The sequence below is a fragment of the Ornithodoros turicata genome, chromosome 1 (assembly GCF_037126465.1).
Source record: "Ornithodoros turicata isolate Travis chromosome 1, ASM3712646v1, whole genome shotgun sequence".
NCBI lineage: Eukaryota > Metazoa > Arthropoda > Arachnida > Ixodida > Argasidae > Ornithodoros > Ornithodoros turicata.
This window is the reverse complement of record NC_088201.1, coordinates 147,409,188-147,553,366: the sequence shown is the minus strand read 5'-3', so window position 1 is coordinate 147,553,366 and position 144,179 is coordinate 147,409,188. Positions and strand designations below refer to the sequence as shown.

At 45.2% G+C, this 144,179-nt stretch overlaps 2 protein-coding genes and 2 long non-coding RNA genes across 4 annotated transcripts; 2 read left to right on the top strand and 2 right to left on the bottom strand.

Annotated features, from left to right (window-relative positions):
* Positions 1–46,247: 46,247 nt before the first annotated feature.
* LOC135370712 (uncharacterized) lies at positions 46,248–47,329 on the bottom strand. Its single transcript, XR_010415436.1, has 2 exons — positions 46,867–47,329; positions 46,248–46,446 (listed from the first exon to the last, which is right to left on the bottom strand). It is a non-coding gene; the product is annotated as an uncharacterized LOC135370712 (long non-coding RNA).
* An 11,440-nt stretch (positions 47,330–58,769) lies between these two features.
* Positions 58,770–59,835, top strand: LOC135370708 (uncharacterized). Its single transcript, XR_010415434.1, has 2 exons — positions 58,770–59,216; positions 59,637–59,835. It is a non-coding gene; the product is annotated as an uncharacterized LOC135370708 (long non-coding RNA).
* Positions 59,836–67,503: 7,668 nt separating this feature from the next.
* On the top strand, positions 67,504–94,423 carry LOC135386874 (uncharacterized). The gene is made up of 5 exons (XM_064616391.1): positions 67,504–67,599; positions 87,780–87,842; positions 89,425–89,499; positions 92,934–92,987; positions 94,340–94,423. The coding sequence occupies exons 1-5, from the start codon at positions 67,504–67,506 to the stop codon at positions 94,421–94,423; spliced, it is 372 nt and encodes a 123-aa protein (XP_064472461.1).
* A 26,639-nt stretch (positions 94,424–121,062) lies between these two features.
* On the bottom strand, positions 121,063–122,837 carry LOC135386860 (putative nuclease HARBI1). Its single transcript, XM_064616383.1, has 3 exons — positions 122,295–122,837; positions 121,304–121,565; positions 121,063–121,244 (listed from the first exon to the last, which is right to left on the bottom strand). The coding sequence occupies exons 1-3, from the start codon at positions 122,835–122,837 to the stop codon at positions 121,063–121,065; spliced, it is 987 nt and encodes a 328-aa protein (XP_064472453.1).
* Between the last annotated feature and the right edge of the window lie 21,342 nt (positions 122,838–144,179).

Genomic DNA, 144,179 nt, shown 5'->3' with positions numbered 1-144,179 from the left:
TGATCGTGGTACGCAGATGCTAGCGAGGTTCACTGAACAGTTCCTTAGTCATCGCGGAATCAGACACATTCCGGCTACAGCCTACCGCCCTGCTGCAAACGGACTTTGTGAACGCGCCAATAAGACTATCAAGCAGATAATGACCATAATGACAGCGGAGGAGAGAAATGGGCTTACATCTTGCCATATGTAGTGTTTTGCTACAATACTGGATATCAGGAATCGGTCAAACAGTCACCGTTCTTCTTGATCTACGGCCGTGACCCTGTTCTACCCCTCGACGGGGTCTTCAACCGCCAGGAGCTTGCTGAACTAAAGGACGTCGAGAACTACACTGCACTGGTTCACCAAAGACTCATGCGTGCAAGGCAACTGGCTGCAGAAAACATCAAGCTTGCCCAAGAGAGGCAAAAGTCTTACTTTGATCGAGGACGCAAGGACATAACTTTTGAGAAGGAACAGTTAGTTCTTCTGAGGAGTCCACCTACTGACATAAAGGGTTCAAAGAAGTTTATCGGACCATTCCGAGTGGTGGCTCGTCTGTATCCTGTGAACTACGAGATAGAGTTGGAAGATGGGTCCAGAAGCGACGTAGTCCACGTCGAAAAGCTATTCGTATAAACTAAAATCGTATTTGAGACCGTTAGCGTCATATGGTCATGTATAGCTGTAAATATGTATTGTAATTATTGTAAAATATCGTTTATGTCGGGACGACATCTCTTTAATCGGGGCATGTGACGAAGACGGTCTGTCATAAAAAAGATAAAGGAAAGAAGAGGAGGTAGAGGAGGACTCTACACATTCTTCCTTGAAACGAACACCAAGTGTGAGCGTCTTGCTTGAGGGTCTGTCGTTACACGGTAACGCTCGCAAGGTTACAATATCAAAAGATGTTCTATACATTGAAAGACAGAGGAAAGATTGCGTATTAAAAATATACTTCATATAGAGAGCTTCGACATGCCGTTGAGGAGGTAGGGATGTAAAAATTGCGCCATTTTTGCCATATCTGCTGACTTCGGCATTTTTTCCTTAGTGTCCCTTTAAAGTTTGACCGTTTGCACTCCATACAGGTATACTAGAGTGTCCAGCCAAGCTAAGACAGTTGTGACGCGAGTGAAATGGCGTCAGTTAGACAGCAAAGTCGCGAGAAAATATCATGCGCCGCCTTACCCCCTCTCCATCTGCGGACTGGTTGATCGTAGGAAGCTCCGGGTGCCTGCTTTCGTCTTTACTTAAGGTCGTTTCCACCATGTACAGGGTGTCCCAGAAAACGTGTTATTGAATTATAATAAAAAAAAACTACGCCACGTAGAGTCATGCGGTCAACGGCATTTGTTCTTGCTGGGTTTTTGCCACCTCCTGATGCGACTGAAGGTCATCGTCTTCACTGAAGGTCGTTTCCAACATACATTTTTTTCACTGAAATCAAAAAATGTCACCGGCGGACCTTGGTCGATTTAAAATGGAATTACTCTGTTACTGCTGTTCTGTTGTGTGGCGGCAATGGGTATTAAAACAGTGCGACACTAAGCGTTGCTTCAGTTCATTCTTCAAAATGATCATCCCATCGCTTTGATTTGCAACGTTGTTAATCATTCAGTTAATGTCTGGTTCAGCTGGACATGCGTTCTTGCCAATACGTTTTGAGACACAATCGAGTGAAATCTATTACAATGTTGTCTCCGGCACGTCGCGGTAGCAGACGTTGACCATCCATTGACTGGATGTGCAAAGACCAACAGAGCCAAGCAATATCATAAAACCACCACAACTTATGGTCAACATACCAATCATCGTACTAAACAAGGAGAACTAGCCGAAGCAGGCTACAAACATGGACGACACAAACATGCCAGTTGTTTTATTTCATTGGAGCCGTAATGGCAAAAGGGCAAGGGTGCAGGCCAGCTGGTACATGGTGAAAAATTGGAACCCGAGAAAGGGACAGAGGAGGGACCACGTGACACGTTCGAGAATGTGTCGTGTCGTCCCTCCTCTGTCCCTTTCTCGGGTTCCAATTTTTCATTGGAGCCGTCTCAACGCCTTTTGTTTGGTTACCATATGGTGACCGATAACGCCGGTTCAGTTTGCGCCAGCCGACATGTAAGGCATATCACCGCACGGCGTACAGCTCATCATTCTGCATCTATGCCATGACACAATTTCCCACTATGAAACTGGCAACATGTGTCGATATTCCGCAGGCATTTCTAAGTCATCCATTATTCACCACTTGACAAGAAGAAAGCAACGAAAAAGAAATCTGGTCAGCGCTGACCTCGATAGAAGCGCGACCGCGCCTTTGAACTGTAATGACATCACTGATGACGTTATCTCGTCCTCCGCCTCGTTTGGCTCTGCGGAGCCAGTAAAGCGGGAACGTGCGCGGCAGTGTTCCGGTGTGTGTGTTTTTTTCTTTCTATGAAAAATGTCCCGTGCAGATACAATTTGTGTGTTAATCATTAAGTTACCTTCTTTTACAACGCGTGTGGAACTGAAAATTTTTATATGGCTTTCTCTGCCCCTTTAAAAATCAATACTTATTAATAGTATATGCATGAATAGTAGACATCTCCTCTACGACTGTGGCAAACGGCTGTCATGACTACACGGAGTTACATAATTTGTTTTTCAATATTATATTGCTTTATTAGGTTGTGACAATATTTCAAAAAGCTGTGTTGCGATCCCCAAAATATATTTTTAAATTATTTTAGACACCAGGAAATCTCCGCCCTGAACGTGATGCTGAACGTGACGCGGAAGTAATCTACTTATTTGGGTGGTTATCATCCTCCTAGGTTAACTTCATTTTCAACTGGGAGGCAATTGATCGTTACAGTTGTTCTCACGCCTTTAGTCCAAACTTGATTCGTTGACTGACATTTCTCTCTCATCCCATTTCCTAATAAACAAAACAGAAATACCACGAAGGGATTTACCTGGAATCATGAATGGGTTGGGCTCTCAACCAGAGGTTACCAAAACACCTCATGTCTGCGCCGAACAGATGTCAGACAGCTTACTAAGACTTGTGCAGGATGGATTATGTCTCGATCTTCACTGGATCCACAAAAAGTGTGTGAGGCGTGAGAGACAGTTCTTTTGGCCAACGTCATGGAAATAGATATTTCCTCAGCACCAACGCGAGTGCTGTGTGCTCACAGACGCGGATTAGACAGAAATATGTCAAAATAAAATTGGCTGTGCACTTTTAGCCATTCTCGTCAACGCGTTTAACTGCTGTAGTGCTTATACACTCTTAGAAATAGGTATTCTATCGTGCCGTCAAGAGCTGCCGTGTCTTCTAGATTCGCGCTCAAGGCCGAAGTTTTAGATGACAGATGCCCACGTGACACGGGAGAAAAGAAAATACCATAAAAAATTGTCTTGCTTTTTTTGGCGCGTACGCCGTGTAGATGACACGGTTATCACGTGACCAGGAATTGGACGTCGTAACGTCTACTTCGTGTTGTCTAAATCTTTACCGTGGTTTCTATGCGCCCGGAGTGGTCACCTGACCGGCGTCGAGGACCGGAGTCACGTGAACTATGCGACGGGGCCAGACATGCTGGTGGCGCGGCACTGGTCACATATATTCTTCGATGCCTTGCCGCTAGCGTTTCCTCGCTTTGCTGACTCTGGGATTCTTTGACAGGTAAGGCACCTCCGTTTACTAAATTTTATTGCGATAATTATGCTAGCAGCACTACTATTGTAGTGGCTACCTGTTACTTCCCCACGCTTCTAACGAGCATTTGGAATGTTCAGGTGCGAATGGAAGTGTCATGGCGGTCGTGACAGAACGTCAACGAAAGTTATGTGGTGATGCTTGAGAAGTTGCGTAGTGAAGGTATTCGAGAGACGCTAATGTGTTATCAGCTGTATCCGGTTTGTAGCTCTGTTTGAATTGCCTCTAAACGTGGGCATCACGAGCGCTAACGTTTGGGTATTGCGCAGGATGTTTTTGTCTTTCGGGCGTTCGTTCCGACCGTGGTTTGAGTAACCATTCTCTGTCTCAGCTGGCCGCAGTGGGTATGGACGTCACCGACGAAGACTTCACTGGTGTTCAACGTGCCGCCTGGAGGAAATGTGCGTGCGATTCATACCGAAGACTGACAGATATTACACCGGTACACGGCACAAGTGTTACCCAGAACATGCGTCCAATGCTGACACTCACCTGTCGACCATGTGCAAGGTAATACAAGTGGCCACGTCGTTCGCCTTGCATGCGAGACCAGTTGATTGTAGTTATTCGTTCGTCATGGATAGCTCGGCCTGACTGGCGTGTTGATCTCAACCGCATTCAGTAAGATACCTCTTTGATCTCTCCTCCTACATCCTTGGTATGGCTGTGGTACCAAAGTACATTTTCTCTCCTCGCTGCCTCACCTATCATCGTTTTAGTATAAGCTATAGTTCGTACCCTTTCACTATTGTGAATAGTGACTTTTATTACACTTAATGTTGTTCCTATCCACTTTATAATGCGTCTTTGTCGTCGTTTACTTTGTCACAGTCATGCCTTGAAGCAGAATTTCGATTCGACGCCAGGATGGGAAGCATGGAGGAAACGCTGCACAACGGGTGACAACTGCCATATCAACAGCCACCACAAAGAGATGTAGAGCCGCTGAAATACGGTGATCATATGCCCTGAGCAACAAACAGGTGTGCATCCCAGCGAAACCATTTTCGTAGCGAGTTTCAAGCTTGCAAATAGTTTTGCAGCAGCGGCGTCGAGCCGCGCCATTTTGTGCATCTGTGATATTTTGACTATGTGTGGTTCTTGTTAATTTTTATTTTCTCTGAGTCATTTCTCTGTGAACAGGGTATTTTGCATAGTTTACAAGTCTAGTCAATATTCACTGTATCACTGCCACAATTTCCCAACTTTGCCGAAATAAAGTATTCAATCCCCTTTGAAACAAATTCTGTTGACTGCAAGCCTGCCCTGCAAGCCTGCAACAGGGGAGAGAGGAAGCAGGAGCACGCGGGGAGGGGGAAACGACCGGGAAAGGAGGAAACTGCGAAGCGTAAAACAGACGCCACTTTTGTGGCTTCTACGAGGGAAACCACGTTATGCGACGTCATTCCCGGCGCTTTCGCGTGGTCTCTACGTAGAAACCCCAAAATTACCGTTTTTCGGGTGCCTGTAGAAGACACAATAGAAGATCCATTTCTAAGAGTGTAGGAACTGCTTTCGGTCTCGATTTTCGTGCGCATGCATTTGTAACTACTCTCTATTCTTCTTGCCTCCACAACTGCTGTGGACGGACTTACACGGTGTGGACATTGGGGGGCCCTACAAATATCCCCCCCCTACAAAGTTGTCGTTCAAGATATGTCTTATGCCCAGCGTTACGCTAATGTTTAATTTCAGCAGGGTGGAGACATAGGAGTTGGTGACACAAAGTTCATTACAAGAAATACAGGGTGTCCCAACCGATATGGAGCAAGATTTAAACTAAATGGCTACCCCTTTCGCGAATGAAACCAGCTGAACGTTTTAGCTGCCCGTTATCACAGGCTCCACCAAATACCCATTGTCTCTAATTAAATGATCCGAGACAACTGATTAATGTACAGAATAGTGGTGGAAGGACCGAAGTGCCATTTGGGAAGTCGTATAGCGTTGTGTGGGTCTCGAAATTACGGTCACCAGCTCCTGGTGTTATTCTTGACGCCCAACATCAACGTCAAGCCCTATCCTGGGCAGTGGATCACAGATAATGCGGACCCCGCTCTTTGAGAACACGGCGGATGGGTGGTCACGTCATAGTTTTTATGTTCGCGGGTTTCCTTTATTGGCCGAAACTGCAAAAGGCGCTGAAAGCGTGCCTTGTTGGGCACATCATCGGCGACCTGCTCCCGTGGAATAGTGGCTACGATGATGACATATTATGCATGGACTGGAAGATGACCCGGGTTCGAATTCAGGCGCCGGCAGTGCTGTCTGGGTGCTTCCGTTAGGTTTCCCTTAAACGCTATGACACATGTCGGCATACTTCCCTGTGAAGTCGGCCCAGTATGCACGGTCCCTCCCCCAGCGGTAATCGTGACATTGCCCGTCTAAGCGTGGCCGACGACGGCAAGGAATCGCACCAGCACATCGGGAAGCACCATGTGCGGATGCGCAACAGCTTTTCAACTCACACAACACTTAAAAAGTTAGGTAATTAGTTTCATCGGATAGGTCAATTGTGTTATTCGGGTGCAAGGAAAACACCAACGACTACGACGTAACACGCCGAAAACATTAAGTCGGTTTCATTCACGTAGACTCCGCGCGAATGTTTGAATGAAATAGTGTACGCGAAAAGTTAGCAAAGAGTGATTGCTCTATGCCGTAGAGCATCAAATCTTTGTTAAATTTTTCTGCATGCTCGTTTGGGCCACCCACTAGCATTCCGTGTACATCCAGTTCAACAATGTTCTCCTATACTGTTACTAAACAGCTTTCGACACCTTCCAGTCATTTTAAGGCGGTGCATCACCACCGACGCTCTATGGGAATCCCCATACATTTTTCAACTCTCGTAGCGCCGCGAAAATTTGGTTGATCTCCGTGCAACTGCATTTAAATGGAAGAGGATGCTTAGATCTAGTGCATGATCGAAGCAGTTTTTCCGTTTTAGACTCAGAAATTTTTATATCGTCGTCGAAAGGTTTGGGAAAAGCTATATTTCGACATTCCGCTCGCATACAAAACAGAGCCGCCCAAAATCGAAAATCTGGCTCGATCACGCACTAGAAAAACATATCAAGAACCAATACCAACAAAAAGATTTCATCTGTGTTAAGCCGTTGACTCGGCACACGAGTTCTTGTCAGGTATGGTCATCCGTCGAGTACGTCCCTTCAGAATGGGAAACGCAGTGCTGCCATCTATCATCGAGTGTGTCGTCACAAGCAACAACAATTTGACCGCTGGAAATGATATACCGCTGCACGTGGCCGGAAGACGACGAGGCCGACGTTGACCATGACGCGGGAGCACGAGTACGGGCAGCATAGCCCAGCCCCAAATTTTGTTTATTGTTTGTTCAACGATGCTCATTTTCTCGGAGAACAGTAGGTGCATTCTTTTCAATAAGAACAGTACAGCCCCGTTTCTCCGGTTTCCCTGAGGGGGCAAGGACACAAGGAAAAAGTTCTCTAAAGGTGCAGCCACCCAGTGGCATTAAAAGAATGCACGAGAGAATTCGTCGTCTGCTGCTTGCCCCGCTCCGTTGCTCCTCCTCTCAAGGTGGTGCAGGGGTTCTAGGGTTTGGAACAGAGATGGCGCACCATGAAAAGAATGCGAAAGTGCAAAAGAGCAGCTTGCACTTTGTGAAAAGAATGCAGGGGTGCTGCCCTTTTGTGCTGGGGGCTGAGGGAGCAAGTAAAAAGAATGCACCTAGTAGATGAAACTTATTTGTCTTGGAATTCCCAGTCGCAGCCACAGAAATGTGGAAGGATCATGCTTGTAAAAAAAAATAGTGGCGCTGGATAGGTTACACAGTGGAATCTTTTCTTTTACACTGGATGCCGGAAACCTGGCAGCGCTTTTAGCACTCATCCAGTAGGGTGTCAACGGGAAGGGGGGTCCATTGTTTCATGGGACAACTTTACAATAGTTATTTGAACCGCACTGGGTATCCCCTCGTCCCATGACGTGGTTAGGAGCGCGGATCAAGTACCCTAGACTCTAAGCATTTGGAATTTCGGGCGGCGGATGGAGCTGGTTGGGGCAGATTTCAGACACGTCCATATCGTTTAGTGTACAATAAGGTACAGCGGGCAAGTGTGCAAATATGCTTCGGCTGAGAAAAGTTATTCAGGATCGAAGTTGAATCAGAATGGAAGCTGAAATGGAATCGGAGCACTTGGGACCCAGGTAACGGTAAATAAATGGATAGAAATGTTAGCTCCCTCAGATTGGGAAATGAATATTAGCGTTACGACGTCATGAGCGAGCACTGGGATGTCAGAAGCGTCAAAAACCGGCGGCACGGCAAACCCACAGTGCCGTCTTCCTCACACCGTTACACAATGAGGGCGTCAAGGCGGACGCTGATGAACGTGATCATATGATGCCAGTAATACTTTAGTGGTACCTCAGAAAGTTATACATGTGTAGTTGCTCGCACGATGAAGCAAGTATTAGAACACCTGGATGCTCACATGCGGATCAGTAGCTTCAAGGCGCTCGGAATTTATCACCCACTCAGTTGTGCACTTGCGGACATGGAAGTCGTTTCTCAACGCAGAAAATGACTGCGCAGTGAACTAACACTGCAGTGCAAAATGTGCACACTAAAGGGTGTGGCTGACACTGAGGTTCCACCAAGCATCGGACAAGATCACATGGACGTGAACACCGCTGTAGTCTTGGGAGTCCTCTCTAGTGGAACGGCATATTGAGCCGATGATCAGTTATGTGCCGCACTAAGCATGCCGTGTATGGTGACCGGAACATTCGCGAAATATCAGGACCAACTGGTGGACAACTTTACAGTATTGGACTTGGCATGGGTGAGCACGAGCGGTCATATGTTTGCACAAGATTTCGCTTGACCCGTCGCGCGCCAAGAGAAAACAAAAATAACACAAAAAGAAGACGTTACACCAGCGGTACTGCATTTCCAAGCAAGCGCCAAAATGTTGTGAAGCGGTGACTGCGCAAACCATTTCGCTCGCTGCGCCATCCCTCGACTGTAGACGACGAAGTGCCGGCTATGATGCACCGCCTTAAGACTTGATTGACGAATGATTTCTGAGTCTTTTTTGTCGTCATAGTCCGATGATTGAGTGTATAAGGATCATGTTGCATAATTATATGAATGGCCAGAACGCGATGTGTATACATCCTGCAGCACAGCAAAGTACTTACTTTACTTTGCACTTACTTTACTTTACATACTTTGCACTTCGTAACCGCCCAGTAACGTGGAACACAGTTGATTTGTGACTCCAGTCAGTTGCAAAAACTAAGCACAGATAATACTCTGTCGTTTGGAGCTACACTTAGGTTGCAATCCGCATATTTCAACTCTTAGCGTAGGACATCTCTTTTCCTTCGAGCGGAGCTACAGAATCAACTATAAATCAAATCAACCTCGATATACAATATAATAAGGCACACTTACTTAATTTTCCGCTGCTGCACATTCTCATGATGGCTGCATCAATTAGACAGATATTCGTAAGCGCCATCAACAAGGAAATTAGTGCCCTTTTTGCCATGACAACTCACGATACGTCTTCCTCTTCGGATCGCAACTCTATCTAGACCACGCGTGCTAGGTGCACGCGCGTTGCATGTTTGCACAGGTGCATTTACGGGACGTCGGACGTGATTTCATATATCACAGGGCAGATAATTTTTCTTACAACGGACGTCAGCCGCGCACAAACATGCTGGAATACGTTCCGAATGATGTCCTTGTGAATTCACTATTCTAGACGCGGAATATTTATTTTTGGTTATTTATCTACATTCCTCAAGGGCTGTACAAGGGCGTTGCATGAGGGGGAGCAAAACGATAAAGTAGCAGGATAACAACGTTGAGCAAACAAGCACGAAGCAGTACATATGAAAAATATAGTCTTTATAAACATATAGCTATGGTATGCACAATATAAGCCGATGTAATTTTAACTATTAGTAATGAAACGTGCGGCGCGATTTCGGACACTTTCAAGGAGGTCAATTAGGTTGGCTGAATGCGGGCTCCACCACACCACACCACAGACCATTATTACACCAAACACCAATATTATCGTGGCTACACCGCAATAACATTCCAGTTTTGGTCGTAAAAAAGCTGTATAGGCAATTAGCTTTATATTAGGAGGTGCTAATGTTAGGCTTCGTTTTAAAAAGCCAAGTTTTCTATTAGTCTCATTTACAATGATATTTACGTGAGTCGACCACGTGAGGGTGGGCGAGAGATGCAGCCCTGTGTACTTATACCTAGTTACAGTAGGTGTGAGAGATCCGTTGAGTTCATAGTTGCGGTTGTAGGCTTGCTTGTACCGGGAAAAGGACGTATGCTCTAATTTGAATACATTAAGGCGGAATCACCCCAATGTATTCTCTATGGGCATTGCTTTGTCCATTTCATCTCGAAAACTACTGCACTAATGAAGCAGTACGCCGAGCTGGTAATACGTGGGTAAATCCTGCACGTCCTGACATTTTTTTTATCGGAATACATCAACTAGGCGACTTTATACGATTTTTTGTTTCTATGAATGCAAATACATGGAGTCCTATAGGAGCAGCAGAAAACACTTCCTCAGATCTCTCAGCGACGAAATAAACGCCTGAAAAATATGTCAGGACGTGCACCTGTGTCCTCTGAGGACAGTACAAGTTAAGTTGCAGCGTTAACCTCCGTATCATTCGAGATGAACTGGACAAAAGTGTGGACATTTGTCTTCTGCTAGCCTGGATTGCATTGTGCTGCCACCGCAATGGGCTTCCTCCCCGGGAGAGAGGGATACATCGAGATGGAAGGAGCGAGAGCGAGAGGGAAGGCAAACGGCTAGGAGCATTGCGCGAGGTTGTTGTTTCAACTTGCATCGGCGACGGGCCAGAACGACGCGTGTCTTATCATGGTGAAAGCTGATTAATAACCAAGACCGAACAGCAGGTCCGCCCACTTTCTGCCGAAAGAAGTGAGTTGTATGCGCCCAAATTCGTTCGTCCAAATTCGAAGAAGATCCAAGTCATGACTTTGCCTCCTCTATGCAGCGACAGTGTCGTGCATCGATATTCCTCACGCGTGGCCTGTTATTGCGATCTCGGCTGCAATCAGTAGGACATAAATTGGCGTAATCACTTTCCGTGCACAATACAAATAGGTGTTTAAGAGAATGTACGTGGTGTGCTTTCTGTTTGTCAGGTGCGTGTTGTTTTCGGGGTGCACTTGTTCGATTACACTGGCTCACGACCCAGTGTAGGTCTCAGCCCAAATATAGAGCGAAGGACATATATTTTTCAGTATTCATACCTGAATCTGGCTTGGTCAAGATGTGCTGACATGTCATGCAACCAACACAAGTGCAAGTGCAGTGCTGGAGTGCACGATAACATGAAGTGTGCATGTTGACAAGTGTGCATGTTGATGTTGCTAGGTGGCCGCTACGGGCAGAGCCCCCGTGAAATGTGGCTTGAGAACGATAACATGTGCCTTGATTTTGAACAAGTTTGTCGGAAAGACGCGCGAAGTGTGTACCATTCCACTCAAGAGGACTTCTCGAACGCCGTGTGCGGCTGTCCTCATATGCAACAGCAGGTTCTGTCCGTCATAAATCAGACCATCTGTTTATGGAATTTTATCGTGCATGTGTTTCTCTTCGTTCTTTAGTGTCATTTCTATGTACGCTTGAGTCATCCCTAAGTGTGGGAGTGTGTACGAGTTGTCAAGAGGACAAAATAAAAGTCAATCAACTGGACTGTTCATCTGCATAGACAAGTGTTATTCAGTTCTACTTAGTTGCAGCAAGGACACACAGGTGACCATAAGTAACATGCATGCAGGTGACCATAACTTCTACCCTACTTCTGGGACGCATGACCCGATTCCGCTTAACAGGTGTCTTACACACGCGCCCCGCAATGACCCACAGTACAAGAGGTACAAAATATCCAGCTACTGTTATTAAAGCATATGAGACGACTGTTGATCTTGCTTGTATCTTGCTCGTTATGGATGTCCGTTGAGTTTTTCCGGGTCCAGCTACAGGATTTGTGTGAGACCAACCACACGGCTTCATCCACAGTTATTCGCGTCTTGCACCGATGGTGAAGCACATCATATTTTTGGCCGTGAACGTATGTTCAATTGTACGATTATGATACGTGAAATAACAGACGCAGGCAAGCCATGGGGATATTCTGCCGCCCCCCTATTCCGATGGTGTGATTTGCACAACGTTCAAGATCTCTAAATGGAGTCTTCCAAGAAGGGCCAATGTCCGGTTCAAGTCCTAGGGACTCAGGAAATTTCAATTGAACGAGCAAGATAATGGAAAGACGAGACACAGAAAGTTTGAGAGGGAGATCCAAAATATGTACTTAGGGTATTGAATAGAAAATACCATAAAATGAATTTTAAATAGCGTACAAATACACAAAACAAAACGTATTAGATAGAGTGCCAAAATACCGCTAATTGTATTTAAAAGACAGTATTTTAAATACACTACTCCAAATACGTACACCTCTGGACTGAGTGTATATACACACGATATCTACACTCACTGCACGCGAATACCATTCTTATGCAGCTTGCCAGGATGATGAAGTTGCCACAGAATTTAAAAAGTTTGTCCAGTTCGCTTATGTCGACTGCTTTATCCCGTAGTTCCATGTGTCTCGTGACTCGTGGATCAACTAGCTCAGGAATCGCATATCCTACATAAAAGTTCTTGATGTCAGTCAATATTTTTTGCCAGAACAACAACAACACAACAACAACAACTTGCAGGTTCGTCGGCGACCACACTGCGAGTTTGCCGTAGCTCTTCTTCGCAATGTTTAGCTGAGCTTGTATTTGATAGAAGTACTTGTGTGATTGTGGAAGATATAGGCTGCCGTCTTTCGATATCTTTACGCCAATCGAATGGTTGCGAGCGGTTTCTGCGATGGTCATGTAATTCTGTGCCGTTGGAGGGCATTTTACTTCGAACATTCATCATTGTCGATAAGGCGGTCAGGAGTGGTGCATACGTAGGGTATATCAGGGTCGACGAAAAGGCCACAATTTTTAACTTCAACGTTCGGGTATCTCGCTTGGAATGATGCTGCGTCTTCCTTGTGGTCGATGCTGTACTGACAATATTTGCTGCTTAACGACTTGGGATACATTATGACCTTCACTAAAGAAGAGTGCTTGAATGTTTTTCTATGTGGGCGACATATACTATGTATTCAGGTTGATGGTATCCTCATCTGTCTTTATGAGTGCCATAGGTCAGACTTGTTCTGTTCTAGTGTAGACTTCTGCAGACTGTCAGCTTCCTGGCTGGTCAACTGTATGCCACGCACAAAGTCTTTGGCTTTCTCAATAAAAATTGTCCTGCCAAGATCTGGTTTTTGAGACTGTCCTCCATAGTCCTTGTCCCCAACGGTGCTTGCGAATTTGAGTGTTCTCGATGTTGGAGCCTTGTCGAACAGCAACGCTCTTTTGCACCTTCGTTCGTTGCGCTTTTGTCTTGACGTTATTAGTTTCTTCAGATCGGATGATGGACTTTTCGCGACGAACTTGCGCAGATAGAAGTCGTGCCATCTTGCACCTCTCATGTTGTATGCAAGTGCTGCGACGCGACATCTACCGTAACTTTTACCCTTAGCATAGTCAACGCGTTTGCCACCGACTGTACGCGCCACCATGCTCATGTAGGTCTCAGCGGCATTACTTGTTGCGTCGAGGAGCAGCATATCGGATCTGTCTGCGAGTACGTCTATTGCTTTCTGGATTTCAGTCATCATGTTGGATCTCAAAGGAAGATTGTCCTTTTCCGTTCTGCTTTCAAGTTCCACAGCATCGCCTGCCTTGATGGAGCAGTGCTCACTTGGACAGCCGCTGTGGATACCAAATACGTGGTATGGGCCGTTCTTCAATTGATGGCGCAGGCTACTGACCGCAGCAGGCGATACTGCAGTGTTCTCTTGTGCATGCCGTCTTATTGTGGTCCTGGCAAGACCTTTTAGGGCTTTGATATTAGCGGTGGACAATAGCTTCCTGGCGTCTTTGCCTTCAGCTGTGGCGAATGTTTTAGTATCCTTTGCTAGGTTATACAGCCGTTTGGTATAGTTTTTTGCCATGTGATTGACGTATTCTATCTTTCTCACTGAACGGCCGTAAGGAACCTCTTCCTGGACTGCAACGAAAACACTGCTATTTCTGTCCCCAATCAATGTAGTGTACCTAAGGCCGTACATTTCTTCACTTTCTTTGAACCCCTGTTCAATAATGTGTCGCTCCGTGGACGTTGAAGACGATTTCCAGTTGCAAGAAGACGAGTGGGGTAGAGGCTCCTTATGCTCCGACTCAGCGCGTCGACAAGTTGTGCAGAACTTGTTGCGTACTCCGATGGAGAGAATCTTGCGCGTGTAACGACCGACAATGACAGCCACCCCGCTATACGCATTGTACCCATGGCCGAAATATCGCTTGATCCATCCTCCATCTACAATGACTCGGATGTTCCAAAAGCCGTCGGGATCGCGACACTCCTTCCGTTGTTTGGCAGGCTCAACCTCTTCGGCCGCGGCTCTCTTCATGGAGTCTAATGTCGCTGATTGAAGGTTTTCCTCAACTTTGTTCTCACATTTCTGGTACAGCTTATGCAAAAGGAATGGGAGGCCGACTGATGCTGTTAGTTCTTGAACCTGCGTGTACCCGATCCCGATGGAAAGGCATCCTCTAACAAAATCAAGATTTATGCTGTCGTTTGTGGCGGTCACTTTTTCCATCCACACGAAGTGAGTGAAACTGCACAGAGGTGACTTGGAACAACGATACTCCAGAGTGGCGATAAGTCCGACCCTGACTTCTTTGTACAACTGAATCTCACCACAATATAGACAGTTTCGCTGGTGGTTCAAGGCAAAAAAAGAAAGAAAGAAAAACAAACGATTAGTATTAGTTAATAATATAAAAATATGTATGGAATAGAAGAGGTCACCCTGTACATTGTTCCAAAATGCATTGTTGAAAGCAGAAGCTGTCTGCGGGAACAGATACAAATCTGTCGCAGGCTCCTGTTGTTTTTCCATTCTGACCTTTATGGTTACATAGGCGAAGTGGGCTTATTTTTTTCAACCTCTTCAACCTCCTCATATCAATCATTGATGTCTTTCATTAGTGCAAAAACAGTACGGAAGAACAAGTTTTTCTGCATGCTCGTTTGGGCCACCCACTAGCATTCCGTGTACATCCAGTTCAACAATGTTCTCCTATACTGTTACTAAACAGCTTTCGACACCTTCCAGTCATTTTAAGACTTGATTGACGAATGATTTCTGAGTCTTTTTTGTCGTCATAGTCCGATGATTGAGTGTATAAGGATCATGTTGCATAATTATATGAATGGCCAGAACGCGATGTGTATACATCCTGCAGCACAGCAAAGTACTTACTTTACTTTGCACTTACTTTACTTTACATACTTTGCACTTCGTAACCGCCCAGTAACGTGGAACACAGTTGATTTGTGACTCCAGTCAGTTGCAAAAACTAAGCACAGATAATACTCTGTCGTTTGGAGCTACACTTAGGTTGCAATCCGCATATTTCAACTCTTAGCGTAGGACATCTCTTTTCCTTCGAGCGGAGCTACAGAATCAACTATAAATCAAATCAACCTCGATATACAATATAATAAGGCACACTTACTTAATTTTCCGCTGCTGCACATTCTCATGATGGCTGCATCAATTAGACAGATATTCGTAAGCGCCATCAACAAGGAAATTAGTGCCCTTTTTGCCATGACAACTCACGATACGTCTTCCTCTTCGGATCGCAACTCTATCTAGACCACGCGTGCTAGGTGCACGCGCGTTGCATGTTTGCACAGGTGCATTTACGGGACGTCGGACGTGATTTCATATATCACAGGGCAGATAATTTTTCTTACAACGGACGTCAGCCGCGCACAAACATGCTGGAATACGTTCCGAATGATGTCCTTGTGAATTCACTATTCTAGACGCGGAATATTTATTTTTGGTTATTTATCTACATTCCTCAAGGGCTGTACAAGGGCGTTGCATGAGGGGGAGCAAAACGATAAAGTAGCAGGATAACAACGTTGAGCAAACAAGCACGAAGCAGTACATATGAAAAATATAGTCTTTATAAACATATAGCTATGGTATGCACAATATAAGCCGATGTAATTTTAACTATTAGTAATGAAACGTGCGGCGCGATTTCGGACACTTTCAAGGAGGTCAATTAGGTTGGCTGAATGCGGGCTCCACCACACCACACCACAGACCATTATTACACCAAACACCAATATTATCGTGGCTACACCGCAATAACATTCCAGTTTTGGTCGTAAAAAAGCTGTATAGGCAATTAGCTTTATATTAGGAGGTGCTAATGTTAGGCTTCGTTTTAAAAAGCCAAGTTTTCTATTAGTCTCATTTACAATGATATTTACGTGAGTCGACCACGTGAGGGTGGGCGAGAGATGCAGCCCTGTGTACTTATACCTAGTTACAGTAGGTGTGAGAGATCCGTTGAGTTCATAGTTGCGGTTGTAGGCTTGCTTGTACCGGGAAAAGGACGTATGCACTAATTTGAATACATTAAGGCGGAATCACCCCAATGTATTCTCTATGGGCATTGCTTTGTCCATTTCATCTCGAAAACTACTGCACTAATGAAGCAGTACGCCGAGCTGGTAATACGTGGGTAAATCCTGCACGTCCTGACATTTTTTTTATCGGAATACATCAACTAGGCGACTTTATACGATTTTTTGTTTCTATGAATGCAAATACATGGAGTCCTATAGGAGCAGCAGAAAACACTTCCTCAGATCTCTCAGCGACGAAATAAACGCCTGAAAAATATGTCAGGACGTGCACCTGTGTCCTCTGAGGACAGTACAAGTTAAGTTGCAGCGTTAACCTCCGTATCATTCGAGATGAACTGGACAAAAGTGTGGACATTTGTCTTCTGCTAGCCTGGATTGCATTGTGCTGCCACCGCAATGGGCTTCCTCTCCGGGAGAGAGGGATACATCGAGATGGAAGGAGCGAGAGCGAGAGGGAAGGCAAACGGCTAGGAGCATTGCGCGAGGTTGTTGTTTCAACTTGCATCGGCGACGGGCTAGAACGACGCGTGTCTTATCATGGTGAAAGCTGATTAATAACCAAGACCGAACAGCAGGTCCGCCCACTTTCTGCCGAAAGAAGTGAGTTGTATGCGCCCAAATTCGTTCGTCCAAATTCGAAGAAGATCCAAGTCATGACTTTGCCTCCTCTAGCCTTGTCGAACAGCAACGCTCTTTTGCACCTTCGTTCGTTGCGCTTTTGTCTTGACGTTATTAGTTTCTTCAGATCGGATGATGGACTTTTCGCGACGAACTTGCGCAGATAGAAGTCGTGCCATCTTGCACCTCTCATGTTGTATGCAAGTGCTGCGACGCGACATCTACCGTAACTTTTACCCTTAGCATAGTCAACGCGTTTGCCACCGACTGTACGCGCCACCATGCTCATGTAGGTCTCAGCGGCATTACTTGTTGCGTCGAGGAGCAGCATATCGGATCTGTCTGCGAGTACGTCTATTGCTTTCTGGATTTCAGTCATCATGTTGGATCTCAAAGGAAGATTGTCCTTTTCCGTTCTGCTTTCAAGTTCCACAGCATCGCCTGCCTTGATGGAGCAGTGCTCACTTGGACAGCCGCTGTGGATACCAAATACGTGGTATGGGCCGTTCTTCAATTGATGGCGCAGGCTACTGACCGCAGCAGGCGATACTGCAGTGTTCTCTTGTGCATGCCGTCTTATTGTGGTCCTGGCAAGACCTTTTAGGGCTTTGATATTAGCGGTGGACAATAGCTTCCTGGCGTCTTTGCCTTCAGCTGTGGCGAATGTTTTAGTATCCTTTGCTAGGTTATACAGCCGTTTGGTATAGTTTTTTGCCATGTGATTGACGTATTCTATCTTTCTCACTGAACGGCCGTAAGGAACCTCTTCCTGGACTGCAACGAAAACACTGCTATTTCTGTCCCCAATCAATGTAGTGTACCTAAGGCCGTACATTTCTTCACTTTCTTTGAACCCCTGTTCAATAATGTGTCGCTCCGTGGACGTTGAAGACGATTTCCAGTTGCAAGAAGACGAGTGGGGTAGAGGCTCCTTATGCTCCGACTCAGCGCGTCGACAAGTTGTGCAGAACTTGTTGCGTACTCCGATGGAGAGAATCTTGCGCGTGTAACGACCGACAATGACAGCCACCCCGCTATACGCATTGTACCCATGGCCGAAATATCGCTTGATCCATCCTCCATCTACAATGACTCGGATGTTCCAAAAGCCGTCGGGATCGCGACACTCCTTCCGTTGTTTGGCAGGCTCAACCTCTTCGGCCGCGGCTCTCTTCATGGAGTCTAATGTCGCTGATTGAAAGTTTTCCTCAACTTTGTTCTCACATTTCTGGTACAGCTTATGCAAAAGGAATGGGAGGCCGACTGATGCTGTTAGTTCTTGAACCTGCGTGTACCCGATCCCGATGGAAAGGCATCCTCTAACAAAATCAAGATTTATGCTGTCGTTTGTGGCGGTCACTTTTTCCATCCACACGAAGTGAGTGAAACTGCACAGAGGTGACTTGGAACAACGATACTCCAGAGTGGCGATAAGTCCGACCCTGACTTCTTTGTACAACTGAATCTCACCACAATATAGACAGTTTCGCTGGTGGTTCAAGGCAAAAAAAGAAAGAAAGAAAAACAAACGATTAGTATTAGTTAATAATATAAAAATATGTATGGAATAGAAGAGGTCACCCTGTACATTGTTCCAAAATGCATTGTTGAAAGCAGAAGCTGTCTGCGGGAACAGATACAAATCTGTCGCAGGCTCCTGTTGTTTTTCCATTCTGACCTTTATGGTTACATAGGCGAAGTGGGCTTATTTTTTTCAACCTCTTCAACCTCCTCATATCAATCATTGATGTCTTTCATTAGTGCAAAAACAGTACGGAAGAACAAGATTACTTCGTGTTCACTCATTTTCCACTGCACTCGAAAACGTCCACACATTCCGTGAACTTCCCATTCCATCGTCATTCCATTATTATGTGTGTGCGTGAGTGTATGTGTCAAGCAAGAAGACTGCTTCGTTTCATCATTTTATTTTTTATTTATTTGTTTTGTGTTCCACTGTTCTTAAACAGGCACGCACACTCAGAATGAGGTGAGGCGCATGGCACGTGAAATCATAGCGATAGTGCGCCGCTGTGCAGCATGTACCGTGTCTCCAGCCATAGTCAGAATGTAATGGTTGCTTGGTTCCCCAAATTCGCTATCTACGACGCGTGGGCAGTAGAAGAGAAAGCCGGATAACAACACAGAGAGGAGACATGACCAGCGACTATGTCCATTCCTACATTTACCCATAGATTTATGGTTGCTCATAAAGCCATATAGGTGTGATTCCAACTGGGACTGCAGCAGACAGGTACAGAATACTGTGCTTTCTCTGTAATACGCCACGCACAGCTACTTGATAGATGTGTATCGCCTAAGCCGCATGCTGTAAATGTGCACAATGCTATCACCCAAACTGCGAAGAATGAAAAATCAGACACAAGTTGGTCGCTCGGTTTTGCTGAGTTCCGTCTCCCCAATTAGCGTTCACTTCACTTTGTACCTGAGGAAGCGTGGACCTCCACGCGAAAGCTTGTACAAATTAAACTTAAACAAAAATCTTCAGTGTCGGCTTCTGTACTTTGTTTATGAAATGTTTTAGTGAAAATATTGCAAAAGAAAGCTCAGACCTCATTAAAATTTGCTGCGTGACTGTACAACCCCTATCGAAAATGTGTTTAAGAGACCTCTCAAAATTCCCTGAGAGGTCTGACAGGACATTTCATGAAATCTTGAAAGGTCTGACAGGACATTTCAGCACTTCTGAAGGGTCTGAGAGGACCTTCTAGAGAAAATCTGGAAGACGTTGTAGAATTATTCATTTAGCCCTGAGGGATTTGGGGGGACCTTTCAGACAGCTTTGCGACAGTGCGTCGTGCAACACCTCCAGGAGCAAGTTGCTACATGTTTTCATCGCCGCGGGACATGCTACCTCGTCCGCTTTTGAAAATAGTTAGCAAGATTTCACATGTTCGTGCATTATTCCTCCAAGGAACACGTGCTGTGATAACCTCGTATTGCTGTTCCCCCTTGAAGCTATTGTTCTTGCAACCCGTGCATTATTGCACTGCACGTAAGTGGAAGCGTTTCGGTCAGTCGCCAGCGGGTCAATCAGTCTGTTTTGAACCGTTCAAGTGTGAGGACGTCGGCCGCGGATCTCAAGTAATTTGCGTTTTGTCTTCCAGATTCGAACTGTTTTTGAGGTATGTAGACGATGTGTCAAATATGCTTTTGTGAGTGACAGGCATTCCTGTTCACTTTACGCTTTTACCACTGATCGCAGACACGCATTATGAGCGCCGCTGGGAAGATTACCAACCACGTTAGGTTAACAACGGCGCTTTGTGCCAAACGGTATGTTATAGATTTCGATGCGTACACACTGACTTACACTGACATTTTGAAATTGTATTTCCTACAGATGAATCTCGTACGAAGCGACAGGTGGTGAGAACCCAAGGTGGTGAGAACCCAATCTCGCCAGTTAGTTGGCGTCTTATGCAAGCAAGGGAAACTAGACGGTGCATCGCGAGTCCCCAAGTATACGTAATACAGACGAACTTGATCACCGAGGAGCAGAGTTCCTCAATAATATTTTTCATCGCCGCTGTACGGACATTGGGAATATGTGTTCCATGAGTTCACGCTTTGTGGAATACGACAGTATGTGCTCATGATGACTGTATGCTTTCGTTGCCATTTAAGTGCTAAATCTAGTTTCTGTTGCTGCTATTTACCGTTTCATGCAGTTTTTTGCGAGCGGTCCTTCAACAAATATTACATATTCACAATTCTGCAAGACATTTGAAAAAACTGTTAGATAATTTGGTAGCAGTGTGCATGCCTTGAGTGTATCTGTACAATCGAAGGAACTCAATATAGGTGGAGTTTTGTGACATGTACTTGACTGTACCCATGTCTGGTGAATCATAGCACTGTATGATCGTACCGCTCCGACGACAGGTGCACCGTAGACGGCGAAATTGAACATTGATGTTCCGATGTCAGATCTGGGGGTTAGCTTCTGAGAGGTCCTGTCAATCTGAGAGGTCCTCTCAGACTGGGAGGTCAGCCTTGAGGGGTCCTCTCAGTGCCATAACACATTAGACCTGAGGAGCCTTTCACTAGGGACAGTACCTGTCACAGAAGTGGCACAGTGAAAATTCACTTCGAATTTTAAGCACACAAGCTCATGTCAGCTTGAGAAGCAGGGCTCGAAATGAGACTGAAATATTAGAAAGGCTAAAGAAAAAGTCGCAACCTCTGCATGTTCGCTCAGTTCAGTATGGATGTAAAATGAAAAAAAAAACAGAAAAAAAACAGCACGACTGTGTTTTGAGAACGCACTAAGTGTTGACATTACATGTTCTGGTCTTGTTGTCTGCCCCAAAGAACCTTGGTTATGCTGCAGCCCAGACGGGCTTTTTAGCCTTGGGGAGGACCCTGTACTACTGGAAATTAAATGCCCATACTCACGGAAGGACCTCCCTATCGTTGACTACGAAACAAAAACAAGTCATGTAAGCTACCTCACATTTGTTGATGGGCTTCATCTGAAAAAGTCACATCAGTATTACACACAGGTTCAGATAGCGATGTACGCGCAAAATGTGGAGTTTTGTCACTTTTTTGTTTATTCGTCTAACCAGCAAGTTTTGGTAGTTGTAGAAAGGGACGACCAGATGCTGCACGACGCCATACCAAAGCTTGTAAAATGTATTATTAATTATTATGTAAAATGTATTAATTACCAGTAATGTCCCAGCAGTAGTGACATATCTTGTTAACAGGCTTGTTTTTCTTTGTTGGTGTGAGTGCAATGAACGTAGCTGTGTATCATTCTAGTGGCTTTGCGCAGACTTCTACTTCACATGTATTATCTGCTTTTATTGAAAAAGGAGAGTTCATACAATGGTAGTAATATAAGGAGAAAATAAACAAAAGACAGGTAAATCAAAACGAGTTTCTTCCGTATCAGAACGCGCCCTTTCCGTACGCTGAGTTGGTCAGAAATAGACTCATTCCGACACACATGAGTGGCAAACTACGCATATACCTTACTCGTCGAACAGCAGAGATCCATTTCTCAGGTCATTCAATTTCCTGAGTCCTTGAAGGAAAACAGTGGAACGTAACGTGTGCCAGGTTACCGACAGCTTTCTTGTAATTCATTGTGCATTCTACGACACAGCACCAAGCGCCGGCCCACCGTTTCCCCTTTGTCGTACTAGGCTCGTCACACTTTGATACGGCAGCCATCGGCCTTAGTGGAGCTTCGGCGTCCATCTTGGTATGGGAAGCTTTGGCGTTTCTGCTATGTGAGACAGGGTGCCAGCGATCCTGCCGCGAACGCTCAGGCGGCGCCGCTTTGACAAACTCATGTGAGAACCGGCCAATAGAAACATGGGCGGCGCCAGGGTCGCCGTCTGCTAGCTTTCTATCGAGAGTTGCAGCCTCCCTCCGCAAGGGGGACAGGAAACGTACGCGCCGCCGCTAAAAACACTAAGAGCCTCGACAAATATAGGAGCAAACCGTTACTGAATCATAGCTTAAGGTCAGGCTGCAACCCGCTTGCTCTCGACGGCTCCGCGCTTACGAGGAGGAAACCGTCACTTCCATAAAGGAGAGCAAGGAGGGTGAAAACAAAGCGAATAATATAAAAGATAGCTTTTTATACACCGATTGATTTTTTTTTATCTGCAGCCTTACATCTCAAACCTAGGGGATCCCTAATATTGTTCACTTACTGGTCGTGTGTTCGAAAGAACGATTCTCGAAGGGCCACCAAGGCTATTGCATTTTGTTGAAGCGGCGGTATGCGTATGCTGCCCCTCTCTTGATACTGTCACCATTTCATTCCATTCCCTAAAAATCAGATTTTTTTCCGAATCGTTCAAACTCCAGCATTTCAAGTCTGCAAACAGCCACAACACATACGTGATGATGATGACTGAGGAAATTTCCCACTACAATATTGGACCGCTACCCCATGGCTCACAGGGGGGTTATGAGATCTGTAATGATGATCATGATGAGAATATGATGCTCAGAGCAGAAACTTGAGTTGCGAGCCCAGGGTTGATGTAACACGCTGGACGCATGCACGACGTAATGGCCGACGAAAACAAAGCCCGCAAACTTGGACTGCATATTGCAGGAAACGAAAAGGCGCCAGTGAAATAAGAAAAGTTTCAGTGCAATACAACACTGCACTGAAAAACAGTGCAATAGCGGCGTCAGGAGAGTTTCTCGTCTGTGCGTCTCACAGACGCAACACGGAGCCCATTGAAACATATGGAATTGAGAGCAGCAGTTGTGTGAACAGCCCCATGCACATAAATATGCCCATGCTTGGCCCATGAAAACTTGTGTGAAACCGGCCTCGTTGCCACCTTCCCTTCGAGCGAAGGTTTCGGAAAGAGCGCCGCGCGAGAGATAGAAGAAAATTTCCTCCAAAGCCACTGCGATCAGTGTTGCCAACATTCTAGACGAATGATCCGCCAAAGTAGCCAACCGATTCCGCCAGAACCCGCTAAATTTTGCGAAGAAGCCGCTAAAATCCGCCTAACGCTGAAAAGTGCATGAACACGTTGAGATTTATGTAATTTCAGCCTTGTTTATGGTGTTCTAGAGCATGCTTCGCATTCTCGTTCATTTCTTCTTCGTCGTACCGGGGAGGTCGTACTCGAAGCAGCTCTTCGCGTGCCGTCTCAAGCCCGTGTCTTGACCATGATGCTGCCTGACCATGTCCGGCTTCATTTTATTGCGCAACTTGTCCTTTATCAAGTTCAGCTGGCTGATGGTGCGATGAAGGTCATCCTTGAAGTGCGGATAAAGCACGTTCTTCAAGATAGCTGAACATTTGGAGCGATATATCTTGTATTCCTTTGTCTGGAATTTTGCGCTGTCCGGGAAAGACTTATTGTAAAGTTCCCCAACATGATCGGCGGTCAGCACTGAACAGTGTTCAGCAATAAAAAGCTCTGTCCCGCCTTCAGCCTCATGCGCTGGATCGACTTTCCCCGGGGCGATGCGAACTTTCTGTTGACCGGACGTGATGTCCCAATGCCTCTCTGTGCTTTGCACTGTCTCCATGTGCCTTCAGATCTGAGTACTTCGTACCCAGCACGGACTCACACCAGCACTACACCGAAGCACTAGAACCAGCACTATACCGTTTCGTCCAATCTGCCGCCGTTCTGAACCGTACCTTAGCACAGGGCCCCGAAGCCATTCCTTGCAAAGTTTCTGTTTGTAACTCACTTTTGACATTTCAACAAACTAGAAGAGTGCACACTGCCACGGACGCTAGTGAAGAAGAGAAACGAAGCCACCTGGCATTGGGAACAGCATCGGCAGACTTTGTGGGCTACTCCAAGAGGGAGCAAGATGTCTATACAAACTTTAATTTGTGTTCTGGTGCAAAATCTCGGTTTATGTGTCATCATTTCCCCTAGTCAACAACACTGTGCTGGGTGAGAGCAGCATTTAAGGCTTTAGAAGTTAGGGCCTTATTTTCGCGCCCTAAGGACAGACCAAAGTCGCTTCTGTCCGGATCGAGATTACGGCCCTAACATATAAGACATTCAATGTTGTGGTCTGACCGAGGTACTAGTGGTGTGTTCTCCAAAACAGATCAAAAAGGTTCTTGCAGAAAGGAAAGAGAGCGAATCGAAAGTGAGCTTCTTGCGCGCAAACAGCCGTCAGATACCAAATTTCAGGTGACTGGTTTCGGTTCGGAAGTTAGCATACTAGGGAATAAATTGATTTTTCTGGCTTTTGAGCCAAAATGCGGCGAAAGTCTGAATCCGCTAGAATCCCCTATATTCAGCCAGGACCCCTGTATATATATAAAAGTATGCTGTCGCGTTTATAATAGTCATGCTAGATGCATATTTTGGTGAGCGGACGGTTTTGCTGCACTGCTCCTCCTCACTTGCTTTATAGCGAAATCCACCAAACAGAGAAAAATAGTAGGCACTGCAGTAAGAAAGATAATGTTACCATGATATGATAACCTCATAATCTTCTCGGGATCTCCCATAGGATCTGCCTCAACACTTGCGGTGTCAGCCTCTTCAAAGAAACAAAACATTACCTCTTTGTATTGCAAAGTGGCTTTGCGAAACGACATTAGAGCAGCAGAGCTTCACTTTCACTTAGTGTGTTCACTGAATACTCCAACCCATCAGTACAAAAACGGTGCAAATTTTATCTTAGTCGATGGTGCAGCTCATTAGGAAATAAAAATTTAAGATTACTCGCAACACTGCATTTAGTATTCCCAAGGAATCCGTACTCCATGCCGCGTACGGCGGCAACCACGCTGCACGGTCCGACATAACAATCCACCACGCTGCAGCATGGAATCTGTCCATGCAATCCACACAATCCACATCTGCGAATAGCCAAACAATTAGACTGAACAAATACTGAACAGTGGAAATATGGCAGTCGTTGAAAAAGTCAAACGGCCTCGGGATTTGGTTTTGCTCTGTGTGTTTCAGAATCAGTACTTCCAGTCATGTCAATCAGTCTGTGACTTATCGCCTCTTGGAAGGGCCTGCATCGAGGACTTATTGTCAGGTACTACGCGGTGGACACATTCTGACGGAGTTTCTCTTTTTAGACACTAGATCCACTCTACACTCTAAAATCTGCACCTCCTATGTACCCGATCAGATAAGCGGTTCACTAAGGACAAGAGGTTCATAGAGGGCGCGAGTTCGAGAACCGTCTGATTCATGCTTTCACACAGTAGCATGAAAGGTTTTAAGCGGTACATGGTGGGTTTGTTAAGCCTCGAATTTGTTGAACCGCATAACTGTGCCGTTAAACCCCTGTGAACCTTCTCCACTCGGCCACGAAAAAGAAAAAAAAGTGTGTACCTCATGAACTTCTCAGCGACGGAAGGAATGTGTTGGCAGAGTTCCAGTAACCGCTTGCTGGCGTTCGTGTTCTGTTATGTTGTTGAGCCAGCGTGGTCAGCGTGGCGTCGTTGTACGCGTTTCAGATTTCCAGACTTCAACGAGCTTATGTGGAAAGGCACCGGTACGTACGTGAACTTTTTGCTGCTCTTTATTCATTACGCGCTCTCCATTCACGTTCTTTGTCGCAGGGACCAAGTGAAACGATGTGGCCTCCGTTGATTTCCAGACTGCAACTTACTTACGAGAAAAGGCATTGGCACCTACCTAGATATTTTTTACTCCTTGGAGGTTACACGGTCACCATTGCAATTGTTTGTCATAGGGATCGAGGGAAACGATTCAGCCTCCATAGGGTATCAGACCATTGGGTGCTTAGGGTGAGTCTTAGGCAGGCAACTGTTTTGCTACACTGTAAAACACACACACACACACAAAGTAACAAAAAAAAAACATTGCAGGTTGGATGGCATGCGGCATCAGAAGAGTTTTCGAAAACGGAATGCAGATAACGGGTGAGCGTGGAAGTCTTTGGATCTCTGAGAGGAGAGTGGCGAGTTTGCTGATGTTACTACTTATTTCTCGTTTCCGAATAGAAAAACTCATAAACGTTCAATTCATCTTTCGTTCAGCAAGGTTGAAGATACAGGTAGTTCGTTAGCTCGTTACTTGAGCTTGATGTCATGCACGCACACATATGTCCATATTGTTTCATTGCTTGCTGTGAGACTGTGCTTTGTAAATAAATGTTTCAAAAGATTCGTTCACTGCACTTTTGTGTGGGCAGAAGCAGTTTTCATTTTTCGTTGGAAACTCCCTGGTCCCCGTGATTGCTGCTGATGACATACGGAGATAACTCGACGGCACAAGTGTGTGTGGAATTCTACCTCGCTGAACAGTGTTGTTCTTTTTTTCGTACCACACTTATTTTCAAATCTTGTTCTTCACTGCAGGTTGAAGGGACCGACGCGGGAATCGAACATAATGTCTTATCGGTAACATATTTCCTGAGCTGCCTTATGTAACATGTCGTGCGTCTCCGATCACTGTATGTAAACGTTTGCCATGCTTTCACTATACTTTCCAGGTCCCTTACATCGTGCCACAGGGCAACTTTGAAGCGTTGAATCACAGCACGTAGGTTTGAAACCTGACCTGCTTGGCTCGAGTTCTGATGTCAATATTTCATCAGTAGGTTTTCCCGGCAGTCCGTGTGTCTGCTTGGCCTTTGGTGCCGACGAAGCAGCTACTAATCCACAATGAAAGAGTCACAGTGCACCACACTCTGCCGAACTGTAATGTGTGTCAACGGAGATTGCGTTCCGTGCAATACTCTATCGACACCGAACTTCACGTTGTGATATCGATAATTCAACAGGAAAAAGTGCTTGCCGTGTGCGTACGTCTTAGTCGTGATAGGGAGTTTTATCTCATATACAAGTTCAACGCTCTTCACCCGTCCGGTGTCAACAAATCGCAAGGCACCCTAGAAACACTTCACAAATAAAATATGCTTTTCCCTTCTACCTCCATTATCATCTGTTATGTTCTGCATGGCCACTGCTTTCTACTTTCTTTATTGCATGCCACAACTTTGTATTACAAATACTTAAAAAAAAAAAACTTTGCTCGTTCTGGAATTTTCCCCACGTAACCACTAACCTCCTTATCTTTCGCTATGCTTGCCAATTCTTGCCTGTTGTCCCGTTTCGTCCACGTGTTCGTGAACCTTCCATTTTTCTGTAACCGGTCTGTAGCCTAGATCACTACGTTCACATAATCCCCTCCACACTCTAACAAAGCAGCCATTCACACCGGCCGTAGAAACCCGTACGGAACCTTTCTTCCCTCCGGGCTGTTGACCCACAATTCGCATGAACCTTTAAGCACGTCACACCTAACCCTTTAAATACCATGCCAATGATGAGGACGGTGCCCAGAAGAAGACGTGCGTATATGTTTCTTTTTCCTGCTCATCCGCACGTGTTCCCGTTCCAACCGTTCCACCGCAGGAATGTTGGATAATCGCAGTAAAGTATGTTTGAAATAGGTCTACATTCGTTTTGTATGTGGCTGTATTTGTTGGAATTCCATGCACAGATAACGTGACACTGGAAAATAAAGTGGTTTGTAGATTATGCACATGTTTGTCAGCAGGGACCGAGGGGGGGGGGAATCCGTGGTGGATGGGTGAAGTGGGGGAAAGGTGGTACATAGCATTGGAGAGGGTGTGAAAGAGCGCGAGGGAACGGGCTGAAGGCGGGCACCGAGGACGCGGTTCAAAGCCGCGTAGAAAACCTCCATTTCAGCGGCGACATTTTTGCAATTTTGTCACTCCTGACTAAGCTGTAGTTAAGCAGTGTGAGATTTACAGTGTACAATTTGTTTCAAACAATGCTGGTAATATAAATTAGGTATGGCTTCAGAACTATCTATTTGCTTGCTTACTTACTTCATTCGTGAAAAACACCTTAAAGCCGTCTTCAGCGATGCCGTCGACGATTCGCTTGAGCTTGTCGGCATCGGTCATGTGTGGACCTACTTTGGCGCGCAGATGACGAACTCCTTCAATGAAGGATGGTTCACCAACCATGATAAAAATTCGTAGTAAATAACGCGGGCAACGGAGAGACTTGCGTTCAAGTGATTTTTTTTTGTCCCAGGAACTTTTGCCACATATTGCTACCATGCTACCATTTCGATTTCATTTCAGTCGATGGAAATTTACGTTCCAGAATTGTATTTCGAAATTTCCCAAGTCAACCTAACGCTTTGTTTGCGGAAGTAGGTTTCTTGTGGTCATTTTACTCAGTATAGCACCTGTAACGCAACGACAATTGCTCAAATAAATTCGCTGAAAGCTCGCGGAAATGAGTCCTGATTCCGCTTCTTTTTCGTCTGGTCTAATTTGAGCGCCAAATTGCTTGTCAAAATGTCGTGCCTCTCAAAACAACGAGTGACATCGTTTTTGAAAAGGTAGCTCTGATTTGCGCACTCACCGAGCGAATTTGTTCTGTGGGTTGGGATTCTAACCCTCTTCCCTCGTATGTTGTGTCAATATAACATCCTTTCGTCGCACTTTGATGCTCAATCTAGAAAGCGATAACAACTCCAGTGCGGGGAAACAAACAAATAACGACACAACACAGATTTTATCGCTTTTAAAGGACGAGCTACCGAACAGAGCAATTTTTAACCATTCTGAAACTAGAGCCGACAAAAAGAAGTGGACCCAAGGTTTCGGCCAATTTATTTCAGCAATCGGCGTTACAGCTGCTACACTGAAGAAATGACCACGATGAATCCTTTTCCGCAAAGAAAACGTTAGGCCGACTTGGAACATTTCGGAGTTCAATTCAAGAAATTAAATTTCCATTAACTAAATTAAATCAAAACGGTAACAATGGTGGGAAAAGTTCCTGACAGAAAAAAAAATCCCTTGACCTCATGTATCTGCGTTGCCTACGTGATTTGCTATGGATTTCAGTCTTGGTTGGTGGACCACCCAGTATGGTTCGCTGGGTTGTTGAACACGGTGAGGAAGACTGTGCTAAGCTTCAGCTTTCTTGTACGCTGCTCGCCTGAACAGACCCTATGCACGGTGACAGGAAAGAGAACAGTCTCGTGTTCCAGGTACTAGTTTTCAGCAAGATCGATCAAATAAGAAGCGACGTTGTTGAGCTTCATTGAGTCACCCCACATATTATGCTTGCTGACGCGCTCGATGGCAGTGAGCCAATCATCGATGTCATGGGTTTCCCTGCCAGCGAAGAGGGGTGGATCCTGCTGTCGGCGAGCCACGAGCTCTTGCGTGAGCCTACCACAGCGTTTTTGGAGCGTACGAACTATAAATATGATGATAACGATCGCTATGTGAAAGTTGAAGATGGAGGCCCTGGGCGCAGCCAGTACGAGAGAAAGCGGGAGCCGAGTGCGAGTGAAATGAGGATGGAGACACATTCTCACAATAGTTTCAATCGATCTATATAGGGTAAAATTCTAGCGTTGAGTGCAGTGGTTTCTGAATTAATAATCTTTCCAATTTGCCTACTATCACCCCTACATTTGTATATCTGATCGCGACAGTATTTTTCTTCAGCTTTTCTTAATTCCATGGATTCCATATTTCTGTAGCTTCTGTACCGGTTAGATTAGTTATCAATTCCCGTTCTATGTTTCATATTTTCGATACCAATACCGCTTGTCCTGCAATATACGTGAAATTCTGGTGTCAGCCATGGCAGAGGGGCACATCATTCCTCTTTTTTTTTCTTTTTTTGGAAACTGTTGTCGTGGAACGCGACATCGGATCTCTTAGAATATCCATAAACACAGAGACTTCGGTACTAATATCGTCATTACTGTCCTCCGACAGTAACTGTTCACGGAAGATGGAATGATGAACCCGATATTTTATAATATCGGCTGCTTTTCGTGATGAAGACGTCAAAAGGATTGTAAGAAGTATATGATAAAGATCAGCTATATCGCACTTGAGCATGCCAGCTTGCTGCTCTCAATTCTTTGTATTTGTAAGAACGTAAGAACGTGATATACCATACTACATGTAATACCCGTTATCCCTATGGGGACATTAATTTGTTGATGAAAACCGAAAGATGGTAATATAATACCCTGCGAATAGCTGTCTCCTGATGTCGTATCGGTATCAAATCACCAACTATAATCGTCTTTTCTTACAACATAAATTTGATTGTCGATGCATGTGTTTCCCCAGGTTTGAGAGCTGTCTTCGGGCGTTTCGACTGACAGCACGAACACTCCCCACATGTTTCAGTACAGGGACCTCCGAGAAATCCGGCGAAGTCAGCATTCTGAATTTGCATTGAATTTTACAATAACTAAACACCAGAAAATGTAGTCCTTCAAGTGATGGTCTCAGATGGTGATAACCCCGTCTGACCCACCCACCTCCACCACCACCTCCGCCAATTTGCGTGTGGATATCACACACAAATGATTGGTCCCGGGGGTAAGATGTGGAACCACATGTTGTAGCAACGCATCTTACAAAGAATGGTTAGTAGCACAGAGAGTAACAGTATTGGTATACTGAACTCGAGTGGAACCCATTCATACACTGCACAGGCCATGATGGGCCTTCTCGCACCTCGAAAGATTGGCATTTAGAGGCTCCTATCATGCACACCAAGATCATAATGATAAGTACTTTCGAGGTCATTATGCTGGTACCAATACGGTTGTGCAGCGATTGAAACTAGCTTGTCTGCATTGAGCTTTCTCATTGTTTATGGTGACACCACTGTTCACCGATTCACAGTACGGCGACGACTCTTCCAGTGTTTAAATTTATTTGTGGTTCATAGGATATGTTGATATCACTATAAGACCTACTTGCCTTCCAGAGGTGATTATCTCCAATTGAGCTCACTGTAGTGATATGATATGGGGAGGCAGCCAAGGTAACCCCAGTAGTGTGTGATAGACTAGTCTTGGCAGGATTCACCGCAGACAGCGACCATCTAGGGTGCGAACCCAGTCCCCGGCCCCACCCAGCTGCGTGATAACCCAGCGCGCCGTTATCTGACACGCAATATAGAGTATGCGCCAACATGCACATGCAAAAATAGACATACAAAAAAGGTACAAGTGAAAAAAATATTTTCTGGTGCCAAATATATGCCAATGGATTAAGAGAAAGACCCAGCCCAAATATCTTCCTCCCGAAAAAGGGATACAGAACGACAAACACGGTACAATCCAAAATACATATTAAAGAATATACTTACTGCTTGCACAACTTAGATGTGGATATGATTCATTGGCATTAGTGAGAGCCATCGCCAAAACAGAATTAATCAAATTGTACATGTGAAAATATTTAATTATTGTAAATGAACACGCGGGTGTAAGGATCAATAGCAGCAGGAAAAGTCAGCGATAATTATTATATGTCAATACACAACTTTTAATTGAACAAGAGCTTGTTAATCAATAATATGACAATCAACTCAAATGGGTGAAAGGGCCAATAGCAGCAGGCAACATACATGACTTATGTACACCACAATTTCTATAATATCTAAAAAGAAAATAAGACTAACAATAATTATTTAATATCACAGGAACCAATCACCAGCAATGGACCATCCAACCAAACACTCACTTTTCTTTATCACAGCTATGAACGCTGAAAAGTAAAATCAATGCTATCAATAAGTATTTTATCATAGAAGCTGCCCACCACAACAAATCTATCATAGCACATTAGACAGTCACCAAGAAACGGTCAGAGGGGCAGAGCAGTGAGACTCAACGAATCTATCAAAACAAACAACAACTACTATCGATAACAGTGACATGTTACACACTACGTGTTACACACACTACGTCATTATCAGGAGAATAAAATCAAAGCCAGCAATAATTATTCTATGACAAGACACACATCCCTTACTTGAAGAAGAGGTTCTTAGTCAATATGGTTACAATCAAAATCACCATTTTTATTATAGCACGTCTGAAATTCCTGTACGTGACCATCACGACAGAAATCGACAGAGGGATAGATTCACGTGCAACCAATCGTAGCAATAATTAGCAATAGTCGACGAATGTCACGCTAACATTCTGTCTCCAAGGTGGACTGGGTCCCCGTGCGCGGGCCAGCAATTTCTACAAGATATTCCGGATAACACATGCAAAGAATAAATATTATACCGATTCAAAATATACAGGGTATCCCAGAAAACGTGTCATTGAATTATAATAAAAAAACTACACCACCTAGAGTCATGCCGTCAATGGCATTTGTTCTTACTGGGTTTTTGCCACCTCCTCGTGTGAATGTCGTGTAACATAAATTTAATTATGTAAATTTTTGCGAGCTTAAGTCGGAAATTTGCCTAGTAAAAGTCACTTTTTTTACCCCACCAATGTGAAGAGCGTGTCTAATTTAGTCAAATTAATGATAATTGACAGGGACATTCAGAAGCTATCTCATCGGAAAAAATAGCCGAACATCATGCTCTACGGAGGTCGCACAGAATAGCGCACGATGAATTTTTCAGCCCAATCTTTGTCAGTCCGACGAAAGGAGGTTGGAAACCCAGCCCTCCCCGTTATCCCAGAAAGAGATAAAACAGGCACGGCTTATCACGTGCGACTTACGCTGGGATAATGCTTTCCCTCTCCCAATTTTAGGAACTGTTACTTTTTCTACTATCACTCTGTGGGCTGGCTTCGGAACCTCCTTTCGTCGCACTGCGAGCGATTGCGCTCAAAAAGTCATCGCGCGCTATGGTCCGGTGCTCCGAAAAGCATGATATTCGGCTTTTTTTTCCGATGGGATACCTCGCGAGTATCACTGTGAATTATCATGAATTTGAGTGAATTCTGCACGCTCTTCATATTGGTGGGGTAAAAAAGTGACCTTTACTTGGCAAATTTCCGAGTTCAGTTTGCAAATATTTACATAATTAAACTTGGAGTACATAACATTCACATTAGGAGGTGGCAAAAACCTAACAAGAACAAATGCTGTTGACCACATGATTCTAGGTGGCGTAGTTTTTTTATTATAATTCAATGACACGTTTTCTGGGACACCCTGTACACAGTGCATGCACATAGATGCAAGGAATTAAGTATCCTATGTTCATATTAATCGAACGCTATCAACTGGACAGCACCAGAGAGGATCGATAAAGCACACCAACCAATACATTATTTCATCCGAATTAGTTATTGTAAATCTATCAATACGAATCAACCAATTGAATAGCAAAAGATGAACGAGTAGTTAGATGGACAATGTACAGAGGAGCAATCTATTAAAACTAGCAATAATCAACTATAGAGATCTCACTCATGAGTCAAAGTATCAATAGAAGGAAAAGCAAGTAGGAGTAGAATCAGGAACACCCAATCATAGCAATATGATTAAAAATGACAATAATCAACACTACAAATCAGAGGAACATCAGGGAATTTATAGAGGGATAGAAGAGCGATATTCACACGCAACCAACCACTCAAACTAATACACACTAAAACACACAGCGACCCGACCTAGGGTGAATACGATAGAGCATGACAATTTTTTCGTTCATAGAAAGTATTCAAAAGTAAAAAAAAAATCATATCACATGATGTGCTTCTCTATCACATCGATGCAATTATTTTCAGCTACTCGTTGACCTCGCCGTTTGGGTTCAACGATGACTTCAACGCAGGAATTCATTGCCACAGTACAGCATCTTATTTATCGTCATTTATTGAAACTCAAACACCGCCCATATGAACTATTTTGTATTTATTTATTGTTTTTCACAGATAACTGCGATGGGCCTGTGAAAAAAAGCCGCAAATGCAGCTTGACACGCTCATGACCCTCAATACAATTGGCAAATGGTGGCATTATACAGCATCACAAGATATACACTACAAGCAGAACCTGCAAATCGCCTCACATGAGAGACGTACGGTGTCGAAAGGACAGCTATTCAAGATCATGGGCATCAGATCAATGATACAGCATCACAGCATAATTACTGAAGTTAATAGCTGCTTATCCTCTTACGTGAGATACGCACAGGGTCGGAAGGACAGCTGTTCAAAATAATTGTCAGTTTATGACCTAATCTCTGTTCACCATAGAAGGTTTGACACGTGGGACTGCAAAATATGCAATCAACCCAGCATACCTCTTGGACATTTGCGGTAACTAACATATGTGTAACTGTGCCCGGTGTGCACCTAAGGTCAGCTCTGCCATCTGCTGCGCTTGGGCAGTATTGTCTATCTGTGATGGCAAATAACCACAACAGCACAGCTATTTTCATCGATGGGTAGACGACAGCAGTTGGGTCTCCGTCTGGATTTGTTGTCCCCGAACACAACCGGAAAGGAATGACACGGCTATCGCACCGAGCATCCTCAACAACGGCACTAGTCGCCATACTACTCGCTCTTCAATATTGGTTGCGTACCCGTCTGCAGCGCAATGGGTCATATACAGTGATTCAAAGGCTGGACTCCTCGCCATTATATCATTCCTACGTAATGGGTGTATGGTACCCGCAGTCCACTGCGGTCTGACTGTGTACATGCAATCCAGGGATGCTGGCCATGACATCATACTTCAATGGATTCCTGGAATGGGAGTATGAAGCGGCTGATGAAGTAGCCGACCTAACACATCCGTCCTCATCAAGACATTTAGTGCCGTACATCAAAGCATATGTGCCATACGTATTGAGGTATCTTACACAGACTATGACTAGACAGCAATGACTACAATGCTACGGGAACTCCTCGTTGCTCCATGTAGTAGACCTAGACTGAAATTTAGCCCTGTGTGTGTGCCGCCCTGTCTTCGTCCCTTCGTTAGACGCGCTTCTCTTAATATGGATCTGTACCAACGCGCCCAAACTGAAGTGTTAACATAAATTCACAGTTCCGTCAACGTTACCTCGGTCTATTCAGACGCTCTTGCACAGGTTGCGTCTGTACGTCCCGTACGGGTGCAAATTTCTCCATAAAATTGGGAGGGCTGATTCAGCGAACTGTACGCTGTGTACAACCGTGAAGGACACTCAGCACATTCTCGAGCACTGTTTTAGATATACATCTCGAAGGGATACAATGAAATCTGCTCTAGACGGGCTGGACAACCGCAACTTAGACCTCGTAAAAGTCATGGGTCCGTGGCCACCTGACAATATGGATGCTGCTTTGTCAGCGCTTATAACATTTATTCAGAGCACTGCGTCACTCTATTAGGACCGTGTGATTCATTGTGCGCTACGGTAACGGATGATTTGGCGTTTAGCCGATATTTATGGCGAAAGCGGCGCGGTTTTTACTTTTTTCCTTCTTCATTTTTTGTTTTCTTTCTTTTTTTGCTAATGGGAGTCTGTTCATGGGAGTAGCCGAATTTGTCGTGTGAAGAATTCAATCTCCCCGTATTATTTGTTTCGTCAACATCAACATACCTTCAAGTGTAATAGAAATATTATATAAATCAGAATAAAAATGCCCGCCATGTGCTACACTTTCTTGTTGCAATAAGCAACATGTGATGATACCAGGTTGGTTGTTTTCTATAAACACCATGGAAGAAATGCAAAGGGCAAAAACACAAATATCTAGTCCGCGTCTGAGTGATCAGTGTCCTACTTTGAACGAGTCACTATGCTATGTCCCCTTGAATGGGTGACGTGTGGCTGTCACCTGTGGTTTCTGGATGCCTTACATATCCTGGCCTGGCCATACATATCCTGTTGATGGCCTATCATGCCTTGCATGATAAGCAACAACAACTTTATTATGAGATAATGAATGGGGAGTTTCATCGCTAGGGTCGATACTCTACTCCATTGCTGGTGGTGATGCGGGGAATGAAATAATGAGCCCCTTCACAATAACGATCGAAGTCCTATGATATCCAGAAAGGTGAACAGAGCTTTGAGAACAGAGCGTTGGTGGGCTGGATGTGGCCAGAGACCAAGGGATGTTGTGTGAGAGAGAGAGGTGAGAGTCCTGCTCGTTAAGGGATCCGGAGAGTACGGTTCGGGAAGGTGGGTAGTGTGGGCAATGGAGAAGAATGTGCTCTAGATCTTCTACAGCACCGCAGTGACAGCATTGGGAAGTGTCAACAAAGCGGTAACGCAAACTGCGCTGTAAAAGCACCACCGAGGCGCGTTCGATGAACTAATGCGACATTTTGACAAGAGGTATGTCGATGCATGCGAAAAGCGAGCGCTGGATCAACTCTGCTCAGCATGGCTAGGGGGAGAATGTCAGCGGTCCATTGGCGGGAAGCCAGGTGAGTCACGAGGCGTCGAAGTGCGGAACGACGATCACCTCTCAGCAGCACAATACACGTCCGTTTCCGAGACAAGAGAGCGGCTTCAGCTGCGCTGCCGGCCTGTTCATTGTTTTCGATACCGCAGTGGGCTGGAACCCCCTCGAGAACAAGCCTGGGCCCTGCTTCGTAGGTTGTAAGCCATTACCACATCCATCACCAACGGTGCGGATGAGCCTCGGTGCAAGAATTTTCAATTGCTTGCAGAGGAGAGATCATTCAGTCAGTGAACACGACCCATTTCCGTGGGGTAAAATTAACGATGTGCTGCAGAAAGAAAAGTATGGCAAAGAGTTCCGCAGCTGTGGATGAGGTTTGATGCGAAAGGCGACGTCCTTCCACTACACCTCCGGATGGGATGACGAATGCCGAGGTGCGCCATCGGTGTATGCTGCGGCAGAGGTAGAAAACTTCGTGTCTACCAGTGCATAAAAATGGGCTCGAAGGACTTGAGGGAGAACCTGATCTCTTTGTTTCTGGAGGTCCGGAAGACGTACGAAGGTGGGTGGCACAGGCAGAGACCGGGGGCGTCTCTGGCACTCCGCGGTGTGATGTCCTTAGATATGAAGCCAGTGAGAGCCCGACGTGTACTCTGTTCTACTCGACGGAAATCGTTTTCAGGACGGCACTGAATTCTTCTGAGGACTGGGTGACCGGGAATGTGCGCACGCAAACGTAAGAAGTGCCGAGCCTTTTCACGCTCACGGAGAACCTCCACCGGGAGTTCACCAGCCTCAGCCAGGACTTGCCGTGTTTCAGCCATTCTTGGAACTTCAAGGCAGCGGCAAATGCATTTTCGCATTTCGCAAATGCATTTTGAGGCATTTTTAGGGCGAAAGGTCCATCCCAAGTCGCGTGAGGTACAGATGGACATTATTTAAGGCTAGCTGCAAACGTGCTGAATGGTTGGTCGTGACTTCCCTACTGTCGAAAGGGCAACGTCATCGGCGTACACAGAATAATGCTACTTTGCGAGGAATTATCGATTTTTTCGGCCTGCCATTACCATATTAAATAGAGTAGGACTCAGAATGCTTCTTTGGGGTACGCCTTGATGAACTGGATGCTTTGGTCGTGGGACGTGCGGACAGCGACAATTCGATCCGTAAGGAAATCGTGGAGCCAGCTGAAGAGTCGACCAGATACGCCAAAGAACTGCAAGGCGTGCAGCACATAAATGTGCGAAACGGTATCATAGGCGCGCTTGATGTCGAGGAAAACTGATACAACGAGCCGCCGATGTGCATGAGCATGTTGGACTGTAGAAACGAGGTCGAGAACTGGATCCATGGAGCTTCGGTGGCGACGAAAGCCTGCCATTTCGTCAGGGAACGCACCTTGCTTTTCGATCCACCAATCGAGACGATGCAAAACTATTATCTGCATCAGTTTCCCCATACAGGTTGTCAGGCTCACAGGGCGAAAAAAGGACAGGGCATTTGGGGGTTTGCCTGGTTTCAGGACAGGAACAACTAATGCCTCATTACAGGTAGATGGTAGGAATCCCCATTGCCAAGACGTATTATAAACATGAAGGAGAGCTTGGAGTGACCGCCCGTCAAGGGTTCGCAGTGCGGCATAAATGATTTTATCTGGTCCCGGGCATGAGCCCACATTCAATCAACGCTCTCTTTACCTGGATTGGAGTGAAGTCGCGGTCCTCCAGTGGACGGGGCCAGTCTTGGTGAATTTCGGCCGTCAAGCTCTGGACAAAACTGCTGTGTACCGCAGTCGTCGTGGCAGCCGCCGGTGTCGTTAGTACGACGGAGAAATGTGTCGCTAGCGTTTTTTCGTTTATACCCTTGGCTTAGCTTGGCGTCGTCCTTCCTTGTGGGCAATATCACCTCGAGCGTGCACTAATTGAAGTCTCTATGCAACGCATTGACAAGCGGCCGTTCAACCTCGCGAAGACCCTTGGACCGTGGATCGAACGCTGCCCACCAAATGCAAGGCCTTTGTCTTCTTGCGGAGTACTTATGCTCCACCGGTCTGGTGACGGCTCTCTGAAAGCCCCCAACAACATACCCTCATCCTTTCCCAACGCGCAATAGGGCAGTGTACCGCCTCAGTGGCGGTGAATCACCCACCCCATCATCATGCAATGTGTGTGTGTGTCTCGAGGATTCTTTTGTGGGGGCGCATCCTTCAGAGCTCCAATTGTCCTCCAGATCTTTGTGGCCTGGTCAAATGGTGAAAGGTGTTGACAAAACTTACGCCAACGCTTCCGGTTTTCTTTCTTTGGTTCTGGTGTTAATTTAGCTTTCATCCGGCGGTATCCTACAATGTCAGAAAGTTGCCATGTTCAACGAGCCATTCTTTCTGATCGGTGACGTAATGCCCTAAGGTGGTTTATTGCTGGAGAATGACCGACGTGGCTTGTTACCCTTTTAGACAAGACCACCGCGTCCTGAATGGCGTAACGAATGGCTTGCGAGAGCACCTATGGGGACATACCGGTGTGCACAGATGTTGGGAGGCCGGCGCGAAAGAGTCTGCAGTTCGTGAAAGTAATCAGTCCAGTAGTGGGTGAGAGAGGCAGTCTATCGTCCGAAATATATAGAGGAAAGTGGTCATTACCTCGGGTGTCGACATTGGCAGCGCACGACAAGTAGCGAATTATGTCCGCTGAACACCACGAAAGATCCAATACATCGAGTGACGTTGGTGATCGCATATAAGGTGGCTGTCGGTTGTTAAGTAGGCACATGTGAGCATTCTCCATTGCTTCCAACAACCTTATTCCCTGGCCGTCGGTCCCATTCACCACGCCGTATGATTAGCATTGAAGTCACCCAGCACGAGAGCAGCGGAATCCAGTGAATTGAATAAGCGTTCGAGGTCAGTCCACGGAACCTGTACCGCAGGACGTAGATAGATACTGACGACTGTTAACAGCATGTGCCCAAAGCGGATCTTGCAGGTGACATAATCATAAGAGCGATGACAAACTGACCCTATGGGTTCAGAAACGAGGTCATTACAAACGTATAGCGCTGTTGTGCTCGCAGAGGATTGATGAGGCCGGTAGATTGTATATCTATTAACGCGGTGTGTTGCATCCATGCCATGTTCGCATACAGCTATGAGAGGGAACCTGTACTGTTGTAAATGAGATTTATAATCAGGGAGCTTGTTTCGTAGGCTGCGAGTGTTCTACTGCATCGCTATGGCCTTTCTATATAATTCCATCATGATAGGCATGATAGGCCATCAACAGATAGTAAGGCAAAGACACACAGACACAGAAACATAAATGCGATGATAATGTGGTGGGTCATTCTTCGCCGTTATGGCGGTACAGTGCCCCATTGCGCTTGTGGAAGGAATGACAAAGTGATGATGATGGAAAGGTGTCAGTTCGTCCATTAGTCCAGTGCTGGAGAGGAACTCAGCAACACCTCGTAGGCCTTGCATCATATGTGAGGGGTCCCACCAAGGCAAAGACAAAGCACAACACTGCCGCCTCTTTTACACAGCAGGCTGGTCAAACTTCTCCCCGCTGTAAAAACCCACACGCAGGACTGCCTCAACCGCTTCTCTGTTATCCCGTTTTTCCACCGGGTTTCCCACAACCTGAACAAGGTGGCCGAGAAACTCCGCGTCTGCCTTGTGTTTTCTAACAACTTCAAGCTCTCCCGACTGACCCCTTTCTCCAAGTCCTCAGCCCACTCCACAAAACACAGGAACCCGACACTGATTGCCAAAAAGGCGATGTTTATTCGATTCCCTTTTTCATGTGACCCTGTGTACATCGGACAGACGTCTCGTTGCATCAACGACTGGCTCAGAGAGCACAGGACGAACATGAAGCAACAATACAGGAATTTCTAAGTCTTCTCCCATCTGTCGCGGTGCCCTTCTAGCAACCCTCTTTGGTCCAGCACGACCACTGTCTGTCGTGAAACCGCCGACGAGAAAAGACTCTTCAGCGAAACAGTCGCTACTTTAACAACCGACCGTTGCGTGAGTAAGCCCTCGCTTTCTCTTGCGGGGTCGCTGCGTGACCTTATCTCCCCTTCTTCCTCTCTGCCTCGGTGTCCTAAATAAATAACTCATTTGCTGGTTTTGAGCCTTCGTGTCGTGTCCTTTTTCTTGTTTCCCTCAAGCTCGGGGTTTTACTGTGCTATGTAAATTACTCTCAGGTTTCACAATTGGACGAAGATCAGTGAGGTGAGTGCGGCAACTTCGCGAATTTTTAACTGGGCCAAGGCAAACGCAAGGTATTCAGAATCTAGGATGCAATGCAAACCATCACCAACAGTACGCGAAAAAATTCAGCTGTGTATGATACGCGCCTTATCGTATCATGTTGTTTACCTTGATGGTATCAAGGTGGAAGTATGGGGGCGTGTACCGCTTCCGTCAGAGTGCTATTTAAGTTTTATCGACGGAGAATAAGGCTTCCTTTTTTCCCCCGGCTCGGAACTGGCCTCACGGTACTCTCTTGTTACGTCGAGCCGCCCTGACGGGACGACATAACAAGCTGAATACGTCAAAGAGTTATGGCTAGTGCCGTGCGAATATTCCAATTTTTCGAATATCGAAGCGAATACTTATATGTTCTATTCCAATTCCGAAGCGAACACGAATTTGTGTATTCGAATTGCAAAACGAATCGAATGCCTCTTCAATACCGAATATATTGGAATAGTTGCCGCGCAAAAATCCACAAGAACAAATAATTGATCTACAGCGAAACCGCCAGAAACACTGTCTAAGCGCATTAGTAGACTCGTCCTAGCTCTTTCGTTAAAGTGGGACTCCGCAACAAAATCGCCACACACGTTGTGGTATATCCGTAACCTTTCTCGTTCCTAACATATCTCGTTCCAAAACTGCGCAGATTTTATTCCAACGAATTCATTAACAAGCGAGCGCTTCGCCTGTGTGAAGCGAGAGGGCACTGAAAGCAACATACAGCTAACGTCATCCGGCATCCGACAATGGAGAATGTAGGTTTCCAAGCAGACGACAATGCTGAGTGACGTCCCGGCATCGTCCTCCGAACGAACCGTTCGTTCGTGCAGAGACCCGGGCTCCGGGCAGAGAGCAGAAACCCTACGTTTCTGCTCTTCGCATTTCGGTTTGGGTTTGCTATTGGCATCAGTTACGAATAAATTTGTCGAGAAAAATGAATGCTGATGTTGTATTCGGTATCGAGAGGGTGGTTCGTGTTTGGTTTGATGCTCAGGTTTTTTTCTTTTCTTTCTTTCGAATCCTTGCGAAGTCTTTCTTTAAGCCAAAACGAGGTGGCGCAGCTCTGTTTCGTGCTCGAATGGGACAGGCAAAGGGCCTCATACCAGAGAAATTGTTACAGAGCGAGTGTAATTCCTGCGATGAATACCTCGAGTCAGTCACTACCATCCAGTTTCTTGTGTGTTCCGCACTAGACTCCTCGACCGCGCCTCGATCCTTGGCCCCGGCAAGTGACGGCGTTCAAGCTACAGGACCTCAACGATCCTTCTCAGGAGATGGCGTTAGTCTCGGAGTCACTGTACCGATGCTGCGCATCGACACCTTTAGCGGCGACCTATATAAATGGTAGGGGTTCTGGGACCAGTTCCGTGCTAGTATTCATGAAAACGGACGCCTCACTGACGTCAACAAGCTGAAGTACTTGGTTTCCCTCGTTTCTGAGCCAGCAGCTCGTGCCATTGAAGGTCTTTCAATTAGCGATTAGAACTACACGACTGCCGTAGACATACTCCAGAAGCGATTTGGGAAGGACGACCTTCTTGTGACCGAAAACATGGGGCACCTTTTCGAGCTCAGGACTGTTCGGTCCAGTACCGACGTAAAGGGGATGCGTGAGCTCCACGAGACTGTTACAGTGCGCGTCAGAAACCTGGAGAGCTTAAACGTTACAACAAACCAACACGCCATTCCGCTTCGGCAGGTAATCTTGAAGAGGATTCCTAGGGACCTCAAAATGGACTTCTACCGGATCAAGGACAAAGGCAAGGACACCAGCGGCGAATTTTTATCATCCCTACTGGATTTCCTGGAGAGTGAGATTGAATGTCGTGAACGAGCCCGAAGGGAGGCAGGTGACATTCCCAAGCACAGGGAGCCGACCCCAGCCTCTGCATCTTGGCTGCGGGCCTTCGTCCTCGAATGCACCTCCTTCCCACAGAGATTTCTTACCTCCTTCTCACACGTTGAAACAGATATGGCGCTTTGTATACCAAATTAAATATACCTGTTCTCTGCTAACGTTTCCTGTACGTTTGCACTGTATTTCCGCTCCACCTATGCTTGCAAACTGTTCCATTTTGCAGATATTCGCTTTTTATTAGTTTGGGTTCTAGAGTTATTTACTTGGTATTCGAATATCCAAATTGGCTACTCGCTTCGTATTCGCTTCGGCGATGAAACTCCCCATTCATCATCTCAAAATAAAGTTGTTGTTGTATTCGCTTCGGCCCTATAACTATTCGCTTGGGTTTTCAAACCACTATTCGCACGGGTCTAGCTACACTGTAAATTTCAGAACACCTTTTTTGGTGTGTTTGAGGTGTAATTAGGGTGTAACATTGCATATACTCCCCTATTACACCTTCTATGGAAAAAACAGTCACCAGAAGTGGTGTTAATGGGGTGTTAGTGTTTCGAAACACCCTCTTTCCAACGTGTTATCACATTTTGGTGTAAATATGGTGTAAATGAACAACATATATACTAATGAGACTTTTATTTGCGGGATATCCACAGTGGGTGAAACATGTGTTCCAGTTTGACATTTTTGGATATGTGGCGAATAACGAATTACCTTCTTGTGCTGTCAGTACCTAATATTTACGACATGACTTCATCATTAACTAATTCCATAAAGTAAAAAATACTTGTCCTGCCCAATGTTTTTGTGGACATTATGTCAGATGTCAGCCCAATACAGTGTGGTAAGCAAGTGCAGTGCATATTCAGCAAAAAAGAATTACGATAAAGGAATGGCAGAGCGAAAAGTTGTGTATTCACAGAACAGAGGAAGAAAGCATTTGCATAACAAATACAAGGGTACATACTGCACTATCAAACACGAAACCATGAAGAACTGTATGATCAAGTGAACAAAATTTGTACTAATATCTGTATTTATTAATTTTATTTTTATTATATTTTATTTTATTTATTTATATGTATTCATCTGTATCATCCGTATCTGTATCAGTTTGACTTACAGTGGTTGCTGGGATTCCAAAGCCCAGCCATGGCATCTTCAGACATTCCTCAGACGCGTTCGCGGACTTCATTTCGCCGTGTCTCATATACGACACATGGTGCACTCCATTTACACCCTTTCCAGAAGGGTGTACAGATTCCACTGGGTGTAGGATTACACCAAAAAGGGAGTCAGTTATGATACCGTTGAAATACACCAATTTGGGTGTAAGGAATACACCTTTTCTGAGGGGTGTAACTTTTCCAAAGGGTGTTGATATACACCAAAAAGGGAGTCAGTTATGATACCGCCGAATTACACCAAAAAGGGTGTTTTCAAATTTAGTGTGTATGACGATACGTTCCGTCAAAGTTCATAAGAAACGTTGTAACCGAAACGTCTGCATCTGAATGATAACTACCTAAAAAAACAACTACCAATTATTATCAACTACTTTCACTGTCAATATGTCCTAGGGACTAGGAAATAAACAATCGGCGTGGTCGTCCGAACCATCCTATAGGGTTCGGCGTGAAGTCGCCCTATATTTCTATTACAAGGAAGTGTTGCCGAGTGCACACACGCTTGCTTGCGCACTGATCATTTTTCATGGATGGGAAATTTGACATATGTCAATGTTGTGCGACTGGTACTGGGCAGCGTGAACTTGAACGGGGCACCTGAGCAAACCGAGATGTATAAACACACGTGCGCTCGTCTTCATAAACCAAAGTGCTGCATGATATGAAGCCTACTCGAGATGTAAAGCATCTTACCTGGAGGCATCATGGCAGAAAATGCAGTAATTTTATTAATCTTGACGCTTATAACATTTCATTCGTATTCGACTGATGCAGAACAGATGAGAATGTGCTGCAGTGGAAAAATAAGTAAGTGTGTTTTATTGCATGCGTCAACCAAAACGTAGCTTGCCACTGCGAGTCATTCCGGCCCCAAAGCCTGGCTGGGCCCGTAGCAAACAGGCTACGTCATAGGTTTCTAGGTAGTGATTATTAAATACAGACTGTAAGTGAACTGTAACTGAAATCAATCACGTCCTCTCTGAGCATGTATTTTGTAATTTAATGGAACCTACCAGCGATTGAGTCGTCGATATTTTTTACAATGTCACTAGCAGCATATTACAGTCTGCATACACGAGCACAATTTCTCTTCATTTTGTATGCGCCACAATGGAACTCGGGGCGGTGTACAGACTACAGTAAGAAGAGAGAGAGAGAGAGAGCACGCACGGGAGAGCAATCCCCACGAGTAATCATGTTTCGGCTAACCAAGCTCGTACTTTATACTAAAGATGGAATATAAAGAACTGAAAATATACGAACTTCCACAGGCTGTCACAGTGATGTCACTCGAGGCAATGAGAAGTGTCACTGCATAAGCTTTCCCTTGGGAGTATTGCCTGTATTGACAACTAGCTTCTATGCACCGAAACTAGAAAGCTCTGACTTACTTTAGATCACTGAATAATCAGACCAGATGTCTGGGATCTGCATCTGTAACCGGTGGTCTCGCAAAGACCATCGTGAACTTTTATTAATTAAAATTACGACTATATGTGGGTCATCCACGCGGAACATTCGCCGTACGTCTAGTGAATTGAATAGCCAGCAGCCAGCAGTGCTGCATATGTTGGCATTTTGGCATGATGATGTGGTCGTGAAAACCCAGAATCACTTGTGGACTCATATCGACTTTATTGACGAAGTTATCAGAAAAGGAGGATGTAAGGACCTTCGACGCGAGGAGTGGACGACGGCTGCCACCGCCAAAGCGCAATATGGCCTGAAAAAAAAATTATAAAAGAAAGTGCGTACCCCATCAAAAATAGTACAACACGTTTTTGCAATTGCTCATGTATCAGGTGTTTAAGTACCATTTAGCCTAAAATGAAACCAATGAGTATCAGAGTGACTGAGGTATAGAGGGACAAACTTGGGAAATTTTTGCCAGTTCCCTCGGTTTCCTTGCATTTCAGGGCCATACCATAGGCTTTACGTCGCTAATACTAGTGTCAAACGATAGAGCACACTTAAATTATTCTGAAGACAATGCATTTAAGAAAATGCTTCCACCCATTTAGGGTGAACGAGAGGACATATTTGCGATTTTTTTTTTGCAATGAGGGACAACTGTTCAGGTGCCTAATTGCTGTTTTGTCGACGAACTCAAAGAAAGCTGGTAGGAGTAGTAAGTACTGGACTCTCACAGTGCACAACGCCCAACTGGCCTGAACACGATTTAATTAGCAATTAGAGCTAATTGGGACACCCCACATTAATCAGCACCCTCCAGGGAGCCACCACACTAATTGGGCAAAGTCTAACTCGTGTCCAGACCAGCTGAGCGTTGTGCACTATGAGAGTCCATAAAAAAGAAAAAAAATAGATAGAAATAGAGTGGAGAGAAGGAGTTTAATTGAAGATCAACGGCGCCATCTTGAAGAAAGCGGTCCGGAAAGGCCGCTGACCGTCGCTGGGCGACGGAGCACAGAGGCAGGTTGCAAAGCATCGCAGCTATGACCACCAGTTCCGGACATCCTGTGACGTCAGCTGTGACGTCATCACGGCATGTCTGGGCAAGTTAGGACAGCTCTGGGCATGCAAGGAGAAAAACACTCGTAATACAGAGGCTGGAAAAGCAAGAGTATGCAAACCATCAATAGCTAACAACAAAAAAAATTAGTTACACAACAAATGAGCCCACCAGAACAGGAGCGCAGAACCATGCGACTGCTCCATCCGAGAGGCAGGCAGAAACTGACTCGTAATGGTTTTTGTCCTGTATAAACCCCGCAGCTGCACCCCCTAGCGGTTACTTTCTCAACTAATCTCACAACAAAATTATTAAGAATCACGCCAGCGCTACTCCCGGTCCCAAGGCAGAAGATGATAGAAAATGGCGGGAATGCCCGGACAACAGCAACCAGCACCCGACGTGCACGGGCACGAAAATCGCAAACAAAGCGGGAACAAAGTTGGCGAAATCATTAGTTACACAACAAATCACCTCACCACAGTAGGAGCGCAGACCGATGCGACTGCTCTCGTCGACAGCCAGGGATCAAGTGACGACGGAGCGAACGACCGCACGTCTTCTCCCAACGAGAGCCAGAGGTGGACTGACGTAAGCGCCACTCTACGAGTGCTACGCATGCGCGCGCTCGTAGCGCCCTCTGCGCGCTCCTACCGCCACCTGCGAGAGGCTAAGAGAGAAGAGCATTCCTGCGCCCTCTTCTCTCGTTGCTCATTGGTCGTGAGGCTAAGTGAGAAGAGCATTCCTGCGCCCCCCGCTGGCCGTTCTCATTGGTCCAGACATCATCCTATTGTCTCAGGGCTACACTGTTTTTTCCACTAATGCTCCTTTGGTCAATCTGCAGTGAAGCCACGGTATGACGTCATCATGCACCTGCGTGGCTCAAGGACGCGTGCGCTGTAGACAGGGGACCTATTATTTATTGAATCACTATCCCAAGATTATTTCCTTTATTGTTCTATACCGATTGCTTAGGAAACTATTGCAGAAGAGCACCATGCATGAAAACTGATCGTAGGAATTCCAAAGTCTTACTAAATGAGACTTGCAAAAGAACAAAACATCCTAACATGTAACTCCATCAACGGCTAATAAGAGGACTAGGCACTCAACAAATCAACGCGCGCAGAACTCAGGGCAGCACTATCGTCAAGGCGACAATGTTCCTTGTCAAAAAAAGACAAAATACAAAGCGTTAACAAAGGAAAGCATGCATATCGGGGCATGTCAGGACACGTCAGGACAAATTCGCACGACTGTTGGGCAACAGAGGAAAACGAACACTTGAACAGAGTGAAAAAGGCACTCACCATCATTTTTCCCGTTCACAGCATTCCCTCATTGTAAATCCGCTCGTCACAAAATCCTCCTGCATCGTCGAACACCATTCACCAGTGACGAACCATACATCCACACCCCATCAGAGGCAGACAGAACCCCACCTAAGCTACGCTCTTCCACTGACGGCCAACGCCAGGATCATAATTACCGTGTCTACACCCGCCAGTGTCCAAGAGAGAAGTGAATCCTTGCGCCCCCTGCAGGCCAGTCTCATTGGTCGTGACGGCATCCTATTGTCTCAGGGCTACACAGTTTTTTTTTCCACTAATGCTCCTCTAGACAAGGTCAACCTGAAACAATAGTCTCTCGGTATGCGGTCATCATGCAGGTGCGTGGCTCAAGGACGCGTACGCTCTAGACAGGGCACCTGTTATTTATTGAATCACTATCCCTAGATTATTTCCTTTATTCTACTATAATGATTGCGTAGGGAACTATTGCAGAAAAACACCATAGACAGAGGAGATTGTAGCATTTCATTCCCAAAGTCTTACTGTACAGGAAAAAAAAAAAAAGGTTCAGCAAGACATAAAGTCACACACCTGTCCCCCTCGCGGTTACTCTCTGAACTAAATGAATCGCAAAATTATTAAGAATTGCTCTACTCCCATTCAAGGCAGCACTATCGTCAAGAATATGCCTTGTACAAAAGGAAAAAAACTACATGCAGAAGGAAAGCATGTCAGAACAAGCCCAGGCATGTCAGCACATGTTTGTCAGACAAGGGGGGAAAAAGCGAAAAGAAACAAAGAAGGAAACCAGCATCAAACTATTTCTTCTTATTCAAAAACAGTGCTCATCATAAATCTGCCCAGGACAATACACACTATTTTTCTATTGCCACACTTTTTTCCAGTAACGGTCAATGCATTGCTACAGACTGCGTGACGTCATCACATCCTGTCTGAAGAAGAAGACACCGGCAAAGACTCCTATTATTTATTGAATCGCAAGATTATTTCCTTTGTCCTACTCTTAATGACATTGATTCTCTCATTAAAATTCAACAAAAAAGCACCCCGCATATTATCGATTTTCACCCCAAAGGCTCATCATGGTCATTAGAATTACAGTAAACTGCCACTGCTCTTTTAAAATAATAAGTAAGACCACTCAACATCACCTCCAGGCTTATGTAATACATGACCCTTTCTATGCTCATACATTCGTTGTCTGAGGCTACACCTGCGAGCAAAAAAGGCGCGGAAGCCGGGTGGGCAAAGTTCCATTCACGCACGCCAAAGCACAAGACAGAACGCCTTTACGGGAACACGATAGCATTCCTATACTATATTAATGATTATTGCATTGCAGTTTAGAAAAACTACAACTAAACTATAATTTTAGGAGCCCAACTTTCTATGGAAACTATAATTGCCCTATTACTTGGATCGCTACTAATGAAGCGCTCCAATTTTTTCTCTCTTCCCATTTCAGCCTTGTCATGCAGGGAAGCAGACTCATATCCAAAATAATTAATTTACACTGAGGGTGCCGTGCTTCAGGAGTTCCTATCCTGCGCTCAGATGCAAGCATTTCTTCACGGATACCTTTAACAGCTGACTTCCTCAACATATCGAACACCCAACAAAATCAAACAAACAATCAGAGAAACCCTCTTCTCAGCTGCACCATGCGACTTTCTTCTGCGTAAAATCGGTGATTTGAAGAAGAGAGCAGCGAAAAATTGCGCGCACTTGTGCTTTACTTCAAAAACCTGAAGCATATGCCAATAAACCAAGAAAAAGACACTCATGTCTGCTATCTGATAGTGCCACATACACAGACGCATTGTCGCAAAGAAAGCACAGGACAGGGATACACAACTTTCCTTAGGTGAGCAGGGAAAAGGCTTAAGACCTCAGGGATAATAGCAGAGTCACTGGACATCGCTACGCGGCTAACACAAATAATAAGATCATAGCGGCGGGTAAAATTGCAACACTGCTAAACAAGCCCCAACATGTCATCATGACGTCGCAAACCAGGAAAAAGAAGCACGCGCGCACACACAGCAGCTCAGGAATGCACAAGGAGAGGTGCTTTATAGGAATTTCTACTCCACACACTCAGATACCAGCATTTCTGCACAAATACCTATAACGGCTGACTTCCTCAACATATCGAGGAAAGCGAATACTGACACTCAACATATAACAAAAAACAAACAAATTCCATTCTCATGAACTCTCCTCTGCCGAGCGGCTTTCTCCTGCTCTACCTGGATGCTGACTGTTTCCCCTCATCTACATTCTGAGTAAAAGCCGTGAAAGGAGAAAAGAACCGCGAAAAATTACACGCATTTGTGCTCCAATAGCTGTAACTGCAAGAAGCCGTAGCGCACGCCAATACACTGAGAAAAAGACACCCATTTCTGCCGCCAGATAATTCTTGCATAATGCCACATACACAGCCGCATTACCCTTGCGTAAAGAAAGCACAGGACAAGGATACACAAATTTCCATAAGTGAGCAGTCGAACCGCTCAGAAATAACCGGAGAATCAACGCTTATCGCAACGAAACTCGACGGCTAGCACAACATGACACCAACAACATACTAGCAGCGGGTAAAATTGCAACACTGCTAAACAAGTCCAGACATGCCACGATGACGTCACAAATCAGGAAAAAAAAGCACACGCATGCACGCACAGAGGACAACGCATTAAACACACGGAGCGCTCAGGAATAATCGTAGCGTTACCGCACATCGCTACGAAGCTCAACGTCTAACCCAAGACGACAGCAACAAGATATTAGCGAAGAGTAAAAATTGCAACACTACTGAACAAGTCTAGACATGCGACATCGCATACAAAACACTGGTGATCGGGGAAAAGGCCTAAGCCTGCGGCGGATCATCATAGAGCATACACAACTTCATTTTTCTATTTTGCCTAAACTAAACGCGGTCTGCATGGAAAACGACGTACAAATTTTCTTAAGGAGCAGAGAAATATAGAAATTTCTACTCCGTGCTCAGATACCAGTATTTCTGCTCAAAAACCTGCAAAATTAAGCACTGATTACTTCGTCAAGATATCGAACACCCAACAAAATCAAACAAACAACCGCACTTCCACTGGTAGAACACTATTCAGCTTTTACGCCGGAGGCTTTCTTCTACATAAGAGTAGAGAAAATAAGAAAAAGAGCAGCGAAATATTACACGCACTTTTGCTTGACTTAAAAAACCTGAAGCATATGCCAATAAACCAAGAAAAAGACACTCATGTCTGGTATATGATAGTGCCACATACACAGACGCATTACCCTTGCGTAAAGAAAGCACAGGACAGGGATACACAAATTTCCTTCAGTGAGCAGGGAAAAGGCTTAAGCCGTACCGCCTAGGAATAATCGGAGAATCACCGCTTATCGCTACGCGGCTAGCACAACATGACAACAAAAAGATATCAGCGAAGGGTAAAAATTGCAACACTACTGAACAAGTCTAGACATGCGACATCGAATGCCAAAACACTGGTGATCGGGGAAAAGGGCTAAGCCTGCGGCGGATCATCATAGAGCATACATAAGTTCATTTCGCGTAAACTAAACGCGGTCTGCTTGGAAAACGACGTACAAATTTTCTTAGGGAGCAGAGAAATATAAAAATTTGTACTCCGTGCTCAGATACCAGCATTTCTGCTCAAAAACCTGCAAAATTAAGCACTGCTTACTTCGTCAAGATATCGAACACCCAACAAAATCAAACAAACAACCCCACTTCCACTGGAAGAACACTATTCAGCTTTTACGCAGGAGGCTTTCTTCTACATAAAAAGTAGAGAAAATAAGAAAAGAGCAGCGAAATATTACACGCACTTTTGCTCGCATAGCTATAAGAGAAAAAAAATAAATAAAAGAACGACGCACACGCTAATAAACTGTGACAAAGACACCCATTTCTGCTATCAGATAATTATTGCATAATGCTAAATACTCATTTGCATTGGCCCTGCGTGAAGAAAGCACAGGACAGGGATACACAATCTATCTTAAGCGAGCACGGAAAGTCACTTCTACTCGAACAGCTTAATACCATAAAGTCTGAATTTTTGCAAAGAAAATAAAGCTTGAACAACGCTACGAAGGTGACAGACACATACTAACAAAAACAAACAAATTCCATTATCATGAACTCTCCTCTGCCGAGCGGCTTTCTCCTGCTCTACCTGGATGCTGACTTTTTCCCCCCTCACCTACATTCTGAGTAAAAGCAGTGACAGAAGAAAAGAACCGCGAAAAATTACACGCATTTGTGTCACAGGACAGGGATACACAAATTTCCTTAAGTGAGCAGGGAAAAGGCTTAAGTCGTACCGCTCAGGAATAATCGGAGAATCACCGCTTATCGCTACGCGGCTAGCGCCTGAACAGCGCTACGAACGTGACAGATACATACTAACAAACAAACAAACAACAGCAGGACCGGCGTCGGGCACTCATAAAATACCCTGCCCAAAACAAAGACTTCACCAGGTTCGCGAGGCAATTCCATTAAAAACGCTCGTCCTATCCTACAGATAGCAATGCAAACGTGACTGCCCTTATTTTTTAAAACCACTATTTCACGCAATAGTACATAAATGTATCACTCGTGTCACACGAAAAGGCAAACACTTACCTGTCAAGTGGGGTCCCACCGCGTGTGCGCGCGCACACACACTAACATTTTCACACTCACAAACACAAAGTCTATTTTCACAACCACATCAATCCATATTATTTATCAGGTCAATAATTATCCTACCATCGCCAAAAGACGGTACAGACATGTATGCTTACGCAAGACAATCGGCCCTCGTTCCGGATGTAATAGGATATCGCCACTCGGCCGGCGCGAACCAATAAAGAAAGAAAGGAATGCATGTTCGCTTGAAGAAAACGGTGCCGTGCTTCTACGCAGCGATCATTATACAGACGCGTAAATGTGAACATCATTCGCTACACACTGTAGCTCTCACCATTTTTAAACCAAACCAAACCGTGTTCATAGGTCTTCACTAAATAGGTGAGCCGATAATGACTCCAAATAAAATCAAATCAAATAATCATTCCAGCATCGCTGGCTGCAAGCTTGGGTACCCAACAGAGCAGCGCGCTCCTATCAACACGCCTTGGGCTGACCTTACACACCCGAAGCCTTTTCTGAATACATTCTGCCGGCGCTGGAATAAAAGATTTATCGCGAGGGTACTACAATGGTGAGCTCTGTTGCTGTTTAAGTGATAAAACAGTGCGCCCGAACCGCGAAGCGCGCGCGCGGGCCCGGTCTCGCGGTTTGGACTCGCGACGCGTGCGATTCCCCGCGGCGCGAGCGCAACGCGGACCCGTTCTCGCGGTTTGGACGCGCGCGATTGCCCGAGTAAGCGCACTGTTTTATCACTTAAACAGCAACAGAGCTCACCATTGTAGTACCCTCGCGATAAATCTTTTATTCCAGCGCCGGCAGAATGTATTCAGAAAAGGCTTCGGGTGTGTAAGGTCAGCCCAAGGCGTGTTGATAGGAGCGCGCTGCTCTGTTGGGTACCCAAGCTTGCAGCCAGCGATGCTGGAATGATTATTTGATTTGATTTTATTTGGAGTCATTATCGGCTCACCTATTTAGTGAAGACCTATGAACACGGTTTGGTTTGGTTTAAAAATGGTGAGAGCTACAGTGTGTAGCGAATGATGTTCACATTTACGCGTCTGTATAATGATCGCTGCGTAGAAGCACGGCACCGTTTTCTTCAAGCGAACATGCATTCCTTTCTTTCTTTATTGGTTCGCGCCGGCCGAGTGGCGATATCCTATTACATCCGGAACGAGGGCCGATTGTCTTGCGTAAGCATACATGTCTGTACCGTCTTTTGGCGATGGTAGGATAATTATTGACCTGATAAATAATATGGATTGATGTGGTTGTGAAAATAGACTTTGTGTTTGTGAGTGTGAAAATGTTAGTGTGTGTGCGCGCGCACACGCGGTGGGACCCCACTTGACAGGTAAGTGTTTGCCTTTTCGTGTGACACGAGTGATACATTTATGTACTATTGCGTGAAATAGTGGTTTTAAAAAATAAGGGCAGTCACGTTTGCATTGCTATCTGTAGGATAGGACGAGCGTTTTTAATGGAATTGCCTCGCGAACCTGGTGAAGTCTTTGTTTTGGGCAGGGTATTTTATGAGTGCCCGACGCCGGTCCTGCTGTTGTTTGTTTGTTTGTTAGTATGTATCTGTCACGTTCGTAGCGCTGTTCAGGCGCTAGCCGCGTAGCGATAAGCGGTGATTCTCCGATTATTCCTGAGCGGTACGACTTAAGCCTTTTCCCTGCTCACTTAAGGAAATTTGTGTATCCCTGTCCTGTGACACAAATGCGTGTAATTTTTCGCGGTTCTTTTCTTCTGTCACTGCTTTTACTCAGAATGTAGGTGAGGGGGGAAAAAGTCAGCATCCAGGTAGAGCAGGAGAAAGCCGCTCGGCAGAGGAGAGTTCATGATAATGGAATTTGTTTGTTTTTGTTAGTATGTGTCTGTCACCTTCGTAGCGTTGTTCAAGCTTTATTTTCTTTGCAAAAATTCAGACTTTATGGTATTAAGCTGTTCGAGTAGAAGTGACTTTCCGTGCTCGCTTAAGATAGATTGTGTATCCCTGTCCTGTGCTTTCTTCACGCAGGGCCAATGCAAATGAGTATTTAGCATTATGCAATAATTATCTGATAGCAGAAATGGGTGTCTTTGTCACAGTTTATTAGCGTGTGCGTCGTTCTTTTATTTATTTTTTTCTCTTATAGCTATGCGAGCAAAAGTGCGTGTAATATTTCGCTGCTCTTTTCTTATTTTCTCTACTTTTTATGTAGAAGAAAGCCTCCTGCGTAAAAGCTGAATAGTGTTCTTCCAGTGGAAGTGGGGTTGTTTGTTTGATTTTGTTGGGTGTTCGATATCTTGACGAAGTAAGCAGTGCTTAATTTTGCAGGTTTTTGAGCAGAAATGCTGGTATCTGAGCACGGAGTACAAATTTTTATATTTCTCTGCTCCCTAAGAAAATTTGTACGTCGTTTTCCAAGCAGACCGCGTTTAGTTTACGCGAAATGAACTTATGTATGCTCTATGATGATCCGCCGCAGGCTTAGCCCTTTTCCCCGATCACCAGTGTTTTGGCATTCGATGTCGCATGTCTAGACTTGTTCAGTAGTGTTGCAATTTTTACCCTTCGCTGATATCTTTTTGTTGTCATGTTGTGCTAGCCGCGTAGCGATAAGCGGTGATTCTCCGATTATTCCTAGGCGGTACGGCTTAAGCCTTTTCCCTGCTCACTGAAGGAAATTTGTGTATCCCTGTCCTGTGCTTTCTTTACGCAAGGGTAATGCGTCTGTGTATGTGGCACTATCATATACCAGACATGAGTGTCTTTTTCTTGGTTTATTGGCATATGCTTCAGGTTTTTTAAGTCAAGCAAAAGTGCGTGTAATATTTCGCTGCTCTTTTTCTTATTTTCTCTACTCTTATGTAGAAGAAAGCCTCCGGCGTAAAAGCTGAATAGTGTTCTACCAGTGGAAGTGCGGTTGTTTGTTTGATTTTGTTGGGTGTTCGATATCTTGACGAAGTAATCAGTGCTTAATTTTGCAGGTTTTTGAGCAGAAATACTGGTATCTGAGCACGGAGTAGAAATTTCTATATTTCTCTGCTCCTTAAGAAAATTTGTACGTCGTTTTCCATGCAGACCGCGTTTAGTTTAGGCAAAATAGAAAAATGAAGTTGTGTATGCTCTATGATGATCCGCCGCAGGCTTAGGCCTTTTCCCCGATCACCAGTGTTTTGTATGCGATGTCGCATGTCTAGACTTGTTCAGTAGTGTTGCAATTTTTACTCTTCGCTAATATCTTGTTGCTGTCGTCTTGGGTTAGACGTTGAGCTTCGTAGCGATGTGCGGTAACGCTACGATTATTCCTGAGCGCTCCGTGTGTTTAATGCGTTGTCCTCTGTGCGTGCATGCGTGTGCTTTTTTTTCCTGATTTGTGACGTCATCGTGGCATGTCTGGACTTGTTTAGCAGTGTTGCAATTTTACCCGCTGCTAGTATGTTGTTGGTGTCATGTTGTGCTAGCCGTCGAGTTTCGTTGCGATAAGCGTTGATTCTCCGGTTATTTCTGAGCGGTTCGACTGCTCACTTATGGAAATTTGTGTATCCTTGTCCTGTGCTTTCTTTACGCAAGGGTAATGCGGCTGTGTATGTGGCATTATGCAAGAATTATCTGGCGGCAGAAATGGGTGTCTTTTTCTCAGTGTATTGGCGTGCGCTACGGCTTCTTGCAGTTACAGCTATTGGAGCACAAATGCGTGTAATTTTTCGCGGTTCTTTTCTCCTTTCACGGCTTTTACTCAGAATGTAGATGAGGGGAAACAGTCAGCATCCAGGTAGAGCAGGAGAAAGCCGCTCGGCAGAGGAGAGTTCATGAGAATGGAATTTGTTTGTTTTTTGTTATATGTTGAGTGTCAGTATTCGCTTTCCTCGATATGTTGAGGAAGTCAGCCGTTATAGGTATTTGTGCAGAAATGCTGGTATCTGAGTGTGTGGAGTAGAAATTCCTATAAAGCACCTCTCCTTGTGCATTCCTGAGCTGCTGTGTGTGCGCGCGTGCTTCTTTTTCCTGGTTTGCGACGTCATGATGACATGTTGGGGCTTGTTTAGCAGTGTTGCAATTTTACCCGCCGCTATGATCTTATTATTTGTGTTAGCCGCGTAGCGATGTCCAGTGACTCTGCTATTATCCCTGAGGTCTTAAGCCTTTTCCCTGCTCACCTAAGGAAAGTTGTGTATCCCTGTCCTGTGCTTTCTTTGCGACAATGCGTCTGTGTATGTGGCACTATCAGATAGCAGACATGAGTGTCTTTTTCTTGGTTTATTGGCATATGCTTCAGGTTTTTGAAGTAAAGCACAAGTGCGCGCAATTTTTCGCTGCTCTCTTCTTCAAATCACCGATTTTACGCAGAAGAAAGTCGCATGGTGCAGCTGAGAAGAGGGTTTCTCTGATTGTTTGTTTGATTTTGTTGGGTGTTCGATATGTTGAGGAAGTCAGCTGTTAAAGGTATCCGTGAAGAAATGCTTGCATCTGAGCGCAGGATAGGAACTCCTGAAGCACGGCACCCTCAGTGTAAATTAATTATTTTGGATATGAGTCTGCTTCCCTGCATGACAAGGCTGAAATGGGAAGAGAGAAAAAATTGGAGCGCTTCATTAGTAGCGATCCAAGTAATAGGGCAATTATAGTTTCCATAGAAAGTTGGGCTCCTAAAATTATAGTTTAGTTGTAGTTTTTCTAAACTGCAATGCAATAATCATTAATATAGTATAGGAATGCTATCGTGTTCCCGTAAAGGCGTTCTGTCTTGTGCTTTGGCGTGCGTGAATGGAACTTTGCCCACCCGGCTTCCGCGCCTTTTTTGCTCGCAGGTGTAGCCTCAGACAACGAATGTATGAGCATAGAAAGGGTCATGTATTACATAAGCCTGGAGGTGATGTTGAGTGGTCTTACTTATTATTTTAAAAGAGCAGTGGCAGTTTACTGTAATTCTAATGACCATGATGAGCCTTTGGGGTGAAAATCGATAATATGCGGGGTGCTTTTTTGTTGAATTTTAATGAGAGAATCAATGTCATTAAGAGTAGGACAAAGGAAATAATCTTGCGATTCAATAAATAATAGGAGTCTTTGCCGGTGTCTTCTTCTTCAGACAGGATGTGATGACGTCACGCAGTCTGTAGCAATGCATTGACCGTTACTGGAAAAAAGTGTGGCAATAGAAAAATAGTGTGTATTGTCCTGGGCAGATTTATGATGAGCACTGTTTTTGAATAAGAAGAAATAGTTTGATGCTGGTTTCCTTCTTTGTTTCTTTTCGCTTTTTCCCCCCTTGTCTGACAAACATGTGCTGACATGCCTGGGCTTGTTCTGACATGCTTTCCTTCTGCATGTAGTTTTTTTCCTTTTGTACAAGGCATATTCTTGACGATAGTGCTGCCTTGAATGGGAGTAGAGCAATTCTTAATAATTTTGCGATTCATTTAGTTCAGAGAGTAACCGCGAGGGGGACAGGTGTGTGACTTTATGTCTTGCTGAACCATTTTTTTTTTTTCCTGTACAGTAAGACTTTGGGAATGAAATGCTACAATCTCCTCTGTCTATGGTGTTTTTCTGCAATAGTTCCCTACGCAATCATTATAGTAGAATAAAGGAAATAATCTAGGGATAGTGATTCAATAAATAACAGGTGCCCTGTCTAGAGCGTACGCGTCCTTGAGCCACGCACCTGCATGATGACCGCATACCGAGAGACTATTGTTTCAGGTTGACCTTGTCTAGAGGAGCATTAGTGGAAAAAAAAACTGTGTAGCCCTGAGACAATAGGATGCCGTCACGACCAATGAGACTGGCCTGCAGGGGGCGCAAGGATTCACTTCTCTCTTGGACACTGGCGGGTGTAGACACGGTAATTATGATCCTGGCGTTGGCCGTCAGTGGAAGAGCGTAGCTTAGGTGGGGTTCTGTCTGCCTCTGATGGGGTGTGGATGTATGGTTCGTCACTGGTGAATGGTGTTCGACGATGCAGGAGGATTTTGTGACGAGCGGATTTACAATGAGGGAATGCTGTGAACGGGAAAAATGATGGTGAGTGCCTTTTTCACTCTGTTCAAGTGTTCGTTTTCCTCTGTTGCCCAACAGTCGTGCGAATTTGTCCTGACGTGTCCTGACATGCCCCGATATGCATGCTTTCCTTTGTTAACGCTTTGTATTTTGTCTTTTTTTGACAAGGAACATTGTCGCCTTGACGATAGTGCTGCCCTGAGTTCTGCGCGCGTTGATTTGTTGAGTGCCTAGTCCTCTTATTAGCCGTTGATGGAGTTACATGTTAGGATGTTTTGTTCTTTTGCAAGTCTCATTTAGTAAGACTTTGGAATTCCTACGATCAGTTTTCATGCATGGTGCTCTTCTGCAATAGTTTCCTAAGCAATCGGTATAGAACAATAAAGGAAATAATCTTGGGATAGTGATTCAATAAATAATAGGTCCCCTGTCTACAGCGCACGCGTCCTTGAGCCACGCAGGTGCATGATGACGTCATACCGTGGCTTCACTGCAGATTGACCAAAGGAGCATTAGTGGAAAAAACAGTGTAGCCCTGAGACAATAGGATGATGTCTGGACCAATGAGAACGGCCAGCGGGGGGCGCAGGAATGCTCTTCTCACTTAGCCTCACGACCAATGAGCAACGAGAGAAGAGGGCGCAGGAATGCTCTTCTCTCTTAGCCTCTCGCAGGTGGCGGTAGGAGCGCGCAGAGGGCGCTACGAGCGCGCGCATGCGTAGCACTCGTAGAGTGGCGCTTACGTCAGTCCACCTCTGGCTCTCGTTGGGAGAAGACGTGCGGTCGTTCGCTCCGTCGTCACTTGATCCCTGGCTGTCGACGAGAGCAGTCGCATCGGTCTGCGCTCCTACTGTGGTGAGGTGATTTGTTGTGTAACTAATGATTTCGCCAACTTTGTTCCCGCTTTGTTTGCGATTTTCGTGCCCGTGCACGTCGGGTGCTGGTTGCTGTTGTCCGGGCATTCCCGCCATTTTCTATCACCTTCTGCCTTGGGACCGGGAGTAGCGCTGGCGTGATTCTTAATAATTTTGTTGTGAGATTAGTTGAGAAAGTAACCGCTAGGGGGTGCAGCTGCGGGGTTTATACAGGACAAAAACCATTACGAGTCAGTTTCTGCCTGCCTCTCGGATGGAGCAGTCGCATGGTTCTGCGCTCCTGTTCTGGTGGGCTCATTTGTTGTGTAACTAATTTTTTTTGTTGTTAGCTATTGATGGTTTGCATACTCTTGCTTTTCCAGCCTCTGTATTACGAGTGTTTTTCTCCTTGCATGCCCAGAGCTGTCCTAACTTGCCCAGACATGCCGTGATGACGTCACAGCTGACGTCACAGGATGTCCGGAACTGGTGGTCATAGCTGCGATGCTTTGCAACCTGCCTCTGTGCTCCGTCGCCCAGCGACGGTCAGCGGCCTTTCCGGACCGCTTTCTTCAAGATGGCGCCGTTGATCTTCAATTAAACTCCTTCTCTCCACTCTATTTCTATCTATTTTTTTTCTTTTTTATGGACTCTCATAGTGCACAACGCTCAGCTGGTCTGGACACGAGTTAGACTTTGCCCAATTAGTGTGGTGGCTCCCTGGAGGGTGCTGATTAATGTGGGGTGTCCCAATTAGCTCTAATTGCTAATTAAATCGTGTTCAGGCCAGTTGGGCGTTGTGCACTGTGAGAGTCCAGTACTTACTACTGGTAGGTGCCTAGGTTTGTGAAAAAGTTCAAGGTGAGAAATGGCGCCGAGAATTTTCCACTCTCCATTTCAGGAATGGGTAATCACACGAGGTTCGTTCGGAGCCTCATTCAACATTTCTTTCTTTTTTATTTTTTTTTGTTGGTCAGAAATGGTCAACCTCCACCCTTGATCGATTTAAGTGCAAATTCCCCGCGTGTGGATACAACGGATGCTTCGGAAATAGCTCTCGCGGCATGTTGAGCACAGATAGTGTCTGGTAGTGACACGCCGATCGCATTTTTTCTAGCCTTTCTAAAAGGTTATCCCCGGGACAACAGAAGTGGATAACTGTTGAGTGCGAAGGATTTGTAATAGCGGGAACACTAGGACAACGAGGTACTTGGCTATACACGCTGATTTCGCGCACCATTGTGGATCGTCAAGTGCACGATTCAGACAATGGGCACCATCGCTAAAAAAAAATATGATATTGAAACTCGGTATACAGGGTGTTCAAAATTAAGCTTTCACGAGCGCTACGCAAACACAGCGATGACAGGAAACCGGATGATAACGTTACGCTACTTGTGTAAGAAACAGGTGATGCTAATTATGTAGCACCTGTTTCTTACTCAAGGAACAGGAAAATAGAACCAGTTTTGCTTTTGTCCCCTATTGATAAAGTGCTAGTGAAAGCTTAATTTTGCACACCCTGTATTTATTTATTTATTTACTCTCAGGGCAAGAAGCGTTACAGAGGGGAGTGGATTGCAAAAAGATTACAAGCAACATGACGGCAATGAGAACTTACTGTGTTAGGAAATTTCACATTTGGGTGACACAGTCACAGACAGCTGTTTTAAATAGATTAATGGATGAAATCGGTGTGAGACAATCAGGAAGGTGGTTTCATTCTGGCTTGTGCGGGGAATAAAGGAATTGGCGAAATATGTAGTATGCGAAATACGTACATGCACTTTTTGGCGATGATTGGTGCGGTGGGAGATCTATGTGGGAGGACGGATGAGATTAGTTCCCAGCGGGTCATTGTGGTAATAGGTTCTGTGAAAAAGGCAGTCGGGAAATTTTCCGGCGCACCTAAAGGTCAGTTAGCTAAAGGTTAATTTTCATAGAAATGACACTTGTGGTACGTTGATAGTTCCCGGCGATGAAACGCGCAGCTCTGTTTTGGATGGTTTCGAGTGCGTTAGTAAGCATTATCTGACCTGGATCCCAGACTGAAGTTGCGTACTCGAGTTTAGGTTGAACGATGGATTTATACAGGGTTAGCTTGAGGTGAGAACGTGCGTGATGACAGTTACGTCGAATGTAACCCAGAGAACGTTTAGCGGTGCTAGCTATAAAGTCAGTATGATTTTTCCAATACAAGTTTGATGAAATGAACACGCCTAGATATTTATAATGCGGAACTCTTTCTAATGCAATGTTGTCCAGTGTGTAAGACTGGCGACATTCCTGGATTCGGGAGATATTAAAGTGCTTACATTTGTTAATATTAAAATTCCATACTCCACGTGTTACACCATGTTAGTATATTATTCAGGTCTGTCTGAAGCAGTACGGTATCAGCATCACACGAAATCTCTTTGTAAACAACGCAATCGCCAGTAAATAAACGAATAGTCGAGGAAGAAACGCATACATATTAAGAAAAGTAAGGGACCATGTACTGAACCCATGGGCACATCGGACAAAACAGCGGCATGGTTAGAATATGTATCATTAACTGTGACGTATTGACTGCATCCAGATAAAAAGGAATCAATCCATGTTAATACATTACAATCAATGCTTAGTACACTAAGTTTCTGCAGAAGGAGCCGGTGTGAAACCTTGTCGAATGTTTTTTTGAAGTCGAGAAACGCACAATCCGTCTGGGATCCGTTATCAAAGGCAGAAATGAGTTCGTGTACGAATGATAGCAACTGAGTTTTCTTGCGAAACTCGTGCTGGGCGTTGTGAAAAAACGAGTTAAATTGAAGAAATTGTGCTAAGTGTGAATAGATAATATGTTCAAGGATTTTACATGGTATACTCGTCATCGAAATGGAACGGTAGTTATATGAAGATTGTTTGTTACCTGATTTATTCATTTCGTAATTTGTATTAATGATCCATGGAACGCAACAGCGGATGAGCTGTCCCGAGCCAAAGCGGGAGGTGGTCTGCAATAGTCTGGGGACAGGTTGTCAATATAATTGAGCCTCTGTATGCAATAAGGGGATAAGTCGAAAAATCACAAAGCGAGAAAACTGCAAGCCAAGATTTGGCAAAGTAATTGCGGATAAGTTTCCTCGAATAACCCAAATGCAAAATGTGTTACATATATGCATGTGTCTACTCTACATGCATGTCCCGTTCGCATCGTTTCTGGGTGCGTCACTTAGCAGAAACTGAACAAAACAGAGCAGCATGACATATCCCCTTCTTCCATATAACACCGCACGGGCAGTGTTTTCGTGCAGGAAAAAACGGTTTTCACTAGCCGGACTTCCACTGTGACGACACGACGGGCGAAGTTACCTTTGTGCAGTGGAACAGCCTAGATCGTGATTATCGTGCTGGTAAACGAGCACCATCTCGAAATAATGCTCTGTATGGCCAGGAAAGTATGACTTATTAGCATAGTGCTAATGTTTTTTCTTTTTTTTTTTTCCTATTACAACGCTCAGCAGCACAGCTGACACGGTCACGTGAGGTAGGAAGAACATGTTTTTCGTGTTGAAGACAAAGTTTATTTCCGCATCGTAGCAAAATATAAGCTACCCCATTTATATGCGTGTGTAGAAAAGGGGCCTGATCTGGCTGTCAATCCCATTGACACACATGCATTTCCCGTTTCTCATCCTCCTATAGCGGGTCGATAAATTGCAATACGGTCCTAAATTTTCTTTCACAGGTACATACTGGTATGTAGACATCATTGCAACAAAAATAGTAAAAAGGGGATAATTCGACGTATCCCCTTATCGCATACAATGGTTCAATTGTCGGGAGTTGTGGTGTAGTTCACACGTTACTGGGTTTTGGGAAATGACTGTGTGGTGCATGGGAAAGCCTGCAGCGACACAATCCCTTCCCCCCCAAAGGGTTGCACCAAAATTATTCGAAGCAGGGATAGCGTACATCGAAAACAAGTTGTCAGCTTATTACCGTGCCGGTATTCACGGGAACTTGATCTATTCAACAAAGCTTAAAGGGCAGCTCTCCCCAAGCATTAGTTAGTGTATTTTTATTAACTCGGGGAAAGCATTTTCTAATTTACCGAATGCCTTCTTCACTATTCAGCGGCTTGAGCTTTCAATTTAGCGTGAGCATTAAAAGTCAAAATTTATGCGTCAGTATGATGACATTGTGACTACAACGGAGCGTTCCGTTTCACCTCGCATCGTCCCCGTGAATGGTTTGCTTCAATCGTACCCGCAGCGAAATATTGCCATGACAGATAACGCTGTGGAGAATGTGTGAGGGGGAATGTGGCAGGGGGACTCACAGGTAAACATCCTAGCGGAGCGTCGCGGAAACATCACGCGAGCTGATGGGAAGATTCTCCTACTTTCTGCGGGTCCGCTGCCGGATCTCACCAGAAAATACGGATCGCTCTGAAAGACATCGATTTCGTTCGAAGGGGGTCGCAAGGGAATTGTCTGGAGGCTGGTGCTCCTGCCAGATGGTGAAAGAAATGCTACAAAAAGCCTAAGACACCGGTTAATAAACAGTGTAGACGGGACAACTGCAGATTCGCAACTGAAACTTTATTTGATAGACTTATATGATTAATACTGGCGGTGGCGGATTGCTTCTGCTAGAGTGAGCACCACACAACCGGAGTACAATACGCACAAATCTTTTGCGTGACCCTGAACAAGTACTTTGGGAAATTTTCTTGCAAAGTCCCTGCGGCGCGTGTGTCAAAATGGGCCAAGACAATCTAACTCCAAGTTAGTTAGCGTCTTCCAGACATGTTTATTCCATTGCGGGAGCGAAGAGGGAGAACGGACTTTTCCTTTAAGAAATAGCAGTACCGCTCGTTATGTGAAAGTTCAGGTTTGGAGCCCTGTGCTGCGTTCTCACTCGCGTTCGATATCTCTTCGGCGTACCATCCTGACACGAACCACAGGAAAGGCTGACACGAATCACAAATTTCCCAACTTGGTGAAGCATCCTATGAACCGTACACTTCCAACATTGAAGGCATGCTTGAGCTGTGCCACCGAACATAGCGAAATGATCAAACATTCCGCAAGAATCAAGCGATGTTTAAATCTCTGAGGAAGCTATACAGGCTATCGTGATCATAGCTCAGTCGGCAGTCGCAGGGGTAGTCGGCGTCTCCAGACTATCAGGGTACGCGAAATGCACGTGCTCTCATCGGCCCCTACATACTCGCTACAAGAGGTGCTACTATGCCTACTGACCTCTCAGAAAACACGGTTGGCGTTGGTACGCGGAGTCCCATCATAGTCAAACAGTTCGTTCATGGATATTAGAAAATACATTGTGACCATTAGCTAGCCCATGAGCATGTGCTACACTCTAAACCCAGTGACGGATACGTGCCATATGATGAACGGGCACATTCTTTTTTTAAATGTGCCAGATGAATTGAAGAGGCTCACCGTGGCTGCGAAAGCTGTAGGCCCCGTGCCCCCTGAAGCAACTGGTACGGCATCCCTGCTGACGCCAGGAGCAACAGTGTACCGGCCGTTTTGAAGGGTTACTCGTGCCCGCTGTTACACGAGTCACATAGTGCCTGTCGAGTTCCCACCTAGAAAGATGGCCTCCACGCTTAGTAGAGGAAGTAAAGTTAACGCACCAAGGACATCGAACATGCAACACTAAATTTTATTGGCATGTACATACCTTCAAATTGATCATCCAGTACATCATCGTGTGCCGAATGGAAAGCATACACGGTTCACTTAACTTCGACGCACACATATCGAACACAGGTTGCACCGACACACAACTCATCCGATGCACCAGGCAGTCCTCGAAACTTAGAACAGGCAATCACCGCAAAGCTCAATCACGACCACCCTTAGTCACGAACACGACAGTTCCTCAAACGAAATGGCCGACGAACGATTGTCCACGGAAGTTCCACCGGACACGCTTCGATGTGAGAAGCCGTTCCAATTTTGCATACGCATGTCTGACCGTTGAGACAGATCTGCAAAGAAACTGAAGTTAATATCAGGCTAGCAGTCTTCCACCGTGAAAGCTGGTACAGTACACCATTTTGTAACTCAAGTCCTTGCCATCGATACAGTCCCACGGTCATCTGGAATGAAAGAGTACAATTAGCCTCAATAGTAATGTACACCGTCGCTTGTAGACGATCCTCTCCTACCACCATTTGCAATGCGTCCACCAATGTTTGCAACAGAACATACTCCGATGGTTAAGTAGAAGTAAAATGTCTGCGTCGTGCGATGCATCACAGTTAGGTTCACCTACCTCTCTTGTTCTTGAGCAAACACTCTAATGCACGGTTGTCATCCTTGTCAACGGCGAGGTTGCAACGTAGCTAAGGGCGGGAAGGCGTAGAATCAAGGAAGTCACTGCGGAAGAATACGCGATGCCATATCATTCCTCACCGGAGCGGAGCAGTTTAGAACGCTCCAACAAAGGCACACATAATCAGCCGGCACACGAAATATTCAACAAGCACACGAGTACACAGCTCATGAGGCACACATATTGTTCAGCGGCCACACAAATTAATCAAGAGGCACAAAGTCGCCTCATGCAGATGTGACGGCTGTGTACCGGCTGCCCTTCCGGAGGGAACTTTTTGAACTGGCACGTGTCGGTCACAGGATTTAGTGTGTAGCGCAGACTTTCCTGCGGGAAATCATGCCGACACAACTTTGAGTTGGAATACTTAGACTGCGAGATTTTACTATAATCAAACTCAAACTCACAATGCACTACAAACAAAGTAATGCAATGTCACGTCCTGCTATGCAGTCCCAGACAAATCATAGGAAGAGAACACAGGAAGCCATATATGCAATACTTCAGCCAGATGTCAAATCAACGAACAAGTACAAGTCGTACTTGTACAATACTTGTACTTGAATGTACAAGTATAAGTCGTGCGTTGAGGGGTGCTCCAGGAAGGGTGTACATGTGCTACAGAACACTAAGCTAAGCAAGTGATGCTGGCTGAAGTCAGCCTTTGAGCGACTAATAAATCATGATGTATACTTTTTTTTTTACTGTCTGCAGCACGTGCACATGTAGCAGTAACACCGCCAACGGGATAGGGGAGCTTTTGATTCCGCTGTATGTGACAGCGAACTCGTCCTTATCGAACAGTTGACGGCGGTGATTTCCCCGCTATTGCTTCGTTTCTCACGCGTCTTCTCCGTCAACCATATACGGCGCGTTCAGTCTAAAAGTCATACCCGATGCCACCAGGAGCCGAAGGTCTTGTCCCGATGTCGAATTTGCTATGAGTGTGGACAGGTAGATGGAGACAGTACATAACTTACTTCAGCTTGCACTATCCGATTGTGTGTTTTAGCAATAGACAGCCCACCTCATGACTGTGATACAAATAATGCTTGCCTAGAAAAAGAGCTTTGAGGTTTCTCGCCGAGTATTGCGTGTGCAATCCTTACGAGACGCTTGACCAGAAAATGAAAGGAGCTTCGCATTTTTTATTTATTTTTTTATTGTGCGACCACATGCTTCGTGATTATACCTAGAGAACAGTAAAACAGGGACCTGAAGAACGTGAAATAATTATATATGTATTTATGTGACGTACTAGGACATGTTTTATGACTACTTGTTTTACTGGAACTACCCATAATGTCTGGGAACCAACGAACTTTGATAGGGTTATAAAGCCATGTGCTATGTCGTAATTTGAACATTATTTTACAGCTTAGCTAGATAGGGTAGTATATTTTTTGTTCTATTACTTTTTCCTCATAGTACATATATCAGTTTAAATAGAAGTTCAACATTGTTTAGATGTGGACAATAGAGGTAGGGGTATGAATTAAAAGGGGTCTTTATTAAGCTTTAAACTGGACCTGATGGTAGCCCCAAGTTTGGTAGTCCGATTTCACGTTGAAGACTGCCAGCTCATTCCCACGCATCGGCTGCGCAGCTTGAGCATTTATGGTAGTACGTCCAGTCTGATGTCAGCACATTTGACCTTAGAAGTCAGCCCAGGACGCATAATAGTTATACGTCTTCCTGCTGTCCTTTCTCGATATCTCTGTACGCCGCCCACTGTCGCACGATGATTCGCAGTGCTAACAAGCAATATAGAAAAGGCAAGCAAAGTGCGTGTAGTCACTGTCTTGTTCAGAGCGTATTCAGTTGATGTGAATCTGGCAGGTATAGAAATTTGTTCTCGATGCTCGTGTACATTTTAGCGGAAAATAACCCCAGACTGATCATAAAGTTTGTTCTGTTTCATTATCGCCCAAGATCCGATGGTACTGGCACGCATGGGTCGCGTTGCCACAGCAACCCTGATATCTTGCAAGAATGAAATCATAGCAAACAACGTCAATTCCTCGATAGTCAAGGTAGGTGCAACCAAAAGCTTCCTTTATGCGAAGTGAGGCAGTCGTCAAAAACGACAGGGCCACTCCACGAACCCGCACTTTTTTATTGGTGGTCAAACTAGTAACCATTACCTACACTGACACCAAACGCCTTGACAAGTGTCATCTTTTGGACGGACTGGACACGCCCTCACATTCCCCATACTCATTCCTGAATTTTTTCCGTGCTGCACACTTGGTTCAACCGCGTCCTCATTTCTTCTTGAAAGTTCGTTGCCACACTTGGTAACGACATGTCGGGCCTCAATTGGTAACGTGCCCATTCACTGACCCAAAGGTAGAAACACTGGCTGAGGGCGCAAGGAATTTAGTGGCATAGTACAGGTTGCTGAAGGATACAGTCTCGAGCGGTCCTCCTTGAAGTTGCACCACATCGTTCATTTTGTGTAGATGTCATACGTAAAATTTCACAATAAATAAGAGAAGTACAACGAACAGCACATTCGCATCTGGTTTCTGTTCCGCGGTGACGTAAGCATGACCTGCTCCACTTTTGCGGGCGTCATGTGAGTACAATAGCGAGATGACGGTTATAAAAAACTATTCTGAGATGCGATGAAACGTAAAGAAATAGTAATGGCGCGAATGGGTGGCTCGATTGCTCGTCAGAGCGAAAATGAGAAAGTAAAGTCATGACTCTGAAAGCGCTGGGTATTGTTAATATGAATTATTATTCGCGCGTTAAATTGTCCGTCTTCGTCTTTTGTCTTCGTGATTGTACGTGTAGAGAAAGAAATAAAGTTTGGCGTATGACGAGCGTGAAGCTCGGGACATTCCTAGCCATCACGAGATAGAGGTTGGACGTGTCCTTGGCTTATCGTTATCTGCAACGAAGGTTATGGGCCCAGATATCACCTCGGCTACCCAAGCAGCACAATGTACTGAAAGTCGAGTGCAATATGGATGGACGGTTAGGTGGAAGGCCTTGAACAGGCTCGTGAAACCAAAGAACGTTGATAAGACACATACCGTCCACCCCTATTGCACCCGACTTTAAGTACATTGTGCTTCTTGGGTACTTAAGCATTAAATAGGTGACCGTCAATCCTAATCACAGAAGATGGCAGAAGGATTACCTACGTCTCACTTCAAAAAATTGGAGGGAAGCAACTACCCTACGTGGAGGTACAAGCTTACAGTCTACCTGAAGGCAAAGGGTCTATGGACCGCAATTGAAGATAACCCCCCGGGAGATGATGCGCAGAGAACAGCTTGGCAGAAGAAGGATCAAGAGGCCCTGAACGCAAAGTACAGACTCTATCCACAAGTCAAGCCTGTTACGTCATCAACCAAGCCACCGCGAAAGGCGTTTGGTTGAAACTGCAGGAAACGAATCGAGGTCGAGTCCTGGAACGGAAGATCACTTTGAAGCGTGAGTTGAACGCCATAAAGTGGAAAAAGGATGCGACTGCTACTCAGTACATGCAACGCGTAGAGGCCATTGGTGAACAATTACGAGCACTGGGTGAGTCTATTGTGGACCCTGAGACAGCGTCAATAACCATTCAGGGATTGCCAAGAACGTACCACGGTGTTGCCCAAGCTTTCGACATATGTGCCATAGCGGATCACACCACCGAAAAAGTTAGGTACGCACTCGTCCAGGGGGAGACACGCCAAAACGGTTATGGCAGCGAGGCAGCGCATGATGCGAGACTTGGCACTGTGAGACGAAATGGTGCCAAGAGGAGTGTACAGTGCTTCAGCTGTGGGAAGTTGAACACATCGCTCGACGTTGTTCAGAAAAATCATCTAGTCAACCGTTCAGCAACAAAGGAGGAAGCGACACGCGACCCAACCGGAGTTCCTTCAGCGGGAAATACAACACAAGGGTTGCTTGAGTCAAGGAGAATCAGCACACAGTGACTAACCACGCATTGAATTCCTTCGCTTTCGAGGTTGAAGAGCACGGCACACACTGTAGCGGATGGAATGGTTGGTCCGTCGACTCCGGGGCTAGCAGCCACATGACAGAGTGTCGGGATATTCTGAAAGTATTTGGGCAAGATCACGAGAAGGTGGTTACAATCGCTGACGGAAAAACCATATGAAGAGATGGCATTGGAAACGTCACGTTCGAGGTAAAAAATGGGCAGGGCAAGAATTTTCTGACTGCGATGGACGACCTGCACGTCCCAGGTATGGCCGATAACTTGCTTTCAGTCTCTAAGCTGACGGAGAATGGGATGGACGTGACATTCAAAGGAGACTGCTATCACGTGTATCGTGGCAAAAATTTCGTTTTCCACGCTGTCAAGGAAGAAGGAATATACAGGTTGCATGCAAAAATAATTCCAGAGAGTCGGCAAGCTCAGCAAGCACGCCTAGACAGTACGGAATCATGGCATCGTCGAATGGGTCACTTAAATGTTCCATGTCTTGTGCAAATGTCACAAAGTGGAATCGTTCGAGAGTAGTATATGATCAGCTCAACTTGCCCGCAACTCACACAGTGGCCTGGACGCCATTAATGAGCAATTAGAGCAATTTGGGACCCCCACAGTAATTAGGATCATTCAGTGAGTCATTACACTAATTGGGGAGCATCTAAGACGTGTCCAAACCACTGTGTGAGTTGTGGACCAGTTGAGCTGCTAAAAAATAAAAAAATAGGTACAAAATAAAATAAAAAGATAGAGTGTAGAGAGGAGTTTAATTGAAGATGAACGACGCCATCTTGAAGAAAGCGGTCCGGAACGGCCGCTGAGCGTCGCTGGGCGACGGAGCACAGAGGTAGGTTGCAAAGCATCGCAGCTATGACCACCAGTTCCGGACATCCTGTGACGTCAGCTGTGACGTCATCATGGCATGTCTGGGCAAGTTAGGACAGCTCTGGACATGCAAGGAGAAAAACACTCGTAATACAGAGGCTGCGAAAGCAAGAGTAAATATGCAAACCATCAATAGCTAACAAGAAAATAGTATCGGTTACACAACAAATGATCCCACCACAACAGGAGCGCAGAACGATGCGACTGTTCTATCCGACAGCCAGGCAGAGAACTGACTCGTAATGGTTTTTTCTCCTGTATATAGCCCCACAGCTGCACCCCCTAGCGGTTACTTTCTCAACTAATCTCACAACAAAATTATTAAGGATCACGCCAGCGCTACTCCCGTTCCCAAGGCAGAAGAAGATAGAAAATGGCGAGGATGCCCGGACAACAGCAACCAGCACCCGACGTGCACTGGCACGAAAATCGCAAACAAAGCGGGAACAAAGTTGGCGAAAGCATTAGTTACACAACAAATCAGATCACCACAGCAGGAGCGCAGACCGATGCGACTGCTCTCCGCGACAGCCAGTGAGAGACTGACTGGGACGCCGCTCCGCGGCCGCTACGCATGCGCGCTCCTAGCGCCCTCTGGGGCGACCACCTCCGAGAGGCTAAGAGAGAAGAGCATTCCTGCGCCCCCTGCTGGCCGTTCTCATTGGTCGTGACGTCATCCTATTGTCTCAGGGCTACCCTGTTTTTTTCCACTAATGCTCCTCTAGAAAATGTCAATCTGCAATGAAGCCACGGTATGACGTCATCATGCACCTGCGTGGCTCAAGGACGCGTGTGCTCTAGACAGGGGACCTATTATTTATTGAATCACTATCCCAAGATTATTTCCTTTATTCTTCTATAACGATTGAATAGGTAACTATTGCAGAAGAGCACCATGCATGAAAGCTGATCATAGGAATTCCAAAGTCTTACTAAATGAGACTTGCAAAAGAACAAAATATCCTAACACATAACTCCATCAACGGCAAATAAGAGGACTAGGCACTCAACAAATCAACACAGAGTACGGGTAACCAGGAGCGCAGAACTCAGGGCAGCACTATCGTCAAGACAACAATGTTCCTTGTCAAAAAAGAAAAAAATACAAAGCGCCAACAAAGGAAAGCATGCATATCGGGGCATGTCAGAACACGTCAGGACAAATTGCACGACTGCTGGGCAACAGAGGAAAACAAACACTTGAACAGAGTGAAAAGACACTCACTATCGTCGGACACGTACACTACATTCCCCCATTGGAAATCCGCTCGTCACAAAATCCACCTGCATCGTCGAACACCATTCACCAGTGACGAACCACACATCCGCACCCCATCAGAGGCAGACAGAACCCCAGCAAAACTAAGCTCTTCCACTGACGGCCAACGCAATTGCTAGGAGCAGAATTGACGTGTCAAGACCCGCCAGTGTCCAAGAGAGAAGTGAATCCTTGCTCCCCCTGCAGGCCGTTCTCATTGGTCGTGACGTCACCCTATTATCTCACGGCTACACTGTTTTTTTCCACTAATGCTCCTCTAGACAAGGTCAACCTGAAACAATAGTGTTGCGGTATGACGTCATCATGCAGGTGCGTGGCTCAACGACGCTTACGCTGTAGACAGGGGACCTGTTATTTATTGAATCACTATCCCTAGATTATTTCCTTTATTCTACTATAATGATTGCATAGCGAACTATTGCAGAAAAACACCATAGACAAGTGGAGATTGTAGCATTTCATTCCCAAAGTTTTACTGTACAGGGGAAAAGATGCTTCAGCAAGACATGTCCATCCCAGCCAAGAGCCATGCACGTAACTGAATAATGACGCTTTGTTCCTCCTGAATAAAGTCACACACCTGTCCCCCTCGCGGTTACTCTCTGAACTAAATGAATCGCAAAATTATTAAGAATAGCTCTACTCCCATTCAAGGCAGCACTATCGTCATCGTCAAGAATATTCCTTGTACAAAAAGAAAAAAACTACATGTAGAAGGAAAGCATGTCAGAACAGGCCCACGCATGTCAGCGCATGTTTGTCAGACAACAAGGGGGAAAAAAGCGAAAAGAAACAAAGAAGAAAAACAGTATCAAATTATTTCTAAGCACATGCACTCCTCTTATTCAAAAACAGTGCTCATCATAAATCCGTCCAGGGCAATACACACCATTTTTTATTGCTACACTTTTTTCCAGTAACGGTCAATGCATTGCTACAGACTGCGTGACGTCATCACATCCTGTCTGAAGAAGAAGACAGCGGCAAGCACTCCTATTATTTATTGAATCGCAAGATTATTTCCTTTGTCCTACTCTTAATGACATTCCTTCTCTCATTAAAATTCAACAAAAAAGCACCCTGCATATTAACGATTTTGACCCCAAAGTCATGACTCTTATTAGAATTAGAATTACATTAGAATTACAGTAAATTACATTAGAATTACAGTAAACTACCACTGCTCTTTTAAAATAATAAGTGAGACCACTCAACATCACCTCCAGGCTTATGTAATACATGACCCTTTCTATGCTCATGCATTCGTTGTCTGAGGCTACACCTGAGAGCAAAAAGGCGCGAAAGCTGGGTGGGCAAAGTTCCATTCGCGCATTGCGTGCAAAAAGGCGCGAAAGCCCGGAGCAAAGTTCCATTCGCGCACGCCAAAGCACAAGACACTGAACGCCTTTAAGGGGACATGATGGCATTCCCACCCTATTAATGATTTTCTACCTTGCATTGCAGTTTAGAAAAACTACTACAAAACTATAATTTTAGGAGCCCATTAAAATTCTACTTTCTATGGAAACTATAATTGCCCTATTACTTGGATCGCTATTAATAAGCGCTCCAATTTTTTCTCTCTTCCCATTTCAGCCTTGTCATGCAGTGAAGCAGACTCACATCCAAAATAATTAATTTACACTGAGGGTGCCGTGCTTCAGGAATTCCTATCCTGCGCTCAGATGCAAGCATTTCTTCACGGATACCTTTCACAGCTGACTTCCTCAACATACCGAGCTCCTAACAACATCTAACAAACAATCAGAGAAACCCTCTTCTCAGCTGCACCATGCGACTTTCTTCTGCGTAAAATCGGTGATTTGAGGAAAAGAGCAGCGAAAAATTGCGCGCACTTGTGCTTGTCTTTAAAAAACCTGAAGCATATGCTAATAAACAAAAGACACTCATGTCTGGTATGTGATAGTGCCACACACACAGACGCATTGCCCATGTGTAAAGAAAGCACAGGACAGGGATACACACATTTCCTTAGGAGAGCAGGGAAAAGGCTTAAGACCTCAGGTCACCACACATCGCCATGCGGCTAGCACAACATGACACCAACAAGATACTAGCAGCGGGAAGAACTGCAACACTGCTAAACAAGACCAGACATGCCATGATGACGTCACAAATCAGGAAAAACCACACGCACGCACGCACAGAGGACAATGCATTAAACACATGGAGTGCTCAGGAATAATCGTAGCGTTACCGCATATCGCTACGAAGCTCAACGTCTAACACAAGACGACAGCAACAAGATATTAGCGGAGGGTAAAAATTGCAACACTACTGAACAATGATGGCATTCCCACCATATTAATGATTTTCTACCTTGCATTGCAGTTTAGAAAAACTACTACAAAACTATAATTTTAGGAGCTCATTAAAATTCTACTTTCTATGGAAATTGTAATTGCCCTATTACTTGGATCGCTATTAATGAAGCGCTCCAATTTTTTCTCTCTTCCCATTTCAGCCTTGTCATGCAGTGAAGCAGAGTCACATCCAAAATAATTAATTTACACTGAGGGTGCCGTGCTTCAGGAATTCCTATCCTGCGCTCAGATGCAAGCATTTCTTCACGGATTCCTTTAACAGCTGACTTCCTCAACATACCGAGCTCCTAACAACATCTAACAAACAATCAGAGAAACCCTCTTCTCAGCTGCACCATGCGACTTTCTTCTCCGTAAAATCGGTGGTTTGAGGAAGAGAGCAGCGAAAAATTGCGCGCACTTGTGCTTGACTTAAAAAACTTGAAGCATATGCTAATAAACTAAGAGAAAGACACTCATGTCTGGTATCTGATAGTGCCACATACACAGACGCATTGCCCTTGCGCAAAGAAAGCACAGGACAGGGATGCACAAATTTCCTTAGGTGAGCAGGGAAAAGGCTTAAGACCTCAGGTCACCACACATCGCCACGCGGCTAGCACAACATGACACCAACAAGATACTAGCAGCGGGAAGAACTGCAACACTGCTAAACAAGACCAGACATGCCATGATGACGTCACAAATCAGGAAAAAAGCACATGCACGCACGCACAGAGGACAATGTATTAAACACCCGCAGCGCTCAGGAATGATCGTAGCGTTACCGCACATCGCTACGAAGCTCAACGTCTAACACAAGACGACAGCAACAAGATATTAGCGAAGGGTAAAAATTGCAACATTACCGAACAAGTCCAGTCATGCGACATCGCATACAAAACACTGCTCATCGGGGAAAAGGCCTAAGCCTGCGGCGGATCATCATAGAGCATACACAACTTCATTTTTTCTATTTTGCGTAAACTAAACGCGGTCTGCTTGGAAAACGACGTACACATTTTCTTAGGGAGCAGAGAAATATAGAAATTTCTACTCCGTGCTCAGATACCAGCATTTCTGCTCAAAAACCTGCAAAATTAAGCAGTGCTTACTTCGTCAAGATATCGAACACCCAACAAAATCAAACAAACAATCCCACTTCCACTGATAGAACACTATTCAGCTTTTACGCAGGAGGCTTTCTTCTACATAAAAGTAGAGAAAATAAGAAAAGAGCAGCGAAAAATTAAACGCACTTTTGCTCGCATAACTATAAGAGAAAAACTAAATAAATAAAATACCGACGCACACGCTAATAAACTGTGACGAAGACACCCATTTCTGCTATCAGATAATTATTGCATAATGCTAAATACTCATTTGCATTGTCCCTGCGTGAAGAAAGCACAGGACAGGGATACACAATTTATCTTAAGCGAGCAGGGAGTCACCTCTACTCGAACAGCTTAATACCATAAAGTCTGAATTTTTGCAAAGCAATTAAAGATTGAACAGCGCTACGAACGTGACAGACACAAACTAACAAACAAACAAACAAACACTTCTATTCATTTCTATTGATAAAGGCGTAAACCACACTACAAGAACAAAGCACGCTGCTTCAGGAAAGCGTATCAGATGCATCGCAGCAGGACCGGCTCTCATAAAATAGCCTGCCCAAAACGAAGACTTCACCAGGTTCGGGAGGTAATTCCATTAAAAACGCTCTCGGTCTATCCTACATATAGCAATGCAAGCGCTGCTACCCTTATTTTTTAAACCACTATTCCACGCAATAGTACATAAATGTATCACTCGTGTCACATGAAAAGGCACACACAAAGAACTTACTTGTCAAGCGGGATCCGTGGTTCAGAAAAGCGCGCGCGCCCGCGCGCACATACAGACACACACTCACATTTTCACACTCACAAACACATAAATCCATACTATTCCTCAGGTCAATAATTATCCTACCATCGTCAAAAGATGGCTCACTCTTGTGTGCGATCGCAAAGCGATAGGTCCTCGTTCCGGATGTAATAGGATATCGCCACTCGACCGACGCGAACCAAAAAAGAAAAAAAGGAATGCACGTTCGCTATACCTCCACAAAGAAAACGGTGCCGTGCTTCTACGCAGGGATCACCATACAGGAGTGAATTGTCTTCTTCGTTTACCTTTGATTTTCTTGCACCCATATATTTTGCAAGAATACTATAGAGGCCCAACAGAGCAGTGCACACCCATCAATACGCCTTGGGCTGACCTTACACACCCGAATCCTTTTCTGAATACATTCTGCTGGCGCTGGAATAAAAAGATTTATCGCCAGGGTACAACAATGTCAGCTCTGCTTCCGTTTAAGTGATAAAACAGTGCGCCCGAACCGCGCCCCACGCGAGCCGCACGCGGGCCCGTTCTCGGGACGCGACGCGCGCGATTCCCCGTGCGAGCGCTACGTGGGCCTCGCGGTTTGGACGCGCGCGATCCGTTTCCCCGAGTAGGCGCACTGTTTTATCACTTAAACAGAAGCAGAGCTGACATTGTTGTACCCTGGCGATAAATCTTTTTATTCCAGCGCCAGCACAATGTATTTAGAAGAGGCTTCGGGTGTGTAAGGTCAGCCTAAGGTGTGTTGATGGGGGCGCACTGCTCTGTTGGGTCTCTATAGTATTCTTGCAAAATATATGGGAGCAAGAAAATAAAAGGAAAACGAAGAAGACAATTCACTTCTGTATGATGATCGCCGCGTAGAAGCACGGCACCGTTTTCCTCGTGGAGGTATAGGGAACGTGCATTCCCTTCTTTCTTTTTTGGTTCGCGTCGGTCGAGTGGCGATATCCTATTACAGCCGGAACGAGGACCTTTCGCTTTGCGATCGCATACAAGAGTGAGCCATCTTTTGACGATGGTAGGATAATTATTGACCTGAGGAATAATATGGATTTATGTGGTTGTGAGAATAGACTTTGTGTTTGTGAGTGTGAAAATGTGAGCGTGTGTCTGCGTGTGCGCGCGGGAGCGCGCGTGCTTTTCTGAACCAGGGATCCCGCTTGACAAGTAAGTTCTTTGTGTGTGCCTTTTCATGTGACACGAGTGATACATTTATGTACTATTGCGTGGAATAGTGGTTTAAAAAATGAGGGTAGCAGCGCTTGCACTGCTATACCGCTACTGCTAGACCGAGAGCGCTTTTAATGGAATTGCCTCGCGAATTTGGTGAAGCCTTTGTTTTGGGCAGGCTATTTTATGAGAGCCGGTCCTGTTGCGATGCATTTGATACGCTTTCCTGAAGCAGTGTGCTTTGTTCTTGTAGTGCGGTTTACGCCTTTATCAATAGAAATGAATAGAAGTGTTTGTTTGTTTGTTGTCGGTCGGTCGGTCGGTCGGTCGGTCGGTCGGTCGGTCGGTCGGTCGGTCGGTCGGTCGGTCGGTCGGTCGGTCGGTCGGTCGGTCGGTCGGTCGGTCGGTCGGTCGGTCGGTCGGTCGGTCGGTCGGTCGGTCGGTCGGTCGGTCGGTCGGTCGGTCGGTCGGTCGGTCGGTCGGTCGGTCGGTCGGTCGGTCGGTCGGTCGGTCGGTCGGTCGGTCGGTCGGTCGTCGGTCGGTCGGTCGGTCGGTCGGTCGGTCGGTCGGTCGGTCGGTCGGTCGGTCGGTCGGTCGGTCGGTCGGTCGGTCGGTCGGTCGGTCGGTCGGTCGGTCGGTCGGTCGGTCGGTCGGTCGGTCGGTCGGTCGGTCGGTCGGTCGGTCGGTCGGTCGGTCGGTCGGTCGGTCGGTCGGTCGGTCGGTCGGTCGGTCGGTCGGTCGGTCGGTCGGTCGGTCGGTCGGTCGGTCGGTCGGTCGGTCGGTCGGTCGGTCGGTCGGTCGGTCGGTCGGTCGGTCGGTCGGTCGGTCGGTCGGTCGGTCGGTCGGTCGGTCGGTCGGTCGGTCGGTCGGTCGGTCGGTCGGTCGGTCGGTCGGTCGGTCGGTCGGTCGGTCGGTCGGTCGGTCGGTCGGTCGGTCGGTCGGTCGGTCGGTCGGTCGGTCGGTCGGTCGGTCGGTCGGTCGGTCGGTCGGTCGGTCGGTCGGTCGGTCGGTCGGTCGGTCGGTCGGTCGGTCGGTCGGTCGGTCGGTCGGTCGGTCGGTCGGTCGGTCGGTCGGTCGGTCGGTCGGTCGGTCGGTCGGTCGGTCGGTCGGTCGGTCGGTCGGTCGGTCGGTCGGTCGGTCGGTCGGTCGGTCGGTCGGTCGGTCGGTCGGTCGGTCGGTCGGTCGGTCGGTCGGTCGGTCGGTCGGTCGGTCGGTCGGTCGGTCGGTCGGTCGGTCGGTCGGTCGGTCGGTCGGTCGGTCGGTCGGTCGGTCGGTCGGTCGGTCGGTCGGTCGGTCGGTCGGTCGGTCGGTCGGTCGGTCGGTCGGTCGGTCGGTCGGTCGGTCGGTCGGTCGGTCGGTCGGTCGGTCGGTCGGTCGGTCGGTCGGTCGGTCGGTCGGTCGGTCGGTCGGTCGGTCGGTCGGTCGGTCGGTCGGTCGGTCGGTCGGTCGGTCGGTCGGTCGGTCGGTCGGTCGGTCGGTCGGTCGGTCGGTCGGTCGGTCGGTCGGTCGGTCGGTCGGTCCGTCCGTCCGTCCGTCCGTCCGTCCGTCCGTCCGTCCGTCCGTCCGTCCGTCCGTCCGTCCGTCCGTCCGTCCGTCCGTCCGTCCGTCCGTCCGTCCGTCCGTCCGTCCGTTAGTTAGTTAGTTAGTTAGTTAGTTACCTACCTTCGTAGCGGTGTTCAAGCTTTATTTCCTTTGCAAAAATTCAGACTTTATGGTATTAAGCTGTTCGAGTAGAAGTGACTTTCCCTGCTGGCTTAAGATAAATTGTGTATCCCTGTCCTGTGCTTTCTTCACGCAGGGACAATGCAAATGAGTATTTAGCATTATGCAATAATTATCTGATAGCAGAAATGGGTGTCTTTGTCACAGTTTATTAGCATGTGCGTCGATATTTTATTTATTTTTTTATTTTTTCTCTCTTATAGCTATGCGAGCAAAAGTGCGTGTAATTTTTCGCTGCTCTTTTCTTATTTTCTCTACTTTTATGCAGAAGAAAGCCTCCTGCGTACAAGCTGAATAGTGTTCTATCAGTGGAAGTGGGTTTGTTTGTTTGATTTTGTTGGGTGTTCGATATCTTGACGAAGTAAGCAGTGCTTAATTTTGCAGGTTTTTCAGCAGAAATGCTAGTATCCGAGCACGGAGTAGAAATTTCTATATTTCTCTGCTCCCTAAGAAAATTTGTACGTCGTTTTCCAAGCCGACCGCGTTTAGTTTACACAAAATAGAAAAAATGAAGTTGTGTATGCTCTATGATGATCCGCCGCAGGCTTAGGCCTTTTCCCCGATGAGCAGTGTTTTGTATGCGATGTCGCATGTATGGACTTGTTCAGTAGTGTTGCAATTTTTACCCTTCGCTAATATCTTGTTGCTGTCGCCTTGTGTTAGACGTTGAGCTTCCCCAGTCAACACACATTGTTGGTAGAATGCAGAATTAACGTTGAATATTGCTGAACAATGTAGAACGCAAAATGCGAACATTGATTCCGCGCTGACATTACGTAGTCAATTCAGCATGTCAAATCTTATACGTGAATATAACGTGGATTTGTTGCACACAAATTAACAGTAGATTGTCATACGTGAAAACAGCGTCGATAACTGTAATGGAAAGTCACAGAAGGACAGACGTCGAATATACAACGTTGCTTTTGCGAAAATTTTGCCTTATGCCTTTAGCAAAAAGCATGCTCAAACAATGAATCTGCCGCGCAGGCCGTTCAACAGCGCTTTACCATGGTTGCTTTTGCGTGACTCTGCTACTGTTAACATTGCAAAAGATCGTACAAAGAAATATTAATATGGTAGTAATTCGATACGTCGGAAACCCACAGCTGATGGACAGCCAGTAAGTGCTCACCCAGTAATCCAGACACGGGTATTTTATCAAATTCAGAGCATCTTGAAAACCCTACCTATAATCAAATTCTATTCATTTCAAAGAAAAATAAAAGTTTGGGCGTTTGAGCCCCCTTTTCTCCGCCATCCGCCTTCACCCCATCTTCTTAAGTCTGCCCCCCTGCCAGCTGAGACCCCCACACCACCGTACTACCGCCATGGCGCCCGGCCAGCCGGTCACAGGAGAAATCTGCGCAGAAGGCGTATTTTTCGTCAGGCGCAGAAGAGAGAATCACGTGATGCCCTCGCCCGTTGCGCCGTTGCAGCGGTTAATTTCAAACTGTTCGAGACGCCGCTGGAGGAGGGAGCTGAGGAACATGTCGGCGTCTCGATAGGAGTGCGGTAATTTCCAGCGCGAACAGCTCAAGCACAGGTTGAGTGAGTATCCCTCGTAGGTAACGGATGCACCACATGCGGCCACAGTCTATACACGTAAACGGGCGTGGTGTCTTTGTTTATTAGCGTTCGTTTGAGACTCTATTGTTCTTCCAGTCGATTCAGCCCACCGAGTTCATGAAAATGAAAACGATCCTGGCTATGCTTCTAGGCACATTAGCGTGGTGTGCTACTTTTAGTTTGTGGTCGATTCACTGCAGTTTTCATCTTACATATTCTTTTAGGACTCGGAAAGTGTCTCTTTGAGCAAGCTTGGAATCACTTACCGTATAATGCGCTACAGGTAAGAATGCTGCGTAAATCGGAGAATTCTCTAACGTCGAAATGTCTGTATCATGTCTGTGTCGTTTTTCTCAGTGTTCTTTGACGGCTAAACTTCTACTTCGCCGGTGAGTTCCAGCGATTGGAAAACACGAAGGAACAATGAAATCAGTAGCCGTTCATAAGGCAACAAGGGACCAGAGGCTACAGTTGCGTCGCTAGCAGGAAGGACACGAGCTAATTATACTGGTGAGTAACATCGACGATCCTTCTTATTTACATAAGGTGGTGATATTGTGATCGTGATCTATATAAACGGACGCTCTGTGATTTGCAAACATAAATAACCACAAAGTGGTCTTGACACAGGCATGAACAGCTCATCAGTTGACACTTCACGATTTTTTACAGATGCAACATCCAAGTGCCTACGTGTACAGATAAGCAGAGGTCCAAGCACAACCACAAGCCAATAGTGCAGAAGATAAACACGAGGGCTATAGCAAATTCAAGTCAACGGTTATGCCATATGTGCTTTGGGTAATAAAGTGATTCTATTCCCCACTTTCCTGCGAAATTATTTTTATACCAGACTTGGGATGTCTAAATGAACATTCAAAGTGTTAAGAGGATATACTAAAATAAATGTAAAATTACACTGAACGTGTAATTTTTATCGTCATGGCAGCGTTGGACAAACGTTATAAAGCGCTGTTTATTTTATGCTCTCATGTCGTACAGTCTGGTACGTTGTATTCACATATAGACTGCATTTCATATACGTTAAATTTACGTTGATCGGCACTTGTTAAATTAACATGTTTTCGAGCGGACATTTGACATCATGATTTCACGTTCGCTTTCATCGTCGATTCAACATTCATTTCGTTGATATACAACGTTTTTTCTACGTCAAATTTACAATAGTGTGTTGACTGGGTCGTAGCGATGTGCGGTAACGCTACGATTATTCCTGAGCGCTCCGTGTGTTTAATGCGTTGTCCTCTGTGCGTGCGTGCGTGTGCTTTTTTCCTGATTTGTGACTTCATCATGGCATGTCTGGTCTTGTTCAGCAGTGTTGCAGTTCTTCCCGCTGCTAGTACCTTGTTGGTGTCATGTTGTGCTAGCCGCGTGGTGATGTGTGGTGACCTGAGGTCTTAAGCCTTTTCCCTGCTCACCTAAGGAAATTTGTGTATCCCTGTCCTGTACTTTCTTTGCGCAAGGGCAATGCGTCTGTGTATGTGGCACTATCAGATACGAGACATGAGTGTCTTTCTCTTAGTTTATTACCATATGCTTCAAGTTTTTTAAGTCAAGCACAAGTGCGCGCAATTTTTCGCTCCTCTCTTCCTCAAATCACCGATTTTACGCAGAAGAAAGTCGCATGGTGCAGCTGAGAAGAGGGTTTCTCTGATTGTTTGTTAGATGTTGTTAGGAGCTCGGTATGTTGAGGAAGTCAGCTGTTAAAGGTATCCGTGAAGAAATGCTTGCATGTGAGCGCAGGATAGGAATTCCTGAAGCACAGCACCCTCAGTGTACTCAGTGTAAATTAATTATTTTGGATGTGAGTCTGCTTCACTGCATGACAAGGCTGAAATGGGAAGAGAGAAAAAAATTGGAGCGCTTCATTAATAGCGATTCAAGTAATAGGGCAATTATAGTTTCCATAGAAAGTTGAATTTTAATGGGCTCCTAAAATTATAGTTTTGTAGTAGTTTTTCTAAACTGGAATGCAAGGTAGAAAATCATTAATATGGTGGGAATGCCATCATGTTCCCGTAAAGGCGTTCTGTCTTGTGCTTTGGCGTGCGCGAATGGAACTTTGCTGCCCGGCTTTCGCGCCTTTTAGCTCGCAGGTGTAGCCTCAGACAACGAATGTATGAGCATAGAAAGGGTCATGTATTACATAAGCCTGGAGGTGATGTTGAGTGGTCTCACTTATTATTTTAAAAGAGCAGTGGTAGTTTACTGTAATTCTAATGACCATGATGATTTGGGGTGAAAATTGTTAATATGTAGGGTGCTTTCTTGTTGAATTTTAATAAGAGGAGTGCGTGTGCTTAGAAATAGTTTGATACTGGTTTTCTTCTTTGTTTCTTTTCGCTTTTTCCCCCTTGTTGCCTGACAAACATGCGCTGACATGCCTGGGCCTGTTCTGACATGCTTTCCTTCTACATGTAGATTTTTCCTTTTTGTACAAGGAATATTCTTGACGATGACGATAGTGCTCCCTTGAATGGGAGTTGAGCTATTCTTAATAATTTTGCGATTCATTTAGTTCAGAGAGTAACCGTGAGGGGGGCAGGTGTGTGACTTTATTCAGGAGGAACAAAGCGTCATTATTCAGTTAGCTGCATGGCTCTCAGCTGGGATGGACATGTCTTGCTGCACCATCATTTTGTTTTTTCCTGTACAGTAAGACTTTGGGAATGAAACGCTACAATCTCCTCTCATGTATGGTGCTCTTCTGCAATAGTTCCCTATGCAAACATTATAGTAGAATAAAGGAAATAATCTAGGGATAGTGATTCAATAAATAACAGGTCTCCTGTCTAGAGCGTACGCGTCCTTGAGCCACGCAGGTGCATGATGACGTCATACCGCGACACTGTTGTTTCAGGTGGACCTCGTCCAAAGGAACATCAGTGGAAAAAACAGAGTAGCCCTGAGACAATAGGTTGACGTCACGACCAATGAGAACGGCCAGCAGGGGGGAATGCTCTTCTCTCTTAGCCTCTCAGAGGTGGTCGCCGCAGAGGGCGCTAAGAGCGCGCGTGCATGCGTAGCGGCCGCGGAGCGGCGTCCCAGTCGGTTTCTCGCTGGCTCTCGCAAGGAGCAGATGTGCACTCGGTTGCTCCGCAGTCCCCGCGCTCGCTCAGTTTCTGACTGGCTGTCAGATGGAGCAGTCGCATCGGTCCGCGCTCCTGTTGTAGTGAGCTGATTTGTTGTGTAACTAATGCTTTTGCCAACTTTGTTCCCGCTTTGTTTGGGATTTTCGTGCCAGTGCACGTCGGGTGCTGGTTGCTGTTGACCGGGCATCCCGGCCATTTTCTATCTTCTTCTGCCTTGGGAACGGGAGTAGCGGTGGTGTGATTCTTAATAATTTTGTTGTGAGATTAGTTGAGAAAGTAACCGCTAGGGGGTGCAGCTGCGGGGCTTTATACAGGAGAAAAAAACCATTACGAGTCAGTTCTCTGCCTGGCTGTCGGATAGAGCAGTCGCATCGTTCTGCGCTCCTGTTGTTGTGGGATCATTTGTTGTGTAACTAATTCTATTTTCTTGTTAGCTATTGATGGTTTGCATATTTACTGTTGCTTTCCCAGCCTCTGTATTACGAGTGTTTTTCTCCTTGCATGTCCAGAGCTGTCCTAACCTGCCCAGACATGTCATGATGACGTCACAGCTGATGTCACAGGATGTCCGGAACTGGTGCCACAGCTGTGAGACTGCCTCTGTGCTCCGTTGCCCAGCGATGGTCAGCGGCCGTTCGGGACCGCTTTCTTCAAGATGGCGACATCTGTCTTCAACTAAACTCCTTCTCTCCACTCTATTTCTATCTTTTTATTTTATTTTCTACCTATTTTTTTATTTTTATCAGCTCAACTAGCCCACAACTCACACAGTGGTCTGGACACGTCCTAGATGCTCCCCAATTAGTGTAATGACTCTCTGAATTATCCTAATTACTGTGGGAGGTCCCAAATTGCTCTAATTGCTCATTAATGGCGTCCAGGCCACTGTGTGAGTTGTGGGCAAGTTAGGCTGATCATATGCTACTTTCGAGGTATCCCGAACTTGAAATCAATGCAACTGGAGTGTAAGGAATGCTCTATGGGAAAGCACACAAGGAGTTCCTTTAAGACATCGGATCATCGACCGGCGACTGGACTATTGGAACTGATACATGTTGACGTATGTGGTCCGTTTCCAGTAACGTCGCTTAGAGGGAGTCGCTACATGCTTGTGATCGTCGATGACAACAGCCGTCGAGCAGCAACACAATTTTTGAAGTATAAAGGTGAAGCTACAGAGTGTCTAATAGAGTATATTAAAGAAGCTGAAGTTCAAACCGGAAGCATTCTGAAGTGAGTTAGAACAGACAACGGTGCCGAGCTCACAAATCGACAACTCGAAGTCTTCTTCAAGCAAAAGGGGGTCGTCCACGAAAGGATTGTGCCATTCTCGCCAGCACAAAACGGAGTGGCGGAAAGAATGAATCGGACGCTTGTTGAGACAGGAAGAACGCTACTGAAACAAGCTGAGCTGCCCCTGGAATTTTGGGCTGAAGCTATAAACACTGCAGCATATATACGTAACAGGTGTCCAAAAGAATTTATCCGTGGGAGAATAACAGAAGAAATTTACACGGGCAGAGTCCAATCTGTACTATACTTTCGCATTTTCGGTTGCCTGGCTTATGCTTGGATTCCCGAACGCTACCGAACGAAACTGCAACCGCAGGACAAGGAAGCAATTTTTCTGGGGGGTACTGTGAGAACACCAAAAGATGTCGACTGTACGATCCAGTCACAAAAAAAGGTATTCATTAGCAGAGACTTAGTTTCTTGAGGATGACAAGGGATCGACGTTGTTGGAACAACAAGCCCGCTTGGAATGCTACGATTCTGTAAGTTATGTCGCCATCAATACCGTCTATCCGGATGCCAATTCATTAGGATCAGAAGATGGCCAAGCAAGTAGCAGAAGCGGTGAATTCGAAACCGCAGACGACGTCTCAGATGAGGGTACGGTAGACGCATCCGAGTTAATGCAGTCCGAAGACGAAGTCGAGCACCAACCCCAAGATGTACTTCGCAGGTCAGCGAGGATCAGAGCACAGCCTGATCGCCTGCAAGTGGATCCAAATAAGAAAAGCTACTGTCAGAACGTGGAAATTCAGGAACACGTCGTGGAGCCAAGACACATCGGGGCAATGTCCGCCCCTCAAGGAATTCAGTGGGAGAAGGCAATGAAAGAAGAGCTGTCCTCACATGACCAAATGAATACTTGGACACTTATCCCGAAAAATACAGGAATGGAGGTAGTAAAATCGAAATGGGTTTATAGAGTCAAAAGAGGAGTAAGCGGAGAAATCGAAATGTATATGGCTCGTGTGGTTGCTGTAGGAAGCTCACAAGTACACGGAATCGATTATTTCGAAACGTTTTCTCCAGTCGTAAAACTCACCAGTCTACGACTCGCAATTACAAATGAAGAAAGAGTGGTGATGCGCCAATTAGACGTCAGGACAGCATAGCTTCACGGGAAACTAGAAGAGGAACATGAGAGAACTAATATTCTGAGGCTGGAACGACATAGAAGGGACAAATACATACAAAGCCTGAATATGCCTAAGAAATTAACGATGAAAGATGAAAGTCAGTGAAAAGGTTAGCCAGCTGTAGGAGTCGAACCCATACCTTCTGGATTGCCGGTCCAGGGCTCTACCAATTGAGCTAAGCTAACACGCCTTCTCAGCGACTTCCAGGGTGCGTCATCTGAAGGGACAAACCAGCCACTCTCTCTCACTCATCATCCTTTCACTCTTACATTTTTGCTCACTCACACACATCCATACCACGGGATCGACGCAGGCGGCAACTCTTGAACATGAGAGAACTGATGTTCTGAGGCTGGAACGACATAGAAGGGACAAATACATACAAAGACTCAATTTGCCTAAGAAATTAACAATGAAAGATGAAAGTCACTGAAAACGTTAGCCAGCTGTAGGGGTCGAACCCACATCTTCTGGATTGCCGGTCCAGGGCTCTACCAATTGAACTAAGCTAACACGCCTTCTCAGCGACTTCCAGGGTGCGTCATCTGAAGGCAGAAACCAGCCACTCTCTCTCACTCATCATCCTTTCACTCTTACATTTTTGCTCAATCACACACATTCATACCACAGGATCGACGCAGGCGGCAACTGTTGAACATGAGAGAAGCCCTGGACCGGCAATACAGAAGATGTGGGTTCGTAGGAGTTGTTGATGTTGGGAACCAGTCAACGAGCACTGAAGAACGCAATCGACGCCCTTGGGAAGAAAATTGAGTTGAAGGACCTTGGAGAGCCAAAGTGTATCCTAGGAATAGAAGTAAACCAAGAGAAGGAAGATCGAAGTATTTCTATCAGCCAGAAGAAATATATTGGCGAAGTTCTTAAACGTTTCAACATGGACAACTGTAAGACAATTTCGACGCCAATGGAGCACGGTCATGTCAAAGGAAGTGAAGTTTCACAAGAAGAGACCACAAGTCGAGATAATCTGCCCTGCCAGAGCCTCATAGCTAGTCTTATGTACCTCGTGCAAGGAACTCGTCCGGATATTGCATTCGCAGTAAACTACTTAAGCCAGTCTAACAAAGATTTCACGACACAGCACTGGAAGATGGCTAAACGAGTGTTACGTTATTTGCAAGGTACGCGAAATGCTGCAATAACATACACTGCTTGTCAAGAACCTATCATCGGATATTCAGACGCGAGCTGGAACGAGGCTAACTCAGGAAGATGAAGAAGTGCTTATGTTTTCATAATGTCCAAAGGAGCGATTAGTTGGAAGTCAGTGAAACAACCAACGGTAGCACTTGAGCACGACCTGCGAGTCAGAATACGTCGCTCTAACTGATGCCATGAAAGAAGGAAAGCGGCTAGAGATTTTTTTGAAGGAACTTGGTTTCGAAAGTTACGGTGCCAGCGCTATGACCATGAGATCTGACTATCAGTCTGCACTCAAGATGATTGAAAATCCAGTCCAACACCAACGGTCTGAACATATCGGTTGTAGGTAATTTTTTTTTTTTTGTAAAAGACCAATCACCTAAATGGGAAAGTCGCGCAGCTCCAGTAATAATGAGGGTCCAACCTAACCTCTACACTGTGCGACAAAAGAAAACGGCCAAAGATATACCGTAAACCTTAAAAATACCATAACCGATTACATAATTACCTGTCTTATAGGGTCCTCAGAGGGTCCCCAAGCGGGTGAAAAACGTGTCAGGATTTCTCTTCCTCTAAGGAATTCCTACGAATCCGTTTTTGCTTCTTCTTGCAGTATATATGCCCGATTGAGAGTCAGTATTCTTCACGGCTGAATGTAATCACATAATGATTTACACATTTGTTTTTGCCACTGCGTGAAGGAAGCGGCGAGGATATGCGTTGGAATCCGCATATGCTACGCTGTTGCTGAACCATTTCTAAAGGTAAGAGTGCACACGGTTTATGTTAGTGTTTAGCGATTACGTTTGGGACACGAAATCACCCATCACATTCCCAGGATCGCCACCGTAGCATTCTATACCAGGTTCAGGGTCTATCAGCCAAAAGTCACGCCGATAATTTATTGTGCAGAAGTGAGCGAAATGTTCCACCAGAGGTGACGGTCGTTGTAAATTAATCAAAATCCGAGCGAAACTTTGCAACATCTTAGACTCGCATTCAAAGTTCATATAGCTTCAATGGATTTGCGATCTCATCAGAATGAGTGGCCATTAGAGTAGTCAGATATCTGGTTCGAGCCCACCAACGCTCTGCACTAAGATCACTCCTAAAGTTACTCGCCACCGTAGGATGTCGCTCCTGACCGTAAGGCGACTGATTATTCCATTTCACCCTATTACCTCACCAGTACCTTACCACCATTACCTTATTAGCAATAGAGTGGACACTCCCCACTTATCATAATTTCAATAAATTTGTTGTGGTTTCTGGTTCTATTGGACAACAGGAGAATATGATGGATTAATGGCTGACCAATGAAGGCTGGAGTGTGTAGAGTCGGGAACAGCTCAGCTCCTAGAACTGTGGATACCGAGTAGTCGTGCATCTCGGGTTTGTCGCTTTCGACCGTACACCATATGATGACACTGTCTATGACTATCCAGTTTACGACTGGGTGACGAGGATGATCGTAAGAGTGCTGAAAATATTAGGAAAAAAAACTGTTAGGGAAAACGGTCATGAAACATACGGGTACCGAGTGAAAGCTCAAGGTCTTCCGTAAGTTTCTGAAAAAGAAAGAGGTTACTGGACATCAATTCTGGACTGTATGAGTGAACGCAGCATGCGATGACGCTTTTTTTTATGCGTTAGCATTAAGAGCCCCGTTTTGAAGAAAAGCCGGCATCGTAGCTGGGTGACTGTGGTGTCCGTGTACAGAGCGGCAGGTGACGGAGAAGAGCGAATCAGGCCACGTTATGCAAGCTGATTTGCTCTTCTCAGTCACGTGGAAGCGCGGAGCTCGTCAGCTGAAGCTAGAGCCGTCATCAGTTGTGTCTCGTCTCAGTGCGTGTTCAGACGTGTCTCTTGCGTTTCGCGACAGCTGAGTTTGTGTCTAATGTCGTGTTGCAGTTTAAACGGCAAAGTTCTTCAATCGGTCCCTGACCTTCTACTAGTCAAAATGTATAATGTATGATGTATGTACTGCATATGTATATAATGTATAATTTCAAAGTATATAAAAATAAGAAGCAGAAAAGAAGCATGAGAGAAGCAATTAGAAGCAAGACGAACGTCTACTGCTAACGCATTATCATCGTAGAGATCCCGTAGACCTTAAAACCACCCAGTCTTTAGCGTGATCTTGGAATGACCTGATTTTATTTAGCTATCAAGGCGACTATGCGGAAGAACGAGTCTAAATTAAAGGCCAAATTTAGGGGCATACTTTACCGTTTCATTTAAAATATTATCGTTGAAACCGAGAGTTGACTTGATGGTGGGATGACTGTTGACCAGACCTCGTAGTCCTAATCGTAGCGACGTGCTTTTGTGTGTATTCTTCAGAACGTCACGGCCTTCAAAGAGACAGTACTCACTTGCATCGAGCGCATGGCACGAGTGCTTCAAGCCATGGAACCAGTAAGTGGACCGAGTCTTTGTTGCGGCTACCACAGTGCACCCGGAACATGTTTACAAGTGTCTCACCCGTACATTATTATCAACTTCGTGGTCACCATGCTACGTAAATGACTGGCGCCACGTATGCTGGGAAATGCAAATGTCGATGTAATTTACCAAAAAGGAACTCCTTAATTGTTCCTCTTGCCAACTAGACATCTGCGTCACTTCCAACATGTGATGTTCTATTCATTTCACTGGTTCAGCTCAACGGAATAGTTTAGATGAACACCTTAGAGGTTTATTCCATCAGGCGTCATAAGTTGTAAAAAAAAAACATTAGGGTATTGTAGGGCTCCGGTGTAATTTCTGGTGAATGAAACACTCTTCGTTGACACGCTGCCACTCGGAAGCAATACCTGGTTTGTAGGGGCTTTATGGACGCTGAGGAAATGTCGACAAGCTCCCGGTTTGCCGCACCTGACCCAGGGAAAGATCTGGAGTGGGACCACTTCGAAGTGGATTATTGGACAGGAACCACTTGGAATGTGAAACCATTCACTGGCTGGGAGCAGTTAAAAGTGGAACCAGTTTCACGTTGGTCCCCTCTGCTAAATGGACCCGGATCCGACCACTTAGCAGCTCTGGGACCACTGAATACATGACCGAAAGTAATGCGAAGAAAAGCACATACTGTTCAAGTAAATATTGTTTATTCTGCTATGGGCATACACTAAGAATAAAGAAATAATCGATACATCTCTCACCTACTAAGTCGCATGCGCGTAGTCACTCACTGCGTCTAGACTGGGCATATGCCTGTGTTGATTGTGCGATGCCCTCACGAACCACAGGGAGCATGCCCTTTTGTTGATCACCTCACACCTTGTATTTTCTCAGAGAAGATGACACCTCCGTCTGTGCAGGTCGCGACATGCACCCTTTTCGTCTTCACCAAACGATCCTAATATTTATAGTATCTTCTTAACCATGTTTCACAGTTTCCTCTAGCTTCCGAAATAAAGCATATAATCAATAGTAATCGAAGCATCACAGTAAGCACTTATACCTGCTAACATTAGACAAGCATTATGAGCAGTCCGTTTGGCGTTTCATCGTCCGGTTCTTCACCGGACGCCCCTGTCGTCTTGTTAGTGTCAAAACCTCTCAGAGATATCGACAATATGCTTCACATGAATCATTGTCATCACGTTGTCTCAGAAAACGCACTAAAAAACGTAAATACTGCACAGGAGATGCCCGATCTCTGCCACGGTAACCGAAGAGAAAAAGACTTGCTACGACGCGTCCAAGTTCCAAGTGACACTCTCTCTGCTCTCTCTCGCCTTTTGTCCTCCCAAGGCCCGCCGTTGGAATTTGAACTGAAAGTGTCTTTTGACATTTTGCTGGTACTTTTTATGACATTCGCCTTTAGATGAGAATATGAGCACGAATTGAAGTTACAGCATACATTTTATCGAAGACGTAGATGGATAAAAAGCAATTAAATAGATCATAAGTGTGCTAAAATATATGAAAATAATGGATCAAGCAAACCAGAAGGGTATATTGCAAGAGTGGACTCTTCTTCCCGCAACGGATCTGAAAGGGGGAAACTGCCTAGCTCGGAATCTCAAGTGGTTCAATTGATCATTTTGGGAACAGAATGGTACCTGTGAGGCTCTCACTGTAAGTTCTGGAACCATTTGAGGCCATTGTGGTACCACTGGTTTTACCAATGCGGAACCAGCCACCGCACTTAGGAATCCAGCTGGGACTATCCAGATTCAACTGGAACCACTATATTTGCCTGGGGAGAATCACGGGCAAAGTAGCTGCGACGGACCGTTAACGTATTGCTCTGCATGTGCCCACTGATTAGTTCCTGATTTGGTGATGCTGTGTGAAGTTTTAGGTATACGAAGTTCGTATAGTATAATGAATTTTTAATTGATTGCAAACTAAAAATAGAGCCGCGTCTGGTTCAGGGTTGTGTGGTGCTTGGAGCAAGCTTCTAGACAGCTGGGAGCTTATTCTCGAAAGGAAGAGATAAGTGCCGGTAAAGAAAGATAAGGAATAGTTAAAGCTAAAAAAAGAAAGAAAAGGAACCTACGATATAACGGTAAATGCGAGAGAGATGCGTTAGCATGAAGCGCCTTTTCCGGTCTATACTTGACTTCCGGTTGTCCACTTCCGGTGTAACCTGACTTTCAGTTGCCCACTTGCCGGCTATACTTGACTTCCGGTATCCAGTTCCTGTCCCACTCGAATTTCGGTTGTCCACTTCCGGCCTAACCTGACTTTCGTGTTTCTACCTCCGGTATATTCTTGACTTTGATTCTATTCCCACTCGACACTTTGAATATGTAAGTCAATTTATTTAACCTTTAATTAGCATCAGTGACTTTCAATTACCCTTTAACTACCTCTAATTACCGAAAGTAACCGTAGGTTACCTGAGGTAATCATAAATTTAATTTAATCTTTCGCTTAGTTACATATATATTACATCAGTCGCCTTTAAACTGAACTTCCTTGCATTAATTACCCTGACAAGTAATTTAAGTACTCTTACCTCTTACTCTTAAATATCTTCAACTACTTCAATTTCATACCATTTACCTTCATTTAGATTTACCCACTTATCTCCCCTTTACATCTCCACTTATACCTCTGCCTCGGTGAGGCTTCACCATATCACACACACACACGCATACAGCTTTTTCCACTTTAACACTCCTAACGCTATTGCATTAAAAACAATGGCACGGCTGAATATCAGGTATTTAGTTTCCGATGATGCAACCCGTACGAGTTTCGACATCTTAGGTTTTAACTGTTTTAAAGTTGTAGTTACCAGTACAGCTCTCATATTTTAATATATCATGAGTAGAGCGCAGATAATTATGTACTAAAAACTTCCGAAATATGCACTGAAAATCTACTAAATACACAATAAAAATCCTCAACATATTCAGTGTGTTTGTTTTTGTTTTCTTGTATTGCTGTGGCGCCACTTCTTCCGGGGCCCCCAGGGAGAGGCCACTAGTATCAATAAATAACTTCAAGAACTGGAACCTACACCCTCTTCTTGCCGGTTGTAGATGCTTCCAATTACACCATGTTAGCAGGAGGCATGAGAAAGATGCCATCCACCACGAGTGTATGTCTGTGTGAATGTGGGAGTGGCTCGCAACAATTTAAGAGGTAATGCGTTTAGAGGTTGAGCGTGTGTACCAGCGTGGTTTGATAAGTTTAAGTTAGAGTAGTTAGCATGGCGTAATCCGGTAATCTTTATCCGGTCATCAGAGGGTGTGGGTTGGGATCCCACTGCTTATGCATTTTCTTCAACTGCCATCGATGATGTGATGTTCGAACTCACGCTGCTTGATGTTTCCATTAATTTGTGAGACTCTTGGCATTATGACATGTGTTGCATAATCTTCTGTTTCCAGGACAGGTTTGCTGCCTATAACATGAACATCACACGAGTAATGCAGAGTACCAGGGTAAGTCGTCAGTAGTTGCTACGACGCAGTAGAAACGGGCACTTATTCTGGTAACTTAAAATATTAGAGTGAAATGGTACGTATTTCCCCAGAAAATATTACGCACTCCGTTAAACAAATGAAACTTAATTTAGGAGACTTCCACGTTTGTTCAGTAGTGGAAAGAGAATGCCCGCTACGATTTTGGGTAGCGGCTTTACTTTTCTCCGCTATAGCCAGCTTCCATGGAATGGAAAACGTGGGACGCTGCCGATGCATGATTTTTATTTCATTTAGTTGACATCAGGCAGACAATTGCGATCTCACTACGCAGTACTGGCGACTTGAAAACCCACCGCACTCGTCACACAGATCAGGTCATCACGTCTAGAAGCACATGGAATGAGTACACAATTCACGATGTTGCCAGTTTTGAATCGGAAGAAATGGAGCGAATGACTTGGGGTACCGAGCTACAGATTTTAGAACGAAATGTGTTATCCGATACATTTTTTACAAAGTAGTTAAGACTTAACTTGATCAGCAGAAAAAATAACAGGCGACTCACTAATTCGAAGGAATTACGTACAAATCTTTCTACAAGCAGTGGTGTGAAGGCACCGAGTCGTGTGGAGGAAGCTCACCTAAGGCGATTTTCCCACGCTTGCAGAACCGCCGTTTGAATTAGAACGTGCGTGGGATACATAGAGATGAGTTATAAGTGTTGTAAGTAGGGGCGAGCTTGTATAAGTAGACGACATGCCTTCATCGAAAGACGTGAGCAGGAACGCTATGCTTAATTTTCTACCCGCAGTATGACCCGCCTTCTGGTTGCATCAAAGAAAGAACCGATGATCATTCATCTAATGGTAAAGATTGGCTTTACTTCGAAAGTCAACTATGATCATAAGGGATAGCACGGCGGTGGGTCTGTGAATTAATTTCGTCATTTGGAAGGCCGCGCTGTGTGTTGAATTCTGAGCAGACAAAATGAAAGGCTATCGGACATCACACCAATTGGTATTAGGCAGATCAGCAAGATATATGGAAGTGAATCGAGTTTTGTGTTAGATACGAGATAACCGGAACTGATGCCAATTTACCAACGCAAGGATCTTAAATGTACGTCAGGAAGTATCCGACCGCCATTGCTAAAATTGCTGCGCGGTCGAAAAAATGGTCAATGTGGCGCAAAGATGCTAAATGTGACAACCTTCCTTGACTCCGCATTAAAAAAAAATGATATTTGAATGATTATTAACTAGCCATGTTTTCAACCGCACAGAAAGTCACAAATTTAGCGAACGCAACAGAAATTTCGAATGACTGCCAATGAACTTCACTATGCCATCATCTTTTTTTTTCTTTTTCAGAGATGCGGCTATAACCATATCCCCATGGATGTAAAGTACGTCCTGCACGGACTGCGGTACCTGCACAGCTTTGTGCTGGGATAAGTTAGAGAGTAAACCATTACCACAACACAATGGTCACTCATTGTGCTGCAGCTTTTCTCTTTGAGGTGGTAGCAGTTTCAACAATCTTGGATAGTAACTCAACTGCAAATAATTTGTAAGTGTAGCTAATTACTTCGTCCAATAAATCGTTTTAGTAAAATGTGGTGCGCGTACCACTTGTGCTGAAAGTAGACACAAAAGTTTAACATAGTCAAAACAAAAAACATATGGTGTCTTGTGTACCCTCCACCCCCACGCGGTCCTTATTCCCATAGAGATTTCCCACATGTCTGTATGAGGATGTGTGGGAATTTCCATGCATACCCGCAGGGAGACATGTAGGACGTGAGTCGGTTTCCGAGGGATTTCAATGCCCAATCTTCTTGCAATGACAAATGTGTTAGCACAGAGGCGTGGATCTCATTAGAAAAATATCCGTGGCAGCTAGGAGGGAAATATGTTTAATAGAGCTTACACGTGTTTGATGATATCAGAGTTTTTTTCATATCACACCAGGGTCTAGGGCTATCGTGTCATGGTGTTTGATACGTAGAAACCAAATAATATCAAACACTGTTATTATTGTTGTCAGTGTTCGTTGTGTTAGTAGTGAACGTTACAAATGAAAGCAAACAATGTGGCGATATGGTGTTTAATGCGGGAGGTATTGTTACCTCCAGCCCTTGAACCAGACAAACCAATTAAGACCTATTTTGGCCGTCGATTTTTTTTATTCATGCGGTGGTAGCTCAATCAAGGGAGGGTAAGACTGCACTTGCAAGAGTACAGGTGATACGCGAATAAGCAGGTAACAAACCCAATATACAAAACTGCAGATGAGAGACATTCTAGCACAACAGAATTTCAAACAGTGCACGTCACAATCACGCCCTCACAATGTGCTCAGAAAAATGAGCTCTGTTGTACAGAAACAACGAGAGATAGCCGAAATTTCATTAATTTCTGTTGTACACGAGAACACAGCAGCCAAGTTACACTCCAGAGCCTGCAGTTCTGAGTTTGCAGAATGTGACCGCGGACTCGAAGTGTATTCCATTCTGAGAAATGACACTGTGCTAATTGTGTTACTTTCAGTTTCTTTGAGTTGAGAGGTGTTGTCAATTCCCATTCCTTAAATTCTGCAAACAGTAGAAACGATACAAAATGACTAAAAAGTCCATGAAGGCAACATTTTCTTGATGTTTGACGAACGGAGAAAATACAAAGACAGACACTAACACGACGGGACTCAAGCTAACAATGAGGGTTTATTTCACAAACGGGAAAAGGTGCACAGTAGAATGATTAGGTTGGGAGGTTATGGCATAGAGAGTACATGTCGCGTTCAATGATCCCTGGGACAACTTCGTTGGCGATTTTTTTCCGTGTGCGGCGTGTGGCGTGTGTGCGGAGCACTCCCCATACGCTTACCGGTGTGCGGCGCGTGGGCGGAGGGCTGCCTATGCGCTTACCGTCCCAAAATTTTCTTCCTGGGCCGACTTCTTTCGCGATTTCTTTTCAGCGAGCAGTCGGTGTCGCGTGGGCCGAGGACTGCCAGTGCTATTCCAACATGCAAGTATAGATGTGCAAAGAAGAGACATACGCAAAGGTACAAGTGGAAATATATTTATTAAAGTCAATTATATAGCGAATTGGTTGTTACATGTGAATGGTACTGGGAATTGAAACAGAAAATAGTTTATGTATTAAAGTATATACTTACTTATTACCGGTATGGTGCAATACATTGATTAGGTATCACACAGAAAGAATCAACCCAATGCATATAGTATTTTTATTATTGGTAATTATCATATCATGGACACAAGGTTTTAGTGAATTGGAATTAAAAGAGAACTCCACATTTACTTAAGGAAGATATTCTTAATAATTATGATAACGAGCAAAATTACAACGTTTGGTACAACATGTCTGAGGTTGCTATACGTGACCACCATCATTGGGACAATTTCTCACACCCAACATTATCCCCATATAGTGGAGTTTTAATTTCAATTGAAATGCAAGTTCTTGCAGATGTAAGTAACTAATTGAATTTTGAACACAACAGAGAGGCTAAGTTGCACATGTTTTATTCCAACGTGACACAACTTTTAGTTCATTAATTTCTTACTAAATAACCCGAGCTGACTTAAGGAAGTAATTCCATTCAGAAACAACACAACACGATAAACAGACAGCACTAATAGAGAACAGTCAACAATATCAGAGGGAACCGGTTTCTATACCATCGCCTCCTCCAAGATAAAAGCAACAGTTGCATGTAGGGAAATACCCTATCAAAAGGAGAAACGGTACAAATTTTATAAATTCAAACTGACTAGCGCAAATATAAGAAAATAATTTGATTCTGAAGAACAGAGGGAAACAATCAATAGCTAGTACTAGCCTCGTTGTGGCGTTTACAGCGCAGTGGCGTTATCGCTGGAGACAAGTTTACTCTCCCCAATGGAGTCACTGCGGTGGTGTAGAAGGTCTAGAGCACATTCTTCTCCATTGCCCACACTATCAACCTTCCCGAACCGTACTCTCCGGATCCCTTGACGAGCTAGACTCTCGCCCCCTCTCTCTCACAAAATTGCCTGATCCCTGGCGACATCAAGCCCACCAACGCTCTGCCCTCGAAGCTCTCTTCACCTTTCTGGATACCATACGACTTCGATCCTTATTATTTCACTCCCCGCATCACCACCAGCAACGGGGTATTTCTCTCCCTATCCATCATCTCGCAATAAAGTTGTTGTTGTTAGTGAGTAGACATCAATATCAGAGCGAACCGGTTTCTCAAAGCGGCGCTTTCATCAGCACTTCAACAGATACATGTCCACTAAAGCACCATAAAGTCATCCTCGCGATCTAAGCTATACGAACACTAGGAAATGCAATTTTCATTCTAACAGACACTATGAACGTTACTTTGATGGATATATCCACACCAACACAGATAACACATATGATACAATAACGAACCAAGGCGAGTTATCTCCCGCTTTTGCCTCCTTGAGACACAGTGGGGGTCACTCTCTCGTACTTTCATTATTTCCTCGAAACTGGTGGGTGATGCTGGCTTTCTTCAAAGCGTAAGACAAGTCAGCCAAGTTTGTAGAGAGGCGATATTTTTTATAGAATCTATAGAGAAAGTCCAAATTATTAAATGAGACAAACAATACGCAATCAAAAACGAGAAGTGCATTTCATTACATCCCATTTTTATGATAACTTTCCAAAAGAAAATTCTACATAGATCAATCACACAGAAATATGAGGCTTTCCAAACTCAGAGAAATTTCGAATCAAAATCACTATTTCTTATAATTGTCATTCCAGTGAACAACTGAAACACAGACAACCCTATTGAAAAAAAAGTATGGAAAATATACGGGACCCATACGTACAGGATTATTGAACACGGGGCTTACGTGTGATATAGACATATATAGGTTATATAGACCAAATGGGTGCTCATATGGCCGTATGAACCATACGGGAATCTCCATATCCAACACTCCCATAGAAACGTGTCCTATACAATTCCCATGTGGCCTATATATCCACATGAGTGAATGAGCCACATCGAAATTATGGGACCGCTTAGGAAAGAATGTAGAGGATGTCTCCAGGGGCGCCACATGCCGGGCGGCCTTGGCATTATATCAAGAGAATGAAAAGTAACGTGAGGACGGGACCAATGTTATCGGGAAGAGGTTTTCCCCATCAAAACGAGACCTCAATCGCATTCCTACGCCAAGAAACAAGCGATATCGCATAAAAATGCCGGCGGCCCAATTTGTAAGGGAGCGGCCGTATCCACGGGGTCCTAGCTCGAGAACCGAGAGGGGTAAAAAGGTGTCGCACGTTCCTACGGGTTTGTCGTGTCGAGTACGGTAACCCGTTAAAACGAGGTTCGGATCCGCCACGTGGTTCGAACCTGAAAAACGGGAACAAAGGTTGCGGAATGGGGGTCCGCCTCACGAATTTTGGGAATAACACCATAGCTGCCGGAAATAGACCGCTGGTACGAATTGGAAAGTTGTAGCGCAAGGAACGCAGCACGCGTACACAAAATTTCGGGTAAATAGGACGTTGGGTATGCGAGTTACGGCACTTAACAGCGGAAAGCGTTTCCGAGCGTCGTTACCCGGATACGGCGTCGTCGAAAACCTGTAAAGCAAATGTCTGGGGAACGGAACCTCGCGCGCCTACAGGACAAAAGCTGTTGAAAAGAGCGCGTCGAGAGCTTAAAAATTATGGGACACACCACTGTGCAGCTGCAATAGGAGCGCTTTTTGGGGAAAAGCGGCTGGCCGTCCCATGTATTGTGAGGAGCGCAAACACGGAAACTGGTAACTCGAGAATCGCTAATATTAGAGACATGTGGTAAATTTTGCCACGTTCGCTACGTCAAGGGCACAATAGGTTCCCAAGTAATTAACACCGTCGGATGCGATCTCCCTTCTGGAAAAGGACCCCAAAGTTTGCAAAAAAAAAAAAAAACAGCGTTGCGAACGCGTCTCCGCCCACAACTTCCAAGTCGCTAAGGACCGGCTCGTGATGTGATTTGACCGATCATAGACCTGTTCGAGACCTGCTCGGACGCAAACTTTGGCGTTGATCTGACAAACTGGGCGGGAGTGACGGCGCTCCGAATGCGTTGGAGGTGGTGACAGAGGCCCAGCATTTCTACATATCTCGACTACCGTTAGCATTTCTCACAAACCTTGTGCGTGCTCGTGAAGGAGGAGGAATGGAGAATCCGTCACAACAAGGAGCGTCTCGATAGGACCATTTTAGGTCGTTTAGGACATATACGAGGGGCGTTCAAGTCAAACCGGGACTTTTCATTTTTCGCAAAAGTAAAATGAACTTACAGGCGAGAAATTAGTTTTATTATTCAACGTAGTCTCCAGCTGCACTAATGCACTTGTCCCATCGTTTCACGAGGGCTTGGATGTCAGCAGCGTAGAAATCCTTACCTGCGCGTAACAGGCATGATCGGACCACATTCTTGACTTCGTCGTCACAGCTGAAGTGGCGGCGCCCTAGGAACGCCTTCGGTGGCCCGCAGAGATGGAAATCGCTGGGGGCGAGGTAAGGACTGTAAGGGGGATGTGGCAGCAACTCCCAGCCAAGTTCCTGTAAGGTTCGTGTCGTGAGATGCGCGGTATGGGGGCGTGCATTGTCCTCTAGGAGGAGGACTCCTTTGGTGAGGAGGCCCGGGTTTCCGAAACTGGAGGTGTTCATGAATGATAGTGTTCAACGTAAACACAGAAAGGTCCGTCTTTCGAGCCAGTTCGAGACATGTTATCCGTCGGTGCTTGAGGATCAGGCGCTCCACAAGTTGGATGTTCTCAGGAAATCTGACACTGGGCTCTGAGCCGCCCCGGACGGGATCGTCCTGCACTAATGTACGGCCGTCTCGGAACCGTTTGCACCACTAAAACGCCTTCCTGCGACTAAGTGTATCGTGGCCATACTGAGCCTGAAGTCTTCAGTGAATTTCAGACGCCTTTACGCCTTCATCCACGAGAAACTTCATGACAATTCGCTGTTCGATGTGCGCGCTCACCTCGTTGTCGACCATCTTGTCCAGCACGTGTCTTCTCTTTTGCACAAACTTTGGACCACCACGTGGTGAACGCGGAGGCCTGTTGCGTGTGAAAATCACGAAAATGAAGTAGCGCGAGCCATTTGTACACTCAGGAGACAGAAAGTCCCGGTTTCACTTGAACACCCCTCGTATTTGACCTGCAATCCCATCGAGCGACATCGCCGTCGGTAGAAAGCGACTCACTACTGCATGAACACACAGGATCCCCAAGAGCCCTGAGCAGACTGTCTGTTTACTCCCGATAAATACATTAAGAATCTGAGTACGGGAACACGTTCTTGAATACGATAAATGCTTCCCGAGCATAACTAATTAGGGATTTTCAGCAAAAAGCGATATTATCCAACCTGACCTCACCTATATTCATGTGTGTCAGGTATCGTTCTAATCGTGTATGTTATTTCTGTATATTTCCGTTAGTCCGTTACTCTTCTGTCCCAAACACAGGGACGTAGCTGCGAGTTTAATTATCTCGGGCAGTGACACAAGTCTGGCAAGGCAAGAGGGCTGACGTGACGCAATTAAGTGACCCATTTCAAAAATGAGTATGGCACAATTGTAATAATACCTATACAGGGTGTCCCAGAAAACTTGTCATTGAATTATAATAAAAAACTACGCCACCTAGAACCATGCGGTCAACTGCATTTTTTCTTACTAGGTTTTTGCCAACACCTGATGGGAATGGCATATAGCGTAAGTTTTTATGTAAATTTTTGCGAACCAAACTGGGAAAGTTGCCAAGTAATGGTCACTTTTTTACACCACCAATGTGAAGAGCGTGCCGAATTTACTCAAATTCATGATAATTGACGGGGACATTGAGGATCTATCCCATCAGGAAAAAATGCCGAGCATCATGCTTTTCGGGGCACCAAGAGCATAGCGCTGGATGACTTTTCGAGCGCAATCGTTGTCAGTCTGACGAAAGGAGGTGGCAAACTCAGCCTGAAAGGACCTCTCAGGCTGAGAGGACCCCTCAGATTGAGATACCCCTCAGAAGGTAAAGCCCTGATTCCACATAGGAACATCAATGTCCAATTTCGTCGTCTACGCTGCACCTGTCGTCGTAGCGGTAGAATTATGCAGTGCTACAATACACCAGAGATGGAAACAGACAAGTGCATGTCACAAAACTCCACATGTATTGACTTCCTTCAATTGTAGATACGCTTAAGGCATGCACACTGCTATCAGATAACCTAACAGTCGTTGCAAATGTCTTGCAGAATTGTGAATATTTAATATGAGTTGAAGGATCGCTCGCAAGAAACTACAAGAAACGGTAAATAGCAGCAACAGAAACTAGATTTCGCACTTACGTGTCTACGAAAGCATACATTCCTCATCAACACATACAGTTGTACTGCACAAAGCGTAAACTCATAGGACACATATTCGCAGTGTCCGAACAGCGACGAGAAAAAATATTCTTTGAAGAATTCAGCTTCTCAGTGATTATGTTCGTCTGTGTTACGTACACTTGGACTGTTTGCCATGCTTGCGTACGACGCCAGCTAACCTGCATTCTTGGCAGATTGGGTTCTCACCTCCTTCAACTACCCTGCCTGATGCTTCGTACGAGCTTCATCTGCAAGAAATACCATTTCAAAATGTCAGCGTAAGCCAGTGTGTAGGCATCGAATTATATAGGAATACCATTTGGCACAAAGCGCGGTTAGTAACCTAACGTGGTTGGTAATCTTCCCATCAGCGCTCATAATGCGTGCCCTCAAACGGTGGTAAAAGCGTGAAGGGAACAGGAATGTCTGTCACTCACAAAAGCATATCTGACATATCGTCTACATACCTCAAAGACAGCCAAAATCCCGGAGACAAAACGCGAATTACTTGAGAATCGCGGCCGACGTCCTTACATTTCAACGTTTCACAACAGACTGATTGGACCGCTGGCAACTTGCCTCACCGCTTCCACTTACGTGCAGTGCAATAATGCACGGATTGCAAGAACAGTATCTTCAAGGAAGAGCGGCAATACAAGGTTAGCACGGCACATGTACCTTAGAGGAATGATCCACAAACATGTGAAATCTTGCGAACTATTTTCCAATCCGGACAATGTACCATGTCCCGCGGCGCCGAGGACATGCACCTTGCTCTGGGTGGTGTTGCACGACCCATCAAAGCTGTCTGAAAGGTCCTCTCAAATCCCTCAGGGCTACCTGAATGGTTCAACGACACCTTTCAGATTTTCTGTAAAAGGTCCTCTCCGACTCCTCTGGGCTGCCTGAGCGGTCCTACAACACCTTTCAGATTTTCTCTGAAGGTCCTCTCACACCCTTCAGACAGAGTAAAATGAAGAAAAAAAGTTACCAGGTAACATAACAGGTCCTTCCACAAATTTTGACCTACGGGACATTTTTGAGAAAACCTAGTCTAATGTTGTCTAAACAGTGCACAGGCTTACATTTGGCTTCTCGGAGGGGATTGTGCAGGCCGAGAATGAGATGTTGCACGCTCATCCCTGAACAACAGCACGTATTACTCTTAAATGGTGAACCAGATACTGGATTCCATGGAACTACTCACGAAGGAATATGGGGGAGGCACAAAACACCACTTGTAGTGCTCTCTGATAATTGTCATCACACGTGACATGGTATGACTAGGACGACATGTATGACTGCAGAGGTGAAAAGCAGGTGGCTCACCTGCAAAAACGTGTGATGCAGTCGAATGGCAGTGCTCGCCACTGGCTTCAGTGTACACTCCCAATGGTAGACATTACTGAAATACATATGTTTTATTTGTACCCTTGAAATTACAAACACTTCTGAGCTTGCCCATCTCTGTCACCCCCTTCAGTCACATCAGACAGGTGAAAGGTTATGTCTCTTGGGTCACATATGCTGGACATCGGAAACAAATATGGAATGACGAGTGATAAATATCCTACATTCAGCCCGTTTCCACATATTCTGCTCTTTAGAGTTTTTTCGTGTATACCTGCATCATGAAACCGTGACGAAGTCTGTACAGCTTACCCTTCAGATTGTACAGTAGTATTGAAGCGTGTAGAAAGAGAACCAGCTGCTTCACACTGCGCAGTCCTGATGCATTGTGAGTATCAGTTGTCTACAGTTGCAGAACTCCTGTACTAGTGTATTTTGTACCATAAGTTACCAGGGCACTGAGCTCATCCGATATTAGGGACAGTGCACACGGAGGATTGAGACTCAAGCCAGTCTGGATTGAGGCGTTCAGTCGCATGACGCTACTCTGAGCAGCTGTGAAAGAAAGTACTGACATATTGAAATCGATATTACACAAATCACAAGCGAATGTCAAATGTCAATGATTGTGACATATTAAAGAGTTGGTACCAACAGTGAAGGTTGGAACTGCTGTTTGTGTTGTCCTGTGCACTTGCTTCGCTTTATCATGTCGCTGCTGATGTGACACAAGTGTGCGTAGGAATCCACACTGACTTACAGTTTGGTAAGGCACTACGGGCTCGAGACATAGTTCGTCATGTGCTACAACTAAACCTACACTAGAAAACGAGAATAAGAGATGTACAATAATTGTTTCGTGCGTCGGATAACGAAAAGCTAAACAACTTCGAGTGACTGCGTCAAAGACTACTCCTGTCGATGAATCACTATCATAACTACCGTAGTAGTTTTAGTTCAGTTAGTGCCCACAAAACGTCGATTTCATGTACTGCAGAATATCTAATGTTACCTAATGTTACAAGCAGAGATGGGGAAGTTACTCGACGAAAGGAAATCGTTACCAGTTAAGTTACTGTGCAAAAAATTTAACTAAGTTACTAACGATGTTACCAGTAATGAAAATTAACTTGAAGTTCCTCAGCTACTTTGTAAAAGTAACGAGTTCCTTTCAAGTTTCTTGCTACCTAATATACACTTTTTTGTTATTGACCATTCTATAATGAATTCAGATCTTGATCTCACAATAGGCGGTGCAACACGTTTTATCACAGTTTTGATATACAAAAAATAGACCAATATCTGATATGACGAAAGAAGCAGTTATGTGCTTTGCTATCGTTATGTGCTTCTTTAGGAATGTATTTGATGATTTGATATCGTAAAAAGGTTCTTGAACGGAGCGCAAAAACAGGCATTAAAAGTTAAGGTTCCATGAGTTGTCCTCTACGCACATGTCGAAGAACTACGCCAAGTTGTAATCCCGCTACGCATTGCCCTCTGTCCTAATAAATACACTGCTCGCCCCTACGATGAGCTTCACCTAAGCCCCCTAATGTACGGCCAAAACAGAATTAGTAACATTCGCCGCGTAACAACATGGGAGTCAGACGCGCATGTCGTCTCACTAGGGAGGGAGGACGCAGCTCGCAGTTGCTTGTTGTTGCAGGATGCAGTTACCTAAAAAAGGAACGAGTTCCTCAAGAAGTTACTGGAGCTCAAAAGCAACGAGTTAAGTTAAAAGTTACCGGTTAAGTTAAAAGTAGCTTAGTTACAGTAACAAGTTACTTGTAACGAGTTACCCCCAACACTGGCTCAGAGCTCTGCACGGGCCCGTTGTTACCGGCCCATCCCGGGTCGGACCCGCGGGCCTAGCATGGTTTCTTCTTGGCTGTGTACTCCGGGTCGCGCCGAGCCCGGGCCCACAAAATCACAAGAACCGCGGGCTGGGCCGACATGGTTCTGAGAGTCTGGCTCGGCCAAGTCACGCAGTTAATTCCACACAATGGAGGACCATTAGTTTATGCGATCACGTGCTTGCGTCATTCCTGCGCATATATTTGGAAAAACAAGCAAACGACACTGCATTATGCGTGTGATTTGACGCTCTAGAACTTTCCCAAAGCAAGTTCACATTCCTCCTGACTCCTCACATACTTCACAATCACGTTGGCAAAGCCTAGTGAGAGGTGTAGATTTTTGACGAAGGAGTTTGTCTACAACATACTCTACTTCCACAAAAACTTGGTAGTGTAACGATAACGCGCTTGCCCGAGTTCGTTCTGGATTTAATTTGATATCGAGCTGTTGCAATGTTAGACTGCCAGATCTCGTATGTTATGGCCTTGTCTTCTCTTATAAATTTACATATAAATTTGTCTGATAAGGACTCAAAACACGTAAATCACGGCTCGAAACGCCGGGTTCTACTCGCTGAGTCAGCGAGCCGGGCCGGGCCAGGCCGTATTCGCTGGGCCACTGGGTCGGGCCGAGCCATCTATCCACGCCCGCGCCGGACCGTGCAGAGCTCTACAGTGCAGTAATGCAGAGGTCTTCACACACGGTGTAGAAAGGACACTCAGTGCTCTTCTGTAGGCGAGGATGATGCGAAATTTGGCGGAAGCCGTCTTCACGGAGTTAATGCGATAAGGACCACCCCATGGTCACAGCATATCAAACTGATGATCGTGGGTGTTGCTCAGGGACGCCAGCTGGACTGTTTCTGCAAGGTTCACAAAAGGCTGAAGACGAAAAGCAGTCTTAAGTGTGTGCGTAAGACACTACACAACCTTACTTTCCTCTGTGCGATTTTCGCCGTACGGGTTCATAAAACCGTAGCAAAGGAAAGGTGTTTTAAATAATGTTTGAAATTACTTCGTCTCTTCTGACACAATGTGTACAGCAAAAATGATTCTATGTAATCACCGTGAATAAATATGCATCTTAGAAACATGCAAAAGCATTCTGTTCTTCACTGGCTCAGCACCTGCAATGCATGTGTGACGTTCGGTGAGAAATGCGAGCGCATCTGCTTGATGCACAATCTACATTCAGCGATTATAACTCTAGACGCAAACGCTCAGAATGGCTTCAAAAGATAGGAATTAGTTCTGCGAATACAGAAGTTGAAAGTCTGTTTGGAAATTTCGACTTTCCCTCACGCGGGAGACGGTGCGACCTCTTGTTTCGGCTCTGCGTATGGGGCCGGCAAAAAATTCACAGTGTGCCTACCGATCAAGTCCAAACCTTTTCTTCCGTTCGTAGTCTAAAGGACTATCTACGATATATCAAATTTTCAAGGCAGGTTTTTGTTGTTTTTTTTAGATAAAGGCTTCCGAAATTCGTCATTTTTTGGAGGTGTAGTTCTACTGAAAGAGGATCCCTCACGTTTCTGATAAAGTAGAGCAGCAAAGTGTTCAATAGCCCCTTTCGATAGCCCCATGAATGACAAATAAAATGACATAAAGCTCAATCATATCCGTTTTGTACATCGTCCACAAAGTGCTGTTTTGAGCGCTTTTTGTCAACTTTGATCATTTTTTTCCGGGCAAACAAAGTCTGAGACGGCACTGCAACACAGGGGCTTCTTGTGCCTTAGGTAGTCTAAAGCCGGAGCAAGATATCACTATAATGCGACAAGAAATAGCTTTGCAGGGGACGCTCAAACCTGCGCACGACGATATCGTCTTGTGAGAGGCAGTTTTTCCCTCCTCTCCTATTTCCCGAACCGCACAGCGCAGAGAATTCCGAAATGGTTTATTTATCCGAATTTACCGATGATTTCAACGTATATGATATTTTCCCGTTCATTCGAGACATCATATGTACCGGCTTGTTCGATTTGAGATGGAACTAGCCACCTATAAATGAAGGGTACTGTCTCCTGCTCCCCTCATAGACGTAAGATCTAGTTTGGCCAGGCAATGCTACCTCTAGGACGTCTGCCTGTTCACTGACGCTACACAACAAATGGTGCTGAAAGTCAGCTCTCATCAGTGCAGAACGTAAACCGTCTTTTGCAACATGTAGCTACAGCATACGTAATTCATCTAGAGGCATCCACTGGCGGAAAACTACTGATTACTACATGCACAAATTCAGGAGCACAAGAAATGAAAGAAGGAAGTAATTGCAACTGGAAAGTATTTACTACGTCATTGGGCATACCTGGCTCCACAGCAGAGGAAGGGGCACGACCAAGTCACAATACAAACCCTTCAGCTGTGGTGAACAATAAGTTTCAACGAGGTATACTATTTACAGTCCTCACGTTCTTGCAAGTCCCTTTCAGTACGCCGAAAACATTCCTATCCCTTCCCCATATTTGAGAATGACACGTCAGCGACGCGACTATCGTAAATCAGGGGCACATGAAGAAGTAAAACGCAAGGATGACAATAAATTAAGCAAAGAAGGGACAAACGACAACAACTTTATTTTTAAGATGAGGAGTGGAGAGTTTCATCGCCAGTGGTGATACTCTACCCCATCGTTGGTGATGATGTGGGGTATGAAATAATGAGCCTCTTCACAATAAGGATCGACGTCCTATTGTGTCCAAAAAGGTCAAAAGAGCTATGAGGGCAGAGCTTTGGTGAGCCGGACTAGACCAGGCACCAAACAATTTTGATAGAGCTAAGGGGAGAATGTCCAGCTGACTAAGACACCCGGAGAGTGCGGTTCGGGAACGTTCGTAGTGTGGGCAATGAAGACGAATGTGCTCCAGATCCTCTACAGCACCGCAGTGACAGCATCTGGGGGAGTAAAAGTTGTCTCGAGGGGCAACGCCACTGAGCTGCAATAGTGATATCGAGTCACATCCGATGAATTAATGCAGCATCTTTACGAGAGGTATTTCGTGGCATGCGGAAAGTGAGCGTTGGATCAGCTCTTCTCAGCATAGCTGGGAGTGAATATCAGTTTTTCATCGCCAGTAGGCCATGGGCGTCACGGGGCGTCGAAGTGTGGAACGACGATCTCATTTCAGCAGTGCATTATCCAAGCAGCGATGGAACGCACACACGTAACACAGCAGCGTTGAACCGCGTTGAACAGACAGACAGACGCTGCGATTAGTGCTGCTAGACAGTCCAGCAAAAACGTAACTATGGGAAGTTTGCAGTGAACATAGGGAACACAAACACCCCGATAAAGTTCCATTGTACTTCAATCTTGTGCTTCCTTCATAACTCTGAATATGATCCGTAGAGACACAATAACGTAATGCACTCTAATCGGAAACTGTAGAATTGACTGCGCGACTAGAACGGGAACAGAGTAACTTTTGAGCAGTACCTTTCATAAAGGTAACTTTGCAAACAAATATGAAAAAAAAAGAAAACATAAGGAGATGCAAATGCTTAATTCGTTTAGAAGTTACAACATCCTTATAAAGGATACATTTATACAGGTAAGATGTTTTTAAACTGTAAATAATTGGGCATGTAACATCTACCACACTTTGAAATGTACGTCTATATAGATGCTACAGGTCGGTAAAGGTTACAATAAGGAGTACAGAGTTAACCTAGTTACACCAAGTTAAGAGTGTAACCAGAGGAATCGCACGTTTTTATCGTTGTTATAAACATGGTAAATACAAGCACGGCTGGAAAGGGACTGGATGGCCGTACTGCAAAACTCGCTTGGCCACTGACGAGGGATATATAGATTTTTTTTTTGATTGGTTAAGAACTGGTACAAGAAGAATGATTTCCCTTTCTCTGATTCGTGTCACGCGTTGTACGTGGTATATCGTGTGATGATGGGTCGTTATGCGCGGGTTCTACCGTTTATACTGCAAAGGGCACATTATCTGTGGGTTCATGATTCATGAAACGAACCCGCAATGTCTTGCTCCGATAGTGATGTTATTGCCACTAGTTTATGAATGTGTACGATTTTCTGCATTATTTTATAAAGTAAAGTTTAGCCTGTTCGCCTCTGTGGATGCGTCATAGGGAGAAGGGGGTTTGAGCGGTTCCTTCCTATGCATACAAATGCATACAGACTCCGGGACCTCACAAAATGTGACAAATCCTGGTCTAGACCTTGAAAAATGCATATTTCGCTTAATGTCAAGTTGGACGTATCATGAGGACGAAATAATAAAAACATTGTAGTCTTTGTCGGGGGAAATAGAAAGCTACAGCTGTGGTTTATTCAAAACGTTATATTTCAAGCGTGTTCTTACTGTGCTCCCACACCTGCCTTTAAATCCCGTCACTTGACCACAAACGCGTAATTTGACTTCAAAACCCATCAAGTATGTAAACATATCCCCCAACACGGGATTCCAATACCCGTTACTCGAGCTCAAATCCGTTACTCGATATCGAAACCGTGGTATCGTGGTATCGGTGCATAAATGATGCGAACATAAACTTGTTTAGAAGACGCATACAAGGCAACGACTGGAATCCTGTCTTGGAAGTCCCAACGACAAACGACGCGTAGGAGGCTTTTATCCGTATGTTTGTTGACATTTATAATTCAACGTTTCCGAAGATCAAGATAATCCACAATAAACGGGAGAGAAAGTCGTGGATGAACAGAGATATACTAAAGTTGATAAGGAAAAGGAACAATAAATACAAGAAGTTTCTGCGAACTAGGGATCCAGAAGATCTAATCGTGTTTAAAAAATATCGCAACCACGTAAACACAAAAATAAGGCGTACGAAGGTACGCTTTTACCACACGCTGTTGTCTTATAAGTCAGGAATGGAAATAATGTGGAAAAACTTAAACGCATTACTAAACAGGAACGTAGGACCAAATAACTTGGAAAGTGTTATAATAAATGGAAGTACTCTGAAGGGCAATGCTGTAGCGAATGAATTTAATAAGTACCTGGTGTCAGTAGCCTCCGGGACAGTTCTGAGCACAAGTATGACAGTACCCAATATGGTTGGCCACTCGCTGTTTCTTTTTCCCACAGACAAAAACGAGGTTGTTACAGTGTTCATGAACTTGAAGAACAGCAAGTGTGTTGATGTCGATGGCTTACAAATTGCTCCTGTTAAGCACATGATCGACCTGTTGTCGCCATGCTTATCCCACATATATAATATCTGTCTTAGCAGTGGCACATTTCCATCGAGATTAAAAAGGGCAAAAGTAAGTGTGATTTACAAAGGCGGGAACCGAGATAAGTTTTCAAACTATAGGCCCATACCCGTTCTTCCAGTCTTTTCCAAAGCTTTAGAAAAGATCATATTCACGCGAATAAACTCATTTCTGTGCCGTCAACACCTCATCACAAGTCAACAGTTTGGGTTCATGCGTGGCCGCTCTACTGAGCTTGCTCTTTTGCATGCAAAAGAAAAAAATAATTCACAATACTGAACATAAACTACTAACGCTCGGAGTCTTCCTTGACTTTTCAAAAGCTTTTGGTTCCATTAGTCATGAAATTCTTTTAGCCAAGCTTCATAGGTACGGCATTAGAGGTGTAGCGCTCCACTTAATGCAGTCCTACTTAGCGAACCGGACACAAATGGTGCATTATCTGTGGAAAGCGTATCGGATTCGTTAACCATATCATCGGGAGTCCCACAGGGAAGTATCCTTGGGTCGTTACTGTTCATTGTGTATATTAATGACATAGTTCAGGTAGCACAGGATGCGTACTGCATTATCTACGCAGATGACTGCAGCATATTTTTATCACGATGAAAATATGTTAATTGAACGAGGAAACCTTGTCCTCGAAAAGATAAATCGGTAGGCGGAAGACAACTTACTTCAGATAAACCCAAAGAAAAGTAAAGCAGTCATCTTTCGTGCAAAAAATAAATCACTTGATATTAGAGGCAGTCTTCAGCTAGACTCCTTGCCGATTGAACTCGTGGACCGCGTCAAATTTCTAGGGGTTTATTTTCACGACAACTTGTCTTGGAATGCCCAAGTTGACCACGTTTTGACCAAACTTGCGACATTGACTGGCCAGGTTTGTAAACTCAGTTATACCCTCCCGCAGGGAATCAAGTTATTGTTGTACAACACCCTATTTTCCTCGGTTATAAACTATTCATACTTGGTATAGGGTACTACAACTGTAACAAACATATAATCGTTGTACAACATACAAAAGCGTTTCATGCGGGCGATTGCAAAATGTTCTCGTCATTGCTCTGTCGAGCACCATTTTCAGCATAGTACCTGTTGTAAATCTCCTTGAGTATAGATGCCTTCAGACATATAGAACAGTACTAAAAATGGAAACAAGGGTTTTTTGTCTATGGCGATCCTCGCACCGGAAATGAAGACATAACCTACGAGGAGCGACGTCGCATAGTTAATACCATTCAAGCGTACTGGGTATGGTGACCAAAGTATGTCTGTAGTTTTACCGCGGATATTAAACCAGAATTTCTTTTTCCCTGGTCGTGAAATACCAAACAGAAAGATGTTAAAACAATGCGTAATATAAGCCTGTCGTTTATTTAGTATTGTAATTTATCGACTCTTTCTTTATGATGTACTTTTGATGTTCATGGGGTACCGGTATTGTTTTTCTTGTGTTTTTCTTGTATGCTGGGTGGTATACATAGCTTCTTGTGTTCCTTGCGTGCGTGTGCGCGCTGTGTTTCATACATGCTTTTCATATCTAAACGGTTGTATTTGCTTTGTGTCAGCAGTCTGCACTGTATTTAAGGGATCTGGAGACTTGCCAAGCTAAGCACTCTTAGCTTTTTGCCCCAGCCCCCATCACGCTCTACGTGAAACAAAATAAAGACAGAAATAAAGAAATAGATCACGCGACTGCAAAGCACATCACTCGGCACCAACTTCGAAATCGAAGACCTCCCGACGTCAACCTGCAATTTAAGATTTTGTTTTTCGGCGACGGCCCCTGTCGGAGATCACAAGCGCAAAGATACATACCCGTATTCACGCACTTACTTAAACCATTGGTTTAGTAACGTCGGGTTTAAATCGATCACCTGAGACTTTCGTTCGGCAATCCTGGATCACCACCCCACGCTCTACAACCTGCTGCTGTGAAGCCTATGCCACCGCACATAGCGAGCTTCCTGCACGGCGCATGCGCATTTCGCCAGAGTCTGCCAGAAGCGGTTGTGACCGGTAGGCCTAATCCCCGGCTCACGAAGAATTTTTCATCAAATCTTCGGTAAATTTTGATTGATATAGTTACTAGAAGCGCCCAGGAGACGGATTTTATCACAGTGGGACGAATATTTGCTTCAAATATTCCATTTCGATAATACACCCAAGCTACTTAAACCGGTGGTTTAAGACCCATATATTTGAATGGGACGTATTTTAAACTAGGGCTAGTTTAGCGTCGCCCTAAGTACGTTCCAACTGTGAACCTGTGTGCTGAGAAAAACTACCGTAGAGTGGTTGTGGTAGGTGATGTTTCACTAATTCGAAGTCTAACTGGTAAAAATTAAGCAGAATCGTTTTAAATGCACGGTTAGTAAAGAAAAGCGGCGTAGCGCTTGACCTGGGGCACGAAATGCAGCAGTTGTTTTTAGAAGCTCTATTGCGAACTCTTGCATGGTAAACGTAAAAGCACCGTCAAAGTGTGGTGAAAGAGAGTGACATCGACATGTGCCACTGGACAAAATCCAGATACCAATCCAATGGACCGAGAGAGCGTGCGGATGGCCGAACGTCAATGTGCATCTTCAAAAACAAAGCATATGTAGTGCTGGCTGTGCTGGCGCTTATTATGAGTGTCATCTCCTGTGATACACACTGTAAGCACCCCTGTCATTGTACAGTAAGAGCAATAACATGCTACATGACTGCTGCGACGAGCCCCGATGGAGAAATTGAGGTGCGTTATCCACTGGCATGTTTATTAACCATCTCAGTATCTATCATCTCTTCGCAGCGTGTCTAATCTCCAGAGACATTTAACCGTGCAATAGGACTGATCATAAAATGCATTAGCGTCTTGCGGCTGTTTTGTGGATACTATCGAGGCATGGAAATATTGCATGTTGTTGCACTACACTGAACACGAAATTTGAGCAGATTTTGCGTTCCCAGATTATGAAAATACCGGAGGAAAAGCGAACGAGGTCCCCATTTTCCCTGGATTCTCATGCAAGCATAGATGAAACTGAAGTGTGTGTTTTACTTATTTCAGCATGCCACAGCAGAAGAGACCAATGAAAAACAGTTCTTCAGGTATTGTGTTACTACTGCTACATTGGAAAACATTCAAAAAGACAGCTGCTTACTTCTATTTTGATTTATCGTCTGGTAACAGTAGATGTGCTTTTGTAGGGCTGCTTCTGCAAAGGACACTACACAGCAGTGTGCTGAAGGAGGCTGCAGACCTTTTGGAAGCATCCTTACTTTTGAGGTTAACTATTGCAGGTACATAACCACGACCAATCACTGACAGCTTTTGTGCATTGTATAAGCATAGGTATTCTGGAGATCCTTTCTAAAAAAAATTCTCTGTTGTGGTCTCGTAGACTCATTTGTCACAACAACTTTGTGTTCGTGACATTTTTTGTTTATATTCAGACAATAATGGCTATTACGTAGTTCCACAGGGATGACTTTTTTCATAGAGGCATGCACTCTCCATACCCTGCTCAATTAGTTGGTGAGGTCACATGATAACATGAGTGGGCAATGGTGCACAAGGGAAAAAAATCCTTGCTACATTCCACATGCTGACTCCAACAATATGTCTGAGGTGTACTGCAAAAGAGCTGAGTTGCATGGGAACCAACGGCAATGTGTACAGAAACTTTGAGCTCCCTTGCTCACATTGCACTGCACTGCAAGGTGAGAGTTAGATCAACAGCAATTACTCCATATAACACCTTCCAGACAGATATAATAAAATGTAGGCTACAGACTTATCAATAGATGGTATTGACAATTATAATAGTAGCCAGCTGGTACATGGAACATCAAAATGGAAATGTGGTTGTGCCATAACTGTAGCATGAGTGCATGGAAATGTTGTACATGGCCACATGACCGTTGTCAACTACTTAAAAGAAAGTTAGCTTCTGTTAGCATGGGTACAGATCTGTCCTGCCAGTGCAGCCGTTTGTATATACACCGAACACACGAGAACGTGGAAGAGCACGGTCCCATGTTAACAGTAGCTATTGTTCTTTTACGTTATAGAGCTGCACAATTAATTTCTGTGCGCATGTGTTCAGTGTCGATATAAATGAGAGTAGTAAAGCAGTGTAAACATGTACCCATGTTACACTAGCTCTCCTTCTTTTATGTTGTTGATATCTATCATATGGCCACAGAGTTTATCCATGTACTCAGGTGTTGAGTGTGAATATAGCAGTAAACAAAAAAACAGTGTCCCTTTTGTGTCTATCCGAAGCTCAAGGCTTTTCTTTCAAGCTAACATGTATACATGCTGTTCTGCATCATTCCTGTGAGCAGGAGTGTTAAAAATTGCTCGACGACACTGCAGCTTTACACTGGTGTGATCAGTGCACTCTTGTCGTGTAGTCTCGTATCCTGTAGAGGTAAATATCAAGAATGGGAAAACACATTCATGTGGAATCATGCTACATGATTTATAATATACTCCCGCATCCACATTGCAATCATGCTTCTATTTATCGCGAATGCCACAATTCCTCTAATTCGGGGTTGTGCTTGCCTTCAACATGTTCTGAATAGCTGAGTTCAAAAATAGTAAACCAAACCAATATCCACTTCTAATATGCATATGTGTAATACCTTACTGTACATTCAATTATGTTACAACTCGTTCCCCTTACACCAGCTCAGGTGCATGCTAAGTGTCCACGGTTTTTCCCGTACGACATGTCCCGTACAATAACTACGCAGAATGGGTACTCCCATTTCACACCAGCTCTTCTCTGCCTTGACTCGCACTCCACTCCTAAAGCAGTGAGTGGAGGGTATACAGAATATGGGAATACTACAGTAACAAAGTTCGGATGTAACTAAGAATGTGTCATCAGCGTCATGACAAATGATTTTAACATCTATGGATCTGTCACTCGAAACAGTGCCTGAATGCTGTTGCAATACGCGACACCATGACATACATTTATCGCTGGGAAGCTTCCCTCCCCCTCATCGTCACCAGGAGAACATGTGGCATCTCATGCAAACTACTTTCACTGCATGACTAGCACCAAATGCCCGTGACATATGATTGTATAATATGTCACACCTGGTTTTTTTTTCAAGTAAGCAGTTCTTCAAAGCCACATGTGAAGAAAATTTACTGCTACACAAATTTGTGACTGGCATCAGCTTAGGCTTATCGCATACCATGCCATCTCCAACACAACTGACCTTCATGAAACACACGAAAAACAAGTCTGTGTAAGAGCTTGCTTCACCATAGGTTCATAAATCATGTGGTTGTGTGTGCGGAATTTTTCATTTCTTTTTAACGGGAAATTCACACTCCTCCTGCTTCTTTTTAGAACCCCTCCTCTCCTCTCTCATTTTCTATTGCACCCTCAGGGGTGCGTAAAGTTCAGTAAAGTGGAACGAAATAATTACATACTCATCTTGTGCGCCAACGTAATGCATTTGCCCGGAACCTGTGAAACTGTTGCTTTGGGCGCTGGTATATCTTGCAAACCATCTCAACATACATCATGTATTAATTTCCTGAAGTTGCCTGAAGACTGCATGTTAATCACTCGTTACTGAAGTTAGGTGGAGTCATGCAGAGGCATCTATATTATTTTACTGCATATTCAGTGTTATCTCCCATACATCTGCTCCCATACTTTGTCCTTCATGATGCAGTACGTCATGCTCACTACATTAAGCTGTCCAGTTGTATAGATTTGTGCTGACACACCTGGATGAATATGTCGGCCTCTACAAAGTGACAACTACCAAAGTGGCTCAAAAATTAACTGCAATTGTGGAAGAAAGATATACAATCATGTAAATTTTAATAAAAGTAATACAGCACATTGTAGCTCAGATGCACCAGATTTCGAGTTGCATTCCATTCTTTGTGTGACCTTATTTGCATTGCGTACATTTGTCCATTGCGAACTTCATCACTGTCTGCTACAGATCAATACAGAAATCAAGCAGGCAATGATCAGTGACTACAGATTTTTCATGCTAGAATGAGCACCTCTAGATGTGCCTTGCTTTGGTATTCCACTGTGTTGTTTCACAAGAAATAGCGCTATCTCTCAGTACAAAGCTGTACAGCCAAACTGCGTAACCACACAGTGCAGAAATGCAGCCTGCACAATAGTTTTTCAGAGCTTTATCATCTGTGTAAAGAACGAGAATTAGTCGAGGCAGGTCACAAACATGTAATCCTCGAATGCCCAGTTGCTTGAATTACTGTGTATATCTCAGGATGTCTGCAATCCAGTAAGGCATGGAAAACTGGGAAAATAGTCAGAGAACTATTCCATGACTGGAAAACTAAGAAAGTGGCAAGCAAGCGGCGAAGAGCTGGTGAAATAAAAATTAACAAAATAAGTTTACACAATTATACAGTGGCACTTATCATTCTCATGGCATCACACAGGCCTCTTATGTCATTTCGCAGTCAAAGTTGAGTGATCTGTGTTTGAGTGGAGTGATAACTAACTGCATGCAAATTCTTTCTGAACAAGAATCCTAAATTAAAAACTTAAATAAGGAGAGCATAGTGCATAATGCAGTCGTTCCATATCATTGTTCTTCTGTCCACGTCTTTTGGCTGTCTACACACCATAATTCGTACGACCTACACCGCCTTCCTACACTTGTTTAGTGCATGATGTGCTGTTGGCAGCCGTATTTTAGCATGGCATGGCATGAGCTGTGGGGAGTTTTTAGGCATTGGTGGTGGTGATGGTTTGGCATGTAATGGTGCGATGATGATGCTAGTGAAATTTGCAATGCCAGTATGAAGTTGAGAGAGAAGCTTGTAAAGAATAACCATGGAAAACATGTAAGTCCCGAACCAGTTGTGTAAAAGTGTCCCCTCAATAATATACGACGCTGAAGAAATAAGCACACTGCTATTATTGAACAAAATAGCAGCACAGGCTTATTTGTAGCTGATGTTACAGCTGTTGTATGTGTTTTCTTTTGTCCATTCCTATTTCCTCCATCCTTGAAACACCACTCTTGAAACTGGCATAACACCTTCTTTATGAGATATTTGGTTCATGTTAACAACTATATTTTGTGTACCTGGTCTTAGTAAACTACAAATTCTGAATGGCTCACATGTAGCGTAATGGCGTTAAAGTGTTGCCTTTTATTTTAACAATGTCAAATGCATCATATCAGATGACAGATATGCTCAGCAACTGTAATGACAAATATATACATTAGGTATGTTCCTATTTCGTGAAATTTCATCAGAGCAAGAGACAGTCAAAACGTAACGATGATTCTTTGTGGGCTGAACAGAACAATCAATTTAGTGCTTAGTGATTTGTACAATAATCAGATATGCTGAAATGCAGAAATAAAATAGGTCAGAGTTAAGCACAGCAGCGCAACGCACTGACAGGGTGTCACGACACTTCCATGCTCACAGGAAGGACGCCCTGGGTAACATGACGAAAACAGAGCTAAACAGGCAAACGAAATACACACACACACACAGGACGAGGACGTAAACAACGCAGCACCCTGAGTACGTTTTCCGTATACGTTGCGCTCCAAAGAAAAACAGCCAGGAAGGAGATACTCTAACGCGTTGCAGGTTTGTGACACGTTGAAGGTACCACGTTGATTTCTTAAAACGATAACATCGTAAAAGTTGTGCATGTGGGAGTCCGATGCAGCATAAGGCCACCTTTGCATCAACTTCCTTTCTGTTTACATAGCCTACAGTGATCAAACACTTGCACACACGTTGCGCACCTGACACCAGGCTCAGAAGCGTATAAAGGACGCTGCTGGAATGCCCCAGCAATCGAGAGGCAATCTTGATCGTTGCAGTTCACCACACAGATCTCACAACCGACGATAAATAATCGATAATCGATGCGGATTAAATTATTCCACGCGACCACAATCGACGACCAAACACTGACAACAGCACAACGATCACCTCCGTGAGGACACCTACTGCTGTCTTTCAAATAACATGGCAAACGCTCTCTATGAACACCTTTTTAGCGACCATAAAACCATATCTCGCGGAGCTTGTCATTAACAGATACAGAGGTAGATCTAACCACCGATTACCGACACCCTGATCCGCAACCCGCTCGATGGATGGATGGATAGTGGCTGTTCCCTTTGTAGCAGGCGGTGACCTGCAGCAGCGCCATCTCAACTTTTCTTCCGTAACAACCTCATTACCAACCAAAAAAGAAAAAAGAAAAACAGGAGCCTTCCCTCCTTCGCAGTCCTCTCGTCTGCTTCTTTCTGCTTCCCCTCAACCGCCACGTGACAATGTGAATAATGCGCATGCGTTGTGGTCAACCCTTTGGATGGCGCTTCACAGCCGGAGAGATCACGTGATCGATTTAAACCCGTGGTTAACCGTGGTCTAAACCAATGGTTTAAGTCGGCTGGTGAATACAGTCCGTATTCACCAACTTCCTTAAACCATTGCTTTAGTGACGTCAGGTTTAAATCGATCACGTGAGACTTTCGTTCGCGAATCCTGGACCACCACCCAATGCTCTACCACCTCTTGCTGTGAAGCCCATGGCACCGCACATAGTGAGCTTCCTGCACGGCGCATGCGCATTACGGCAGAGTCTGCCAGAAGCGATGGTGGCTGGTAGGCCTAATCCCCGGTTCACGAAGAATTTTTCATCAAATCTTGGGTAAGTTCTGATTGACATAGTTACTAGAAGCGCCCAGGAGATGGATTTTATCACAATGGGACGAATATTTGCCTCGAATATTCCATTTCGATCATCCACCCAAGTTACTTAAACTGGTGGTTTAAGCCCCATGCATTTGAATGGGACGTATTTTAAACTAGGGGATGGCCTAGTTTAACGTCGGTCTAAGTACGTTGCAACTACTGTGAACATGTGTGTTGAAAAAACTGTAGTAGAGTGGTTGCGGTGGGTGATGTTGCACTAATTCGAAGTTAACTGGTAAAAATTAAGCAGAATCGTGTTAAATGCACGGTTAGAAAAGAAAACGGCGTAACGCTTGACCGGGGCACGAAATACGGCAGCTGTTTCAAGGCGCAATTGCGTGCTTGGCAAACGTAAAAAACTCCGTCAAAGTGTGGTCAAAGAGAGTGATATCGACATGTGCCACTGGACAAAATCCATATACCAATCCAAGGGACCGAGAGAGCGTGTGGATGGCCGAACGTCAACGTGCATCCTATCGTATAGTGCTGGCGCTTATTATGAGTGTCATCTCCTGTGATACACACTGTAAGCGCCCCTGTCATTGTACGAGCAATAACATGCTAGATGGTTGTTTAGAGCCCCGATGAAGGTTGAGGTTAAGGGGCGTTATCCATCTGGCATGTTTATCAACCATCCCGGTATCTCTCCCTGGCATCATCTCTTCGCAGCGTGTTTGATCTCCAGGCATATTTAAGAGTACAATAGGAGTGATCATAAAGTGCATTAGTGTCTTGCAGCTGTTGTGTGGGTACTATCAAGGCATGGAAATATTGCCTGTTGTTGCACTACACTGAACACAAAATTTGAGCAGATTTTCCGTTTCCCAGATTATGCAAATATCGGAACAAAAGCGAACAAGGTCCCCTGGATTCACATGCAAGCATAGATGAAACTGAAATGTGTCCTTCACTTATTTCAGCATGCCACAGAAGAACAGACCAATGAAGAACAGTTCTTCATGTATCGTGTTATCACTGCTACATTAGAAGACATTCAAAGAGACAGCTGCTTACTTCTGTATTGATTTATCATCTGGTAACAGTAGATATACTTTTGTAGGGCTGCTTCAGCAAACAACACTACTCAGCAATGTGCTAAAGGAGGCTGCAAAGCTTTTGGAAGCATCATTACTTTTCAATGTTAACTATTGCAGGTACATAACCATGACCAATCACCGACAGCTTTTGCGCATTGTATAAGCACAGATATTCTGGAGGTCCTTTCTCCAACATTATCTGTTATGGACTCATTTATCACAACTTTGTATTCGTGAGCCTTTTGTTTATATTCAGACAATAAAGTGCTGTGCTGTGCTGCACAAGTGTAGCCGTCATTATTTACATTTCACTCTCAAAAATAAATTAATCTGCCACATGACAGGTGTCAATAATAGAAAGCAAGTATGCCTATAATGTAGAAAGGAGTACATTTCTGTGCTGCACAAGTGTAGCCGTCATTATTTACATTTCAATCGCATGAATAAATTAATCTGCCACATGACAGGTGTCAATAATAGAAAGCAATTATGCCTGTAATGTAGAAAGGAGTACATTTCTGTGCTGCACAAGTGTAGCCGTCCTTATTTACATTTCAATCGCTCGAATAAATTAACCTGCCACATGACAGGTGTCAATAATAGAAAGCAATTATGCCTGTAATGTAGAAAGGAGTACATTTCTGTGCTGCACAAGTGTAGCCGTCATTATTTACATTTCAATCTCACGAATAAATTAATCTGCCACATGACAGGTGTCAATAATAGAAAGCAAGTATGCCTATAATGTAGAAAGGAGTACATTTCTGTGCTGCACAAGTGTAGCCGTCATTATTTACATTTCAATCTCATGAATAAATTAACCTGCCACATGACAGGTGTCAATAATAGAAAGCAATTATGCCTATAATGTAGAAAGGAGTACATTTCTGTGCTGCACAAGTGTAGCCGTCATTATTTACATTTCAATCTCATGAATAAATTAACCTGCCACATGACAGGTGTCAATAATAGAAAGCAATTATGCCTGTAATGTAGAAAGGAGTACATTTCTGTGCTGCACAAGTGTAGCCGTCATTATTTACATTTCAATCTCACGAATAAATTAACCTGCCACATGACAGGTGTCAATAATAGAAAGCAATTATGCCTATAATGTAGAAAGGAGTACATTTCTGTGCTGCACAAGTGTAGCCGTCATTATTTACATTTCAATCTCACGAATAAATTAATCTGCCACATGACAGGTGTCAATAATAGAAAGCAAGTATGCCTATAATGTAGAAAGGAGTACATTCCTGTGCTGCACAAGTGTAGCCGTCATTATTTACATTTCAATCTCACGAATAAATTAACATGCCACATGACAGGTGTCAATAATAGAAAGCAATTATGCCTATAATGTAGAAAGGAGTACATTTCTGTGCTGCACAAGTGTAGCCGTCATTATTTACATTCACAATGCCTCACATTCGTTACATGACTTCACAAATGATACACACTTGTACAATTTTTGGTTATACACCAAAGTAGTTCCTAATAAATTCTGCACGAAATGTTGTACCAGTCCCCTCTGGAGGGACGTCATACGATTCTGTGTCAGATGTGTTTATGTCATTCCCATTGGCGAAGTCAGGGTCAGCATCGTCGTCAGAGTTGTCCTCATCATCAGTGCTTGACGAGTTGTCAACCTCTTCGTCTGAAAGAGTTTGATCTTAGTTGAAGGTGCCTAACAAATGCGTGTTCAGTTTAACCCACCATTATGTGTTTTCGCAATGTTGTGGAGAACACATGCCGCTACTATGACTGCCTTTGTTGTGTCGAGGCTTACTTCAAGTTTCCTAATTAGACAGCGAAACCTGTTCTTCAACTGCCCAATGACATGCTCGATGAGCTGCCTCGTCTTGCGGTGTGTTTTGTTATACAGCCTTTCTTCCTCTGTGCTTGGCCTGAGGAGCGGTGTCAGAAGGTGTTCACTGGTGGCGTACCCGTTGTCCCCGAGGAGAACTCCATTCATGATCTGTTAGAAATCAGGACATTTATGTCATGCAACTTCTGGTGTATTTACTGAGAGCTGCTACGAAGAGACTACTTACACCAGAGCGAAATTTCCTATGCAGCTCGCATTCTTCCCAAATTCTAGAATCGTGTGCGCTGCCTCGCCATCGGGCAACCACATTCGTTATCATGTCCTGAGCACTGCATACCAACTGAAAAAGGTATCGGATAATTACAAATGCAGTAAAGAGAAGTGGCACCACTGAAAGAAAATTGGCATCCTAAGAGCATTTCACGCATTTACTCATTTTAAGATTGCAATATACAAAGCTAGGCAGAGGATGGCCACTTACAGCCTCAAAACCCAACTCAGTATGAGTAGTGCATGGTGGCTAGAGGAAAGGTGGATCACTGCTGCATGTCTGATGGATGGTGGATCCAGGTGTTTCGAACACAGGTGTTTTGTGTATGGCAAATATTTGTATTTGCAACAATTGTTGCGAATAAAAACATTTTTTCCTGACACTGCCAGGATGACATATCTGGGGTGTAGTGGTTATCCTACCTCTCTTCTAACTATGCAGTATTTATCACATATAGTGCGCAGGGTTTTGTATATGCCTCTGGCAGCTTGCTATATTCCATTGTTAAAATGAGTATATAATGATGATGCCAATTTTATTTTACGGCTAAATTTTATTCGGCCAAGTTTTGGACGTGCTGAGTTGTATGTATGAGACATGTTGTATACCTGCACATTCAAGGAGTAGTATCCCTTCCTGTTGATGTGAAGTTGTGCAGCTGGGCCACCAGGACTTTTGATGCGAATGTGTGTGCCGTCTATTATTCCAACGACAAGTGGAAAGCCGAATCTTCTTCTGAAGTCTGCTTTTGCCATGTCTTGCTCGGCTGGGGTCTCCGGGAACCTAATGAAGTCGGCTCGCCTACTGGCTAGGGCCGCTGATACTCTCCGGACGATACGTGACTGGGTCGGCTGGCTGAACCCGTGTATGTCAGAGGTATCGTCCTGGTAGGAGCCCTTTGCAAAGAACCTCAGGGCACTCAACACTTGTAGCTCAAGCGAAATTGCGTCGTATAGTTCGCTGTTTTGGAGATCGGGCCGCACCATCTCGATTATGAAGCGTACGGTATCTTTCGTGAAACGATACCGGTGCCTAAAAACCCTTTCGCCCCATGTCCTAAAAGGGTCCAAGCGATCCCTCACAGTTCTGGTGAAGTTGCTTTGGAAAGCATCGATTTCGTCAACTTCGTTTAGCTCTCGGAGTTCGTTCATTCTTGGTTCCTGGTATAGCAGACGACAAGGTACGCGCGTTGCACGGATGCGCAGCTGTAACTTTTTGGTGGCAAACGTGCATTTCTCATCGGCAAGGAAAGAAGGGTACATATTTTGTAATTTTGCCGGTTGAGTTTAATTGCTATACAACTGAAGCTAAGTTTATTGCTATACAGAAGCGCGTTGCACAGCAGACGACAACACATAGCAGACGATTGCGGATCTACGCGCAATGGCTGGGAAACGTACGAGGGCGGAAAATTGGGACCTCTCTGAGAAGCTTTATATTGCTGAACTAGCTATAGAATATGCCAGGATCATTGAAGATAAATCTGCAGACGTCCGAACTTTAAATAAGAAGAAAGAAGCTTGGCGAGCAATAGCAGAGCGCTTTACCGCCATGAGTACATTTTGCCCGCGCACAGAAGAAGCAATCAAGGGCCAATGGAAACGGATGAAGCTGACGGCAAAGGAAAACGTCAGAAAATATAAACGGGAGCACCGCGGCACCGGCGGAGGCCCAGAATTCGAACTGTCCGCGATAGACAAAGCCATCTGGGAGGCCCTGCCACAAGAGTTCACCAAGGACCAAAACCCATTTGACGATGACGCAACTGCGTCACAGCTTGAATCGTAAGTGTGCAACTGTATTACATTTTTAGAAAATAACTTTCCTCTTTTCTCCAGCCAAACCGCAGAAGTAGTGCGAGGGAACCATGAAAGCCCAAGGTGGAGAATTTTATGTGCGCTATCACAATAACTATTACTTGTTCCATTCATATAAATTTATTGACCTCTGAATTGCCTCCTGCAGACCCAGTCATTCACAGCAAAGTGTCACTGGGACCCAAGCCACCACACCAGAGCCACAATCAGAGACAGCCTCAGGACGCAGGTAGAAACCTACACTGTAAACTTTTTCACACCTTTAAAGGTGTGCGCTATGCACATTCAATCTGGTTGCGTAACATTGCATCTGCAGGATGATATTTTACAAAATTCGGAAAGCATTACTAAAGATCAAGTGTCAGTGCAAATCTTGCTTTCATTATGTCTTGGATATCGTAGGTACGAGCTAATGCATATATGCATCGCTATCGATAATCGAGCACGCGCAAGTGTCTACAATACTGTTCAACAATGTTGAGATGTTGCAAGACTGAATTTTTGGAGGACAGACAACATTCGAGTAAAGAAAATTTGTGCGAAACCGTGCTCCATTATGATGTTACCGAAATTACACCTAAAAAGGCGTGCGCCATGCACGCTATTACACCTCTAAAGGTGTGAAAAGATTTAGAGTGTACGCTGTTCTGTACATTGCCTAGGTAAAATCATGGAAACTATACCGTTACACACTCAACATGTAAGACGTAAAACAAGAGCATCTCAATGTGTAAATAATAAAATCAGCATGAGAAAATGTGAGATGTGAAAAAATGGGAATACCACCTTTCCTTGAGTTGCGAGTGAAAAGGAACCAAAGCTATGGTAAATTTATTGTATTCAACTTGATGTGGTCATGGCCAAATTGCAGGAAAAGAAAACGTGGTTCAGCTGCTGCAGGCTGTCCAGGTAACACACCAGGGGCTGTGTACATTAGGAAACTAGAGATGCAGCAGCAATATGACCGTGAGCAGCACATGCTTCAGAGGAAGATTTTGAAGCTGCAGTTAGAGCGTGAGAGAAAGCTCACCCATCATCTTGCACTGCTCCAGACGTACCAGTTAGAGGCAGCCAGAGAACAGGCGCGATATTGGACGGAGAAGGCAAGGACAGTGGCACAAGAAGACAGCTGAAGCAGCACATGCTTCTGTTTGTATTGACTAGTGGACATCGCTGTGCTTATTTAGGAGTGAATTCTGTATGTGTGTTTCATTATGCTAAATGTATACCTATACTTGACAGCTGACATGCAGCGGAATAATTTATCTTTATACTTGATATGTAAATATAATGATGGCTACACTTGTGTAGCACAGAAATGTACTCCTTTCTACATTATAGGCATAATTGCTTTCTATTATTGACACCTGTCATGTGGCAGATTAATTTATTCGTGCGATTGAAATGTAAATAATGACGGCTACACTTGTGCAGCACAGAAATGTACTCCTTTCTACATTATAGGCATACTTGCTTTCTATTATTGACACCTGTCATGTGGCAGATTAATTTATTCGTGAGATTGAAATGTAAATAATGACGGCTACACTTGTGCAGCACAGAAATGTACTCCTTTCTACATTATAGGCATAATTGCTTTCTATTATTGACACCTGTCATGTGGCAGATTAATTTATTCGTGCGATTGAAATGTAAATAATGACGGCTACACTTGTGCAGCACAGAAATGTACTCCTTTCTACATTATAGGCATACTTGCTTTCTATTATTGACACCTGTCATGTGGCAGATTAATTTATTCGTGAGATTGAAATGTAAATAATGACGGCTACACTTGTGCAGCACAGAAATGTACTCCTTTCTACATTATAGGCATAATTGCTTTCTATTATTGACACCTGTCATGTGGCAGATTAATTTATTCGTGAGATTGAAATGTAAATAATGACGGCTACACTTGTGCAGCACAGAAATGTACTCCTTTCTACATTATAGGCATAATTGCTTTCTATTATTGACACCTGTCATGTGGCAGATTAATTTATTCATGCGATTGAAATGTAAATAATGACGGCTACACTTGTGCAGCACAGAAATGTACTCATTTCTACATTATAGGCATAATTGCTTTCTATTATTGACACCTGTCATGTGGCAGATTAATTTATTCATACACTCCTTTCTCAAACCCAATGCTCGCACGCAAATGTCATGGTTCCCACTGAATAACCGAACAAATAGACCTTTTGACGCTCAGCCGCATCACCCCAGCGGAATATTTGTCTGTTCCATAGGGCATCAACCGCATATAGAGACTGGGGGGGGATGGAGCGTGTCTACTTTGCCGCCCCCACGTGACACGTTCCACGCCACCACTGCTCAGCCGTCACTTTCTGTAGGCTGTACAACAGTGTTTATAACCAGGGCTTAATTACATATTTTGTAAAAAAATATTTGCACGTAGGTCACACATGTGACTGATGACTCTTGAATGTTGAAGATCATAGGACAGAAAGGAAAATTTATAATATAACAGGATTTCTTGCTGCTTATTCTTACTGCAAATAGTTCAAATTCCTGTGGTCAGTGGCGTAGCCAGACCTCCAAGGTAGGGGGGGCTCGATACGAAAACTCGCCCTACTCCCCCCCCCCCCCGCCGCTGATCCTGGGCGCGACAACATACACATACTCGTGCACGCCGCAAAATGCGGTAAAAAAAAAAACAGAACGAAAATAATTGATTTGGACGTGCACAATATGATTACGTGTATAGGCTGTCATGTCCAATGAGGTGGTGTCACGAGATTGGAAGGATTTTGAAAAGCTCATACTTTGAAAACCATTGAAGAGTGCTGCTTAGACGGCATGAACTGTAAGAACTTTCGCGATCGTCACACTTTCACCCTACCCCCCACCCCCATATATATATTATTTTCTCCTCGGATTTGCATGATTTCCGTGGGTCGGTCCGTGGCAGGTAGGGGGGGCTCGAGCCCCCCCCCCCCCTAGCCCCCCCGTGGCTATGCCACTGCCTGTGGTTCATAAAAGGGTTCGGGATAAGATAATATGAAGAGACAGAAAATATGAGGTCGAATTGGGCCTGTTGGAAGGAAATCAAAAATTAAAACCACGCATGATGTTAGTCTTCTCCTCTTTGATTTATTTTGTATTCTTACTTCGTGAGGGAAAAGGTGCAAAATGAAGGGGTTTGAAGGAACGCAAAAAATTCCAGGGTATTGCAGACGCAAAGATGACATTTTCAAATTCTATGTTATTCAAGAGTATGGACCAGCCAGTGGGAACCATCAAAGGCACACTGGGTGCTGTCCCAATGGGCACAGTTCGCACATTTACGTTCCGAAGGTTAGCACGTACGTTCACATTAGGGTATAGTCCAAAGGCCAGAGGGGTAAAACCTACCGTTAATAGACAAGCAAGCAATTCACCCAAGCCCATTGCTTCTCATGATGGAAGCAGTACTGTTCCCGAAATGTCAAGCTTTAAGTTGTGTTTAATGTTGTAGTCCCGGTGTGCGATTTTACAAATAAACACCACTATCAACTGCAATGTGTAAGTGACTAAGTCTTGTCTGTCACTGCAGTAAGTCTTGTTTCTTGTGTTGTCTATCTCGCCTACCGCATGTAACGGAGCAATTGCAGAGGAATCATTGCGAACACTGCAGTAGGCTCGTAAACAAATGCTGCTGGATTTCCCCAAAGACAGGCGAGGTCATCTTCGTTATTGCAGTTTACCACACAGGTCCCACAACCAACGATGAGCGATACTAATGCAGTCACAAGTACACAGCCATAATCGATGGTTGGGCACTAACAAACGCTATGCCTTTAATTATCAACAATGCCACAATGTCTCTTGTTTGGCTGTGTTGTTCGTGTCAATGTCTGAATAGGTCAGCTCGAGCAATAAGTGCAGAGTAGTAGAAATGGTACATAGTAATGCTGCACGAACTAAAGCAACAGCTACTTTTAATACTTGTATGTATACTTCACTTTACTTTCAGTTATTTTACAACTTTGTTACCCTTATACCAGCACAGGTGCATGCTAAGTTTACACGGTTCTTCCTTTCTGATGTGCCCTGCATATTACCTGCACGGAACAGGTACTTTCTCATTCCACACCAGCTTCCCTGTCCCTTGGCTCTCACTCTCCAGTGGAAGATGAACAGTATATGGCCATACTACCATCACAGAATTTTGTTGAAATTAAGAGTGTGCCATCAACATCATGACAAATGGTTCTAACATCCATACATCTGTCAGTTAACGCCTACAGGAAAGATTACGTAAATGCTATTGCAATGCGAGACACCACAGCACATATTTAACAGTTGGAAAGGTTGAAGCTTCATTCCTTCACATCATCACCAAGAGAACATGTGGCATCTCATGCACAGTACTTTCATTGCATGACCAACACCAAATGCCTGTGTTGTGTGATTGTACATGTGCTATGCCTCTGATTTGTTTTATTTCAGGTAAGCAGTTCTTCAATGCTGTACATGAGAATATTGATTGTTTTACATATATGTACCTGGCATATTATAGCGTGGCATAAGCTGTGGGGAGTTTTTGAGCATTGCTGGTGGTGATGGTTTGGCATGTAACGGAACAATGATAATGGAAGTGAAATTGTTAACAATGCAAGTATGAGGTCGAGAGAGGCGCTTGTAAATAATGAGCATGGACAAACTGACTGAAAGTCCCTGACCAGGTGCATAAAAGTGTTTCCTCAATAATATGTGGCTCTGAACAAATAGGCACAATGCAATTAATAATTAAAGTAGCGGCACAGGCTTGTTTGTAGCTGATGTTGCAGCTGTTGATGTGTGTGTTTGCCTTGGTCCGTACCTGTTTGCTCCATGCTTGAAACACCAGTGTCAAAATCGGTATAAGACCTCCTTCCTTACAAGATATTTGGTTACTTTTAACATCAAGGAGAAGATTGTTTGTAGTTTATGTGGTGTCAATAAACAACAAATTCTGCACGTCCCATAACTATTGTAACGGCATTAAAGTGTGGCCTTCCACTTTTGCAATTATGATGTCTGTGATGTCAAGTGCATCATATCAGATGACAAGCATATGCATTGGGTTGCAATCATGTTCCCATTTGTGAAGCTTCGTCCTAGCAAGAGATAGTCACAACGTAATGATGAACTTTTGTTGGCTGAACAGAACAATCAATTGAGCGCTTCATGATTTGTACAACAATGTTATATACAGATATGCAGATATAAAATATATTTAGAAGAGAGAGCACAGAACCGCAGCTGCCAGAGGGACAGGGGGTCACGATAGTGGCAGCTTACACGCTCACACGCAGAGACACCCTAGATGACACGACGAAAACAGCGCAAAAAGAAAAGAACACAGGACGAGGATGTAAACAGAACAGCACCCAGAGTAGGTTTTCTGTGTAAGTTGTGCGCACGAAGGAACGCAGCCACAGAAGTGATGCTTTAACACACTGCAGATTTGTGACAAAGTACCACGTCGATTTCTTAAAACAATAACACCATGAAAGTTATGGCTGCGGGATTCGCATGAAGGATAACGCCACCAATACATGTCCTTTCTGTTTACATAGCCTACCGTGATCAAGCGCCCGCACACACCTTGGGAACGTTGCAACACACGCTGCTGGAATGCCCCAGCGATCGAGAGGCTATCTTGATCGTTGCAGTTCAGCACACAGCAGGCCGCACAACAAACGACAACCAGACGATCGACGCAGATGCAGTTCACAATCGACGACCGGACACTGACAAAAGCGCAACGATTGCATCCGCGCGAATACGTAAAGCAGTTTTTGAAATAACATGCCACATGCTCTCTTTGTACACGATTTTAGTGGCCATAACAATATGTCGATAAGCTTTTAATTCACAGATACAGAGAAAGCATGAGAGAGAGGCACCCGTAGCAGTGCTCTGGCAGCGCTAGGGCGCCAGCGCCGCCTGAACTTTCGAATCGTCAACAGCATCCTAATCCAAAAAGAAAGGGGAGGGGGCTTCCTCTTCACAATCCTTCTGTCGTCTGCTACGTTCTCCCTCCCCTCCACCATCTCATGACAAGGCCAATAATGCGCGTGCGTTGTGGTCAACCTTTGGTCAACCGCCCTTCATAGCCGGAGAAATCACGTGATCAATTTAAACCCGACGTCACTAAACCAATGGTTCAAGTCGACTGGTGAATACGGACTTACGGGTATAAATGTTCTGTGCTGAAGGAAATCAGCGATGCATTTAAAAAGGTGACCCCTTACACCAATGGAACAGAGGTCGTGCAGGATACCGTATCGCCATGCGGTGTCATACGCTTTTTCAATATCAAGGAAAACTGACAAACAGTGCTTCGGACAAAAGCTTCACGAATAGTTGTTTCTAGACGAATGAGGTGATCCACTGTGGAACACTCCATTCGAAAACAGCACTGGAATTCAGATATACAATTATTTGTTTCTAGGAGGTGAATCTGTCGGTTGTTTACCATTCGCTCAAACGTTTTACCTATGCAGCTCATGAGAGCAAGGACGGTAACTGGCTGGATTTGAAGGATCGTTCCCTGGTTTTAGGAGGGGTATAACAGTGGAAATTTTCAATGCAGATGGTAATGTGCCCTGTATCTAAACAAGGTTGAAAAAGTTGAGTCAACATTTTTCGATATGTCAGACAGGTGGTCGAGCATGGAATATGTAACTCGATCTGGGCCTGGAGCAGTTGCTTTTGCAGCTAATAACGAGCGTGAAAGTTCTACCATGGTGAATGGTTGGTTGTACACATAACCAGTGCCATCATGTATCGGAAGTTTTCGTTTTTCAGCTCTTTGTTTAGTTTTAAAAAAATCACTTGTATAGTGAGAATAACTTGAAATGCTTTCGAAGTGTTCACCGAAGACATTAGCCTGTTCTTCTAGGCTTTGCCATGCCTGGCCATTGACTTCTAAAAAAGGAACTAAACGACTGAGATGTTCCCTTCTGATTATGCGGATTCTGTCCCACACCACTTTGGATGGGGTATTACAGGACAGTGAAGAAACGAAGTTGCGCCAAGAAGACTGCTTAATTTGTTTTCGCGTCCATCTGGCCTTTGCTCTTGCCTTTTTAAGCAGTAAGAGATTCTGTGTTGTGATGTACCTCCGAAATGTACCCCACGCCCGATTCTGAAGTTTGCGAGTTTCCTCGCATTCACTATTCCACCAGGGTTTAGGTCGCTTTGCGAGACGACCTAAACCCAGTCTGGTAGACCAGTCTGAGGTATGAATCGTATTGCTGCATCAAGAATGACGTTGTTGACAAGATCGCTAGCTTCCTCGGTCGTCCACGCAACAATAGGAATCAGAGAGAGGTCACATTTTCCAGAGAACTGATTCCAGTGGGCTAGTTGAAATTACCATCTGTGAGGGCGTGTTGTCAGAGTGTTGACTAGAGTACGATATTTTGACACTACTGGGAAGTGATCACTCCCCGAGGATTCTGTTGAACTGTCCAGTCAAGAAGCTGGAAAATCGATGGGCTGCATAGTGAAATGTATATGGAAGAAAAATTTGGTGTTGCAGAGTTCACATAGGTAGATAACCCAGTATTCAGGAGACAGAGTGACCCCGAAAGGAGGACCCTCTCCAACATTTTCGCCCGTGCATCAAGCTTTGCACTTCCCCACAAAGGATTGTGGGCATTCAGGTCGCTCAAAATCATAGACGGCTGGGGGAGTTGTTTGCATATATTTTCGAAATCTCTTTGCTCTACTACCGCTGGTGGGGGCAGGTATAGAGTGAACATATCGTCAAAGTCCTGTCGAGGCACACTTCGACTGCTACTGCCTCCAAGTCTGTAACGAGGGGAAAGTGTTTTGCAGGTATGCACTGCGTAAGGACTACAGCCACACCACCAGTGTGCGTGCGCTGTCTGTGCGGTCCTTCCCGAAAGCATTATGGCGACGGAAAGGGTTCAAGTTTTCTTTGTGTAGGTATGTTTCTTGCAGGCAGAAGCAGACAGCTCTGTACTTTTCAGAAAGATCGTGTACATCATCAATGTTACTGTAGATGCCTCGATTGTTCCACTGAAGGAATACGTGTCCCAAAATTAGAATGGAAATAAGGAAGATCAAAGGGACTCTGCACATTGTGCGTTAAGGGTGTGTGACCCTTCTCGGAGGAAACCTCTGTGTCTCCTTTGACGTGCCTCTACCGCGACCTCCGTGCTTTTCTCTTTGCTCCTTCCCTTGGGAAGGAGCTATCTGGTCCAGTGTACATGGAAGATTTGACGACGATTTCTGCGACATGCAGTCATCGTCATCAAGCTACCTCCATTGAGTGTGTCTGGGATGAGCTCCCAGTGAGCCCATCCCAAACTGAAAGCGCGCCATAAACCTCCGTAGAGACTGTGGCGGGAGCCGGCGGAGGCGAACTCTCCGCACACTTTCATTGTGTTTGGGGAGTGTGGAGTGGAGGCCCACAAGTTTGGGTCCCCACGGATACTCTGAGCGATGCCACTGCCCGGCGCACGCACCGCTTCAGAGAAATATCCTGTTTTTTGAAACTGCAGTTGCGTTCTCGCTGCTTTGTACGTCAGCTGCTGTACAGTCTTAATTTTCAAGATTTCTTTTTCATCACTAAAACGTGGACAGCTTCTTGAATAGGACGTATGGTTGCCTTCACAGTTGATACAACGAAAACTGTTTTTCCACGACTCTGGGGTATGGTCATTGCCGTCAACCGCGCACTTGGGGCATATCAGGTCTCCACGGCACACTTGGGAATTGTGGCCAAATCTCTGGCACTTGAAACATCGACACGGGTTGGGTATGTAGGGTCGGACGTGAGAGTTTACATAACCAGCCTTGATTTCTGCGGGGAGCGTGTGCAACTGGAAAGATAGGATGATGTGCCTGGTTGGTATTTCTTTGTTGTCCCTGCGTAGGGATATCCGCTTGGCATTGATCACCCCTTGGTCTTTTAAACCCTCCTAGATCTCACTTTCGGAGTACTGCAGTAGCTCCTCACTAGATATAACGCCTCGGACCGTGTTCAGTGTCCGGTGCGCTGTCACTGAAACTGGAATATTACCAACCTGCTTTACTGACAATAGTGCTGAGCTCTGCTGCATGCTCTGGACCTCTATGTGGATGTCACCAGTTCTCGATTTTTTTACGCTGTATGCTTTATCTATTACTTGTTCGAGGGTTTTAGCGACGAGAAAGGGAGAGACACTAGCTCTCCCTTTCTGGGTGGTTTTGTCTGATCTTGTGTCCCTGGGGGTGGTTTTGTCTGATCTTCACACTGAAGGATGAGAATCTCTGGAACTGAAACTCCGGAACTGAAAAACTGCAATGTTTGCGCTTCGGTGCGGTGCCTTTTGTGGCACCGACCATCTTTTTGAGAGTTCTTGTTATTCATAAAGTGGAATAGGTGATTCGGTGCAGCAGGTGTGTCACCCACCATGGAGCCCAACGAGGGAACGTGTTCCACACGTCAACACTGCACTATACCCAAGTGCAGTTTTCTAGAGAAAGGAGTACTGCCCAAGGTTGACCCTTGCCGCCAAAGAAGGTGAAAAGAGGAAGAAGTGGGCGTGAGGACAGAGAGAGAAAAAGAAATAAAAAGAGAGTTGGCGACTAGCTGAATAGTCCTTGCCGGGCCTACTAGGACCACCCGTCTATGGGAAGCAGGGGCCAAAGCAGTGTGTTGTTTTCCGGGAGGGGCCCCGAAGGGTCCAACCAACCTCCGAGTCCACTCATTTGCCAGGATCCCCTTTTCCCCAGACACGGGAAAGCCACGCACAGCTATACGTGGCGGTCTCCATCCTGACCCAACCGTGAATGCAGGAGGGGGCTACTGCGGCTGCTGACGGCCGGTGGGGACGCCAAGTTTCCGACGCCGGGGCTAAAGCACACAGTGTTGCGCTCACAATATTCGCGACGTTCGCAACCGTGTAGGGATGTATTCGGGACATTAAGTGTTCACATTTTTTATGTGTATAGTGGATTTGTGGATTTGGATTTGTGGATTTGTGGATTTGTGTGGATGTGTATAGTGTATAGTGGATTATATAGGCGCACGAGAAATGCAACGAGATATGCTGTAACATTTATATTGTACCAAGATAAACTACCCTTTTGTCTTTAGGATAAAATACAGAAAACGGTACATGGAAAGGTATTTCTGATTGGAAAGTATTTTGTATTGAAACTCATTTAACAATACATTCCAATACAATACAATACACAAGAGACAAAACATGTACTGCTCCTTTCAGGAACAACGTTAGATGTAGTATTTGGTGAAATTCAGCACATCATTTTTATGTACACTCAGTTTCTCTTGTTGTCTGTGCAGTTAGATGAGTTCATGTTGCGTCGCTTGGCATTTATAAACTTTTGGATAAAAGCAGTCATTCCACAGTGAGGTGCTCATGCGCTCACGCGGTGTGGTCGTTGGGTTTGTATGGTACGCTATGGTGGGGGCAATGCAGCGCACAAGCGAGACTGAATCAAACGAATCAATTGAATCCGTCTGCGACTTTTGATTCAGTTTGAGTGGTTTGAGTCGTATGAATCACGGCTGGCTGCTGCGCTGCTCTCCTCGAGTCGAAATGACTCGTTTGCTGTGCATCGTGGATGATTGATTCATGCAGCAGTCCGTTCGCTTCGGACAGTTCGAGTTCAAAGGAGAATCTTTGCATGGTTGTGCTCGCGCGTCTCACCGATTCATTGGGTGATCCACTTGCGATGGAAGTCGGATTGCTGGTTCGGCTGTGCGATTGTGCGGTGTGCTCGTGGGGCTCACTGAATAGTTTTCCAAACCCGTTCGCTTCGCGCCGGTCGCTGGGGAATAATTCTCAGTCCGAGTTTATTCATGACGTGATTCGTTCTCTTCGGGCTATTCTGGGACTGTTCATATTGCTCGCAAGACACCACATGAACAATGTAACCGCGACATTTCGTTGGTGCAGCACTCGCAGCATTTGAGGGAATGAAGAGCAGCCCAAAGAACACAGAGACGGCGAACCACAACGCGAATACTGCTAACTTTCAACTGAGAGTTCCATTGACAGATAGTCGTCTAAATAAGACCACATAAGACCACTTTCCGCTACGTAGATAGTTTGTGAATTTTTCATGACGTGGGTTGTAACCTACAACCCTTCCTTTTCAAAGCAAAATCTCTTGAGCGTTTTCAAGTCCAGAGTGCGAAGCGTCAACTTAATATTTGAACTACGAGTACATGAGAACGGATCATTACATTAGCTCGACCTACGTTTACACTCTTCGGACCACCATCCATGCTGGACTTGTAACCCCCTGACAAAAAAAAAAAAGATGTCTTGCCTTTTGGTTCCGCGTACTCTAAGATTAGAGAGCGGATATCAAGGCATGCCCTTTTTTGTTGGGAGTACAGATGACGCCTTTTGATCTTCTATGCACGAATCAGTTCGAAAGAAACCTGCCAGTATTGAAATGTCAATGCCTTTTCTTCTTTTTTTTTTGTCATTTTTTGCGATTACTGACTACTTTGAAACTAGGCGCCGATAAGTGCGTGAATGGGCCCTTTACATGCTCGTTCATGTTTATTTCATAGTTTCTGCACAAAAAAAAACAAAAAAAAACACGGGGACTCGCTTCGCCGCTCTACATCACAGAATGCAAGTGTCTCCCTGAGTGGCAGAAGGTAGATTACTTTTTGCTTGAACTCCTTGTGCCCGATGCAGCACCACCTATGTTCTTGCAGCAGTGCTTAGTGGTCACGAAGGCTGTATAAGCTACTCACAAAGCATAATTTACTTAGAGCTACACTATTCTAAGAGTAACGAAGTTACAGCAAGAGTTACTTAGACAGAAACGCACCTGAGTCATTTACAGTTGCTCGTGAAATGTTATTGAGTTACTTCTCAATTACTTCCAGGTAGTCATGTTCAAGGGGGCAAGTAAGTAGGTACTTCGGCACACAAGGTCACCTTACTGGTTCTCTGAATTTTCTACACCTCTTTGACGCATAGTGTGCGGAATACTTGGTTACAATAAACGTCTGAATCTACCCACAACGTGCTTGACACCTAACACACATGACCTAAATTCAAACATGGCCTAGGGCCGTTCGCATAAAGCGGTTTGAGATCGACCTCATCCCTGAGTTCGAATCTCAAGCTCGTACTCAGCGTCTGAGTCGGTTGCACAAAGCAAATTTGAGAGCAAAGTTGAAATCTTTCATTGTTCTTAGGCACTTGAGGCTTTTTGTGTTGCTGATCCTTATTCTGTGTTCCAGCCTCAGAACATTAATTTACACCGAATTCAACGCATGTCGCTTGCGTCGACCCCGTCGTATGAATGTGTCTGAGTGAGAAAACTTGTAAGAGTGAAAGTGGAATGAGCGGCAGAGTGGTTCCGGTTTGTCCCTTCAGTGACGCACCCTTGGATGTCGTTGGGGAGGTTTGTTGGTTAGCTCAAGTGCTAGAGCCCTGCACAGTAATCCAAAAGATGTGGGTTAGACTCCTACAGCTGGCTAACCGTTTCAGTGACTTCCTCCTTTCGTTGTTCTTAGGCGCTGGAGGCTCTATGCGTTGTTGTCTCTTATTATGTGTTCCAGCGTCTCTTATTGTGTCTTCACATCTCCGGTTTGTTTTATGCAAACGGTCCCTAATCGCAGGACCTAAAACTCGAATGGACATTCGATTGAAGAAGTAACTTTCCTTAGAGTGCGAGTTACTCTATAGATGATTAGGTTACAGTTATACTTATACACGTTTCAGAAAGTAGCTGGTTACAGTAATTAGTCACACAAAAAGTAATTGCTTACAGTTACTCATTTGCCTTTAATGCGTTTCCTTGCAGCTCTGGTGGTAACTCTCCCACTGTTCCCGATGATATCCCTCACGTGTACCCGCGTTGGCGCCGGGATGCATCGTCAAATCGGTCAACGTCGTGAGGTCGTTTTCGGCATGTAGTGCAACTCGTAGTAACAGGCCACAGAATTTCATCAGGAAACACATCGAAATTTTGCTAGTTTTCAGGTACAGCTTGGGGCAAAAGTTCACGGAACACGACACTCACGTATTTCTTCATCGTATCGGCATCGTATCGGCTAAAGTGGAGGTTTTACTTTTTTTTTTTTTACTATTTCCGTTGCAATACTGTGCATAGTTTTTGATGGGTCTACGGTTATCCGTGGAGGATTTCGTATATCTGTAAAGAAAAGTGAGGTTCGCTTGGAAATTTTCAAACTTGAATTGAAAAAACAAATTCCCGCAAGTAAAAATTTGTCCAAAGCCGTCTTTAATGGTGGCAAAAGCTTCCAGAAGGTAATTGAGGAGAGACCCAGAATCCTCCAGCGAGTACGTCGCCAGTTAAAATTTTTTATCACGTTAGGTGAAACACCCTCTACATAAACTTTTCTAAAGCTCCCGATAAGGTTTCTCCCTATCTTTTGGTCCATAAAATGCAAAACGCGGGTATTGTTAATAACATTTTAGCCCGGATCCATTCATTTATGACAAACTGCTGACAGCACGTATTTGTAAATGACGACGTATCCTAAATAACAGCTGCGCGTTCCGGCGTTCCTCAAGGTCCGCCTGGTCTGATTCCTTTCTTTGTATGTATGTTAACGACGTCAGATAATATTTCCTCTTCTGTGCTTCTAAATGCAGTTGACTACGTTGCGTATCGCAAAATGAGTAAGGACCTCGATGTGGAATTATTACAAATGAACCGTGTCACAGGGCGACAAGCTTGTTTTGTGGATTTTTGTTGTTTAACAGTTTTTGGGCAAGTTAATTTAGAAGAACACACTCTGGTTCGGTGGGCCATGACATCTTCGGGATGCTCAGATTTATGGCGTCCAGATGCTTGCTCAGACAAGTAGAGGAACAGACCCTGTTGAGAAACCCGACACTTCGACGCGACTGTGTTTGCGTCCTCCTGGTTGTTCTTGGTACCCCGCGGTGTCATCATTGCTGCTGCTTTCGCATTGTTCGGACCGTGTACATTAACCAGAAGCCACATGTTGTAGTCTTTAACTTTGTTTGGTTGTTTTGTTTTGTTGAAGCCAGGGACTTGGGAGTCGTCTTCACACTGATGCATTGACAGAAGAAAATTATTGTTTTTGCGTAAAATGGCAGCTGTGTTTCGTGACAGAGGCGTCGTGACCTTTTCTCAGAAAAAGGGGGGATGCTCCGTGCTGTGACATTTGGGAACCCCGTTTCCCGAGGTAATATAAGGGGTAACTGAGGGAAAGTGGGGCAGTCGTCGCAAGGTGGTCAGTTAAGAGTCCCAGCGAGAGAGTGGTGAGGAAGTTAGAGGAGTGGCGGCAATGTACTGCAGGTGGACGATGATACAAGTTAGAAATGTGTGTGAAAGCTGACTGAGTTCGGCAAGTGTTGTGACACGTGTGAGTGAAGCGACGACTCAAGGGACCCACCGAGAACCACCGTCGGAAGTGGGCAGCGATTGACCCCCTCCAAGACATCGCAGAACTGAGCTAAGTGTGACTGTTTGGTTTGAAGTGGTACTGGCTCTGTGTAATCTCAGTTTTTGCAACATTATTGTAGCATGAGTAAATATGTTGTTGATTGTAGCTCGGTGTACGTGTGCAATCGTTGAGCCACTGGCTGAGTCCGAATCATAATTAGTCACGGAGTTCCAGACATTACTTGGTATCGTCACCCGAACCCGTGACAATTAACTGGCGTCCGCGACGGGACTCAGCGACAGTCGTATTTAGAAGCGGTTACGTGGGTGAGCGAGCGTACACGTCGAAAACGTAAGGTGTACGGCATGGATTTGCACGAGCTGATAGCCGTCGGAAAAGAGCTATGTCTTCAGGGAGCCGCGCTGAAGGAATGAGTAGAGAAAGAACAGAGGGAAAGAAGGGCTCAAGAAAGGGAGCTGTTGAAAGAGCAGGCGCTTGCGCGAGAGCAGGAACAGGTACGCGAAAACGCAGCGGCGAAAGCTAGAGCCGAAGAAGCAAAGGCTAGGGCTGAGGAGGCAAAACAGTTAGCGGAGGAAGAACGGCAAACTATAGAGATGTAGATCAGACTACAGGAACTGTAGAATCAGGGTTCAGGCGCGACAATGACGAACGCTGCACGCGAGGTCGGTGACACACTACCGGTTACACCGCACCGATGGCTTGCGCCGTTCGACGAAAGACGTGATGATCTCGACGCGTATCTGCTACGTTTTGAACGCCTGGCGACGGGACAACGGTGGCCTAAAGAACAGTGGGCGACGGCGCTCAGTGTCTGCCTTAGCGGTGACGCGCTGGGAGTCTTCACCCGACTTTCTCCGGAAGACTCAGCCGAGTACGATAAAGTGAAGAAAGCGCTTCTCCAAAGGTTCCGACTGACCGCAGAGGGATTCAGGGAGAAAGTTCGCAACGGGAAGCCGATGGACGGAGAGACGGGCACCCAATTCGTAGCGAGGCTCAGCAATCTCTTTGATCTCTGGATAGATTTGTCGGAAACGAAGCATGACTATGTGACCATCCGCGATCTGTTACTGTCAGAGCAGTTCGTCAAAAGATGCCAGCGAAATTTGGTAATGTTCCTGCCGGAACAAAAAACCGAGTCACTAGAAGACCTGACTGCGCTTGCGGACCGATACTTAGAGGCTCAGGGGCAGAACCACCTACGAAGGGAAAGAAGCGAGAGCACGGAAGCAGGAGGGGAAACTCGACGAGGTACAGCCACGAAACCCTCTCGTGAGCGAGAAGAAGTACGAAACGGAAGGGGGTGCTACCTTTGCAAGAAGTCAGGACATGTCGCGGCAGAGTGCCGGTCACGCCCAGGAAGGCCTCATAGTATAACTTGTTACACGTGTGGGAGGACCGGGCACACATCAAGGAACTGCTCAGGAAAGGCCGCGACTAAGCCGCAAGCATCATGTGTCGTAGTGCCGACACGCAAGGGAGACAGCTCCGTAGAGGATTGTATCGATGAGGGATACGTAGAACTGAAAAACGAAGTAATGGTGCCAGTTGTCAATGCGTTTGTGTCACCGAAGGCGCCATGCCGAGTAGATGGGATGCCAGTTGTCACGGGGAAGATGGGCAATCGCCCGGTCTCGGTCCGGCGCGATACTGGGAGGAATACCATCATCATACGGAAAGCGCTGGTAGAAGAAGAGTGTTGACAGGGGAAGTGAACCCTGTTTATCTTGTTGACGGCACTGTGAAGTACCTGCCGGAGGCGAGGATATCCGTCCATACGCCATTTTACAGCGGACTTCTCACAGCAAAATGCATGGAGAACCCCCCTCTATGACGTCATTTTAGGGAACATTCCGAGCGTACGGGAGCGAAGTGATCCAGACCTCAAGTGGGAAGAGGCCGGCCCCGACTACGAAGACGCGAAGGCGAACCCCGGAAGTAGCGAAGAAAGTGGAGAACTTATTGCGGCAGTACAGACGAGGCGACAAAGCAAAAATAAACCGCAAGGGAAGAGAGAAAGACCCCCGCCGCGAGTGCCTGAGATAGAAGGATGGCCATCCCAACCGGGAGAAATCGGAAAGGAACAACGAGAAGATGACACGCTGCGATGCTGTTTTGAAAGGATAGGACAGGATCTAAAATGCCGCAACGCAAACCACACTTATGAGTTCACAGGAAGGGGATCCTGTACAGGATTTACAGGATGGGCGCCGGGAAAGAGTTTCAACAAATGGTTGTACCAAGGAAGTTTCGGGAAGCCGTGATGAAGCTTGCGCATGAAGGAATCATGTCTGGACTCCAAGGAGGTCAGAAGACGACGGATAGAGTCAGGACAGATTTTTTTTGGCCTGGAATTCAAGCAGACGTAAAGAGATTCGTGAAGTCGTGCGACCAGTGCCAGCGGACGACGCCCCGAGGGAAAGTGACCAAGGTACCCTTTGGAAGGATGCCGAGCATTGAAACACCACTTCAACGTGTCGCAGTTGATCTCATCGGCCCGATCTCGCCCGCCACCACAAAAGGGAATCAGTATATCCTCACCATGGTGGATTACGCGACGCGCTACCCCGACGCGGTAGCCTTGCCGAGTTGCGGAGGGTCTCGTCGAGATATTTACAAGGACAGGAGTGCCGAGGGAGATTCTCAGCGACCGGGGACCCGCCTTCATTTCGGAAGCCATGCAGGAAGTGAGTCGCCTCCTGTCACTGAAGCAATTACACAGTTCACCATACCACCCAATGGGAAATGGGTTAGTAGAAAGATTTAACGGAACGATTAAGACAATGCTCAAACGCATGCGTGAGGAGAGGCCGAAGGACTGGCATCGGTACTTAGCGCACTTGCTATTTGCGTATAGGGAGGTACCCCAAGCAAGTTTGGGCTTCTCCCCCTTCGAAGTGTTGTACGGGCGGCATGTACGAGGCCCATTATCTGTCTTGGGCGAGTGGTGGACTAATGAGGAAATCGAACACGATGTAAAGACGACGTACGAACACGTGTTCGAGCTGCGCAATAAACTGGAAGAGACATGCAAGATAGCGCATGAAGAGCTGGATCGAGCGTGCGCAAGGTACCGCCAGCAATACAACAAAAGGGCCCGCCAGCGACCAATGGAAGTGGGACAAAGGGTCCTAATCCTCCTGCCGACGGACCACAATAAGTTGCTCATGCACTGGAAAGGTCCCTCCCCCATCGTCGGAAAGAAAGGCGAAGCAGACTACGCCGTAGATCTAGGACACGGGACGAAGGTATTCCATGCGAACCTCTTGAAAAGATATGAAGACGCTGACGTAACGGAACCAGTGAAGACAACGGTGTGCAGCGTCGTATCCATAGAGGAAAGTGAAAGGGAGGACACTGTCCCCATGCTGAGCCTTGAACAGACGGAGGACTACAAAGACGTGGTACTATCGGACGGGCTGACTGAGGAGCAGCGGAATGACGCGAGTGAGCTGATGCTCGAGTATGAAATGATCCTGTCAGATGTTCGCGGCCGCACAGAGTTGGCGACTTGCAGCCTGGAAATTAATTAATAATTGGGTGTTTACGTCGCGAGACAACTGAGATCATGAGCGACGCCACAGCGGTCGGTCTGTGGATTGCTTTTGCCCACCTGAGGGTTCTTTAACGTGCGATGAAAGCTCATCACACGGCACCCCGTATTTAACGTCCCTCGCGGAAGACGGCGTGTCTAAGCAACTTGTACCCTGCCACCAATTTGCTGGCGTCCTCGGCCGGGTTCGAACCCGCGATCTCGGGATCAGAAGGCGAACACGCTACCGACTGAGCCACCGAGGCCGGTGCAGCCTGGAAATGATCGCGCACAGACCGGTGCACACGAAACAGTACCCACTGCCGTTTGCGGTGCGGAAGACGGTGGAGGAGGAAGTGCAGAAAATGCTTAACATGGGCATCGTTGAGATATCTAGCTCCCCATACAATTCGCCAGTGCTTGTAGTGCGGGAGGCAGGCAAAAGCCACCGATTATGCATTGATTTTCGGAGGCTGAACGCCATGTTGAAACCGGATGCAGAGCCGATCCCGCGGCCCGATCACATGTTCGCAGACATCGGGGGAAAGAAGTACTTCACGAAGCTCCATTTCACAAATGGATATTGGCAGGTCCCGCTTGATGATGAATCAAAGGTGAAAACAGCTTTCGCGACGGAATCGGGCTTGTACCAATTCCGGTACACGCCGTACGATCTGAAGACTGCTCCTGCCGTGTTCACGAGACATACGCGGGAACTTTTCGAGATGTTCGCTATTACTATGATGATGTCCTGGTCGCGAATGACACATGGACCGAACATATCGCGACGCTTCGAGAAGTGTTTCGGCGAATCCGCGATGCCGGGCTCACTGTGCGCCCTGCCAAGTGTGAGATAGGACAGGAGGAAGTGAATTTCCTGGGACACTGTGTTGGAAAAAGAAGAGTTACCCCCCTGACGACGTTGATCGAGAAGATTCAGAACGCAGCGCGACCAATGACAAAGAAGCAAGTGAGATCTTTCCTTGGGCAAACCGGCTGTTATAGAGATTTTATTCCCGGGTATGCGCAAGTATCGGCGCCACTCACAAACTTGACGAAGAAGAGAACGAGCAACCAGGTGGTGTGGGAAGAAGCTCACGAGAAAGCGTTCCACAATCTGAAACCACTGCTGACAGAAGCTCCCATTTTGAGTCTTCTCGATCTGAATAAAGACTTCGTGTTAAGAACCGACGCATCTGAGCAGAGCATCGGGGCTATTCTTCTGCAGGAGCACAATGGCTTGTTACATCCGGTGGCATACGCTAATAGGAAGCTGTTACCCAGGGAAGCGGCTTACGCCACAATTGAACGAGAAGGCCTTGTCCTCATCTGGGGCATCTACCGGTTCCACACCTATCTGTATGGAAAGTCCTTCGTCCTACAGACCGATCACGAGCCGCTTCTCCATATCAACCGCAAGCGACACGCGAACGCACGAGTGATGCGGTGGAGTCTCCAACTCCAGGAATACAACTTCCGGGTGGAATACGTAAGGGGAAGTGATAATGTCGGAGCCGATTATCTGAGCGTGAAATGTGTTTTTACTGTATTGTTTGCGTGAGTTTGCAGTGATCCGTCACGCTGGTATTATACACGTCTGTGCGTTATATAGACATGTGTATGTGTTCGACATAGTGTTATACGTGATAAGATCTAATGATGTAACATTAGGGCTATGATTTGATTATACAATATGATGCGTCGTGCCCTGAACAATCAATTGTACAAGTTTCGTTGTGCTATGCGGTATACCATTCAGATATGTTTTGAATATTGGTTTGTAGCTGTGAGACGTTTGCATAGTATTGTATAATGTTCTTAATAATGTCGTGTCAATAATGTAGGGTCGTCGTGTCACCGTGACAGATATCGTGCATTAGAGGTTACGTAATTTTGTTTAGAACGTACCCGTGCTAGTTGTACTCTGAGTGTGGATTTTTGTAGTGTGTGAAAGTGTGTCGGATATTATGCAGAAAACTTTTGTCTTGCCCTGTTTGTGGGTTTTGCAATATTATTTTATAATATTCTTAGCGATGGGGTCGTGTCACAGGGCGACAAGCTTGTTTTGTGGAGTTTTGTTGTTTAACAGTTTTTGGGTAAGTTAATTTAGAAGAACACACTCTGGTTCGGTGGGCCATGACATCTTCGGGATGCTCAGATTGATGGCGTCCAGATGCTTGGTCAGACAAGTAGAGGAACAGACCCCGTTGAGAAACCCGACACTTCGACGCGACTGTGTTTGCGTCCTCCTGGTTGTTCTTGATACCCCGCGGTGTGATCAGTGCTGCTGCTTTCGCGTTGTTCGGACCGTGTACATTAACCAGATGCCACGTGTTGTAGTCTTTAATTTTGTTTGGTTGTTTCGTTTTGTTGAAGCCAGGGACTTGGGAGTCATCTTCACACTGATGCATTGACAGAAGAAAATTATTGTTTTTGCGTAAAATGGCAGCTGTGTCTCGTGACAGAGGCGTGGTGACCTTTTCTCAGAAAAAAGGGGGATGCTCCGTGCAGTGACATTTGGGAACCCCGTTTCCCGAAGTAATATAAGGGGTAACTGAGGGAAAGTGGGGCAGTCGTCGCAAGGTGGTCAGTTAACAGTCCCAGCGAGAGAGTGGTGAGGAAGTTAGAGGAGTGGCGGCAATGTACTGCAGGTGGACGATGATACAAGTTAGAAATGTGTGTGAAAGCTGACTGAGTTCGGCAAGTGTTGTGACACGTGTGAGTGAAGCGACGACTCAAG

What these genes read in the sequence shown, in the direction of transcription:
- LOC135386860 (XM_064616383.1), bottom strand. Translation starts at nt 122,837, where the DNA reads ATGAACGAACTCCGAGAGCTAAACGAAGTTGACGAAATCGATGCTTTC. An exon ending in ACTACTCCTTGAATGTGCAG is followed by an intron (nt 121,566 to 122,294) that starts GTATACAACATG and finishes GATTTCTAACAG; the next exon opens with ATCATGAATGGAGTTCTCCT. An exon ending in CATTGCGAAAACACATAATG is followed by an intron (nt 121,245 to 121,303) that starts GTGGGTTAAACT and finishes AAACTCTTTCAG; the next exon opens with ACGAAGAGGTTGACAACTCG.
- LOC135386874 (XM_064616391.1), top strand. Translation starts at nt 67,504, where the DNA reads ATGGTACTGGCACGCATGGGTCGCGTTGCCACAGCAACCCTGATATCT. An exon ending in TTGCTGAACCATTTCTAAAG is followed by an intron (nt 87,843 to 89,424) that starts GTAAGAGTGCAC and finishes TGTATTCTTCAG; the next exon opens with AACGTCACGGCCTTCAAAGA. An exon ending in TGCTTCAAGCCATGGAACCA is followed by an intron (nt 89,500 to 92,933) that starts GTAAGTGGACCG and finishes TTCTGTTTCCAG; the next exon opens with GACAGGTTTGCTGCCTATAA.